Source organism: Pleuronectes platessa, chromosome 4 (genome assembly GCF_947347685.1).
Source record: "Pleuronectes platessa chromosome 4, fPlePla1.1, whole genome shotgun sequence".
NCBI lineage: Eukaryota > Metazoa > Chordata > Actinopteri > Pleuronectiformes > Pleuronectidae > Pleuronectes > Pleuronectes platessa.
Window position 1 is genome coordinate 17,918,049 of NC_070629.1, and position 141,908 is coordinate 18,059,956.

Here is a 141,908-nt window from a genome sequence, read left to right on the forward strand (position 1 = left end):
AAAACGCAAGCAAGGCAGAGACGTGCGCTTGGTCATCGATCGCTCTCTCTTCCCCGACCGCAACAGACTTGAAATTGCCTGTGCTCGGGCCCGTTAGTGCTACAACGTAGCCCTAGTTATTATTATTATTTCCCTTTGGGGGGCTTTTTCAGGGTCTAGACATGCTCAAAAAGTTATGAAACTTTGCAGGAAATTCAAGGTCTGCGGATATTTTAGTATTCTGGAGTAATTGGAATTGGGCGTGGCAAAATGGCTCTACAGCGCCCCCTGGAACCAGCCCCTAGGTTTCCACATAACGGATTTTCATCAAAATCTGGATATAGGTGTATCGTGACCAGTCATGAAAAAAAGTCTCATGGAGCATTATGAAAAACGCAACAGGAAGTCCGCCATTTTGCTTTTAGTGGCCATTTTGGCAATATCCCACATTTTTACTTTTACGTACTTGTCCCAGGGCTTTCATCAGATCAACTTCAAATTCAGATGAGTGTCATCACAACAAGATGGAGATAAAAAGTGATTGAGGGATTTTTTTTTTATCACACCGTGTGACCGTGGCATGGCGTTAAAAATTGGTTACACGCCATCAAAACACGGGCATCTGTATCTCGGACATACATGTTCCAATCAAGTCCAAACTAGACATGTAAGACAATAGTCCCCGCCTGATGACATCTATGCATAAATGATGACTTAAAACCGCAGCGCCCCCTGGTGGCAACAGGAAATGTCTTGTTTTTTGCTTGTCTTACACTTGGATGAATTTCTCCTCATCCACTGACCTCAACCATGTCAAACTGTATCAAATGGGTCCCAAGACATTGACAATGAAGACATAAGATTACCGTGACTTTTCGTCAAACGCCATATGAATGGCGTGGCATTAAAGTTCATCAACTCGCCGTGAAACACGAAATTGCTGTAACTTCAGTGTTCATGATTCTATCTCTCTCAAACTACATGTGTGTAACAACAGCCCCCCCCTGAAGATATTCATACGGTTTTAAGAAATGGGCGTGGCAAAAAAACTGACCAGCGCCCCCTATAGGGCAACCCCGGCACTACGATGGCCGACATTTATACAAATCTATCGGGACATGTGTCGTTTCATAACAAACAAAAAAATATCTTGGATAGGTATGCTTGACCAAACAGGGAGGCCGCCATTTTGGATTAAGTGGCCATTTTTTTTCCATATTCCACATTTTTACTTGATGCACTTGTCCCAGGGCTTTCATCAGATTAACTTCAAATTAAGATCAGTGCCATCACAACAAGATGGAGATAAAAAGTGATTAAGAGATTGACCTTTCGTCACACCGTGTGACCGTGGCGTGGCGTCTTGAGTTTGATTAAACGCCATCAAAACACGAGGTTCTGTATCTCGGACATACATTGTCCAATCGAGTCCAAACTAGACATGTAAGACAAGGGTGCCATCCTGATGACATCTACACAGAAATTATGACTTGAAATTACAGCGCCCCCTGGTGGCTACAGGAAGTGACATGTTTTATACTTTGATGAACTGCTCCTGGCTGCTTTAAGATATACAGCTCAAATGAGCTCAGTCAAGTCATTGAATCAAGGTCAGAATTGTGACATTTCCTCAAACCATGTAAACATTGATGTTTGGCGAAGGATCATCCTTCGCCAAAGGACACGATGTTTTCATAAGTCCACTGTGCATTGTCCTATCACTACCAAACTTCTGTCACATGATAAGAGTACAAGCCTGAACAGCTCTATGTGTCAATATTTCCTCAGTGTCATAGCGCCACCTACTGATTCGCCAGGAAACAGGAAGTACTTTGTTAATCCACTCTGCATTATCCAACCGGCTCCAAACTACTGACCTATGATCACAATACTAATCTGAACAGCTCCACATATAAATATTAGTTCAGGGTCATAGCGCCACCTACTGATCAGTGTGAATATTAAGTTGTGTTAACATTGTCCGATTGACACAAAATTGCTCACGCTACATCAGAGCGCCTACATGAACAGATAAATAGATGTCTGTGCATAATAATAGTGATGGCGCCACCTACTGGCAATCCTACTGCCGCAGAGCGTAAAACGCATTTATTGTGGAGAAGTGCATGCTCGATCGATGATGTGCGCTTGGTCATCGATCACTCTCTCCACCGACCGCAACAGGCTTCAACGTGCGGGTGCTCGGGCCCGCAAGTGCTACAACGTAGCCCTAGTTTCCTCTATAATTCATCCTCTTAACTTTTCATTACTTCTCCTCATCCCTGAACATTTCCTAACTTATCCCATGTTTTCTGGTTGTCTGTAAATATCCCTGCTCCCTGCTTTCATTTTCATTTGAAAACACACCAAGTCGTTACTTTTCGTTTATGATCCCCTGCTTTATCTGGCTCCAAGTGCTTGGTGCTTTGGTCCAAACCCCTTTTTCCTTCCTGTTTCCCAGGCTTCCATGAGGCCTGATCTGTGCTGGTGGTGCTGGTGGTGCTGGTGGTCTGATGTGGGCTCTGCAGAGGCTGGTTAAGGTCAGCAGAGAGTTGACAGGGAGCTGTACCCTGAAAGCAGTGAGGCCCTGTGTCATTGTGGGCTGATGGGGAAAGAGGTCAGCCAACGTGTGACTCAGCCTGTTCACTCAGCCACTGTTTAAATAGATGCTCACACAGTTTTCAGGGAATTACCAGAGCAACCATGCAGCATCGGTCTGGTACTCTCCACCACACTCAGCTTATTCAGGGCTACAGGGGGCTGGAGCCTCTCCCAGCATGCACTGGCTGAAATCATAGGTCACTACACCATTAAAGGGTGAACACATTTGGGACAGAGCAAACCAATTACTGTGAGAACTCATTTCTAGAAAAACAAATGAAATAAGCAAAGATGGAAAAACATTCATTTAATTTATATGTGATTGTACAAAATGGCTTGGATTAAAATATTGTTCGTTTCTTGGCTCAAATAGCGTTCCATAACTACCGATTAGCTACTAGCTGATTTAATAGCACATGATTCAGGGAAGATGTCTCTCGTGCGACTCCATGAATCGAAACTTTGATAAACTTTTTTTCATGTATATACTATACTATTATATACGCAGCCAAACTCAGCGGAAGTTGAGTGAAGAAGCTGAAGAACAGAGTTGATCAGGTATAATTTAGCTCACAACATATGTGACATACCTGAAGACAATATCCACATTTTCACAAAAGTTAAATTCCTGTAAACTTATCTGGGAATTTCCAGCTCTGCAAAGGCTTTGAAAAATAAAACAACCTACAACAGCACTAATCAGCAGTTAATTATATTGTTAAACAAGTTTAAGTTTAACAAACACAATCCTTCTTTTAAAATTGATTGAATTCATCATGAAGTTTGATGTGATTCCATTTGTAGAATAAAAAAAATTTCAACCATGTTAGTTATGAAGAGTGTGAAACTACTCTTTTGTGCCCAACACGGTGCACGTCTGTATGAATGTGTGCACAAACACAATTGTGTGAAATTATTGTTTATGCTTCTTCACATTGTGCTCTCTAGAGACTTTGTTATTCTGAAAACGGTTAAACAGGTTTTCTTTATGCCGAAGTCTATGGAACCTTTCATGTCTCACCTGCAACACCCTCTGCCTCACCTCTTTCAAACTGGTCTCCTGCAAAAATTATTTGATTCAAGATTTGTCCCAAAATATTGATATATGTCACTTTCTTTGCTATACTTTTCAATATTGGACATGAACTTATATTAACATCTTCCTGTGTGTCATGTTCTTGACAGGCGCCACCTGTCGCTTCACCTGAGGCACATGTTCATCTCACAGAGCCCTGCACACCGGGTGTTCATTCTGCCGTGGGTTGGAGAGCGATAGACTGCAGCTTTATTTATGAATCATTTATTAAGCTTCATATCATAACTGTTGCATAACCTCGATGTTCATAAGCACAATGCTTCATGCATACACAGTGGAAACATTATCTGAAATAGATCCACCTTATGTTCACATTGAGGAATGTGAAACAGTAAAAATAGATACTGTTGGTTTACTGTTGTTTGGAAACAATTCTGAGGACTCATTATCTGATGAAACCATATAGTTACATTGTGAGGATACAATAATAAAAACGTCCATGTATGTTTAGTTAATTATCTAATATGATCAACCATAGCATGTATAGTCTCTGCCATGTTTGTTCAACACCTAGAGCCTCCCATGTCAAACACAGGCAGTGGGCTATCTGCTGATGTCAGACTGCTCTAGTGTGTGGTGTGTTGCGGAGCAATCGCCTGCTCTCTATCAGACCCAGTCAATCATCCTCAGCCCTCATGTGGCTGGAAAGTGGACACTTATCCAGGCAGAAGGCCTCTAATGGAGCATTAACATGTCCACTTTATTCCCCTGCTGGGCACCGAGCAGCCAATATCTCCAGATGCTGTTGCATTACATCACTGCGTCAGACTGAGCCTCGCTGCTTCTGCTGAGACATGGCAAACAACTCACAACAAGAGGACAGGAGCCCTGCTCTGGGAATAAGAATGAGCAGTGTGTGGGGTGATGGAGATCATAAAGACAGAGCCAGGCTGTAATTCTACATAAAAAGCTTTATTCTCAAAATGAATAAAGTTGCAAAAAATGAGTTTTTTGATGGAATTATGAGGTATAACTGTTTTACTTCACAGTCCTCGTTCACATGGCACATTACACCTATTGGTTCCCTTCATCTGTGTAGGTGATTTGATGATGGAAACAAGAACCTTCAGCCCCTGAGCTCCTGCATAACTCAGTTAGCCTCCCAAGTACCAGTGTACTGCAGCATCAGCAACTGCAGCACTCATTCAAGACTGCAGCTGCACATGTAGCTGTCATGAAGTACAGTAATTGTATCCAGGGCCACGCCGTCCAAAAGTCTTTGCTCATGGAGTGCACAAAAACAGCTCCTCCCCTCTATCACAGTGGCTGCTCTCCAGCCAGAGCAGCTGCTAGAGCAGAGGGAAAGTGGACACCGTTCTGACCAAGCCGACTCAAAACTTGCTGTAAACTTGTACGAAGGGACGAAGGATCACACAGGCATCGTGCACCATCACATGTTTCCAACAGTCGGAGGAGGAAGGCCGCCCGGGTGAACAGGCCACACAGGGTGCTGTGAAACCAGTGGTCCATGAGGAGAGAAAGCCAGGCCGGGGTCAATGTCTCCGCTGCAGAGAGAATAAACAATCACATTGTAACACAAGGAATATTCAACATTTACATAGTTCAACTTCATGTATATGTTATGAACCTCTGTCAGATCTGTCTTTCCTGCCCTTTGTGTGCGAGTGTGTCTGTGAACGGGTGTGTTAGTGCTTTAACAGGTGGGGCCCAGTGATTGGTTGGTTTGCAGAGATTGCTCTCTCTGGATTGGACCATTGCCCAAAAGAGAACTTTTAAACTGCAGTTGACATGAACCTCTCTGTCCTCCTTCCCACATCCCAGCAAAGGACCCAGCCTTCATTCAGGATTAAAAGTAAACTGTGAATAGAGATAAATGACCGTTGAAATGATTTACACTTATTAATGGTTTAAGAGCTTAGGTTAGAAAGATGAGGTTTGTTAATTAACTTTGATAGGAGAAGTTTGGAGAAAATTAATGGCTTTTTGATTTGACCATTGATCAACTCTGCAATAAATAAAAACTGCTGCTTTGCATTTTCAACTAACTTTGACCCTGCTGCCTTTCTTGGGATTTGGAGGACTAGGGAGCCTAATAAATGTTATGTCCAGGTTTCCCCTGGACCAGGAACATACAGTAACACGTGTTCCCACAGTCACACTGACATGCTGATGCAGTACCTGGCTGGAGCTCTTTGCACACTGCAAGGCTGTCAGACACCTGTTCAACACTCTGCTCTGCCCAGGCACGCAGGCTCTGTGCCAAAGCAGAGGATTCAGAGTGTTTAACAGCCATCTGCAGCAGGTGAGGCAGCACATGTGCTGCCATCACAGAGGGTTCAGCAAACACGTTGGCCTGATCCTGCTCATACAAACTGAAACACCTGAGTAAGAGAGGGTGAACAGTTAAAAAGCACCCAGTCAATATCGCTGTTTGTTATAGTGTATTGATGCAGCCAGGCGGCGACGTACCCCTTCTCTGAGGCCTCTGTCAGCACACGTCTGAGGTCAGACTGAGGCAGGTGACACAGCAGCACCTCCACTGTGCCAGGAGCATCGGAGCAATCCTCCAGCAGCAGCTCCAGCAGGAGCTGGATGGCCTGGTTCACCTGCATAACGTAGACGCTCCGCTGGCTCTCTCCTCTTCTCACATGGTGCAGCATGGAGGTAAAACAAGCTGCTTTTAATCTCACCTGCTGGTCTTGGTCCTGCAGCAAGTAAAGGCCTGTGTTGATCAACCTAAACCACAAAGAGACAACACTTTGAATTTCTGTTCTACCAGAGTGTAGCACTTGATTATAATAATACATTTTATTTATATAGCGGTTTAAACAATGCTCAGACACTTTACATTGATTTTTTTAAAAGACTTAAAATAGAAAATACACACTGTAATCACATATTAAACTAGAATGGCACCCGTTATGTTACTAAATTGTAATTCACTAGATCCACATTTTTATTTGGATATGCACCAAAAATTTTGAAAATCGCCCTATCTCACAATGTCAACCACCTCGGTGGAGGTAAATATAAAAAACAAATCATAATCAAACACCATTTGACCTTATTTATACCTAATCATGAGAGTACTGTGATTTTTTAGGCTTTGGCTCATCAGTGAAACTCCAGCCACACACAGGGCTTCAGCACACGCCATCCTGAGCACCTCAGGGGCGTCTGGGCACCGGTGGCATTCCAAGATGCCACACCATCGCTGGAGCATGGATATCTGAAGACTAAGGTGGACAAGAGAAGGGAAAAGAAAGTTAGAGCTGCAAGGACGAGCGTTCCAGTTGTGACAGTGCAATAAAGTAATAAAAGATGTGTGGTAACCTGGAGCCTGAGTGCTGGGGAAGCAGCAGACTAGCTGCACATAGAGCCTGGGACAGAAACTCTGGACCACCTCGCTGCTGCTCCAGGTCCCCGAGCAACAAATCCACACACTCGGAAAGAACTGGCTCCTGCAGAGAGGCCGACTGAGGAAGATGTTGAGGTAAAGAAGACTCTGCTCCAGCAGCCATCACTGCCACCAGGGCGGTGAGGTAGGTCCTGCGGTACTCCACGTTGGGACTCAACAACGCCTCCCTCAGGTTTGACTGGTGATACAGAGCACTGATAAAATGATCTGCGTGCTTTTACATACCAAAAGATACAATCTGACTGGTTATCAGCAACAACAAGGGTACCACAATGGACTATTTCATTTATCACTAAGATTTTGATGTTGATTATATATGTTCAAATATTTTATCTTTCTTTAATTGTTGTCTATTCTATTATTTATTACTTTGGTACGCATTAGTCTCTAAACCTGAATGTTTTTAATTCATATCGGTCAATCACCTGTTACGCACTTTGGATTACATTTTAAATGACTGAAAGGTGCTTTATAAATAAAGTTAATACCATGTTTGAAATGTATACCTGGCCAAGTATATTTGATATCATATGTTTGTATCAAAACAGTATAATCTCTCTTATCATGCAGTACTTAAGGATTACAGTGTACAATGTGGGTGTTTTATCTCCAAAAGTACTAACAACTAAAATAAATTGAACTAGATACGAAAAGACATGTGCTCTCGTCAGAGCTAAATTACATCATAAAGGTAAACAAGTCATTAGGGATGAGCGAGTACAGCATTATCTGTATCTGTATCTGTATCTGTTAACCATATCAATTATCTGTATCCGTATCCGTACTCGGGGTGGGCGGGGCCTAACCCGGAAGTGGGTGTGATTTAACCCGGAACCGGGTTGTCTTGAAATGGGCGGGGCTTTAACCAGTATGTTATTTTAAGCATGCAATTGATATGGGTTGATCAGAAATTGTTATATTTATTGCTGATTAGAAAACTATTACAGGACAGCATCAGCATTGAGCTTCAGATCAATGATTTTGATCACAATAGCAAACGAACAATTTACAGAACAAGTTTTGTAACAATGAATACAACACATGCTGTTGCAATTATGAAGTGAAATGTAATAACAAGTGTTTTCATACTCAACATAACTTTCTTTTTTAACTTTGAATTTTTTTTTATTTATTTCCACACCAGGTGTGTGTGTGTGTGTATGTGTGTGTGTGTGTGTGTGTGTGTGTGTGTGTGTGTGTGTGTGTGTGTAAGTGAGTAAGAGAGAGACAGAGAGAGAGAGGGGGAGTGTGTGTGTGTGTGTGTAGCTTAATTTGTAATATTTTTTATACCACTACTACCTAGAACTTGTCAGACACTCAGTGCGTGAAGTAAAATAAAACTGGTTAGAGCCAACTGACGGTTTAAAAAAAGTTTAAACCGTTAAAGTAAAAAAAAAAAAACTCCGACAGGCAGAGACGCAACGCGAGTCGCTTTCTACCAGCACCACGTCTGAACGAACCCACGTTTAACAGAACTCTACTGGTTAATAAGTAAGTACAAACTGAAATAAAAACAAACTTCAAGCTGAAGAAACCCTAAACGTTAACGGAAAAGACCCGCGAACCCGAGTGACTGAGAGACAGAGAGCTGTTCTTTGAGTGAGTGAGCAGAGCGGTGTGTGAAGGGGAGGAGCGCTGTGACGCTGTGTGAGGATTTTCATTCAGTCCGAGCACAGATATTGACTCGTATTACTCGTATAATACTCGTGCTCGGCAAAAGTGCTTTATCCGTACCGGATACTCGTTTCAGCCGAGTATCCGGCTCATCTCTACAAGTCATGTTAAATAAATAACCAGGCCACAAAATCAGCAGTCCCCATTTTATCAAAGTTTACACCCTTATTTATGTAAGAGGGACACAGATCTCCAGTCAGATTTTAGCCTTCCATCAGATTTGAGTCTTTCTCTGCTTCTTCACATTGTGCTCTCTAGGGACTTTGTTGTTCTGAAACCAGTTTAAACAGGTTTTCTTTACACTGAAGTCTCTGGAACCTTTCATGTCTCACCTGCAACACCCTCTGCATCACCTCTTTCAAACTGGTCTGCTGCGAACCCTGCCCATCTGCCACCCACGTAACCAGAGAGAGCTTCAGATCAGGGCTCGCTGCAAGGAAGCTGTCCCAGATTTGGCACGCCCACTTCAGATCCGCACATAGAAAGTGGATGGCTCGCTGATGGAAGGACGACAGACCAACCTGTGGAGATGATGGAGATAAAGCATTATCTTAACTGTTGAGAAAGACTGTATTCCCGAGCTCCTGTGGTGTATCAGTTACATATTTGATAGAAGCACCGTGGGTTCAAATCCCTTTGCTGACAGTATGGGGAGCATTACAGATGATTCACAACAGCTACAGCAACCACATCCACAGGTGCAGTCACGTCCACAGCCACAGCTTTAACCACCACAGCTGTAGCTATGCCAACAAACAGTGGGTTTAGACAGTCAGTGCTCAGCCTTCAAAAAGAACAATGGGCGGTAGATACATTATGTAAAGCATCACATCATCTCTCCTTTCTCTAGCATCAGCAGACTGATATTCTGTCCGACTATGTTTAGACTGCAGCTGCAAATGTTCCTATAGATTAGGACAAGAACATAATATTGTGATGGAATTCAAAGTTGATTGCAAAGCCCAATCAGTGGTTAGAGCAGATCAGAACTATTTAAAGGGACACCTGTTTAAAATTTGAAGAAAAAGGCAGAGATATCATGTTCTAGAGGCCAAAAACATGTTTTCTGAGTCCACCGTGACCGTAGACCACCCAAATCTAATCTTATGTATATCTATACTATCAATAAAGGCTAAGCACGTCTGTGCTTAGTCTGTCCAAAAGTCTTTTATACATATTTTAATCACAGGTCTGTTATCATATGAGTCTGTAAACAAACCTGAAGGCCAGTTTGGGGTTTTTGGAGGTCGTGCATGAGAATGTCACTGATCTTTGACAGGAAGGTCTCACAGCAGAATCTCCTGAGCGAGTCTACCACTCCGAGGTAGACCGCTCTCACTAGGGGGCAGCGTTGAGCTTCGGTCACCAGCCACAGCGACTCATCCACTTTACTCAGCATATCGGACAGAGCGGGAGGAGGAGCACTGAGAACAGAAACACAGCAGGACATCAAAGCCTGAGCGTGGGTGACGGATGAATGAATGAATGGGATTTTAAAAGTCTCAGAGAGGGATGAGTGAATGAATGAGCAGTTCCTTTACGTCTCACCTGTCTGCAGGGATCAGAGCTCTCTCGAGAACGGCTTTGATCTGCAGCAGCTGTCCGTGGAGCCGGTTGTGACAGCAGCGCTCCTGAGGCCTGGGCAGTTGAGCCGCAAGTGTGACGAGGATGTGCATGTACTCCGAGGGGGGAGTCATGGCAACCAAAGCCTTAGAAGCCATGACTCTCACACTGTATATTGGGCTGGCAGCCAGCTGGAGCAGAGGAGGCAGGAAGTCTGACAAAGTTCTGAAAAGACAGAGGAGCAGAGATTTCTTCAACTAATCATCTTCAGTCACCACATGAAGACAAAACACATGTTAATGTTAATTCTAATGAACTGAAAGCTGGTTTCTTTGCTCAGTTCCTCCTACACTGGTAAAGTTATTGAAAACACTGGTCTCACATATAATGGGGGGGGGGGGGGGGGAAACCACACAGAAGGGAAACCTTGACTTTAATGTACAGTAGTTGACCTGATCACACTTTAGTGATAAGTAAACAGTAATCACCCTGTTGAATCTTGGACTCCAGGCTGGAGTTGAGCGAGCAGCGTGAGCACAGGGTAGAGCGAGGGTTGGAGGTGTAGCTTGGCTTCATTGGGCTGAGTCTGCAGGTGTTGTGCTGCCCCCCTCAGCTCGTCGAGGAGGAAGGGCTGGAGAGCGGGGTAGTGGAGGAAGAAGGAGGCGGGGGACATGCAGTGTTGGGTAGGGCCGCTTTCTTCACTGCTTGGCCTCTGGCCGAGCATTCGCGAGCACAGAGAACCTGGAAACAGGATTTAAATTACTTAAATGTTAGGAGTGTTAATTGGCACCGAACAATACAGATCAATAGATTTAAAAAAAGACAGAAACTATTTCAAAAATCAGTAAATTGTTTAAAGCAAAACGATGTAAATGTTACTGAGCAACAGCGCCCTCTGCAGCCACACATGGCTATTTTGAGGTTAAAAAGTTGCAGTGTTTTTAAAAAATGAGTAAAAATAAACTGATTTCGTGAATAAATTATAATTCATTATCTGGTTTTATATCAGTCAGATAAAATATGGAATTATAATCAGTTAATTAAGATTTGTAAATAGATGCCATTTGAGCGAATTTAACAACTAAACAGATCATCCCGAATATACTAGACAGATTGATCAATGAGCCCTAATCCTACTGCAATCCTTCAAATTGCAAATGCAAACTCAAAGTTAAGCTCTTTAATATTTGTCCCTTACTGTAAAGTTGCAGCGCAGCATTCCTCATGGCCCAGCACGCAGAGCTGAGCAGCGTGAGTGACACGATGGCTACAGGTGGAGCAAACTGAAGCACAGCTACTCCCAGACCTGAGCCACGCACCAGTGCCTGCAGCGTGTGAACCGCACACACCTGTAAGAGAAAGAGGAAGATAATGTGACCGTGTCTGGTTATGAAGACCAATTCCCTCAATCTTACTATTCACTGTCTCCAAACCTGTGGCAGGTCCAGAGTTTGGTCCCAGTTTTGCGGCAGAGGCGTCTTGGCCGTCTCCAGTAAGGTCTGCATGCTGTGGGCTAACAGTGGCCTTGCTTTACTGGCCTCCTCTGCAGATACAACACACAGGATGAGCATAGGCAACCCTGCAGCCCGCCGAGTCACCGACGTAGAGCGAGGACACTGCACGACCTGCAATCCCTGTCAAGAGAGAATCCAGAAAAAATCCAGCATCTCCATTTATCAATGAAACGAGTCATACGAGTGTGAATCTGAACTCACTTGTCTCAACATGTGAGCTGGAATATCTCTGAGCTCTGGGTCACTGCTGCTCAACAGAGAAGCACAGAACTTAGTGAAGCCAACACAGCATCCCTCTACTGCCCCCTGGTGACAAGAAATGTGTGTTTAAAACAACAAAGAAGGAACATAACAATTGAGGATATTGAAACTCAACACCTATAAGTAAGTAGATTCATAAAACTTACCCAGTGACGGCATTTGAGAAGAATATTCTTGAAAACTTTCGATGCTCTGATTAGATCTTCTTTCTCTAGAAGATGTTTGCTGGGTTTGAACTCGGTGAGAAGTTTCTCCACCAGAAAACCTAAAAAGATTCCTATTTCCTGATGATAAAAAAAATGTCATTAAATTATATTTAGACAAAAAGTCAAACACCATTTGACTTTATTTATGCCTAATCATGAGAGTACTGAGGAACGCATATTATGAGATCTGTTAATTTGACTAGTCTTAAACTTGACATTTGTATTGTTAAGGGTCCATGGAAGTGCACTGTAAAATGTGGTGCAACAATTTGGACACACAGTACGTTCAATATTGATAAAAGTTGAATACACAGGCGACCAGTGCTCTGTAACAGTGGTGCTGGGACTCATCAACTAAAGTGATGTTGTCATTCATATCGACAATGCTTTTACAACAGGTGAGAGCTCTTTGTGCAGCAGCGGTGACAGTAGAGGTGGCAGCAGCAGTTTCAGGGTTCTGTGGACTGAATCCTCCACTTTGTCTTTACTTTCTGTGGCTCAATCACTGCAGGTAACCTTTACAGTTTCAGGAAGAAACCAGGCAGGTTTAGCTCGGGCACTGCACTAGTCTTCCAAAATGGTAAGATATCAAATGATGCATCTGGTTCTGTTTTACCTTGAGTGAGACCCAGCAGCAGGTGAGAACGAGGCTGTGCTCTACAGACAGCAGGACACACTCCTCTTCATCCACTTGGCCTCCTTCAGATGTTTGGGCTATTAGCGAGCTGATGGCGTTTCCCATTTCACATAAGGAAGGTGGGGCATCTGAGACAAAAGGGATTGACGTTAGCGTAAAATATGATGCACTTCATCCAGAAATGACTGTTGTTTGTCCAGGTTGCTCCATTACCGTTTTCAGTGGTACAAGCCTCCTGGTCTCCGTACAGAACGCCCAGCAGCAGCAGGGTGATGTTCTCAAGCAGAACCAGCAGCTCAGCATACAGACTGCGGTCGAGTGTGTCATGGACGCTGCTGCCTGCCTCAACCAAACACCTCTGTAGGGCACTAACAACACCTGTGGAAAGTAATCCAGGAGAAATTGACATCAAGTTACATCCCATGTATGAACGTCAGTGTTGTATATCTTTTGTCTCACCATGTATGGGCTTGGTTCTGGCAGCAAGAATCATATCAGCCTTAGCTGTCAGATAATGCTCCTCCAGCTCCTTCACCAGGAACCTCATCATGCAGGAGGAGTCACTTCCACTGCTGACATATACGTCGCCGTTCAGTCGGCCATCTTCAGGCTGGTGCTGTGATCTACAGGCAGAACAACTCATCACTGCTGATCCTCTGCAGTGAAAGCAGACATCATTACGCAAGTGAGGGGGGGAAGCAGGGCTTACTTCAGAAGAAGGAGCTTCATCGTCAGCGCTCCCATCTGAGCCTCATGCACCCGAGGACTGCGCAGGAGCTGTTTGGTTCGAATGAGCAGCACTGTGGTGATATCGTCTGGAAAACGGGGCGGGAAAAATCTCAACAATAACCCAGCTGAGAGCTCCCGGATCTGGAAGAGACCACAAACCAATCATCTGTGTTCCTTGATTTTTGATTTTAGCAATCTAAACGAAATATGAGGTGTGTTAAAGGTGCTCTACCTCATTGGTAGAATCTTCTAAACAGCTGATAAGCACCAGCTGCTTGGTCCTGCTGAAGAAATCCCACTGTCCTCTTTGTCTGGCATTTTCAATAAGAGACCCAATGTTTGCTGTAATGAGTTCGTGAAGTAGTAAAATTAGATATATGACAGAAGGTTGGCATGGAAACCACATGTTAGTGTTTAATATTTCCTCCAGTGACTGGTTTGCTAAACCGACCTGGAGGTTGTCCCTTCTTTTTGTCTGGGCTCCAGGTGTCGGTGCAGGTTTCCAGCACCACGGACAGCAACAGCAGCACAGTCTTCTTCCTCTGATAACTGTGTCCTGGGGCCAGATAACTGTACGGAAGGTGACCCAGCCATTCCACAAACCCTGCATGATGCACAAAAAAGATTTTGATGAACAGAAATTAGACAAAAGAATGAACAGGAAAACTTGAACATCACAAAAAAAGCAACAAAGGCAAATCATCTAAGCATAGATGCCAAGCGGCCTAATCCGATATTAAAGTCCTGTTCCCATTGACATATTGAATTAATCATCATAATTAAGTATTATCCCACAAAATGGTGGGTAGTCTCTGTGGGTATTTTGATTAAATTATTCATCTTTAATTCAGCATTCAACAGTTTGAGGGAACAACTAAGGAATCAGAAAATACAAACTTGAAACACTCAAGTTTTCAAGAGTTTACAGTAAATCAGTATTTCATTAAGGATGAAAAACATCAGCTATCAATGATCTCACCTATTCCCTGCTCCAGCATATCCTCAGAGTGGTTGGCGTCCTCTTTTCTCTTGCTCTTTTGTCCTCTAATACGTGCTAGGCAGCTGTCTCTGATACGAACCACAAACCTCTTGACTCCAGCCTGAAAATGCTGTCGAAACGGCGAGGAATCCAAGTTCAGGTTCTGAGGAATGAACATCCTCATAAGCGACATCTCCTCTGTGGTTGGAGTCTCTTTGGTCTTTGGGCTGCAGCACAGGAGGTTCAGAGCAGCGAGACGGACTTTGTCTTCTGTAGATCCTAGAGCCAGCCGGAGGGTTTCCAGGGTTGAGCCTCCCTGCAGAGACCAGGGAGAACCTCCAGTCGAGGCTCGGTAGGAGCTCATGACGCAGGCCCAGGCGTGGAGGTGGCCGGGGGCATACGGGTCCAGATCAGCCAGCAGATGATCCACAGCAGAGGGGAAGACTTGAAAGGTGCAGGGGAGTAAGTGCGTCGAGCTGTGGTTCTGTAGAAGCGGCACATCAGAAGTCAGCGCCTCGTGAAGGATGGGCCGCCAACGCCTCGCCCACCGATCTGCCAGATAAAGCTCGGAGGGTGATTCAGAGCCGGCACATAGCTCCCGTCTCTGCTGCTGGATCAGACACTTGTAAAGCTCCGATGCACATGGTGAGAGGTGATTGGCTGACAGGCACTTCAGGAGATGATTGGGTATTGCAGCATATTGATCCAGCACCTGATTAATTAAAGAAACAGGCAAAGTCATGATGATCCTCTCACGACATTATAACATCATCAACGCTGGAATACCACTCGACCCTCACCGTGTCAGTACCCAGATGTGGCAGCAGGGCACAGAGGCGATGATATTTGGCTTTTGTTTCCCAAGGCAGTTCAATTATTCGCTGAAGTAAAGTAGAATAAAGAATCTTCTTTGTGTCACAGAAGTGTTGACAGTCCTCATTGTAGACGTCCAGCAGCAGACAGAAGGCCTCGCGGACAAATTCAGACACGCCTTCCACCTGCCGACGAAAAGTAACATATCTTATACGTCTTCGAATTAATTAAGCAGCTATTATGAAGTCAACTATGCGACATTACCAATATCTGGATCTTTGGATGATCCTTTCAGATTATGGCTGTTAATGTGGGTGGTACTGAATATGTCTTAATGATAGAAAAGAGCAAAACTACACACAAGGAATGCATATTATACTTCTTTTGAGAGTAAAATTTGAACTATTTCATCTAACATTGCATTATAATTATTTAGTCATGGTATGTGTTCAGCGCCTAGACTCTATAGAAAGATGGAGGACACTTCTCCACTTCCTCCTACTATCCGACGGAGCCACGTTAACAAAGTCTCGTGGGATAAAAACGTTCCACCAATCGTGAGTTGTCAACCATGATGTTTCACTCGGTCTTTTAGCGACTGGTCATGTCGTCCATCTTTATATACAGTCTATGGTTCCGATTAGAACGATGTCAAGCAACAATTTTCAACACACTGTATAGAATACCCTGCAGCATTCGGTCGTCCACTGAGTTTAAAAAGTCAAATAATGTCCTTGTACATACCTATACTCTATACTACTACTATTTTTTTGAATTGCAATAATATAATGCTGTTAACTTGACTCACTGGGCTTTCTGCATTGGTCCAGAGGGTGTGAACGAGCTGTTGCTGCAGGCTGCTGTTGTCCGATAGAAGGGAGACACCCGTCATCCTCCAGATCTCAGCCAGACATTCTTTAACCCTCTTCAGCCACAGTGCCAACACTGCAACAACATGTCAGATATTCAGGATGACCTCAGCAGTTATGCACGTGAATATGAGACCTTTACATTACATACCTTCGAAGGCCAACTGGTGACAATCCAGCTTCTCCTCACACAAAGTGTAGACCAGAGGAAACAAACCATTCAGCAGTAAACACATCTGGGGAAAAAAGGAAGTGATGGGCTTAAAGGAAGAAGAACTAAAGTGAAACGTGTTATTGATGTGAGCTTCAGGTAGATTTACTTCTGTGGCATCTACGCGTGAACTGAGCAAGATGTGAGGTCGACAGCAGGTCAGGAGGCCCCTGCTCACAGCCAGCCTCGCCACTGCCTCATTTCCTGTCAGGGTGCACTGTATCTGGAGAGCGCCAACAGTCAGCAGCCAGGGCTCTGAGAGGCAACAGGAATAACAGCTGTCAGGAAACTATTCACACTCTTGAGTTTGTCGCTCATAGCTTTTTGGAGTATTTGATACAACAGAGAAAGAAATGGGATGAAAAAGACTAAATCTATTTACGTTTTGCCATATGGAGATTTGACGAGCTCAAAGTATAAGTCCTGCAGTGTTGGTGGTCACCTACCTGAGGCAGAGACCTGCAGCAGACTCCAGGCAGCAGCTCCTCCAGCTCTGCTCTCTGGTGCTGTGTTGATCAGCATGGCCACAGCAGTGCCGGCCAAAAGACAAATGTCCCTGTTGCAGCACTGCAAGACATCACACTGGCTGATGAGATGAAAACAAAGGCAAGAACTCAACTGATACGTGTCCTTTGAGCTTGTCAGTTAATAAGAAACCTGTCCGAGTATAATGTCCACGAGCGCCTGCAGGATCGTCTGCACTGCTGAGCTGCTGTGCGTCTTCTCCCAAACTAGAGGAGCCAGCTCACTGGACAGCAGCTGGAATGTCTGCAGGCACAACTGCAGAGATCACAGGTCTCAGGTCAGCAACAGAGATCACACCGAAATTCTTTAATGAACTTGAGGGAGGAAGGACACTGCTCTGCATGTACCTTCACAGCAGTGTAACACAGCGGCCCATCTCTCAGGGACTCTTGTTGCAATACAACAGGAAATAACTCGGACACTTTGTTCAGCATGGACTGATACGACTCTCGCCAAACCTCACGACCAACACTGCTGTCCTCCAGGAACATGCAGGCTGAAAAACAGATTGATAAAAAAACATATACATGAATTGAGTCCTGTACTGTAATAATGCATCATGTTTTACCAGCACTTACCTCTCTGTAAATCCTCAATGGACAATATCTGAAACAAAGACAAGTTCAAAGTTATCTACAGTGTCTTTTTGCAAATATGATATCATAAAATGATACTATATGATTATGATTAAAGTGATCTACACAGATGTTTGATGAAAGATGGACGAACTTCTAACTGGTGTTATTATACAATTATTTACTCGATAAGCCTCACTTGTGCATTAATATTTATGTTTCCGTCTGTTTGTTTTTAGCAAGATAACGCAGAACATACTCAACCGTCTCCACAACTTTTGTGAAGGAGTAGGGTGTGACCCAAGGAAGAACCCATTCAATTTCTCTGTGGATTTTTCAATTTCTTTAATATTGTGACATATTTACGAGAGTGTCCAATTTGGTGCAGATAAAATCCAAATAAAAATCCAAATGATTTTATAAGGGACTGCTGGGCCTTGGTCGAGGTATTTGCTACACTTCAAATAGTCAAACTAAAAAACTTGAAGTACAATCAAGTACAAATATGCTGAATACCCCTCACCTCACCCACCCCTTCTAAACATGAAAGTTTAGTTTGTCCAGTCTGGGCTACTGTGCAAAACATGGCAGACTCCGTAGAAAGGACCCTCTCCCGATGTATAATATAAAGTATTTCAATATAAAGAGCTCATTCTAGGTTAAAGAAAACGACAATTCGTACAATTTTGATGAAACACACAGTAGTGAAAACATCACAATGATCATTCTATATTACATTTCTGCAAATAAATCCCTTTCACCTAAATCTTACACACTTAATTTTTAAGGTTTATTTTATACACAATTAAAAGGTATCAAAATATATACATCACTGTACCTGGTCAGTGTGAACGATGGAGAGCAAACAGTGGCGTGTTTCTCTGAACACCAGTTGGTGGTCCACATTGGCCAGATGTTGCAGCATCTGCAAAGCAGACGTGCGGGTTTAGTGACCTCCCCACCTCATAATGACACTTGCACAGTGAAGAAGCCCAGAGTGGGACTGACCTGGTCCACTTTGCGACAGGCTGAGGAGATGTTGGCCGTCTGCAGCTGCATGGAGAGGAGCAGTTTGACCAGGAGCAGGAGGTGCCGCTCCTCCAAACCCCCGAGCTGAACCTCCGGGGCTCTGAGCAGCTGAGCAGCCTCCTCCAAACAGCGCTCCTTGCATCTCTTCACATCGCTCCTGTTCATGAAGGCACCGTTATCCATCACCACACACACTGAGCAGAGAGAGAGTCACTGTAAGTTGTCACACACCCTGATGTCTATTCACCAACCTGGAGGATTGAGACAGTTTGTCCGTGAAGAGCCTGAGTGTGTGACGGACATGTTCGGGAGTTCGATCCCCGCTGATCACACACTCCTGCAGACTTTGCATCAGATCTTCACACGACAACATTGTTGAATAAAACTTCAGATGCTGTCAGACACGTTCATACTGCTGCTGGTGGTCACGTGACCACATTACTCTTACTCGGTGTTCACTGCGGAATCATTGCGACACGCTGACACCTAGAGGCCGGAGTGCGCAGGTTTAACATGGATCAGCGAAATAGATCATATATAATAGACCAGATGAGGTCGCTGTTGTCTATTTGAGAGGCCTTGTGTCTCCCACCCTTCACCAGAAGAAGACTGAGGTGCGTTGCCAGGACACGGTTTACAAACATGGCGACTCTCTGAAGGGAAGCAAATGGCTAACGTGCTGCGTGTGTCCACCTCCCATCAGCTCTTCTGTGTTTTCATGCTCTTAACCTTGGCTCACACTCAAAATGTCGTCGGTAAGTCACTGGTACATGTCCGCACAGTCTTCCGGTTGTATTTTAAAGCCGCTTCCTTAGCTAGAGCAGCATCTTGCTAACCTTTTCAAGTTGGGGCAGTAATGGTCATTTTGAATCAACTGTACAGCTTCGGCTAACAAACGATGTTCAACAGTTTTCCAGCCTTCACTTCTCACCGCTTCGGGCCCAGTGGTGTCTGCTCTTCTGCTCGGGAACTCGTCGGACATGTCCCTGAGTGTGAGGACAGTGTCTCCGTCCAACACCACAGGTACCCGCCAGAGGAGACTCCGCCACTCTGGCAGCTTATTTGAACAGAATATGATCACATATAATATAACACAGTATTTGAAATTACTCAAATTCACAGTAACTCCACATTTGACTTTGACTGATAACTAGCAGCCTTTCTTTAGTCTTAGCTTTCTGGACAGATGGATTTAACTTTTTTGAACATAAGGACTTTCCATCCTTTAAAAGTAGATAGGGATATTTATGGTCCTTAAAATAGAACTTACATACCCTAGTTTTTTTTATTCTCTTCTCTTCTCTCGTGTTAATCCTCGCCCAACCCTCAGATTGACCTGAAGACCACTTGTTTATTTATTTTTGATAGATGTGCAAACTTTTATTAGGAGGAAAATGGGAATTACTGATCAGACTGATGTATCTAGTTATTACTAATTGAAATGAGTGGTGTTTGGTTACTCAGATAAACCCTCGGGTCACTAACAGAGAGAGAGAGAAGGCAGCCATGTGTCTCCCTTGTGATCATGCAGTCTGTGGTCATGTTGGACAGATTTGGTTTGTTTTCTTTCATAGGAAGCATCGGCCCTCCATCATGTGCGCCTGAGGTAACGCAGTGGGTGCTCACCAGAGAGCAGGTGGGAAAGGTGAGATTCAAACCTTACACCACACACTAATTTAATCAGCTTTACCAATGATGTTTAAAAACGGATAAAGTTAGAGGCACTTAAAGAGGTTTTACACCGCATTCATTTACCAGAGCTGATATTATGGTGTGACTCCATCCATCCATTTTCATTACCACATATCCTTTGAGGGCAGCAAAGGGAGCTGGAGCCAATCTCAGATGGCATTTGGCAAGAAGCGGGATAACACCATTCACTCTTAAATTCACACATTTCATTTCGAGCTTCCAATTAATCTTACCCCAATCTTCACATCTCTGGACTGTGGGAGGAAATTGAAGTACCCAGATACAGGGGAAGAATATGCAAACTCAACAAAGGATCCAAACTACAAAGCAGAAGTGTTAACCACTGCACTGCCCACCCTTTTCTTAACGTCTCTTTATTTCTTGCCCCAGACTGCGGTACGAGTTCAGCTGAGGTTGGAAAGAAGTCTGTATTTGTGTGGTGAGAATGAGACGGAACCAGACTGCTGCTCTAATCCACTGTGTGTGCTGGAGACGCTTCAGGTTTCTGCTTGTGTGGGCGACACACCTCAGGCATCACTGCTGATCCAGGCCAAGATACATGCACTGCTGGTTCCTGCTAATACTGGACCAGGTAATTTAAATGAAAGAGTGTGTATTCATTATGGGATGTAAGCACTAAGAGAGGGTTGCATTTCTAATAACTATCAATCTCCTGTCCACAGCAGATAACAAAACAAGCATTCCAAACCAGGTGTACCAACCACTGGGCCCTTGTCCCTGCGATCTCACATTCAGAGCGTGTGATGTACGCTGCTGCTGTGACAAGGTATCTGTTGCTGTAGTCTTTCAACAACACTTCACTTTGGCAGATGTAATTCTTTCTCCATTGATTACCAATGATTGACATCTTTTTCATTCTTTCAGGACTGCTCCAATGAAGATTTGACACTGTTTGCATCCCACTGTCTCCCTGGTCCCTTTGGTGGACAAGTCTCTCCTCCTCCAGATTACCAGTGCTCTGAGCAGTCCGCTGAAAACTCCCCAGATTGGTTTCCATTTTTGTGTGTCCATTCACCACCTAAAAACAACCCTTTCCTTGGGCTCTTTTACAGAGGAAACGTAGTGTGAGTCATTAATGTGAATCAGAATATATGTTTTTTTGTGTCCTTTATTAATGTTTGTTTCACTTTATTATTTATCTTTTGCTGTTTTTCTTGTTTAGTAAATCCAAACCTGGTCCAACCTTCCAAAGGCCCGTATTGTCAGCCCCAGTCCCAGTTAATGTTTATGTTGAAGGAAGTCCCATTTTAACATTAAATGATCAATATTTAACTATTCCCCAGGTTAGTTGTGTGTAAGTTGTTTACACCACAATACAGTACAGTGTTTATAGATTATATATATTTTTTCTATGTAGCATCTAACATCTTGACTATTTGTCTTTCACAGAAGTTGTTCGGCCAGTGTGTAAATAATGCACCTGTGGCATTTTTGAAGAATTTCAAAGTCGAGTGTGTAACTCGGCTATGGACCTGTCCAACAGAACCTCCTTTACAGACACTACCAGGGGATTTCAGGATTCAAGTGAAGAATGGCGAAGGGGGTATATGTTTTATCTGCTAAACATGTTTTGGTATATCCTGGTATGTCTTTGAATCTGTGTGTTTTTATAATGTTGTTTATGTTGTCCTTCAAGGTGACGTTATAGTGGAGGTAACTGATGAAGTGGCCACCGACCCGAGTCAGAGTATTTCAAGCACAAATGGTGCAGCGACCTCGGGTATGTGAATAACAACATATCATTACTAGAATCAACAACTTTAATTTTCTATTAATTTAAATGTTAATGTGTTAACATTTCTCTCAAGCAGAAAGCCTGTTGTGTGAGAATGTGACCTTTGCACTGGATTATCAATTCTACTGGAAAGAAAATCGCATCACAAATATCACACTCACACGTACTGTTGGGAACTTCCCTTTGAATGGTAGTGGTAAGTGTTCACAAACTGTATCTCGTCCATGATTTGACTTATCACCAGATGCAAGTTCAGAAATATGCTTAATGGACTTTGGACTAACATCTGCATTTGTCCTCTAAACAGTGGGGTTAACTACAAGGTACTCTGCTGTGTTTCTCAATGGGGACTTCATGAGTGAGCCCAATTCAGGGAACCCAGGTGAGAGCGACAAAAAAAAAAGAAATTTAAACAAAAAAAATTTGTAGCACTTAAATGGCACTTACTGATAGCATTTTGTTGTTTGGCTTTGTTGAAGAAAATTGTACTTCTTTGATTCTTGTTGTTCTCGGTTTGTACCCTCATGGTTGAATGCACTTGTTTTAAGTCGCTCTGGATAAAAGCGTCAGCTAATGTAATGTAAATTAAATCGGAAAGAGGTGGTGATACTGAACTGTTTAGTTAAAAAAAAGTGCACACTGTGACAACTGTAGTAAGTTACGCTGACATTTCATTGACAGGTTACCAGGTGGGAAGGCCTGTTATTGGTGGAATCATGGACATTTTCGACAACAATACAGGGTCAATACAGAGGACATCAATCAACCTTTGGAAATCAGGTAAAAAGTGATGTTGATTACTGGCTCACTGCAAGCGCATAACAGTTAATTATCCATTTTTCAATAAAAGCAACTAGATTTAAAGACACTGCCATTTTCTGTTCCAACTGACAGTTGGTGATGGACTCTGTTTCAACAATGAGAAGAAACCAGTTCTATTTGGGGAGAATTCTACATCAGGATGTTTGCTGCCAGTCAACCGACAGAATCTGACTCAGTGTGATCTCTTGAGGTCAGTAGCTCATGTTTGATTGATGTTATCTCTTAAATTGCCCTGAGTTAAAATGTAAGGTTTTTTCCTTTAGAGAGACAGTTGCTTCTCTCCAAGCTGATCTGACTACAGCCACATATGTAGCAAGGACTGGAAACCCAGATCCACTAACTGGGACAGACTGGATCAACATAAGCTGTAAGTGAATGTTGTAAACAAACAATTAACTCAAATCAACCTTTGATACATTTTTATTTTAACTTGTAAAGCACATTCAGCACATTATATATTTTCGGTTTAGCTAAATTTGACATGTAACATCTAAATTCCAGTTGTGATGCTGAACTCAAGCACAACCATAGAAGACACCACAAGTTCCTGCTATGGGATTCAAATCCACCAGCATATCCATGTTTGGAGTCTTATCAATGGCACGATAGAGGGCAGACCTCAGAGGGAAATCCGCGCTTTGCAAGTCAGGTGTGTTAGGTTGCTCACCGCAATGAAAAATGAATTGTATTCACAGTCAGTATATAAGTTACCATATGTTCTGAGTCCAATTTCTAATGTCATTGCAAACCAACATGTGTATCTTATTTTGATCATTTGTAGCTACAGCATGACCAGCTGGTCTCTGGATTGTGGAGGCGGTGACATCTCTCCATGTGTGGACCCTCAGGAAACTTGGTTACTCCCCATCACCTCCTCAGTCACCTTTACAGACATCCCTGTCAACACAGAACCACCAAAAACCAGGTGCTTGTTGAAACACTGAGACTCCCCTTAAAAGGAGAGACGTTTAATAATAATTTTTTGTATCGGCTGCCTGACTGATCCTAACTGAGAGTATTTTGACTTTTCCCTCACCTAGGTTTCAGATTAATTTCACAGAGTATGATTGTAACAGGAATGATGTGTGTTGGCCTGAGCTTGCCTTTCCACTCACCAGGTATTACACAGGTAGGAATATGTCTAATTTTGTATTTTATTGTTTACTTTAGGAGATTATTTAGTAAATGATAAACTTCTAGAAAAATTGTAAAAAACAGTAAGAAAATGGATACTGATTGCACCACCTCTGATGTGTTATACCGTTCTCCTCCCCAGGTGAGCCATATTCTCAGTCACTGGCTAAGGGCCTTATCTTGGTTTTCTTCTTCATCGCCGCCTCAATTCTTGGGACTCCATGGAGACAAATCCGACAGGCATGGAACACTCTCTGAAAAAGAAAAATGTAGAGGAAGAAAAATATTTTTGGGAATAAGCAGCTAAGCTAGAGTATCTATTTTAAGGTCAATAAAATGTAATTTCATCTTTTTTCCCCATTTGATATTGTTAATTATAATCCAGGTTTTATATGTTTGTGGGACTGTAAATAGTTGTATTGCTCCACTATTTTGTAATAAAATATTTTTCTATTATTTATTTCAGGCTCAATCACAATTTTTGTTTTCATCATATTTTTGAGGACAACCTTGTTGTTTGAATGGTGGTTAGAACATTTAATCTTCAAAGTCTTTCAGTCCCACCCATCAGTTGGTTTCCTACCTCAGGGATTAACTGTGAGTTATTGTTTATTCAGGTTGTAGGCGCTCCGCAAGGGGTAATCATCCACAAGCACAATATTGATTCACTATTGTGCAGATGACAACAAACAAAACAAAGCTGTTGGTGCTCCTTAAGTGTCTGGACCCATGTACTACCTCAATAACAAGTTAAGACAACATAATCCTTTTAAAGTCCTTCTATGTCGAGATTGTAATTCTACATTTATTTATATAGAAATGTTTTCATTTATTTAATTTTATTTTGAAAGTTTCAGTCGTTGATAGCCTAAAGGTTAGAGTTAAGTAAAATAAATATAATTTGTCTTTTCGAGGAAACAGCAACTTTATATTTTCACTCCTTTGAACAACATTTGACGATTGTTTATTTTTAAGATCTTCTTGCTGCAGGACTTGTGTTTAGTACTCATTTAAAAAGCCAAATGTGCTGGTTGATTTCCTGTGGCGCTCTTACTTTAGCAATAAAGGGACAGTTCACTCACTATGCCGATGGAGGGGTCGGTGAAATGTTTGAAGTGTTTTGAGTTTCAGGGGTAAACCCAGCGTTGCAGCCAAATCCAAAACAGTTGAAGAAAATGGTGACCGATTCTTTAAATATAAAAAAAAACAACAGTAAAAAAACAAAGTGCTTCCATACTGCATCTGTGGTGTCATCCAAGTGTCTGTACGCCCCGACATTCATATTCGACTCGAAACGAGTATATTTACACCAAGTAACTGTGATCCACAGGTGGATGTGGCCCAGAGGAGGGTAACGGGATATTTAGGCTAAAAAAGTAAAGGACGCTTTTTCTAGTGGAATTTGAATGTCGGTTGACACGTCAGGGATTTTATGTAAATTGTTCTGTTGTTTTTATATGTTTGAAGAAGTGCTCACCATTTTTTCGACTGTATTTGATTTGGCTGCAACGCTGTTTACCCCTGAAGCTCCAAAAGTTTTTTGTTGACTTAAACAATTCACCCGCCCCTCCATAGGCACAGTGGTGTGTAGATGATGAGTGCATTTACATTTTTGGGTGAACGCTACAATTTACCAAGTCACTGGATGGATGGATTGGGGATGTGAAATATCTGCATTTCAAGATGGTATTTCTCTAAGCTAATGTTTGGTAAAAACAAGACTTTTCTCTGGGAGTTTGATTTCCCTGAAAGTCAGGCCTCTACCTGCAGCTAGTGATGGCGAGATGAAGCTTCATGCAGCAGTGACGCTTTCCATCCAATTGGTCATGGGCCGAATCTTCTTAGTGCTTCATTTGCTCTACTGCGCTGTCAAGTGGACGATACATGTAAAACATGCAGACTGATTATAATGATACCATGGCTTTGGTGTGTGAAGCTTTGAAATGAATAAATGAATGAATGAATGTTTGTGATGCCAATACATAAATTATGAAGTAATTAATATGGTGTCTGTCTTTATGATACAATGGCGGGATCAAAAGGGAAGGTGGAAACAAATTGGGCAGAGGGTTGTGATGTGAATGAGCTTGTGATACTAGGGACAACATGTAACACGTAAAATATGGACATTTTATTCATTTTTATTTAAAAATAACAACTGGGTTCCAGCATTTTTTTTTTTTTTTTTATGCAAACAAACGCGCAGTAAAGTCCCAAGTCCACAAAAGGTGAGGGGGGGGGGGGTCCATTGGGTTTCGCTGCCCCTTATATTTCGAATCTCACGCCAAACTCGCGAACCATTTCCTAACTCTGTCACGTGGTACGGCCGGCTCGCGAGGTTTTGAACGTCACCACAAACGTCATCAACACAAGCCTCCCTACGCACTTCAAAACTATCTTCGTGGACACACGCGCGGAAGGTTTGACCATACAGTCTATGGGTTTCACACGGGAAACATCACTACCTGCTGCCTTCAGACAGCGCTGAGGGCTGAGAGCCGGGCCGCAGTGCGCAGACTCCAGCGGGCTGCGCTCATTGGTGCAGAGCTCGGTCTGTGCTGGGGAAGTTGATCGTATGCAACAGTGTGAGGTGAAGTGACGTGGAGGAGTCGGGCACACAACCGTAGGACGGTTTGTCAAAGTTCACAGACCCGGAGCAGAGCGCTGAGCACAGCTGTGGACATGCGACCCCGGCGGCTTTAGCGGCGGCGACCTCACGTTTCCACCTCCGGCCGTGACGAGCCGAGTTTTTCCTCCAGGTGACGGCGGCTCTTTTTGGCTGGTTAGCTTCCACATTAGCCTCCAGGAGCAGCCCGTGAACTCTGGCTGTGTGAAGTCAGACACCGTCACCGGACGCTAAACATGAAAAAGACCAAGAAAGACTCGACTGGCCGCCGCTGACGTTGCTCAAACCGCAGTAGTTCGCTTGTTAGCATTAGCCCGCCGGCTGAGCAGGGACACTCCACAGCCAAGTGTCACGATGAGCTCCCTGCTGCGAGGCGAGGAGATGTGTCTGGCCCAGCTCTTCCTGCAGTCCGGGTCCGCATACGACTGCATCAGTGAGCTGGGGGAGCTGGGACTGGCGGAGTTCAGAGACGTGAGTGCGGACACATCCACTCGTCTCTCTCTGTGAAAGTTACTGCCGAGTGGACAAAGTGCATGCATATATCTTCTTGGCCTCTGTTATCATTCATAACGCAGCAGATCTGGGGTTTAATCCTGCTGTAAAGTGGCCTTACAGGTGCTTACTGAGGGGTTAATGATATGTTTGTCCCCAGGATCTTTGCTGCTTCCAGGCTGATTGTTAATCATTAAATAGTTGACTTTGTCTTCTACCCTTTTCAGCTCAATCCCAGTGTTAACACGTTCCAGCGAAAACATGTCAACGAGATCAAAAAATGTGAAGAAATGGAGAGGATTCTTGGTAAGATCACATTGATTTTTAATATGCACTTTACCAATCAGGCCCCCTATCCAGTCACCGAGTGTTAAGTGTTGTCGAGCGTTAGACAGGATCAAAACAAAGATGTCATTGATAAGTGGAGAGGATTATTGGTGAGATCACATTTATAGCTAATTAACAAATTAATAATAGGGCCCTCTAAGAAGTTCCTACTCTGTCTAGTGAGTTGTAGTCGAGCATTGGACAGGATCAAAACAATGTGCTGTGGATCCATGAAGCCGCAGAGGGCCTTTCTCATTGAATTGATTTGACAGCCAGTGACCCTGCAGTCATGAGAATTGTCAGCTGGTTCTGTATTGACTTGAATGAAATGCCACCCTTAGCTAACTAAACTCTTTTCTTATTAGATTAAGAGAAGAGACAGCCACAGTGCTACACTCAAGTTGGAATCCAGTGCTGTTCAAAGGCTGGTTGTGGAATTTGGAAACGTTGTAAAGGTCTCAGAAACAACTGCTTTTTTTTTTCTTTTTTCTTAACAGGATACCTTCTGAGGGAAATTAAGAAAGCAGACATTTCACTGCCAGAACGAGATGTGAACCCAGTGGCTCCCTTACCGAAGCACATCATGGCTATAATGGTTAGTAACTTGTTCACATATCATTTTGAATTTATTGTGTTGAGTTACTGCCACTGAAACTAAATTAATTGATTGAATTATTTATATTCTCCTCCAGTCTGTATAAATTTGGAAGGTGACACCCAATCTATTTTTAAACAAATAAATAAAATAATTGTTGTAGTCATGCCGCTGATCACTTGTTGTCTGTGTGTGTCCACAGGAGCAGCTACAGAGACTAGAAGTGGAGCTGGGGGAAGTCACAAGGAATAAAGAGAAGCTGCAGAAGAATCTACTGGAGCTGATAGAGTACACACACATGCTGCACGTCACCCGCAGCTTTGTACAGAGAACGTGTGAGGTCAGTGGGTCGACTTGTGCCACACTGTTGCCAGGATTTTTACAGTCACACTGTTTCAAGTGGAATCTGTTGATATGATTTCCATTTTAACCCTCATGTGTCTTGTGTTTACTTTTTAGCGAGAGCCCCTGCAAGTGCAGTATGAGGAGTTCCCCTTCCTAGAAAAAGACACGGTGATGGATTACAATAGCATGCAGAGGCTCGGAGCCAAACTGGGGTGAGGAATGAAATCCTGTTGGCCATATCAGCGTTATGTTTATTTTGGTGTTTGGACTTGGAGTGTGGTTTATTTGAGAGTTGACAGTAAACCCTGGCTCTGTCACAATCATCATGTCTTTTTAAAGTGTGAATGCGTTATATCATGTGATGATGAGGAAAAAGTTAATGAGGTGAGAAGCCTCTGATATACATTTCAAGAGTTTCAAATGAGACCAGTTGCACTTTTAGTTTGTCTTAAATGGTTTTCTGTCTCCCATTACAATCTATATACTCTGCACCCACACCCAAACAGACGAGATATTCACAAGTTACAATAAGTCAAGAGCAGCTCTGGCTCTCTGCCAACAACATGTTGCTCACAGAACCAGTTTTGTGGGAATAGTCACTATAATTAGTGAAGGGTCAGATATTTAACTTAATGCAAGTTTTTGTTGATTGTGAATGAGCAGCAAGAGTGAGTGCTCAAAAGAAAGACAGCTGAGCTCCCAGCTGCATGTTTCTGCAGTCACAACTCCGAGAGTATCACATCTACAGCAGGCAGCTGGAGTTATGTTAAGTTGAGAAAACTGCAACATTAACGATTAAGATTGTTGAGATGAAAGCAAAGATGTTCATACCTGCTGTAAACATCTGTCTTGGGTGAACCGATCACAAGTGGACAGCTCGAAGTGCATCAGTTGTCAGCTGGCGTTAGAATTCATGTTTACAGACACATGTGCCTCGAGTGACCACTCACATGTGTGTATGTATGTTACAGAGTGTCACATCGAGGCGCTGTGCTGAGATCTGCTTTGAAATAAGATTTAATGCATTTGATAGATCGCAAAATTAATATGTGTCCTTCAGTGTTGATATTGGGGTGTTGGCTGTAGATGGATCAAAGAATGTGGAAAACCGAGACATGTTAAAATGATTCTGGTTAATTGTGAAACCCTAGCGTTGTGAGGATGTCAGCCAAGTAGGCGTGGTTTACATGTGACCCAGTACCACTTCCTAGTGTGGTAATGAGTGATCGTATCTCATTGCATCTTGGGTACAGTAACATCTGTACGTGTCGTGGAGCTGATCACTTGTGACCATATTGACTCTGAACAGCAACAGTACCATTGAGACATGAACCAGACACACACAAACTTCATTCTCATTTGCACCATATATTTTACATAGAAAATAATCATTGGTTGCTATATTAATCTTTAATATCTCATATACTGTTAATAAGCTTTAGGATATAAGTTTATCTTCCCTAATAGGCGCATGTGTATACCTTATGCTGATAGTAAATGTTTACATCATTCTCTTGCAGTTTCATCTCTGGGCTTATTCAGAGGGTAAAGATCGAAGCCTTTGAGCGGATGCTGTGGAGAGTCTGTAAAGGCTACACCATCCTCAGCTACTCTGAGGTCGAGGAATATCTGGAAGATCCTGAAACAGTAGGTTTCTCAAGAATAACTGTCCAACATTTATGTTGAGGTTGCATTTTATTATGTCTTTCCTGCATTACACCATGAGATTAAGATATCAGCACATATACTCACTCCCCTTTTTATTTTTGTTTTCATAAGCTGCTTTCAGGCAGGCACAGAACTTCAGAGATTTTCTTTCTGAGTCAGAGCCTCTGGATTTGTTTCTTTTGAGAACGCGTCTGAGCGGAGAACCTCCCCCTGTGTTGTGCAACAGGTCATCTCTGATAACAGTTATAGTGACGTAGCAGTACTGCAGAGGGCAGAGTAGTGTAGCACAGTGAAAATGACATAAAGCAAAAGACAGTCCTGAAACAGTGATAAATACAAAGTGACGACACTGAAAATGAAACTATTGAAGCTGCTGTGAAGTCTGCTCTCATCCCCCTTGCTGATCACATACACAATGAGTACTGTGATCGTGTTCTTTCATACTGAGTGATGGCACTAATCCAGTTATCCGTTTCCTCTGCTTGACCAGAAGGCAGGCATGCAGGGCTGAAACTGATCACTGGAAAATGTACAACCATGTTAACATGTGTCTCTGAATGGTTGGAAAAGCGGAGGCTTGACTTCAAGTTAGAAGCACCAGTCATGCTTTTCAAAAAACACATAGAGAGCAATGCTGCTATTTCCAAGGTCAATAATTAACTTTCAGTCACAAGTACTTTTTTGTTTTGTTGTTATTGTTTTTGTTTTGGCAACCAACAGGTTGGTGCATATAAGTCAATTTTTAATTAAATATAGATTTTGAACAGAAAATAAACTCTGGATTTTAAGTGGCACTTCTTTTTGTTGTTAATAGAGGAAACCGGTCTGATCTTTGATATACAACACATCACCCTTTGTCTTCTTCTTATTTGCAGGGAGAGCCAACCAAAAGGATGGTGTTTCTGATCTCTTACTGGGGAGACCAAATTGGCCAGAAAGTAAAAAAGATCTGTGACTGGTAACTATTCTGCAACACATGATTAAGTGGCTGCTCTACACGTATTTATGGCAGAAAATAATTTGTATTAGATTAGCTTTTTATTTGTAGTGTTGAATAATATTATCTTTTCCTCTCCATAGCTACCACTGTCACCTGTATCCCTATCCCACGAGCAATGATGAGAGGAATGATGTCGTAGAAGGACTTAAAACTCGCATTCAGGACCTGCACACAGTATGTGAAATATTTCTTTAAGTGTCTAAATATGCCGTTTTAATTAGTGACATAAAATGAAATTACTCTGTTTGTCATTCACTAAAAATTAACTTTGTCTCCTGTTAAAATGCAACCTGGGTGATTTAGAACACGAGCTGTCTGGGAGTTATTTTCCCTGGGGGATGAATTTTTAGGATAAAGGAAAACAAGACTTTTAACATTTTCTAAAACAAGTTGGCAGAAAATATTGTGTTCAGTGAGTCACATTACGTACAGCAAGGGTTTTTCTTTTAAGCCAGTCTTCTTGTGTTAAAAGAGCTAAATTAAATGGTTGATTTATTTTCTTAAAGATTAACCCAACTGTTGTTCTTGCGAGTCAGACCTCAGTCATGGGGTCAGGTGAGTTTCTGGTGTGGGGCAGTGCACCGTGAATCTTTTGGAAGCTCTAACCCACTGTAACTGAAAAGTGGGATTGCCCCCACTCACTCCCTGGAGCACATGATCCACACGAGGCCTCAGCAGGATGTTCTTTCTCTCTTTCATGCATTCTTGTTTTCATCCTCTCCATTAGAATTTTCAGGAAACCCTTTTCCTGAAAATTATTATGTCCTTCCTATGTCTTAGTATCTTATTCACACACAAACACTAAAATGCTTCTTGTTTAAAGTGGTAGATATCTGTCTTTGGTAATGTTCCACTGACAATCATAGAAATTCCAAAGTTTTTTTATTTTCTCTTGGAAGTCTTGAATATATTTTTAAAACACTGCGTTATCTCTTCCTGTGTGCAGGTACTTCATAGGACAGAGGACTACCTGAGACAGGTCTCGATCAAGGCTTCAGAATCTGTGTACACCTGGGTCATCCAGGTCAAGAAGATTAAAGCCATCTACTACATTCTGAACCTGTGTAGTTTTGATGTTACGAACAAGTGTCTGATTGCTGAGGTGTGGTGTCCGGTCAACGACATTCCCACCCTGCGGAGGGCCCTGGAAGATGGATCGGTGAGGAAATTCTATTTTTGTCTCACTGCAGGCTTTGCTTTTGTGTTTATTTAACTGGGGCAGTCGCTTCATGAAGTTACTGTTATCATAAAAGCAACTATTGTATTTAGGCAGTGCTTTTATTTCCCCCCGGTTAGGGTACTGAAAGACCACCCTGGGATTTGGGATAACAAAAAATACACAGACGCAATAATGGGTGCACTGAAGTGTCCCTACAGACTTTTTTTTTTAGGTAGCACTTAAAGGATTGCATTATGCCACATTTGCTGATGTAACAATCCACTGTCCCTTTCCCCTACTTTTTGTGGTGATTGTCAGATGTTAAAATGTGTTAATATACTGAGATTGTGATTTTCTTTTTTTTAACGTTGATATTTCAGAGAAAAAGTGGAGCGACAGTTCCTTCCTTTGTCAATCGCATCCCCACCAGCGACACTCCCCCCACCCTTTTTAGGACCAACAAATTTACCTCTGGCTTCCAGAACATTGTAGATGCCTACGGAGTGGGAACTTACCGGGAGGTTAACCCTGGTGAGTGTTTCCCTCTGTATGTTACATATCTATCATCAAATGAGATTAGAAAGTAAAAATGTGCAAGTGCACTTTATCAGTTTAAAAATTTGACCAGGTCTCTCTGCAGTGTATCAGAAGTCTGATATGCAACAGTAACATGCATATGTATTTGAAAAAGAAAGTCTCAAAAAGTGACATCGAATTATTGATATAACAAAAATCCAAATGAGTGCTAACTTGCAATAAAATATTTTTGTCATTGTTGTCTTTTGCTCTATTGCTTTATTTTAATATATAGTTTCTTTTATAGCTTTATTTTTTTTATCTTAGTAGTGCTGCAGTTTAGGTTTTTTTCTCTCTTGCTCATTTCTAGCTCCGTTCACAATCATCACGTTCCCATTCCTGTTTGCTGTGATGTTCGGGGATCTGGGTCACGGACTCATCATGGCTCTCTTTGCTTTCTGGATGGTGCTGTACGAGAACAACCGCAAACTTAAAAACACCAGGAATGAGGTGAGTGAGCTCTCCAAAGCTGAGAAAATGTTTAACCTAATACTCAGTTAACCAGGCTATAACCAGAGTGTGTTTTGAACAGCAGGTCTGATGTGTAAGTGAGTGATTGGATGTGTGTATGTGCAGATCTGGAACACATTCTTTGAGGGCCGTTATATCATCCTGATGATGGGCCTGTTCTCCATCTACACTGGTCTGATATACAATGACTGCTTCTCAAAGTCCCTGAACATCTTTGGTTCTGGATGGAGTGTGAAGGCCATGTTCACAGCGGAAGTGTGGAAGTAAGTAATTCATTACAAAAAGGACTTTATCATTATAGTAAACCCAACTCCAGCTTTCTTACAGCCATGACATGTAATGAACAACCTGTTATACATTTTTAAATATTTACAGATGAGATGTTTGTTTGATTTGACATCACATTCGTTGAACAAACTTGTGGCTTTATTTGTGTCAAACAGGCCCGAAGATCTCACTGGGAACAAGTTTCTTACTCTGGATCCAAATATTACAGGCGTTTTCAAAGGACCATATCCGCTGGGAATCGACCCGGTGAGTAGAGAGTATTGATGAGGAGTCATAATGCAGCACACTGATTCCCAAAGACAATTTATTGGTTAATCCCAATTAATGATAGGATACTCCGTGGAATTTTAGTGCTAGTAGGGACGGGAATCGGCAGGGACCTCCCGATACAATACAATCACGATACTTAGGTGGCTATACAATATGTATTGTGATTCTGAAATTACTGTGATTCGATATCGATAAATAAAAGGTAAATTAAATAGAATAAATAAAAGTTTACTTAAAATATTAACTTTGAAATAAACAAAAAGTAGGCTAAGCTTCACTTTTGTTTGCATGTAGGCTATGCAAAGCTAGTGCTTGGATATGGAGATTCTTGTGCAAAAACAAGAGCTGGTCAACATGCACTTGGGTGAGGTTGGTCCTCCCCCCCATATATCGCCCTCCCGTATAAAACCTTCAAACCATTTTTTTTTTTTTTTTTTAATAAAAAAAAATCGATTTGGGAGGCAGCGTGGCGATTTAAAATCGTCATTCACAAGAATCGTGATTCGTAACTGAATCGTTTTTTTTTCTTTCTTCCCGTCCCTAACTGCTAGTTGGCCCTTTATCTATAACCTGACCGTGGGTACTACTTGGAGAGAAGGGAGTGTGTGTGGAATTAGACAGGCACTATTCTCCTGTACAGATATAGTGTAATATACAGTGGCATTTACAGTAATGTGTGAGGATGCTAAAAAATTCCTCAACATGCGTGATATACGTATCACAAAAACTGCTTGAACTACGATAGATGATGTTACATGTGCTATGCATTCACGCTCTGTATTTAAACATATTTGGTCAAGATTAAGCCCTACTGCCCTAGATAATAAATGTTAAAATAAACATAGACTGCTTATGATCACGTTTGTCCTGAGCCAAATTGATGTCTATAAGCAGTTGATTACTAAAAAAGAATTGCGTTGCTTCTTTATTGTAGTTCCAAAACAGGACAAGGAAAGGTAACGGCTCTCTTTCTCTCTCTTTCTGTCTCTCTTTAACACTGTGTACTGGAGCATTTGTTTATTTATTGCAAGTCATATCGTCATCGCAACCCTCAACAACATTACCGCATGTTTTCCAAATATCGTGCAGACTTAATGTGGAGCAGTCATATTCTGTACCAAAAGAGTAAATCAGTTCATCAAACTCGTCGCTCATTATTTATTTGCTTGAATAGTCGTAATGTTCTAGGGACACACATTGGGTGACTAAAAATAAACTAGGTTGAGTTCCTGGAATTGAAATGATTTGATCCTCTTGGTAAAAATAACATTATTAGATTACTTCAGGAACAATAATACAACTGTTACATGGTTATTCTTTAGAAGATTAACTAAGTTTATTAGGTCAGTTTTCATTGATTTATTTATTTATACTCAAAGTTCGTTGTGGTTGCCCTCGCTTACAACAGTATTGACTGTGTTTTCTTATACCACTCAAAACTACTTATTGTATAATAGATTATGACATTTTTCTGTTGCAAAGATCTGGAACCTGGCCTCCAACCGTCTAACATTTCTGAACTCCTACAAGATGAAGATGTCAGTGATATTGGGCGTCATACACATGAGCTTTGGGGTCATTCTCAGCACTTACAATCACTTGTAAGTACCAGTTTTTTTTCTTATTTCTTTATCTTTTTCTTAGGATGTTACAGTTTTTAATAACCTGCCCTCTTTTTGTCAACAAAAACAGGCACTTTAGGAAAAAGTACAACCTCTACTTGGTATTTCTGCCTGAGCTGCTGTTCCTGCTGTGTCTGTTTGGCTACCTGGTGTTCATGATTTTCTACAAGTGGCTGGTATTCTCTGCAAAGGACTCCAGAAATGCCCCGAGCATCCTCATCCACTTTATTAATATGTTCCTCATGCAGGGTGACACAGTGTCGCCCCTCTACCCAGGACAGGTGAGAATCCAATGGAAAGCTCCACTCCTGCATCAGTGTAATATATGTCCCTGTACTTGATGAACAGATTTAATCAAATGTCTAGTGAAATACACTTATTCACACTAACTAATGCAGTTTTTTTTTGCTGCTTCTTCCTCAGGCTGGCCTGCAGGTATTTCTTGTTGTCATTGCTGTTCTCTCAGTGCCTGTTCTACTCCTGGGCAAACCCATCTACCTTTATTGGGTTCACAATGGAAGCCACCGACTAGGAATGTACAGGGTGAGGGTTTGAAATGCATGTCTATGAATGAGTGAACAAAAAACATCTCCAAATATTTGTTCTTTGACTGTAAATATATGCACATCTGAATAGTTTGTGCCTGTCCTCAGGGATACGAGCGTGTGCGGCGTAACAGTGAGGAGGAGCTATACCTGATGAGGGCTCATGACATGGAGGAGGGCAGCAGTCACAGTGATCTCTCCACAAGTACAGAGCACAAGAAAGAAGAGGTCAGCACAGCTAAAACCCATTATAACCATTCAATTAAAAGCGACCAATGTTCTTCTTTCACTGGTTTCTGTCAGTCATGCTGAGTTTTACTTTTGTTGTGCTAGTTTGACTTTGCAGATGAGTTCCTGCATCAGGCCATCCACACTATAGAGTATTGCCTGGGATGCGTCTCAAACACAGCCTCCTATCTAAGACTCTGGGCTCTGAGCCTGGCACATGCCCGTGAGTATTTGGGTTTGCATTACAACACACAGGTAGTTTGTCCCTCCTTCAAACCTGACCACCAGAGACTGAGCACAAAAGGAATTTAATAACATTAAGAGGAGTCCAATAGACAGCCAACACATGTAGATCATTGACAAGTCTTATATTATATATATATCATGAATGATAGTAGTTATCATACACCTGATGTCTCTTTTGCAATTCTCTAAATGGATGGTGCTTTCACAGAGCTGTCAGAGGTGCTGTGGGCCATGGTGATGCGAGTAGGACTTCGAACGGACACCCGTATTGGAGTTTTATTCCTGGTGCCTGTGTTCGGCCTGTTTGCCGTTCTCACTGTGTCCATCCTCCTGATAATGGAGAGTTTGTCTGCGTTCCTTCATGCACTCCGGCTGCACTGGTAAGAATAACCCTAACTCCTAAATTTGCCCACATGTGTCATTGACAGTGCCAATAGTTCTTTAAATTACCTCAGTGTTTTGTTTTATTTATTTGTTTTGACAGCATCTGTTATTCTTCCTCAGGGTGGAGTTTCAGAATAAGTTTTACGGTGGGACTGGAGTCAAGTTTTGCCCCTTCACTTTCTCTCTTCTGCCCTCCAGCTTTGAGCATGATGGCTTAATGTGAAAGGACTACCTGGTAATACTGTGGATTTGGTACCAGAACCAAAACGAGCAAACACGGTTCTGTGCTCATACAGACATGTTCCAATGATCTCATGAAGTGATTCAGACTTTTCTTTTCTTTTTTAATTAGTTAGTAAGGACATCTTGTGCTGAGCCTCACAAACTGTGGATTTCCTGGAAAACGGACAGCCTGGGCAGAATGTATTGTTGAGAAAATACAGATTTCCTATTACAAATTTATATAACAGGGGCACTTTGGTCCTGGATCAGTATGCGTCACTGTTGAAGTGTGAGTGTCAAATGTATAATGCAATTAGTATTTTGAAAACCATCAATTTTCTTTTGAGTTATTATTGGTTTTTCATCAACAGTTGTTCACATCAGTTGTATGGAGAAACACATCCCTCAAACTTAGAATGATCAACAACATGTGATTTTAGTATGAGATAACTTAGTTAAGATAACAGTAATAGGTAAATGGTTGGCCCCGAGGTTTGGCACACTTGTCCGGATACTCTTTTGGTCCTCTCATGGGATTTACTGATTAACCAAGATAAAAGAATATCTTCTCTTTATTTATTTCTGGGTTCTTCAGTTTCTTTTACAACCTGTTGTTTTTGATAATTAATTCAGCATAATTTTGTACCTTAATTCTAGTATTTTCAATCTAGTTTGGGCTGATCTGGTTTCGATACACTAGGCAGAGGGCCTCCTAACAGACACATAGTTCTTCAACTCTTAGGTGCACTGATTGCCTTATCTAAGTACAACCAAATGACTGTATCATTCTTCAGATTCCTCTCGTATTCCTACTTTGTGGTACCAAAACACTGCAAAGTATTTTTGACTTTTTAGTATTGAAAAGTGCTGAGGTGTATATACTTTTGCAGAATTTGTCTTTTTTAATTTATTTTAAAATGTTGCATCAGAATTAAAGATGATTATTAATGTCAAGAGATTTTTACTTTTATGCATTCACAGTGTTGCCTACGCATCCACCTGTATATTTTTAACATTCCATGCATGAAAAACTAAAATCATTGATTATTTGACCCAGCTCTGCTTGTTAGAGGTCACCTACTATGAAGGATCTTCTATACATAATCAACAAGCTGATTGGTTATTAGAAGATTGAATGGTAGACTGGTATTTTCTAATTTTGTGAATTTGTAAGTATTATATAGAAGTGGTATGGGGGTTTTTCCTAAGCGAGGGAGACTAAATGTTATTGTTTAATTGTTGACCGGCACTTTTGTAATGGCAATAAAATTTGCTTAAGTAAAGTGCTGCCATGTGTTTAAAGGTCATGACCTTTAGTAGCAAGTTCTAAAATGGATAAAATATGGTGTTGTCTCAATTATTGGGCCAAGAGATGTTTGCCTTAATTAACGTTGAGGTTTTTATGGGTGGGTTGAAGGCATTTTTTGATTATTTACTCTAATTCAGTCAACATTTTCAAGCACTCCATGATCCAGTTGTTTTTAAAGTCCTATTTTCATCATCTTGTCAATAATAAAATCTGTTTGTCTGAACTGTGTTGAGACCATAACTGCAGTTACTTGTTCACACAGAACATTTTAACCACTTCATGCTGCAGCATTCTACATCTTAAATATGACCAAATTAACTCACTTAAATCTTGTGTCTACAAACCCTTTAGAAAATTCCATTTCTGGGGCAATAATTCATAGTTATTAATATTGCTTAATTCTTATATAATTTGTTTTAAATTTAGCCTCATTTTGATCATATATGATAATCTGATTAAGTTTTTCCATTATTCCATTAATGGTGTGACTGTCCTCATGGTCAAAATACAGCTACAGAGACAAGCCAGTGAAAAAAGATTGAGATATTGACACAACTTGCACTTGATAATAATAATATATTTTATATATAGGCATCTTTCACAGCACTCAAGCTCACCTTACAAAGCATATAAATAAATAGACATTTGTAAATAAGATAAGATAATCCTTTATTTGTCCCGCAATTGGAAAATGTGCAATATTACAGCAGCAAGAGTCAGAAAAAGGAATCAGTGAGTAATAACAAGTAACATGCGAAACAAAAACGCAACTACAGCTGTGTTCAGTTAAAAAGCCAGGTCAGGCCCCTCAGGCAGGCTGATGCCTTCCAGTCTCCTCTCTGGGAACCAAACTCCAAGAGCAGGTTTGATGGTCACCAAGGCAACGTGAGACCGCTAAACTACAACAGCGTCGCAGTGATGGTTTGTAGTTTGTAGTTGACTTTAGTAAAGTGTGTGGACGACATGTGAGCCGGAGAGGTGTCAGGGGGGGTTTGAATCTCTTGGCTGTTGAGAGAGAGAAACATGGTCCACGACGACTTACGAGTGGAGTGGATCCGACAGCGAGTGTCCGCCGGCTTCAACTTGGACAAGTGTCCCGAGTGTTTCGACGAGCTGCTGAGCCGAGGGGACGGGGAGGAGGAGCAGAAAATCATCCGCTACTTGAACGTGCTGTCCGAGGAAGACTCGCCCTCGTGTCTCCTGTTTTTCAAAAGTATTCGAGAGGAGGAAGTGGAAGTTCAAATTCCAGCAGGTAAATTAGCTTCAGCGCTATTAGCCTTCAACTGTGCAGGGCCGTGCAGAGGCTGTTGGAGGGCCAGGTGCGCAAAGTTATCAAGGGGGCACACGGAACAAGATTTTCAAACACTGCCCCAGGATAATTCAATACAAATGATATCTTTGCACCCTAAAATATAAAGCAATTTATAAATAAAATAATAATAATAATACATTGCAGCTAATTAAATACATTTAGTTGTGCTGCCATAAAAGCCAGTAGCCAGTCAGATTTAACTTTAGCCTCAGTGTTCCCTAAAGTTCAGCCTTCATCGTTGACTTCAAGGCCAAATAACTTGATGATGCTTCGGTGCACAACTGCAGTTATGTCCCCAACATCTGCTGGTGGCCACTAACACCTGCTAACATCTGCTGGTGGCCACTAACACCTGCATCGACTGGTTGTTGGTAACTTAAATTGTGCAGAAGACCTTCAAACACATGCAAGATATTCACCATCTAGTCATATGTTGTAAAATATTGATTGCAGAAAGAAGGTTTTTGTACTGTATTTTAAATACTAAAAATAAGTGAAACATTTATTACCTCAGAGAGGAGGAAAGACACTGACCCTTCAGATGCGGGCAATAACACCAGGATTCAAAGAGGCACAGAGATAACCACAGGCACTGAGGAGAGAGATGAAGAGAGTCCCAGCCATGTGAGATTAACTTTAATACTCTTTTGTTAAACTTTCAATTAAATGTAAATGTATTTCATTTTAATTGTATTAAAACTAAGTTTGAACTTGTGTCTGTTTGTGAATTTTCAGAGGACTGAGGCTCAAGTGGTTTATCACATTGAGCTTCATGTGGCAGTCAACAATTACTTGGAGAGATTTTTGAAATCCAGTGTCTTCTACTTTATCAGGAACACAAAGGGTGAGAAGGAAATCCAACCAAGCATGTTGAATTCTATGCCATTTAAAAACAATCTGAAACAAGAGATTCTTATTTGTGTTTTAGAGACCATTGTTGAGCCACTGGACATGACTGAAGCCAATATCCTGATGCCCAGGCTGTTTGACATCGGCATGCACAGAGGACACCCCCTTCTTGTACTGCGGAACAAACTTGAAAATGTAAAATTCCTCAACAACCAAACACAACCACTACATTCTAAATCCAACAGATTATCCACATATTTCCCCAAAGTCTCACTGTTTTTTGAATAATTAGTACAGGGTGATAACTGTGTGTCTGTTTCCCATCAGATGTACATACCTTTGCTTTCTGTGAAGCGGATGGAGGTAACTGGTGCAGGTTATCACAGTGAGGATGTTTCTTCTCACAAGGAGGGCAGTGGAGAGGGAGAAGAGGATAATTTAGCGAAGTCAAGTCAGCAAGTCATGATTCGTGACGAGTTGCTCAACAGGACACACAAGTTTTTGGGACTAATCAACACAACCCTCCAACACCTTCAGATTCTAGGTTTGTTTTACTTAATTTATCAGAAAATCATCATCAAGAAAACCCAACAAAAGTTAAAAGGTTATTCACAGCTGCAGATTATAAGGAATCCTTATATATACTACACCTGCTCAGTTTTAAAACTCTTTTCATTCTATTTAATAATAATTACATCTAAAGATCACCATGTTTGTCACAGATGAGGTCACACTGGACATGCCGGAGCTTGACCTACGGCCAGAGGTGGATGTGCTTCTTTCTAATCCAGAGATGGTGGAGAAGTTGGAGCAGTGTGTAATGAACTGGCACACTCAGATTACCATTGTTATTGAGGAGCAGCAAGACAAAAAGCCACAGGTTTGAGACTCCTCTTGTATTCAGATTTTCAACTCAGGCGGGTTTGGTGGTATCGAAGTTAAGAAACCTGAGGTCAAGACCAGAATTTACATGTGTAGTTGCTGCTGAAATGTTTAATTTAATACCTACAGGATTAAACCTCTGTCAGCTCAAAATGAAATTATTAGGTCAAGGAAAACATACATGGGGTTGATATCCATATTTCAATGTGAAATCTGTTTTTTTATGCCTCTACGAATTTTATTCTGTGTATTTGTATTTATCTTTTATCTTGAACTTGAGCCTGAAAAATGAATGTCTGTCCTTTTTCCTCCAGGCACCGGGCCCTATGGCTGAGATAACTTTTTGGCAGGAGCGTGCCTCCATCCTGAGTGCTCTGTTCAAGCAGCTCAAACCGCCGATGGTAGGGAAAATCCTGGAGGTGATAACCAAAGCAGATGCAGCCATCGTTCAGACCCTGGAAGGAACAGTTGCTGAACTTAATAAATACCGTGTTGAGTCAGACGATAATTTACGTTTCCTCAGCACACTGGAAAGACACTTCATGGTGAGCTGCACAATTTAGAAATGTAGTATTTTTATCTTTTTTTTTTTTATTGACATTGTAAACAACAATTATTGGCAGTTACATGAAATACACTTTTTTGAAATGAAAATATTGATGACAGAATCATTCTTCTATCCTCACAGTTAACCTTTTATTTTATTTTACCATTGTCTTTCATAGAATCTGGCCTCTGGAGCAAATTTTGCTGTGATCCTAGAGACAATCCCTCATCTGATGGACAGCCTGCAAATTGTGTGGATAATCTCTTCTCACTATAACACAAATGAACGTATGGTTCCTCTGATGGAGCGTATTGCCTGGCAGCTGTGCGAGCGTGTGTCTCAAGTGATTGATGTCAACACATTGTTCAGGTATGTACATAATAGATACGACTGAATTTACATATAATCTTAGATAAATTTGACAAACTATATTTCCTAGGATTATAACTCAACATTGTGCTGTTCCCTGGACAGAGATAAGAGGGAAGTGGCAAAATCCAAGGTGCGTGATGCTAAACAGGTTCTGGACCGATGGAAGTCGACCTACTTTGAGGTTCGCGCTGAAATTGAAGAATCTGAAAGAGATCCGAGATGGGAGTTTGACCGCAAGAGATTGTTTGAGAGGACTGATTACATGGCTTCCATCTGCCAGGATCTGAACAATGTTTTGCAGGTGAGTGATCATAAACTTTTTAAATACTTATCCCTCACTCAGTAACTGAACAGCTGAATTTGTAAAAAGCGCCTCAGTTTTGATGGTTCTCCTGGATTTGTTTGGTGCAGGTTTTGGAGGAGTTCTATAACATCTTTGGTCCAGAGCTGAAAAGTGTGACTGGTGACTACAAACGCATCGATGAAGTGCTGTGCAGAGTGGATGGACTAGTTTTGCCCATTGAGGGGGTCAATTTTAATCCTTTCAACATGTGTAAGAAGAGCAGCTGGAAAACCATCATGAAAGACTTCGACACTACATCTCATGTGAGTTTAGCATCTACTATGCAGAAGCCATGAAAATGTTCTGATCAAAAGTGTAATTAAAAACAGAAGGGTCAATGCACAATGCGACATTTTCCCTTAGTTGTCAAGCTGATTTACTTTTTGCATATGTCTGCCAGGCTATCGAGGGAGAGGCCATCAACTTCATTGATCAGTCTTTTAAGACACTTCGCTCTTCAGCTGCCGGCTTTGACATGCTCCTGAAATTCAAGCACATCCGCTCCAGAGAGGTCATCAGTAAACATTTGATGAGCAAGTTCAGTGACATACTGGCTCAGTATTGCAAAGAGGTATTCTGCCATGAAGTTGCAATTGAATAACTTGCATGTGATAATATGTGATAATATCAGATCATTAGAAAGGAGGAACAGTTAGTCCATGCAGGTGTTGTGCAAAGTGACTAAATCCAAGGAAGGATTCAAACCTTAATTACTTGCAACGTTACACTGTATTGCAACAATCGAAATTTAGTTATTAACTATGACATGTATATCGTATATACCTGTAACAGATCCAGGTTCAGTTTATTAATGAAAATAAAACCTGGAAGTTACAGTGCAACTAAAAATATATTATTGGTGTAGTTTTGAAGAGATTAATCAATGTATTTTTGTCTTTGTTGTAGGTGGACAACATACATGAAATCTTTAAGGCAAACAAGGATAAACCACCGCTAAATATGGATGAGCCTCCTGTGGCAGGAGCCATCAGCTGGGTCCGATCTCTTTTGTACCGCATCAAACACACCATCCTTACCTTCCTGGAGCAGCCAGAGACGCTGGAGAGTACACAGAGCAAAGTGGTGAGTTACTTGACTGTTGCAAGGTGACAAACGCCAAAATATTATTGAAACCCTTTCTTTGACTTTTGCTGTATTCTGCTCAGGCCAAGGACAAGTATGTGCAAATGGCAATGCAGTTCAGGGACTATGAGCTGAAGAAGTATGAGCACTGGCTGGCAGAGACGGAAAACAGATTGCCATTGCTAATGAAAAAAGCCCTGTTGGTCATGATTACCTCTCCAAACCAAATCCCAGCAGAATTGGTATTTATCTCTCTCTTCACTTTTGACTCATGCTCTGTATTTTGAAAAATACATATACACTAATGTCTCACTCTCCTTGTTTCTAATTCTTACTGTTTGCTTTGATTTTTCTAATTCTCAGGCTGTTTCTAAGGAAGGACGATTACAGAGGGATGTGCAATACCATGTGAACTTTGCTCCAGAGATCAGGGAAATCATTTCTGAGACAAAACACATGGAGTTAATGGGCTTCTCTTTACCTAATCTAGCTCTAAATGTCACACTACAGTGGCACAAATTATTCAGGTAACTTGAATGGGACTCAATGTATTAAATACCTTACAGTCCCCTGAAATATACCAACACAATTGCTAGCACTCAAGGATAATAGTCCTTCTTTTTTTCATCAGGAGAAATTCACAAAAAGGTTGAAACAATGTCTCAAAAAGTGTGTGTGTGTCCTCCAGAAGTCAATGGGTTCTTCCTTTGCCCATACCCACCCTTCCACCAAACTTAAGAAATAAGCTCAGTACTTTTTTGTGTAATCCTGGTAAAATAAAAGACAAACTCTCTGTAGCTAAGAGCAGAGTTTATTTCCAAACAACAAAAACAATCAATTGCCTTTTCCATCCTTGTACCTAGGTATGTTGATGATCTGAAAAAAATTGTCAACTGCTACCACTCTGTGATGGACAGCCTGAGTGAGGCACAGTTCACCATGTTGGCTCAAGAGATCAGAGAGGTCAAACAAGTGATGGATTTTGGGTGCAAAAGACTCAAGTGGAGTTCCTTGGGTACGTTGCATACACACATAGAAATGTTTAATCCCTTTGAACGCTTATTTATGCACACTTGTGGTCAGATGAAATGAAAACTTCAGATAATAAGTGTTATTTGCTTTTAGGTGTTCCTGAATTCATCAAACAAGCTCTCCAGGCTGTCACTAAATTTGAGTCTGTTGTCAATCAGATTCAGAACAATGAGAGAGACATTGATTCCAAGCTGCAGTCTATGGCGATGACCAACCTGCTTAAATGTCCAGTCCCGGATAAATCTAACAATTTGCCAGGTAAAAGAACACAGAATATTCTCTTTTGATTAAAATCATTCAAACTTTTTTCCATTGACATAATGCATGTTGTTTTTTTCCAAGGCATCAAGGAGTTCTGTGAACATATTGAGCAAGAGCGGGCAAAAACTGTGCATTTGCTGAATAGGAAGTATGCTGACATTGGACCCCTCATCACTAAAACAGAACACTTGATCATGCAAAGCAGCAGTGGCAAAGCCAAAAGTATGGCAGATTATTACAAGCACTGGGAAGGCAAAGTGTTCGACTCCCTTGTAAAGATGGTGATGAGGTAAATACAAATAGTCAATGTTTTTGAAGTCATCTATTTAGTGAGCCGTTTTTATCAACGCTATTTTGAATTGCATACATTATTTCTCATCCTCTGTAACATCCCTCTTGATAACCTTCACATTCAGGAGCATTCAGGCCTTCAACATTGCACTGATGGGACGTACCACCCTGTTCCAAATTGATGCCATCCTGTCTGCCCCAAAGATTGTGTTGCAGCCCCAAAGCAATGAGATCTACAGGCTGATCATGCAAAGCATCAGAGACTGTGTAGAGAGCACCAAGGTTTGATCATCTTGATTCTTTAGTGTTTCACGTTTTGATACATTTTTTATTTGTGATGCTTTAATACTGACAGCTAAAGACTTAATTCTGGCCTAATTTTGTCTTTCAGCAATTTGTGCGTTGGATGCATGGGACCTGCATTGAGTGTCCTCCGCAACGTGTGGAAGGGGAAGAGGAACTCGTGACATTTAACTTCTACAGCGATGTGTGTCAGGATCCTCAGATAAATGAAAGTGCCATGAAAGTCTCCCAGAATGTCCAGCAGCTGCTCCTCTCTATGGATCAGTACCTGAGCCACTGGAAACGCTATCGGTCTCTTTGGGAAAAGAAGAAAATCATGGTCAATGAAACATTTGCAGCCAGAAAACCCTCCTTTGTCATGTATGATGACAAGCTGCAGTTCCTTTCTCATATCAGTCAGGAGGTTATGTTGGAACCCCTATTTAAGACTGACCACGTCATCCATCTCAACCTGGAGCCTCTGGTTCATACTGTGCAGAAGACTGTTGAGTCCAGGATCATTTCACTTGGGAGCCAGCTCAACATTACTGCCAAAGAGGATCTCTTCAACTTGAGGGATGAACTCATGGTACTGAATCGCCCTTCACAGTTTATGCATGTGTTTTTAATGTAAATAGTCTTTGATTTTGATGTCAGCAATCTTTATTGTTATTTTCTACAACAGCAACTCTCTGCGAAGCTGAAACAAAGTCCTGAAACCTTTGAAGACCTGAAGTCTGTCCTTGCTACAATCTCAGGCATCAGGGACATGTCTCTGGAGGTCGAGCTGAGATTCAGGGACATCAAGGAAAGATACAGAACACTGGCAATGTACAAAGTGGAGGTACTGTATGTTAAATTATTATCCCCTGAAAACACAAGTTGTTTCCCTTGCTGAACGTCTCATACGCTAAATTCTGTGCATAGGTTGAAGACGATGAACATGAGCTGGAGGTCGGAATTGACCAGATGTGGAGTGACCTTTTTAAAGAAGCCAGACAAGTGGATCGAAGTTTGACAGATGTCAAGAAATCATTTACTCAGGTAAGACACATTCTACTTGAACAGAACATTTAAATTAATAGATATTAATTAATAGATTTACATCTATGGTTTTCTTCCTTTTTTTGTCAACAGACTACAAAGGAGAAGATGGAAGAGTTTACACAGGACTTGTCGATCTTTGCTGAAAGCTTCAATATGCATGGTCCTCAAGCTGTCGGAGTTGACTTGGACAAAGGTACTTAAAGTGTTTATCTGTGTGATTCGCCAGATTTATCTGAAGTTCAGGGTATTAACCCCAACTCTCTCCTTTTGTCCTTGCAGGATTGAGCGTTATGGTAGTATATGAGGCAGAGCTTGCCAAGATATTGGGAGGACGCCAGGAGCTAACTAATGCTGAGAAGCTGTTGGACCTACCAATCACTGTATACCCAGAGGTTATTACCATGCAGAACGATATGAAAGGCTTGAGACAAATATATAATGTGTATAAAGCTCAGAAGGTGAGATGTGTTGGCTTTTAGAAATTCAATTTACATATTGGGTCACAATTCTGGTCAAATGTGTAAAATGTTTGTCCTGAAATCTTCCAGGATGCAAAGACACAGTGGTCTCAGACCTTGTGGGTGGATTTAAACATCCAGCTGCTCCAGGATGGCATTGAGGGTTTCATCAAAAACCTGATGCAGCTGCCCAAAGATGTGAGGGCGTTAGCTGTGGCCTCTTTCCTAGAAGGACACATGAAGGAGTTCAGAGAGTCTCTGCCTCTTCTGCTGGATTTGAAGAATGAGGCCATCAGAGACAGGTCGGTCTTCAGAAAACCAACTGCCATTAAAATATTGATGATATATTTTGAACAGGATATAAACAAATGTGTTTTAATGTTTTGGCCCTCAGACACTGGAAGGAACTGATGGAAAGGACCGGCACTAACTTTGAGATGAACCCTGGCACTTTCACTTTGGAGAACATGTTTGCTATGGAGTTGCATAAACATGTAAATGTTATAGGGGACATTGTCACCTCTGCTGTGAAAGAGCTCAGTATTGAGAAGGTAATCATTTGTCTTGGTGAATGACTTCTAACAGGAGTCAGGGATCAGTTGTTATCAGTTCATCAGTAAAATCATTAAGATGTATTTTCAATCTGTTGTGTGTGTGCTTCCAGGGAGTGAAGGAGGTGGTGGAGACCTGGGAAAGCATGAAGTTCAGTGTTCTGCCCTATTTCAAAGGGACTGAGGAACGTGGGTCTATTCTTGGTGCAGTGGACGAGATCCTGCTGAGCCTGGAAAACGATGCCATGAACTTACAGAGCATGGCAGGCAGCCGATTTGTTGGACACTTCCTTGGCACCATACAACAATGGGAAAAAGACCTGTCCCTCATTTGTGAGACCATAGAGGTCAGGGAGAGTGACCAAATCTCTCTTCACTTTTTAGCTAATACATAAAATCCTGACTCAAACAATATTTCTTGCACAGGTATTGTTGTTGGTACAACGAAAATGGATGTACCTGGAGAGCATATTCATTGGAGGAGATATCCGCTCGCAGTTACCAGAAGAAGCCAAGAAATTTGACATCATTGACAAAAAGTTTAAAGAAGTGAGTGTTGTCAGAATATTAGCCTGATGAAAGCACAGTAGTCCGTTACTAACCATCTCAAAATAATATAATATTCTTCATTTCTTGTCTAGATAATGAGTGACACAGTGAAGAACCCAAACATTAAACGGTGTTGCCTGGTTCCCAACCGGCTAACAGACCTGCAGGCCCTGAGTGAAGGTCTGGAGAGGTGCCAGAAGAGTCTCAGTGACTACCTGGACTCCAAGCGGAACGTGTTTCCTCGCTTCTTCTTCATCTCTGATGATGAACTGCTCAGCATTCTGGGGAGTAGTGACCATGCCTGTGTCCAGGAGCACATTATCAAGGTATTATCCTCAAGACACTTAACCTATTCCTTTTTTCAAAGTAGGAAGTAGAATAATGCTTTCCATGTGGGTAAAAGGCCTTCCTCAATTTGTTCTTTTCTTTGGTCCACAAGATGTATGACAACATTGCATCCCTGAGGTTTGACGTGGACAGCCACGGTGAGACAGTTGCTGGAGCCCTGGTGTCTGCTGAGGGGGAGGTGATGGAGCTGAGGAAACCTGTCCCAGTGGAGGGCAGAGTGGAGGAATGGATGACAGGCATACTACTGGAGATGAGGAGGACCAATAGACTGATTACAAAAGAAGCAATCTTCTACTACTGTGAAGACAAGAGCAGGTGTGTTTAAAGGGGATGGTGGCTCAGGAGGTAAAGTGGGTATTCTGCCCTCACTGCATCCAATTAAGAACACGTTGAAGTAGTTCTCCTTCTCTGAACTTTGTTCGCAGTTGCCACTCATGAGAGAGATTGAAAACGGCAAAATAAAAATACAAGCCATCACAAGGGTACAAATTATCCCATTCCCCATAAAGCAAATTAACTGTTCATTCCACATGTCACAAAATAAGCTAACACGCTAAGCTAGAGCACCAGGCTAACACACGATACACGCAAACGAGCATACATTCTAATGCTTACACTACCAAGCTAGCGCGCAAATGCTAGCGCCATTATGCTCACAACTGAGTATGCTCAAATGTAGGGTTTTTATGCCCCACATGATGTTCTGAAAGTCATATATTACTTCGACAACTTACAGGCCGTGCTCAGCATTGGCATATAGGGCTGGGGGATTCAGCATGGCTGGGATCCATGGCTCAACAAGTGAACTTCCTACTTCTTGCTTATTCTTCAACTTCCTGTGTAACCTTCAACTACCTGTCACATCACAGGTCAACATAGTAAAAACGATGATTTTCTTTAAATAAATGATAAGGCTCTGAAACTTGCAGGAGCCAGAACAGTGGGTTATCGCCTAATCGGAGGGTTGTCGGTTTGATCCCTGCCTCTTCAAGTCTGCACGTCCAGGTGTCATTGGCTAAAACTCTGAAATCCAAAATGTCCCCTGACAATGGCCTGCAGAGAAGAGTTTTTTACTTAGAGAGCATAGAAGTACTGTATTAATGTTTATTAATTAAAGTCCATGTACCATTTTATTTAAATTGTTGTGCTGTGATAAGTTCTTTGTGTGCGAATGAGCTTCAGTGTATCTGTCATTCCCGTGTTTCTCAGGTTGGATTGGATGCTGCTGTACCATGGCATGGTGGTGCTGGCTGCCAATCAAGTGTGGTGGACCTGGGAAGTAGAGGACGTCTTTAAAAATGTCAAGAAAGGAGAGAAAAATGCACTGAAGAACTATGCAAAGAAAATGCACCAGCAGATTGACGAGCTAGTAGCACGCATCACACAACCTATGAATAAAAATGACAGACGGAAGTTCAACTCTGTGCTCATCATCAACGTACATGCAAGAGACATTGTGGACAGCTTTGTTCTTAACAGGTAAACCTTTCCCACTTTCTACTTTATTTATTGTATATGACAATATAAAATAATGTACTAATAAAAAAAAATCTTTACAGTATAATGGATGCAAGAGAGTTTGAGTGGGAAAGCCAGCTAAGATTCTACTGGGTGCAGGAACAAGACGACCTGTTTGTGCGTCAGTGCAGCGCTTCTTTCTCCTACGGGTACGAATACATGGGACTGAATGGGCGATTGGTTATAACCCCGCTGACAGACAGGATCTACCTCACCCTCACCCAGGTCTGAGAACTTCTGCATGTTTGTACCAACAAAAAAAATGATGTGTAATGAATAAGCAGACATATGTAAATTGTTCTGTCAGCTGGTGTTTGACGCCAGGATGTCTTTGTCTGTTTGTGATGAAGGCTCTCTCCATGTACCTGGGTGGAGCTCCTGCTGGACCAGCTGGTACAGGGAAGACAGAGTCCACCAAAGATCTGGCCAAGGCTCTAGGTCTGCTCTGTGTGGTTACAAACTGTGGTGAGGGCATGGACTACATGGTAAGAAGCCACCACTTATCTAATGATATCTAATAAGTACAGTTAACCTGTTCTGTGACAAAGGGCAACAAATTGTTTACATTCTAAATTTCCTTTAAGACATAGCTTTATACCAAAAGATGAGCCAATATCTTAAATTATAAAAAAAAACTCTCCTATTTATGTCTCATGTAAAAATGCAACCATACTCCCTGATTAAGGGTGGGTATCTATAATGAGCAGACATGTGTTCTTATGCACTTCTCTGTGAGGTCTGGAAAAATACTGTCTAAATAAAAACATTACACAAAGAAAAACCCACACATACTGTATATTATAGTTTGTGAGTCTTTTATTTTTTCCCTTCATCTCTGTCTTTCCATTCAGGCAGTGGGTAAGATCTTGTCTGGCCTTGCCCAGTGTGGAGCCTGGGGCTGCTTCGATGAGTTCAATCGTATCGATGCCTCTGTGTTGTCAGTCATCTCCTCCCAAATCCAGACCATCCGCAATGCTCTCATTCTTCACCTTAAAAGATTTCAGGTAAGGCTGTTGTAGCTACAATGCATTATTCCATTTTTCCTATAAGTTTAATTGTATAAAAGATTAGAGGGCTTTATTTCACCACTTTCTTCTCACATTCTTCCTCTGCACATCAGTTTGAAGGGCAGGAGATCAGCCTGGATGGTCGCATGGGGATTTTCATCACCATGAACCCAGGTTATGCAGGACGCACAGAGCTGCCAGAATCAGTGAAAGCCCTCTTCAGGCCTGTGGTGGTCATTGTGCCTGACCTGCAGCTGATCTGTGAGATAATGCTCTTCTCTGAGGGCTTCCTAATGGCAAAGGTGATGGACACACAAAAATGTGATTTATGTGATGCTCTCATCCTGAGTAATTTACACAGTATTCCTCCATGTATAAGCGATGTCTATATAATGTACAAAATATTTCTGTAAATCTTTTTTCATTTACAGTAAACATAGATAAATCTGAAACTCTAAACTGTTTACCTACATTTGGACATTTCAATTCAGGTGCTGGCAAAGAAGATGACAGTTCTGTATAAGTTGGCACGTGAACAGCTTTCCAAGCAGTCTCATTATGATTTTGGTCTTCGAGCTCTGAAGTCTGTCCTAGTGATGGCAGGAGAGCTGAAGAGAGACTCGCCAGAGATCAATGAGGTAGAGACCAAAGTCAATTTTTTAATAAATTTTCACAGAGTAAAAAGAAAACTTCTGCTTTGGATTTAAATTCATTATGAAAACAGGGAATTATTTTAATTCTACAGGTATAGAATGATATTTGATTGATGTTGGGAAATGCTGGACATTTGTTTAGATTACCGACTGCAATATTTTTGATGATATTTTATGACGAAGATTCCATGTCCACTCTGCAGGATGTGGTGTTGATGCGTGCTCTCCGGGACATGAACCTTCCAAAGTTTGTGTTTGAGGACGTGCCTCTTTTTCTCGGGCTGATCTCAGACCTGTTCCCTCAGCTGGATTGCCCTCGTGTTTGCTATCCCAGCTTGAACGACGCTGTGGAACACATTCTGCATGAAAGCAAATATGTCATAATATCTAATCAGGTGTCTGATCTAAGTTTTATATTTAACTATTTCAGATACACAAGTTAGACTTCTACATAACAGTAACAAATATTTAGTTCTAGCCTATGAGTTATTAGTTGTCATTATGCCCTATTCTTTATGGTTTCAGGTGGATAAAGTGGTGCAGATCTATGAGACAATGATGACCAGACACACTACTATGATTGTGGGACCAACAGGTGGAGGGAAATCAGTTGTCATCAGCACATTATGTCAAGCTCAGACCAAGTCAGTGTCAATTAACATCACCTACATTTGTGCCACCTTCCTGATATTTCATGTGGACAATTTTAACCTTTATTGTATCTCATCGCTAGACTGGGATTACAAACAAAGATGTATCCACTGAACCCTAAAGCCATGAGTGTCATTGAACTTTACGGTATTCTGGATCCTGACACTCGAGACTGGACAGATGGGATCTTATCCAACATCTTTCGTGACATCAACAAACCCACTGACAAAGAAGAGCGAAGGTAAAAAAACAAATGATTAAGAACTGACTTATTCATGATCTGATATAGTTTTTTCATGCATAAATTGAGGGAAGAGATAATTCCTGCGACATAACAAACTGACATAACCTTTGACTCACAGGTACATCCTGTTTGACGGTGATGTGGATGCTCTGTGGGTCGAGAATATGAACTCAGTGATGGATGACAACAAGCTCCTCACGCTGGCCAATGGAGAGAGGATCCGTTTACAGAATCACTGCGCTCTGCTCTTCGAGGTTTGTCTGAAATTCAAGACTGCTGTCAGCACAGTACCTCTCCCAAATGTCAATGTTTAAATTATAAGAAAACTCTACCATTACAGGTGGGAGATTTGCAATTCGCTTCCCCTGCTACTGTTTCCCGCTGTGGAATGGTTTATGTTGACCCTAAAAACCTGCGATACACCCCTTACTGGCAGAGATGGCTGAACAACAGACCTGAAAAGGTTTGGAAACAAATTAGCACTACATCATAGTTTACTTGTTTGTAATTTGATCAAATCTCACATTGTCCTTTTTTCTTTTCTAGGAACAAGAAGTTCTAAACAAACTGTTTGAGAAATATGTGCACGGCTGCATTGAAATGATTGTGGATGGTATTGTTGATGGGAAACAAGGCGAGAAACTGAAGACTGTTGTCCCACAGACAGATCTAAACATGGTGGGTTAATCTCCTTCTATCTCACTCCATTATCTGTGTTGTAATTAAAGAATTGAATGAAGATCAGTATATTCACATCTTCAGACTACTTACATTGATTGTGCCTGTGTTGGTGGTATGTCCAGGTGACTCAGCTGTGCTTGACACTGGATGCACTGCTTGAGAGTGAAAGCAGCAGAGGTGAAGTCCTGGAGTGTTACTTCCTGGAAGCTCTGTACTGCTCACTCGGGGCCACATTGCTGGAGAGTGGCAGGATCAAGTTTGATGAGTTAATCAGGACAATTTCCTGCTTAACTGTCGTACACGACGAGAAAACCCTGGCAGGACCTGGTGAGATCCCAGGTAAGAAAAAATGATTTTTGTGTAGATGATTATGAAGTTAGCAGGCATCATCAAGATTATGAAATTAAATATACCCTTTTAGGAACCGTTTGATTGTGGGTTACATGTCTTATCTTATACGAGAGAACAGGGTTAAGAGTTGAGTAACTATAATATGAGATTATAAAATTATCCTTGCATGTCTTAAACGTCACTGTTGAAATTCAATTTACATGATTTATTTATGGTTTTAGTTTCAATCAATTAATATCACGGTGAAAGTTTAACTTTATGACAGATTTACTCTACGTGTGGGTTCTATTGTGTCCTATTATTAATGAGAAAATATCTCCATCCATACAGGATACCTGGAGACATTGTATGATTTTCATTTTGATGGCACAGAGGAGAAGTGGGTTCCCTGGAGTTCCCTGGTCACCAAATACATTCACAACCCTGAAAGGAAATTTTCTGATATACTAGGTAAAGATAAATTCTGAGGACAAATCAAGCTTCCAGCGCACATGAATAGTGATTTAAATTCCTCCACTTTGATTTCCTCCCTCTCCACCTTTGTTTTAGTGCCAACTGTCGACACCACAAAGGCCAGCTGGATCCTAGAGCAGATGGTGAAAATAAAAAGGCCGGTGCTTCTGGTTGGCGAGTCTGGCACTTCTAAGACTGCCACCATTCATAACTTCCTCAAGAATCTCAATTCAGAAAAAAAGGTACGTTTGCTGTCCAAACTTTTCATCCAATGTCATCATATTTGAGGTTAAACTGTTGTCTTCCTTTCTGTTTCTAGATTACTCTGATCATCAACTTCTCATCCAGAACGACTTCAATGGACGTGCAGAGGAACCTAGAGGCCAGTGTGGAGAAAAGGACCAAAGAGATCTACGGACCTCCTGTGGGAAAGAGACTGCTGATCTTTATGGATGACATGAATATGCCAAAGGTTCCTGCTTTAAGCATTCAACCAAGTGTTTTATCTCCTCTGTGTTGCAGAATGACAGCACTCATATGATCAACATTACTTTAATATTCTCTATGCTCATCCAGGTGGATAATTATAACACACAGCAGCCAATCGCACTTCTGAAGCTGTTATTGGATCGTGGAGGCATGTATGACCGAGGGAATCAGCTGAACTACAAACTCCTGAAAGACCTAGGCTTTGTTGCTTCCATGGGAAAAGCAGGGGGTGGGAGGAACGAGGTGGATCCTCGCTTCATCTCGCTCTTCAGTGTCTTCAGCATCCCCTTCCCTGCTGTGGAGTCACTCAACCTTATATATGCTTCTATTCTCAAAGGCCACACCAGAGTAAGTCTCTCTTTCCCACATGGATCAATACAAAATCTGAATCTCAGTCGTAAAAACATAATCACTCAAATTTAATAAACCTGATTTAATATTTTAGCTGTTTGAGGAGGCCATACAGAAGGTGTGTGATAAAGTCACGTTCTGCACACTGGAACTTTACAACAGCATCATCAAAGATTTGCCTCCCACTCCGTCCAAGTTCCACTACATCTTCAACCTGAGGGACCTGTCACGGGTCTACAATGGACTAACGCTCACCAAACCAGACAGGTCTGATCAAGAACATTCACTCACTTAACACTGAATAGATAAACACTTTTCAGTAAAAGGGCTGTGTTTCAAAATGTCTGTGCTTTACAGGTTTTTGACTGTCACTCAGTTTGTGCGAGTCTGGAGGAACGAGTGCCTGAGAATCTTTCATGACAGACTCATTGATGAGACTGACAAAGCCTTGGTAATAATTGATAATATATCATAATAACTTTGTATAACACGTGTAACTGTTCCTCCTGGTTTAAATTCTACTGTATAAAAATAGTTTGGTCTTTCATTTAATGTATCAAATGTGTGTTTTTGCTATCAGGTACAAGGCCACATAAAGAAGCTGGTTGAGGAGCATTTTAAGTCCGATTTTGAAGCCGTCATCAAGGACCCTATTCTTTTTGGAGACTACAAGACAGCCCTCAGTGAGACTGAACCAAGAGTCTATGAGGACATTCATGACTATGATGCTTCGAAAGCCCTGTTTCAGGTATTGCCAACTTGTAATAGCATACTACAAAAGTACATTTTTTCAGTTATTTGCCATTAACTCCCATATTTACCCTGAGAGCAGGCATATTCACACAAACAGGGTATTAGTTTCACTACTTTCTGTGAGTGTACAAAATAACTCAACATCACATGGCTGGAGCTGATCAGTTAAAGGTCAAGGACAAGGTCATCAAAAATATGGTTGCTAAAACATTTTTTCAAAGTTATCTCCACAAGTAATAGGGCAAGAAACCCAGGCATTGGGTCTCTGTAAGCGGAGATTGGCTCCAGCCCTTTGAGGGCTGACTATTATAATTGATAGATTGATTGATTTACTGAAAGACAACTCTGTTTTTTTCTGCAGGAAATTTTAGAGGAATACAATGAGAACAAGTCGAGAATGAATCTAGTTCTGTTTGATGACGCTCTGGAACATCTTACCCGGGTGCACCGCATTATCCGTGTCCCTAGAGGCCATGCACTGCTTGTTGGCGTTGGGGGCTCTGGCAAGCAGTCCCTGACCAAGCTTGCTGCTTTTACTGCTGGATGTGAGGTAGAAAAACTCTTTGATGGGTCTGGTAAAGGCCGAATGATTCCTAATGGTGGAGTAACAAAGTTATAGAAAAGCAAAAAATCATATTTATCAACACCTACCAATTAAATGTTTTACACCACGCCATAGGAGAAATGTACACAAGATATTCAAATTTCGTGTTTTCATTCACTGCCACAAGAATGTCACATATAAACAAATAAACAAAACATCATAGTTCAGAATATTTATCTTAGTACTGTGATAGCTTCAGTGAAGCTTGAGAAAGTGTGGAAACAACAGTCGTCTATTTAAAGCAGCTAAAAAGAGAAACTCAAGGGGAAGATTTGGGTCTGAAGGGTTCAGCAGCATTAAACTAGATCTGTAAAGTAATCTGAAGCAGTCCATCATAGAAATTTTCTTTCCCCAGGTATTTGAGATAATATTAAGCAGAGGATACAGTGAGTCAAACCTCCGTGAAGACCTGAAAACACTGTACTTGAAGCTCGGCATTGAGAATAAGAAGATAGTGTTCCTCTTTACTGATTCCCATGTTGCTGAGGAGGTCTTCTTGGAGCTCATCAACAACATGCTGACTTCAGGTTGGTTTCGCTTTTATTTTCTGGCTCACAGTACATTAGTCTTTCCTAAAAGCTTCAGCTGTAGTACATTCTCTGTCCTAACAGGCATCGTTCCTGCATTGTTCCCTGATGATGAGAAGGATTCAATTGTCAACCAGCTTCGAGACGAGGCTCTTAAGATGGGAGTAGGTCCTTCGAAAGAAAGTTTGTGGCAGTTCTTTGTCAACAAGAGTGCCAACAACCTGCACATTGTTTTAGGCATGTCCCCAGTGGGAGACACCTTGAGGACACGCTGCAGGAACTTCCCAGGTGAAATATGTTGTCAGTAATCTCTTAATTGTAATATAATTTCAGATTTTATTTCGCCAACTTTATTTACCTTTCTTTCTCAGGACTGATGAACAACACTGTGATAGACTGGTTTCTGCCATGGCCTCCACAGGCCTTACTTGCAGTTGCTCAGTCTTTCCTTGGTGTGTAATAATACTCACATCTTTTTAAAAATGCATTTGTCGTTGATATATTTATTTTCAGTCTTTTAAGACACTTTTTTTTTTCTTTCTACAGGTGAGAGTCCCATGATTCCTCAGGTGCACTCTGCAGACGTGATAGATCATGTATGCATGGTCCATTCTTCTGTTGGGGAATACAGCAAGCTCTTTCTGCAGAAACTCAGGCGGAGTAACTACGTTACTCCAAAGAACTACCTGGACTTCATTAACACCTATTCTAAACTCTTGGAGGAAAACGACCAGTATATCCTGGGTGAGAGGATGGAATACGTCAAACGATTTGTTCCTTATGTGCATGTTTGTGATCATTTGAGACCCTTTTATTTTGTTAACTTTTTCTCTCCATTTTTAGCACAGTGCAAGCACTTAGAGGGAGGTCTGGATAAACTAAAAGAGGCCAGTGAGCAGCTAGCTGAGCTGAATGTGAAGCTAGCAGTGCAGAAGGTGGTCCTTGCTGAGAAGTCAATAGCTTGTGAAACCCTGCTGAATGAGATTGTCACTAACACCACAGTAGGTCAGTGACTGACCACATCTCTTATCTCCTGGTTTGAACAGAACAACAGTGCATTGTAAAATAACAAAAGTAGAAACAGCTGGTACAAACCACTTATCATAACTTCTCCTTTTAGCTGAGGAGAAAAAGAAGTTGGCAGAAGACAAAGCCGAAGAGATTGAAGAGCAAAACAAAGTAATCGCTGTTGAGAAGAAAGAAGCTGAAAGTTCCCTTGCTGAAGCTCTGCCAGCGTTAGCGGCGGCCCGCAACGCTCTTCAGGACCTCGAAAAATCTGATGTCACAGAGATCAGGTAAACTCTCCTCCTTGGTTTCATTCTATAGAGGAAAAAGCTACCAATAATCATAAAAAAAATAGATAGTCAGTGGTCTCTGTAACTCATACTAAAACTATGTGAAGAAGATAGATGATAACCCAAAACATGCTGTAAAGGGAGTTGATTATTGTTCTAGGATCTTTAATTGCAGACAAAAAAAATTAGCTAAACATATCTGACATAAAATCGTCCACCATCTCTTTTTATCTGCCCTCTATCGTATATTCTATATTCTATTCTATTATTATTATTATATTATATTATATCGTATATTCGTATATTCTGAGCAGCTGAGATGTCGATGTTGGTGAAGTTTAAGGAAGTATTCCGTGGATCCAGAACTAGCTTGTATAGCAAAGTTTCACAGATCAGGACGGGCACCATGGTATACCCGGAAACATTCACACGCCAATATTGAAGCCTGAATTTGCAGGAGTCAAGCCCACATTATATAGAGAGGTTGCCTACGCCCATGACAACATCCCACATCCCATGGTTGAGAGGTGCATGACTGCATGTGTCTAAGCATATAAAGTAAATGAAATGGTGTATTCATAAAGACATGCCTCTTGCTTAAAGACGACAACCCATGTTCTATACTCATCCATTAAGAGGTCCGAGATCATTCCCTAGGGGAATGAACTAACGAGAAATACATGGAGGAATTTCTGAGAAACTAAAGACGAGGGCCGCATGCTTAAACATGTGATTCTTGTTTATACCCATGTTAAATGGATCTAATTAGCTTAATATACCACACCTTCTCACTGGTTCCTCTTGCAGATCTTTTGCCAAGCCTCCCAAACAGGTGCAGATGGTTTGTGAGTGCATCTTGGTGCTGCGTGGCCACAAGGAGATCAGTTGGCAGGCAGCTAAGGGGATGATGTCAGAGGCTAACTTCCTGCGTTCACTGATGGAGATGGACTGTGATTCCATAAGTAACGGTCAGCTTAGGACTGTCAAAGGTAAGTCAGTTTCACGATCAATGGAAAATTACCGTAAAAACTGCAAATAATAACAAATACTAGTGACTTTTTGGGCCATCTTTGCCAATTTGTTTAACAAGGCTTCCTGAAAAACCTCCATACAAGCTTTGAGGAGATGCAGGCTATCAGTAGAGCTGGCTCAGGAATGCTCAAGTTTGTTGAGGCCACCATGGGTTTCTGTGAGGTCGCCAAGGAGATAAAACCTAAGAGAGAGAAGGTATTGCACAGTTTGAAAGTGGTATTCCATCATGCTCCATAAGGATGAACTCCGTAATCTTTAAACAGTGGTTCTTCCATTACTTTTCTAGGTGGCACTTCTAGAGAAGAACTTCTTTCAGAGTAAGAAGGAGCTGGAAAGCATTCAGAGTGAGCTCAGCAATATCCAGAAAGAGTTGCAGGCTCTTGGAGATAAGTATCAAGCTGCTATTGAGGAGAAACAGCTGCTTCAAGAGGAGGCTGAAGTCATGGAGAGGAGGCTGATATCAGCTGACAAACTCATCACCGGCCTGAGCTCTGAGAATGAACGGTGAGACTGTAAAAAATGCAACAAAGGAAGTTACTTTAAACTTGCCTCTATGAGACTAACTTAGTCTGCTAAGAGTTGCTTCTTTCAAATGTCTCACTCACTATATATTTGTTTCTTTACCTATCTCTCTTTACAACCCACTCTTCTCTACTATCCCCACTCAGGTGGACGCAAGATTTAGAGGAGTTGAAGCAGAGGCGCGTGCGTCTCCTTGGTGACTGTCTGATCTCTGCTGCTTTCCTGAGCTATGAAGGCGCCTTCAGCTGGGACTTCAGGAATGAGATGGTTTACCAAGTATGGGTTAAGGATGTGGAAGAGAGAGGCATCCCCTTGAGCCAGCCTTTCAAAGTGGAAAGCCTTCTTACTGATGAAGTAGAAATCAGCAGGTGAGAATTAGATTGTTTGCTCATGGTTTTGCAACTTGAAACTTGAATTGTTTTGTTGTGTATTTGTCTTTATTTAACTATTCTTGACTCCAACTATGGGTTAAGTGTATATGTTTCATACAAACCCTGTATGATACTACAGATGGGGATCTGAGGGCTTGCCTCCAGATGAGCTGTCAGTGCAGAACGGGATCCTCACAACCAGAGGGAGCCGATTTCCCATGTGTATTGATCCTCAACAGCAAGCCCTCTCCTGGATCAAGAAGAAAGAAGAAAACAACCAACTCAAGGTACAAAAGATTTAATGCAAAAAACAAGTTTTGTCTTATTACTACTAGCAATTCCCAGAGTCACTTTAGACAAGTTTCCACAGCTGACAGCCCACGAGTCAGCAGTTTGGAAAGAATCCAAGCATGTGGTCCTGACACTTTGATCCTATTTTTCCCAGATCTCATCTTTCAATGATCCAGACTTCCTGAAGCAGCTAGAGATGGCCGTCAAATATGGTTTCCCATTCCTTTTCCAAGATGTGGACGAGTACATTGACCCTGTGATCGACAATGTCCTGGAGAAGAATGTCAAAGGAGCAGAGGGCAGACAGGTCATCATGCTTGGTGACAAGGAAGTGGACTATGATCCCAACTTTAAACTTTATCTCAACACCAAACTGGCAAACCCCAAATATAACCCATCAGTGTTTGGAAAAGCTATGGTCATTAACTATACTGGTAAGATTTTTTGGCATAGTAACCATAGTTTTTGTCTGCAAGATGTGCACAGCAGGTCTAAGAGTCCCTTGGTCTGTCTGTGTTTCATGTAGTGACCCTAAAGGGTCTGGAGGACCAGCTGCTGAGTGTAATCATGGGCTTTGAGAAGAAGGAGCTGGAGGAGCAGCGTGAGAGTTTGATCCAGGAAACAAGCAACAATAAGAAGCTGCTAAAGAACCTTGGGGACTCCTTGCTCAGAGAGCTGTCCTTGTGTACAGGCAACATACTGGATAACACTGAGCTGGTTTGCACACTGGAGAAAACAAAGTCAAAAGCCAGTGAGGTCAGTTTGGTCGAGCAAACAATGGAATGAACAACAGCAAATTCACTGAGTTCATTCATCTTATTTAATGTCTTTATCTGATGTTTTGATTTTCAGGTATTTGAGAAACTCCAGTTGGCTGTGAAGACATCTGTGGACGTTGATAAACTCAGAGACGGCTACCGACCAGCAGCCAAGCGTGGTGCTATCCTGTTCTTTGTGCTGACAGAAATGGCTCTGGTGAACAGCATGTACCAGTACTCTCTGGCCTCCTACCTGGAACTGTTTGACTTTTCACTGCGCAAAGCTCTGCCAGACTCTGTCCTGCCCCTGAGACTGAAGAACATCATAAACACTCTGACATACAGTGTTTATAACTATGGCTGCACAGGTAAAGTAATTGGAAATGATACAAAATTACAGAAACAATTGATAAAGCACACGGTTTCTCATTATTTTATAACCTGAACTGACCGCACATCCTTAGGTCTGTTTGAGAGACACAAGCTGCTATTTTCCTTCAACATGACCATCAAGATCGAGCAGGCAGAAGGGAGAGCTGTTCAGGAAGAGCTTGAGTTCTTCATCAAGGGTGAGATATCCAGAGAAGTTGAACTCAGAGACACAAACATGTGTATCCACCCAATGTTCAAAGACAATGTTTTAACATTTTTCCACCTCCTGTGTAAAGGTAATCTATCCCTGGAAAAGAGCAACTGCAAAAAGCCCTGTGACTGGCTCCAAGACCAGGGCTGGGAAGACATCGTGAAACTCGCAGAGCTCTTTCCTGAACAGTTTGGTTCTCTGCCTGATGACGTGGAGAAAAAATCTGCTGACTGGAAGTCTGTAAGTGAACATAGTGACACAGGTCTCACTGCGGGTGTTTTGATTGATTGGTTACTTGATTGGTTTAAAACTCATTCTTTTTTCCCCACCTCAGTGGTATGACTTGGATGGACCAGAACAGGCTCTGTTCCCCATGAAATATCAGGCAAGCCTGTCAGCCTTTCAGAAGCTGCTGTTGCTGCGCTGCTTCCGTGTTGACAGAGTCTACAGAGCTGTGACCGACTACGTCACTGTCACTATGGGCAAGAAGTGAGTCTGTTTCTCTCTGTCTCTGTATAAACGCACACATTGTACATATGTGTCTGTATACGTATATACATTGTATGTTCATACACCACAATTACATCACTGTGGTTGCGGCTGACCAGGCACAATTATTTTATGAAGTTAACAGAACATGTGATTATTTTAACAGAAAGACTCATCGAGAGTTTCCACATGTTATCTTGTGTTTCTGCTCAGGTATGTCCAGCCGCCTGTGATCAACTTTGATGCAATCTATGAACAGAGTACACCTTCCTCCCCCATTATCTTCACCCTGAGTCCTGGCTCTGACCCAGCCGGTGACCTGATGAAACTAGCTGACAGGTCAGGCTTTGGAGGCAGCAAGTTCAAGTTCCTTGCTATGGGCCAAGGCCAAGAGAAGGTACTGAATCACTCTTTTACATTTCACTGCTATGAAACTGTGGCCAAATTAAATATGTATATGGAGCAGTCGCAATAAGAAAGTGTAGAAAGCAAAGATGTTGAAGGTAATCATCTTCTGTTCCTCTAACAAAGGTTGCACTGCAGTTGCTGGAGAATGCAGCCTCCCGTGGTCAGTGGTTGATGCTACAGAATTGCCACCTGCTGGTGAAATGGCTGAAGGATCTAGAGAAGTCCCTAGAGAGGATCACCAAGCCCAATCCCAACTTCCGCTTGTGGATCACCACCAACCCCATTCAGGATTTCCCCATTGGCATACTGCAAAAGTCACTAAAGGTCAAACTAAAGTGTCCCTTTGCCTTCAGTACTGTTTTCTTCAGAGTGTTTGTAGAAGGTGGAGTTAACCTCTAGGGATTTAGTAGTTGGCCCCAGGATTTTCACATATAGGCGCTGAATTTAAATAGTTTTAATCTATGTAATGGGAAAGACACTGGTTTTCTATACAGCAAGATGATACTCTCCTTTAACCGATTTTTCATTTGAACAAAATGTAACATAAATAAGATTTAAAAAAAGGAAACGTCAGTAGGAACACATTAGTGTACAAGTTGTCAATATAAATATTTCTTGTGTAAAAAGTTTAAAGCTGTATATGAGATCACATCATTTGTTCAAATTTGTGTTTTCATGTTATACTATTCCAGAAAATAATATAACTATAGAGACAGATTTCAACGATGAATCACTGTGTTTAAATGTAATTTCATGATGCATGTAGGTGGTGACGGAGCCTCCCAATGGACTCAAGCTCAACTTGAGATCCACGTTCTCCAAAATCTCCAATGAGACCTTGACCCAATGCCCACACCCTGCCTTCCGTAGCTTGTTGTATGTGCTGGCCTTCTTCCATGCTGTGGTGCAGGAGAGACGCAAGTACGGCAAGATTGGCTGGAACGTCTCCTACGAATTCAACGATTCTGATTTCTTTGTAAGTGCCACAGATTAATTTACAGTGTGTTGGAAAGAATAGATTTGTTTGGATTCTTTTTTGTTTCTGCTTAATTGATATCATTCTAATAACATTGTAACTTCGCTCAACAGGTGTGTGTGGAGATCATGAATACCTACCTGACCAAGTCTCACAACCAGGGAGACAGCAACATTCCCTGGGGAAGTCTTAAATACCTCATTGGGGAGGTGAGTCTAAATTACTTTTGTTTTAATAGATTGTATCTGTAACATCCTGCTAGCTGATGCTGTAAATTCAATATGTGTGTGTAATCTTTTATAGGTCATGTATGGGGGACGAGCCATAGATAGCTTTGACCGCAGGATCCTGAGCGTGTACATGGATGAGTACCTCGGAGATTTCCTCTTCTACACCTTCCGCCGCTTCCACTTCTTTGAAAACAAGGATGTGGATTACAAGATCCCTCCAAACGGTCCCAAGACAATATATGTTGGTCAGTTGTTATTTTCACTTTATTTCATTCCCTTACTTTAAGGTGAAGTGAATATTGTGCCACCACTCACAGATTTACACTGTTGTGTTACAGATGAGATTGAGACGCTGCCATTGGCAAATACGCCAGAGGTGTTGGGCCTTCATTCTAATGCAGAGATAGGATACTACACACAAGCAGCTAAAGACATGTGGACCCACCTAATATACTTGCAGCCTCAGACAGGTATTGTATGATTCGGCATCTGTCATCTCTCTCGTCTTTTTCCCAACTCAACATCCAACTCTGAGTCCCCTTTTCATAACATCAATTATTTTCCAGAAGAAGTTGTTCCATACTGTTAAAGGCTGTTTGCTGTCTCTCTTACTGTCTTTACTCACTCTCGTATGCCTCAGGTGAGTCTGGTGGAGGCATCAGTCGGGATCAATACATCAGCCAGGTGGCCCAGGACATTCAGAGTAGGCTCCCACAGTTATACGACATGGACGTGATTCGTAAAAAGATTGGCCAGGATATTTCCCCGACGTCAGTGGTGCTGCTTCAGGAACTAGAACGCTTCAACAAACTGGTGGTCCGCATGCAGCGCTCCCTGGCTGAGCTGCAGAGGGTGAGACAAGATGTGTAGAACACAAACAGACAGGTGTTGAATCATTGTGCTTCACACAGGTTAGTATTTGCTCTAATTCGCTTGTCCCACAGGCTTTGGCTGGTGAGGTGGGTATGAGCAGTGAGTTGGATGAAGTCGCTCAGTCCCTTTTTAATGGACACATTCCTGCCATGTGGAAGAAGTTGGCACCTGATACACTCAAGTCACTTGGCAACTGGATGAGCCACTTCAGGAGGCGTTATGAACAGTACAGCCACTGGGTGAGGATCTGACACTTCCTATTACAGATTATCACTTATATGTAGCTTTCTTTTTTATTGTGGAACTCGAATGGCACTTAGTCGAGCACCTTACTCCAACATGGCCCAACAGTCCCCTTAAATTCAATCAAGCTGCATCAAATTGCACAGACTCATAAATATCGATAACCACACTTTTTTACATAAGATCTATGAATTATTTCTGGGGAAAACAGTACAACTGTCAAACAAGGTGAAAAAACTCGTCCTTGATCCGCACCAAATTGTGGTAAACCATCCAGTTGTCCTACTACCAAAAAAAACAACTAATGAAATCATAACCTCATTTGAAGTGCTTAGAACAGAATATTTAAGGAACAAGTTGAGAATAGTTATTTAAGTCAAATTTCGTCTGTGTTCTTTGTGTCCATCAGGTGGATGAGGGAGAGCCCAAGGTAATGTGGCTATCAGGACTTCATATCCCAGAGTCCTACCTGACTGCCATGGTCCAAGCTTCATGCAGGAAAAATGGTTGGCCTCTGGATCTTTCCACCCTGTACACACAAGTGACTCAGTACCGCAGCGAGGAAGAAGTCAGTGACAGACCTGGACAAGGTAATGAAATCACTTTTATCCTTTTGCAGCGTGATTAGAATTGAGGTTAAGGCTGATCCCCTTTTTCCCTGCAGGCTGTTTTTTGTCCGGCCTGTATCTGGAGGGAGCAGACTGGGACATGGAGAAGGGCTGCCTGGTGAGGAGTAAACCAAAGGTTCTGGTTACTGAACTGCCCATTCTCAAAGTCATACCCATAGAGGCACGCCAACTCAGGTTACAGGTGTGGACCACAGGAACTTCTTGCCTCCATTCTAAACTTAAGTATACTTTGATCTTTTCTCTCAAAGTTGTCATTATTTTTGTATGTTTCTTTACCACAGGATACGCTACGAACACCAGTGTACACCACGTCCTTGCGGAGGAATGCGATGGGCCTGGGGTTGGTGTTTGAGGCCGACCTGTTCACCACCATTGACACCTCCCACTGGGTTCTCCAGGGAGTCTGTTTATACCTCAATGCAGACTAAAGGCAGGACTCAGTCTCACTGAGCTTCAAACAATTGATGTGTTTTTTTTATTAATTAATTCGTTTTTTTTTAAACTAAATATTTCGAGTTAATGCCTTTTTCAAACCCTTCATTATCTCCTCACTAGATGGCAGCATACAACAGTACTGAGCTCTTCACTCTGGACAGTAGTTCTAGGGATTTCTCTTTGGCTTTAATGGGTTAAGTGCCAGTTTTCTACAGTGGGTCTGGGTTTTTCTGGTCTAAAAGTCTTCTACTGTTTTGTTAAGAATAAATGTTTTCAAATCTGTTCAATCACATTTGATTTTTCTCTTTCTTAAAGAAAATCTTTCATAATTCTGTTCATTGTTTGAAAGGACAGCTGAGGCTGAACATTTCAGCTGAGGTTGTACATAACATAAACTGCTGCTTACAGTGGAAATACAACCCGACCAAAGGTTGCTAATGTTTTCCACTTTGCCCAAGTAGCTTTTTCAAGTCTCCTCTGCAGAATAGGTAGCAGATCTAGTGCAGCACTGAGTAACTGAGGCTGCTGAGGTCAGCATGTTAAAGCAGGTGAAGTTTATTCAAAAAAACTATTCAGACAGCCCCTGGAGAACTGCTGTGGCGTAACGTTGACAACATACATCATGCAGCCTGAGTCCTGCAGCTGTAAACATGTGCAGGTTTGACTAATCTTGTGTAACAAAATATCATAAGGAAAACAACTCTCAATGTGAAAATATTTTCTCTGGTGTCCTTCTTAAAGGTCGCTGCCCTCATTTGAGATCATCATCATGCTTGTCATTACAGTATTGTGCCGGCCCAAAGAGCCCAGTGGTAAAGTACTAGTATGACAATCATAACGAGTGAGGATTGCAGCATGTTTGCAACCAAACACAGGAGGAGGTGACTTATGTTCCCCTGCTGAAAAGAGGGACAGAATGGTGTATTGCATAAGTCACTACCACTTTATATGAGTGAACAGATCACTAGACTACACAAGACAATGGGCACTGGTGCTCTTTTTGTTTGAACTATAAAAGGGAAGGGACTCATGGAAGTAGGAGACAAATGAGAGATATGAGGGGGGGGGGATCTTGATGGCAGCAAGCCCGTCCCCCTCCTCAGAGGTCAAATGATGAACATGTACCCTAGTCCTGTACATAAGCTGTCCATCAGCAGCGCACAACGAAGACGCACGCAGCGAATTGACGAGAGCGCGCGCTGCACACCTGCAGTGGGAACGCTGATTCGAGGGTGGAGCGCGAGCGCGAGCAGTGAGTGACGCAGGAGAAATATGGAGCGACGCTTGAGGGGGAGGCACGGACACGCAGAGAGGAGAGAGACTACTGTCGGTTGTGCGCGTGCGTCCCTGAGACCTGTAAGTTGTGCACTTTGTGTTATTAGTTATTTAAGTTGGTTAAAGTTCTTAATTAGTTAGCATGCGCTGCTAGGTGCTACACGGTCAGCTCGAGCGCACGTAATTGTCGGTGTCATGTATATCTGGGTGCCTTTTTTTGTTTTGTTTGACTGTTTTCTGTTTATATAACTAATTGCAGTGGGTTAAGTAGTTTCACTGGGCTGATATAAATCCTTATAAGACTGTTGGAAAACCATTCCAGGTGACTACCTCATGAAGCTCATTGAAAGAAGGCCAAGAGTGTGCAAAGCTGCCATCTGAGCAAAAGATGGCTACTTTGAAGAGTCTAAAATATAAAAAAATTTCTGGTTTTTTTAACACTCTTTGGTTTACCACATAACTCCATATGTGTTCCTTCATAGTTTTGATGTCTTCAATATTAATCTGCAATGTAGAAAGAAAGAAAAATAAAGAAAAAATATTGAACAATAGGTGTGTCCAAACTTTTCTATATGTGTATAATGTACGTGTGTGTATACGTATTTGTGTAGGTTTAGCCTACAGGTGTACAGTGAGCTCATTTGGCTATATAATGGCCCTGTTTAACCACTTAAATAACTCTTATCATTTCTTATTGTAGAACCACCCGCACACCACGCATATTCTGCCCATCCTTTCACAGTTATACATTTGTACTGTGCTGTTGCTCAGGAACATAATGAGAGAGCAGCGGGAAGCAGAATCGCTAAACAGTATACATTTCTAACATAAGTCCTTAGAAGTCCTCACCAATACCTACACTGCTTCAGTTCCCCACTCTGCACCAAACGGCCTCATAAAATACCAAGGCTGCCCTGAAATAAAAAACTCTGGCACATCTTTTTCCAAAGCGTTGTCCAGTGATGTGATAAAGGGCTGCACGATGTATCGTAAACTTACTGTCATCGCGTTATCGCAGCATTCAGTGTTTCAGTTTTCCTAATATCGTGCAGACTTAATGTGGAGCAGTCATCTTCTGTAGCAAAAGAGTACATTTGATCAGTTTGTCGAACTCGTCACTCATTATTTATTTGCTTGATTAGTCGTAATGTTCCAGGGACACACATTGTGTGATTAAAAATGAACTAGGGTGAGTTCCTGGAATTGAAATGATTGGATCATCTTGATAAAAATAACATTAGATTATAATAATACCACAGTTACATTGCTATTTATAGGATTAAATAAGACTATTGGTTTTCATTGATTGTTTTATTTATATTCAACGTTAGTTTTTTTACGTCTTTTACCACTCAAAACTACTTATTGTATAATAGATAATGTCATTTTTCTCTTGCAGAGATCTGGAACCTGGCCTCCAACCGTCTTAACATTTTATGAACTCCTACAAGATGAAGATGTCAGTGATATTGGGCCTCATAAACATGAGCTTTGGGGTCATTCTCAGCACTTACAATCATTTCTAAGTTACCAGTTTGTTTCTTATTTCTTTATCTTTTCCTTTAGATGTTACAGTTTTTAATAACCTGCCTTCCTTTTGTCATCAAAAACAGGCACTTGGTATTTCTGCCTGAGCTGCTGTTCCTGCTGTGTCTGTTTGGCTACCTGGTGTTCATGATTTTCTAGAAGTGGCTGGTATTCTCTGCAAAGAACTCCAGAGAGGCCCCGAGCATCCTCATCCACTTCATTAATATGTTCCTCATGCAGGGTGACACAGTGTCGCCCCTCTACCAAGGACAGGTGAGAATCCAATGGAAAGCTCCACTCCTGCATCAGGGTAATTTATGTCCTTGTTCTTGCTGAACAGATTTAATCAATTATCAAGTTAAATACACTTACTCACACTAACTAAAGCATTGTTTTTCGTTGCTTCTTCCTCAGTCTGGCCTGCAGGTATTTCTAGTGGTCATTTCTGTTCTCTCAATGCCTGTTCTACTCCTGGGCAAACCCATCTACCTTTATTGGCTTCACAAGAGGGCAGCATTCACCGTAATCTCTCCACAAGTTGAGAGCACAAGACAGAAGAGGTCAGCACGGCAAAAAACTGCATTATAACCATTTAATTAAAAGCAAACAATGTTCGTCTTTCACTGGCTTCTGTTAGTCATGCTGAGTTTGACTTTGTTGTGAAATTTGGCCTTAAAGATAAGTTCCTGCATCAGGCCAACCACACTACAGAGTATTGCCTGGGATGCATCTCAAACACAGCCTCCTATCTAAGACTATGGGGTCTGAGCCTGGCATATGCCTGTGAGTATTGTGGTTTGCAATACAACACACAGGTAGTTTGTCCCTCCTTCAAACCTGTCCCCCACAGACTGAGCACAAAGTGAATTTATTATCTTATACATTACACAGGTTTTGTTCCAAATCAATAAGCCACCTTCCCTTTCGCATAATGTGATTGTCTGACAGTTCATATCAAAGTATATTTTTTAAAGGTATTTCTCAAATTGGGATCTTGAAAAATATGTATTAATAAAAGCACATTTTGATGCAATGAGAGAAAATATTGAAATGTCCTTGTGCACAGTATATCACGTATTTAACTTAATGTAATTCATTTTGCATGAAAAATTTAAATTAAGTGGAAAATTGATTACATGGCAGTTTTAAGAAGGGAGTGTCAAACTGCCATTTCATATCTTATACGACGCTGCGTATGCGCTGTTGAACATCTGTTGATATGACTTACAGTTGTTGAGCCATAATAGAAGTGTTGCAGTATTCTCAAAAGGTTCTATCTTACAGGAAAATGTACCTGGCAAGCTTAACTCTGAAGTTTTAAATTGTCATATCATTTCAGTCTTTATAGTCTTTCATATTAAATGTATATAACTGGAGCACTTTGGTCCTGGATCAGTATCACTGTTGAAGTGTGAGTGTCAAATATATAATGCAACTGGTATTTTGAAAACAATCGGTTTTCTTTTGAGTTATTATTGGTTTTTCAACAACAGTTGTTCACATCTGTTGTATGGAAAAACACATCCCTCAAACATAGAATGATCAACAACATGTGATTTTAGTATGAGATAACAGTAATAGGTTAATGGTTGGCACCAAGGTTTGGTTACTCAGAAAACTCTTATCAAGATACCAACCAAAATGAAAAATCTGTCTTTAGCTACTCTTTATTTATATCTGGGTTCTTCAACTTCTTCTCTTTTGCAACTTGTTAGGTTTCATTATCAAGGTTATTCACATCTGCAGAATAGTAAGGAAGCCTTAGATATACTACACCTGCTCAGTTTAAAAAATATTTTCATTCCATTTAATAATAATTACATCTAAAGATATGGAGGTGGATCTGCTTCTTTCTAATCCAGAGATGATGGAGAAGTTGGAGCACGCTCAGATTACCAGTTCAATTGAGGAGCAGCAAGACCTAAAAAAGCCACAGGTTTGAGACTCCTCTTGTATTCAGATTTTCAACTCAGGCGGGTTTTGTGGTATCGAAGTTAAGAAACTTGAGCTCAAGACCGGAATTATACGTGTAGTTGCTGCTGAAATTTTAAATTTAATATCTTCAGGATTAAATCCCTGTCAGGTCGAAATGAAATTATTAGGTCCATATACCAACGTGAAATCTTTTTTTTTATGCCTCTATATGAATTTTATAGAAACAAAAAATAAAAAGGGTGAAAATTCTATCTGCTCCAAAATCTAATGGAGGATGTACCGTATTCATTTCCTTTGTTTATTTGCTAAATTTTTTAAGTAAATGTATTTTATCATTTAATATGAATTAAATATCTGGTTTTTGATCACACAATTCATTATTTTCCTTTTTCCTTTCTTACTTTATGAACCAACATAATTTTTTTTATTTCTACATCACTTTTACACACAGGGGTAAAACAGTGACCCATAAAGTATGCTTACACTACGGAACATCTACCATACATTTCACACAGGTGCTTTTGCAGAACTGATGCATGTAAGTCTTATTTTATAATCCATTACTAGTGAGAAAGAGAAATGTATAATACAAACTGTTAGCTAGCTATCTTCTTCTCTGGCTAGCTAACCATAGCTAAATTAACAAAATACAACTAGAAATATAACACTATATTTTAAATAGACTGATTGATGTGCATTTGAAAATATTCTTGTGCTTTTGATTTTCTTTATCTAGAGTTTAAGTATGACTGGTCACAGTCCTTTCAGACTTACGGCTGAAGGGTCATAGAGATGCTACATGAAGAACAGGATGAGGAAGATAAAGAGGAAATTGATTCCTAGTCTGAAATCTCAGATGCTGATGATCTTCACTATGTTCCGATCAAGCTGGAATAGTGGGTGTGTCTTGGAATCCAGCTCTACTAAATGAAGAAGGCTCTTTTGGATGACATAACATTTCAATGTATCAAAGGCTCCTTTGAGGACAGCATCTTCATGATCAAAGGATCCTTATCATTTAGGAGAGCTGGAGTCCAAGACACAACCACAACTCCAGCTTGATCCTGTGGAACAATGTCTAGGAAGCCTTTGATGAATTACAAACTAAGATATACGCAACCTGCTCAGTTTTTTTAAACTTTTTTCATACCATTGAATAATAATTACATCTAAAGATCACCATGTTTGTCACAGATGAGGTCACACTGGACATTCCGGATCTTGACCTACAGCCAGAGGCTGATGTGCTTCTTTCTAATCCAGAGATGGTGGAGAAATTGGAGCAGTGTGTAATGAACTGGCACACTCAGATTACCATTGTAATTGAGGAGCAGCAAGACAAAAAGCCACAGGTTTGAGACTCCTCTTGTATTCAGATTTTCAACTCAGGCGGGTTTGGTGGTATCAAAGTTAAGACACCTGAGGTCAAGACCAGAATTTACATGTGTAATTGCTGCTGAAATGTTTAATTTAATACCTACAGGATTAAATCCCTGTCAGCTGAAATTGAAATTATAAGGTCAAGGAAAACATACATGGGGTTGATATCCATATTTCAATGTGAAATCTGTTTTTTTTATGCCTCTACGAATTTTATTCTGTGTATTTGTATTTATCTTTTATCTTGAACTTGAGCCTGAAAAATGTATGTCTGTCCTTTTTTTCCTCCAGGCACCGGGCCCTATGGCTGAGATAACTTTTTGGCAGGAGCGTGCCTCCATCCTGAGTGCTCTGTTCAAGCAGCTCAAACAGCCGATGGTAGGGAAAATCCTGGAGGTGATAACCAAAGCAGATGCTGCCATCGTTCAGACCCTGGAAGGAACAGTTGCTGAACTTAATAAATACCGTGTTGAGTCAGATGATAATTTACGTTTCCTTAGCACGCTGGAAAGACACTTCATGGTGAGCTGCACATTTTAGAAATGTATCACATTTTTTTAAATTCTACTAACATTAATGGTAGTTACATTAAACACAATGTTTTGAAATAAAAAAATATTGATGACAAAAATCTTCCATCCTCACCTTAACTTTTTTATCTTATTTTACCATTGTCTTTTGTAGAATCTGGCCTTTGGAGCGAATTTTGCTTTGATCCTAGAGACAATCCCTCATCTGATGGACAGCCTGAAAATTGTGTGGATAATCTCTTCTCACTATAACACAAATGAACGTATGGTTCCTCTGATGGAGCGTATTGCCTGGCAGCTGTGTGAACTTGTGTCTCAAGTAATTGATGTCAACACATTGTTCAGGTATGTACGGATACAACTAAATTTACATGGAATCTTAGATACATTTTTCAATACAATATTTCCTAATTTCAATATTATTGAGGTTTCAGGGGGAAACTTTTACTAAAATAGTTTGTTTAGTGGTTGGAGTATAACTCAACATTGTGCTGTGCCCTGGACAGAGATAAGAGGGAAGTCGCCAAATCCAAGGTGTGTGATGCTAAACAGGTTCTGGACCGATGGAAGTCGACCTATTTTGAGGTGCGCGCTGAAATTGAAGAATCTGGAAGAGATCCGAGATGGGAGTTTGACCGCAAGAGACTGTTTGAGAGAACTGATTACATGGCTTCCATCTGCCAGGATCTGAACAATGTTTTGCAGGTGAGTGATCATAAACCTTTAAATACTTATCCCTCACTCAGTAACTGAACGGCTGAATGTGTATAAAGACCCTCAGTTTTAATGGTTCTCCTGGATTTGTTTGGTGCAGGTTTTGGAGGAGTTCTATAACATCTTTGGTCCAGAGCTGAAAAGTGTGACTGGTGACTACAAACGCATCGATGAAGTGCTGTGCACAGTGGAAGGTCTAGTTTTGCCCATTGAGGGGGTCAATTTTAATCCTTTCAACATGTGTAAGAAGAGCAGCTGGAAAACCATCATGAAAGACTTCGACACTACATCTCATGTGAGTTTAGCATCTACTATGCAGAAGCCATGAAAATGTTCTGTATCAAGAGTGTAATTAAATACAGCAGGATCAATGCGCTTGTCATTTTCCGTTAACTATCAAGCTGATTTACTTTTTGCATATGTCTGCCAGGCTATCGAGGGAGAGGCCATCAACTTCATTGATCAGTCTTTTAAGACACTTCGCTCTTCAGCTGCCGGCTTTGACATGCTCCTGAAATTCAAGCACATCCGCTCCAGAGAGGTCATCAGTAAACATTTGATGAGAAAGTTCAATGATATACTGGCTCAGTATTGCAAAGAGGTATTCTGCCGTGAAGTTGCGAACTTGAATAACTTGCATGTGATAATATGTGATAATATCAGATCATTAGAAAGGAGGAACAGTTAGTCCATGCAGGTGTTGTGCAAAGTGACTAAATCCAAGGAAAGATTCAAACCTTAATTACTTGCAACATTACACCTCATTGCTACAAACAAAATGTAGTTATTAACTATGACATGTATCTTATATACAGTGCCTTGCATAAGTATTCACCCCCCTTGGACTTTTTCCCATTATGTACTGTTACTAACTGGAATTAAAATACTTAAATAAACTTTTTCCCGTTTGATCAACAAAACATGCAAATACATTTTATTGTGACACAAACAATAATGAGAACAAAAAAGTTGACATCTGTTGGGTGCATAAGAATTCACCCCCCTGTGTCAATACTTGGTAGAACCCCCTTTCGCTGCAATTACAGCTGCAAGTCTTTTGGGGTATGTCTCTACCAGCTTTGCACATCTAGAGATGGAAAGGTTTGTCCATTCTGCTTGGCAAAAAACATGAAGCTCAGTCAGATTGGATGGAGACCGTCTGTGAACCGCAATCTTCAAGTCTTGCCATAGATTCTCTATTGGATTGAGGTTTGGGCTTTGACTGGGCCATTTTAAGACATTAACATTCTTTAATCCAAACCATTCCTTTGTAGCTCTGGCTGTATGTTTAGGGTCATGGTCCTGCTGGAAGATGAACCTCCGCCCCAGTCTCAAGTCTTTTGCAGACTGCATCAGATTTTCTTCAAGGATTTCCCTGTATTTGGCTCCATCCATCTTTCCCTCTATTCTGACCAGTTTCCCTGTACCTGCTGAAGAGAAGCATCCCCACAGCATGATGCTACCACCACCATGTTTCACTGTTGGGATGGTGTGCTCAGGGTGATGGGCAGTGTTGGGTTTTCGCCACACATAGCGTTTTGCATTGAGGCCAAAAAGTTCAATTTTGGTCTCATCTGACCAGAGCACCTTCTTCCACATGTTTGCTGTGTCTCCCACATGGCTTCTGGCAAACTCCAAACGGGATTTTTTTTGGATCCCTTTCAACAATGGCTTTCTTCTTGCCACTCTTCCATAAAGGCCAGATTTGTGGAGTAGACGACTAATAGTTGTCCTGTAGACAGATTCTCCCACCTCAGCTGTGGATCTCTGCAACTCCTCCAGAGTAACCATGGGCCTCCTGGTTGCTTCTCTGATTAATTTTCTCCTTGTCCGACTCTTCAGTTTGGGTGGATGGCCTCCTCTTGGTAGGTTTGCGGTTGTGCCATATTCTTTCCATTTTCTTATGATGGATTTTATGGTGCTCAGAGAGATGTTCAAAGCTCTGGATATTTTTTTATAACCTAACCCTGCTTCATATTTCTCCACAACTTTATCCCTGACCTGTTTGGTGAGCTCCTTGGTCTTCATGATGCTGTTTGTTCAGTAATGATCTCCAACAAACTCTGAGTCCGTCACAGAACAGGTGTATTTATACTGAGATTAAATTGCAGACAGGTGGACCCTATTTACTAATTATGTGACTTGCAAATGTGACTTGTGAATGCAATTGGTCGCACCAGATCTTTGTTAGGGGTTTCACAGTAAAGGGGGTGAATACATATGCACTCAACACTTTTCAGATTTTTATTTGTAAATAATTGTGAAATCCATGTAATATTTCCCCCCACTTCCAAATGATGCACTATTTTGTGTTGGTCCATTACATAAACTCACGATGAAATACATTTTAATCTGTGGTTATACCATGACAAAATGTAGAAAAGTCCAAAGGGGGTGAATACTTATGCAAGGCACAGTAAGTGTAACAGATCCAGGTTCAGTTTATTAATGAAAATATAACCTGGAAGTTACAGTGCAACTAAAAATAAACTATTGGTGTAGTTTTGAAGAGATTAATCAATGTCTTTCTGTCTTTGTTGTAGGTGGACAACATACATGAAATCTTTAAGGCAAACAAGGATAAACCACCGCTAAATATGGATGAGCCTCCTGTGGCAGGAGCCATCAGCTGGGTCCGATCTCTTTTGTACCGCATCAAACACACCATCCTTACCTTCCTTGAGCAGCCAGAGACGCTGGAGAGTACACAGAGCAAAGTGGTGAGTTACTTGACTGTTGCAAGGTGACAAACGCCAAAATATTATTGAAACCCTTTCATTGACTTTTGCTGCATTCTGCTCAGGCCAAGAAAAAGTATGTGCAAATGGCAATGAAGTTCAGGGACTATGAGCTGAAGAAGTATGAGCACTGGCTGGCAGAGACGGAACACAGATTGCCATTGCTAATGAAAAAAGCCCTGTTGGTCATGATTACCTCTCCAAACCAAATCCCAGCAGAATTGGTATTTATCTCTTGCTTTTTTATTAAGTTGTGACCCGTGCTGTGTATTGTGAAAAATATATAAACACTAATATCTCACACTCCTCATTTCTAATTCTAATTCTTAGGCTATCTCTAAGGATGTCCCCCCAAAGGAAGGAAGATTTCAGAGGGATGTGCAATACCGTGTGAACTTTTCTCTAGAGATCAGGGAAATCATTTCCGAAACCAAACACATGGAGTTAATGGGCTTCTCTTTACCTAATCTAGCTCAAAATGTCACTCTACAGTGGCACACATTCTTCAGGTAACTTGAGTGGCACTCAATGTAGTGCAAACCTTACAGTCTCCTTAAATACACCAACACAATAGCTAGCACTCACGGATAATAGTCCTCCTTTTTTTCATCAGGAGAAATTCAAAAAATCTCTCAAAAAGTGTGTGTGTGTCCTCCAGAAGTCAATGGGTTCTTCCTTTGCCCATACCCACCCTTCCAACAATCTTAAGAAATAAGCTCACTACTTTTTTGTGTAATCCTGGTAAAAAAAAGAGAAACTCTCTATAGCTGAGAGCAGAGTTTATTTCCAAACAACAAAAACAATCAATGGCCTTTTCCATACTTGTACTTAGGTATGTTGATGATCTGAAAAAAATTGTCAACTGCTACCACTCTGTGATGGACAGCCTGAGTGAGGCACAGTTCACCATGTTGGCTCAAGAGATCAGAGAGGTCAAACAAGTGATGGATTTTGGGTGCAAAAGACTCAAGTGGAGTTCCTTGGGTACGTTGCATACACACATGGAAATGTTTAATCCCTTTGAACGCTTATTTATGCACACTTGTGGTCAGATGAAATGAAAACTTCAGATAATGTGTTATTTGCTTTTAGGTGTTCCTGAATTCATCAAACAAGCTCTCCAGGCTGTCACTAAATTTGAGTCTGTTGTCAATCAGATTCAGAACAATGAGAGAGACATTGATTCCAAGCTGCAGTCTATGGCGATGACCAACCTGCTTAAATGTCCAGTCCCGGATAAATCTAACAATTTGCCAGGTAAAAGAACATGGAATATTATCTTTTGATTGAAATCATTCAAACTTATTTTGATTGACATAATGCATGTTGTTTTTTTCCAAGGCATCAAGGAGTTCTGTGAACATATTGAGCAAGAGCGGGCAAAAACTGTGCATTTGCTAAGTAGGAAGTATGCTGACATTGGACCCCTCATCACTAAAACAGAACACTTGATCATGCAAAGCAGCAGTGGCAAAGCCACAAGTATGGCAGATTATTACAAGCACTGGGAAAGCAAAGTGTTCGCCTCCCTTGTAAAGATGGTGATGAGGTAAATACAAATAGTCAATGTTTTTGAAGTCATCTATTTAGTGATCAGTTTTTATCAACGCTCTTTTGAATTGCATACATTATCTCTCATCCTCTGTAACATCCCTCTTGATAACCTTCACATTCAGGAGCATTCAGGCCTTCAACATTGTACTGATGGGACGTACCACCCTGTTCAAAATTGATGCCATCCTGTCTGCCCCAAAGATTGTGTTGCAGCCCCAAAGCAATGAGATCTACAGGCTGATCATGCAAAGCATCAGAGACTGTGTAGAGAGCACCAAGGTTTGATCATCATGATTCTTTAGTGTTTCACATTTTTGAAAAAATTTATTGTATTGCTTTAATACTGACTGCTAGACTTAATTCGGGCAAAATTTTGTGTTTCAGCAATTTATGAGTTGGATGCATGGGACCTGCATTGAGTGTCCTCCACAACGTGTGGAAGGTGAAGATGAACTGGTGACATTTAGCTTCTACAGCGATGTGTGTCAGGATCCTCAGATAAATGAAAGTGCCATCACAGTCTCCCAGAATGTCCAGCAGCTGCTCCTCTCTATGGATCAGTACCTGAGCCGCTGGAAACGCTATCTGCCTCTTTGGGAAAAGAAGAAATTTATGGTCAATGAGACATTTGCAGCAAGAAAACCCTCATTTGTCATGTATGATGACAAGCTGCAGTTCCTTTCTCATATCAGTCAGGAGGTTATGTTGGAACCACTTTTTAAGACTGACCACGTCATCCATCTCAACCTGGAGCCTCTGGTTCATACTGTGCAGAAGACTGTTGAGTCAAGGATCAGTTCACTTGGGAGCCAGCTCAACAATACTGCCAAAGAGGATCTCTTCAACTTGAGGGATGAACTCTTGGTACTGAATCACCCTTCACAGTTTATGCATGTGTTTTTAATGTAAACAGTCTTTGATTTTGATGTCACCAATCTTTATTGTTATTTTCTACAACAGCAACTCTCTGCGAAGCTGAAACAAAGTCCTGAAACCTTTGAAGACCTGAAGTCTGTCCTTGCTACAATCTCAGGCATCAGGGACATGTCTCTGGAGGTCGAGCTGAGATTCAGGGACATCAAGGAAAGATACAGAACACTGGCAATGTACAAAGTGGAGGTACTGTATGTTAAATTATTATCCCCTGAAAACACAAGTTGTTTCCCTTGCTGAACGTCTCATACGCTAAATTCTGTGCATAGGTTGAAGACGATGAACATGAGCTGGAGGTCGGTATTGACCAGATGTGGAGTGACCTTTTTAAAGAAGCCAGACAAGTGGATCGAAGTTTGACAGATGTCAAGAAATCATTTACTCAGGTAAGACACATTCTACTTGAACAGAAAATTTAAATTAATATATATTAATTAATAGATTTACATGTATGGTTATCTTCCTTTTTTTGTCCACAGACTACAAAGGAGAAGATGGAAGAGTTTACACAGGACTTGTCGATCTTTGCTGAAAGCTTCAATATGCATGGTCCTCAAGCTGTGGGAGTTGATTTGGACAAAGGTACTTAAAGTGTTTATTTGTGTGATTCCCCAGATTTAACTGAAGTTCAGGGTATTAACCCCAACTCTCTCCTTTTGTCCTTGCAGGATTGAGCATTATGGTAGTATATGAGGCAGAGCTTGACAAGGTATTGGGAGGACGCCAGGAGCTAACTAATGCTGAGAAGCTGTTGGACCTACCAATCACTGTATACCCAGAGGTTATCACCATGCAGAATGATATGAAAGGCTTGAGACAAATATATAATGTGTATAAAGCTCAGAAGGTGAGATGTGTTGGCTTTTAGAAATTCAATTTACATATTGGGTCACAATTCTGGTCAAATGTGTAAAATGTTTGTCCTGAAATCTTCCAGGATGCAAAGACACAGTGGTCTCAGACCTTGTGGGTGGATTTAAACATCCAGCTGCTCCAGGATGGCATTGAGGGTTTCATCAAAAACCTGATGCAGCTGCCCAAAGATGTGAGGGCGTTAGCTGTGGCCTCTTTCCTAGAAGGACACATGAAGGAGTTCAGAGAGTCTCTGCCTCTTCTGCTGGATTTGAAGAATGAGGCCATCAGAGACAGGTCGGTCTTCAGAAAACCAACTGCCATTAAAATATTGATGATATATTTTGAACAGGATATAAACAAATGTGTTTTAATGTTTTGGCCCTCAGACACTGGAAGGAACTGATGGAAAGGACCGGCACTAACTTTGAGATGAACCCTGGCACTTTCACTTTGGAGAACATGTTTGCTATGGAGTTGCATAAACATGTAAATGTAATAGGGGACATTGTCACCTCTGCTGTGAAAGAGCTCAGTATTGAGAAGGTAATCATTTGTCTTGGTGAATGACTTCTAACAGGAGTCAGTTCATCAGTTGTTATCAGTTCATCAGTAAAATCATTAAGATGTCTTCTCAATCTGTTGTGTGTGTGCTTCCAGGGAGTGAAGGAGGTGGTGGAGACCTGGGAAAGCATGAAGTTCAGTGTTCTGCCCTATTTCAAAGGGACTGAGGAACGTGGGTCTATTCTGGGTGCAGTGGACGAGATCCTGCTGAGCTTGGAAAACGATGCCATGAACTTACAGAGCATGGCAGGCAGCCGATTTGTTGGACACTTCCTTGGCACCATACAACAATGGGAACAAGATCTGTCCCTCATTTGTGAGACCATAGAGGTCAGGGAGAGTGACCAAATCTCTCTTCACTTTTTAGCTAATACATAAAATCCTGACTCAAACAATTTTTCTTGCACAGGTATTGTTGTTGGTACAACGAAAATGGATGTACCTGGAGAGCATATTTATTGGAGGAGATATATGCTCGCAGTTACCAGAAGAAGCCAAGAAATTTGACATCATTGACAAAAAGTTTAAAGAAGTGAGTGTTGCCAGAATATAAGCCTGCTGAAAGCACAGTAGTCCGTTACTAACCATCTCAAAATAACATAATTTTCTTCATTTCTTGTCTAGATAATGGGTGACACAGTGAAGAACCCAAACATTAAACGGTGTTGCCTGGTTCCCAACCGGCTAACAGACCTGCAGGCCCTGAGTGAAGGTCTGGAGAGGTGCCAGAAGAGTCTCAGTGACTACCTGGACTCCAAGCGGAACGTGTTTCCTCGCTTCTTCTTCATCTCTGATGATGAACTGCTCAGCATTCTGGGGAGTAGTGACCATGCCTGTGTCCAGGAGCACATTATCAAGGTATTATCTTCAAGACACTAAACCTATTCCTTTTTTCAAAGTAGGAAGTAGAATAATGCTTTCCATGTGGGTAAAAGGCCTTCCTCAATTTGTTCTTTTCTTTGGTCCACAAGATGTATGACAACATAGTATCCCTGCGGTTTGACGTGGACAGCCACGGTGAGACAGTGGCTGGAGCCCTGGTGTCTGCTGAGGGGGAGGTGATGGAGCTGAGGAAACCTGTCCCAGTGGAGGGCAGAGTGGAGGAATGGATGACAGGCGTACTACTGGAGATGAGGAGGACCAATAGACTGATTACAAAAGAAGCAATCTTCTACTACTGTATAGACACGAGCAGGTGTGTATAGGAGACTGTGGCTCAAGAGGGTGGGTGAGATTTGGTTATCTCCTAATCAGAGGGTTTCAGGTTTGATCCCTGGCTCCTTCAGTCTGCATGTCCAGGTGTTCTTTAAACTCTGAAATCCCAATTTTCCCTGACAATGGCCTGCACTGTGTGAATGGGATGTATGATTAATAGAGAAGAGCTGTATACTTAGAAAGCATAGAAGTATTGTATTAATGTGTATTAGTTAAAGTTCTATTTAAGTTGTTGTGCTGTGATCATTTCTGTGTGTGCGAATGAGCTTCAGTGTATCTGTCATTCCCGTGTTTCTCAGGGTGGATTGGATGCTGCTGTACCAGGGCATGGTGGTGCTGGCTGTCAATCAAGTGTGGTGGACCTGGGAGGTAGAGGACGTCTTTAAAAATGTCAAGAAAGGAGAGAAAAATGCACTGAAGAACTATGCAAAGAAAATGCACCAGCAGATTGACGAGCTAGTAGCACGCATCACACAACCTATGAATAAAAATGACAGACGGAAGTTCAACTCTGTGCTCATCATCAACGTACATGCAAGAGACATTGTCGACAGCTTTGTTCTTAACAGGTAAACTTTTCCCACTTTTTACTTTATTTATTGTATATGACAATATAAATAATGTATTAATAAAAAAAATGTCTTTACAGTATAATGGATGCAGGAGAGTTTGAGTGGGAAAGCCAGCTAAGATTCTACTGGGTGCAGGAACAAGACGACCTTTTTGTGCGTCAGTGCAGCGCTTCTTTCTCCTACGGGTACGAATACATGGGACTGAATGGGCGATTGGTTATAACCCCGCTGACAGACAGGATCTACCTCACCCTCACCCAGGTCTGAGAACTTCTGCATGTTTGTACCAGCAAAACAAATAATTTATAATGAACGAGCAGACATATGTAAATTGTTCTGTCAGCTGGTGTTTGACGCCAGGATGTGTGTGTTTGTGTGTTTGTGATGCAGGCTCTCTCCATGTACCTGGGTGGAGCTCCTGCTGGACCAGCTGGTACAGGGAAGACAGAGTCCACCAAAGATCTGGCCAAGGCTCTAGGTCTGCTCTGTGTGGTTACAAACTGTGGTGAGGGCATGGACTACATGGTAAGAAGCCACCACTTATCTAATGATATCTAATAAGTACAGTTAACCTGTTCTGTGACAAAGGGCAACAAATTGTTTACATTCTAAATTTCCTTTAAGACATAGCTTTATACCAAAAGATGAGCCAATATCTTAAATTATTAAAAAAACCTCTCCTATTTATGTCTCATGTAAAAATGCAACCACACTCCCTGATTAAGAGTGGGTATCTATAATGAGCAGACATGTGTTCTTATGCACTTCTCAGTGAGGTCTGGAAAAATACTGTCTTAATAAAAACAAATTACACAAAGAAAAACCCACACATACTGTATATTATAGTTTGTGACTCTTTTATTTTTTCCCTTCATCTCTGTCTGTCCATTCAGGCTGTGGGTAAGATCTTGTCTGGCCTTGCCCAGTGTGGAGCCTGGGGCTGCTTCGATGAGTTCAATCGTATCGATGCCTCTGTGTTGTCAGTCATCTCCTCCCAAATCCAGACCATCCGCAATGCTCTCATTCTTCACCTTAAAAGATTTCAGGTAAGGCTGTTGTAGCTACAATGCATTATTCCATTTTTCCTACAAGTTTAATCATATAAGAGATTAAAGGGATTTATTTCACCACCTTCTTCTCACATTCTTCCTCTGCACATCAGTTTGAAGGGCAGGAGATCAGCCTGGATGGTCGCATGGGGATTTTCATCACCATGAACCCAGGTTATGCAGGACGCACAGAGCTGCCAGAATCAGTGAAAGCCCTCTTCAGGCCTGTGGTGGTTATTGTGCCTGACCTGCAGCTGATCTGTGAGATAATGCTCTTCTCTGAGGGCTTCCTAATGGCCAAGGTGATGGACACACACAAAAATGTGATTTATGTGATGCTCTCATCCTGATAAATTTACAAAGTATTCCTCCATGTATAAGCAATGTCAATATAATGTACAAAATATTTCTGTAAATCTTTTTTCATTTACAGTAAACATGGATAAATCTGAAACTCTAAACTAAAATGGTTACCTCTTTACCTACACTTGTACATTTCAATTCAGGTGCTGGCAAAGAAGATGACAGTTCTGTATAAGTTGGCACGTGAACAGCTTTCCAAGCAGTCTCATTATGATTTTGGTCTTCGAGCTCTGAAGTCTGTCCTAGTGATGGCAGGAGAGCTGAAGAGAGACTCGCCAGAGATCAATGAGGTAGAGAACAAAGTCAATTTTTTATTAAATTTCCATAGACTGAAAATAAATTTTCTACTTTGGATTTAAATTCATTGTGAAAACAGGGAATTATTTGTAATCCTTCAGGTGTAGAATATTTGATTGATGTTGGGAGAATTCTGGACATTTGTTAAGATTTCCGACTGCAATATTTTCGATGATACTTTATGACGAAGATTCCATGTCCACTCTGCAGGATGTGGTGTTGATGCGTGCTCTCCGGGACATGAACCTTCCAAAGTTTGTGTTTGAGGACGTGCCTCTTTTTCTCGGACTGATCTCAGACCTGTTCCCTCAGCTGGATTGCCCTCGTGTTTGCTATCCCAGCTTGAACGACGCTGTGGAACACATTCTGCATGAAAGCAAATATGTCATAATATCTAATCAGGTGTCTGATCTACGTTTTATATTTAACTATTTCAGATACACAAGTTAGACTTCTACATAACATTAACAAATATTTAGTTCTAGCCTATGAGTTATTAGTTGTCATTATGCCCTATTCTTTATGGTTTCAGGTGGATAAAGTGGTGCAGATCTATGAGACAATGATGACCAGACACACTACTATGATTGTGGGACCAACAGGTGGAGGGAAATCAGTTGTCATCAGCACATTATGTCAAGCTCAGACCAAGTCAGTGTCAATTTGCATCACCTACATTTGTGCCACCTTCCTGATATTTCATGTGGAAAATATAATTTTTTAACCTTTATTATATCTCATCGCTAGACTGGGATTACAAACAAAGATGTATCCACTGAACCCTAAAGCCATGAGTGTCATTGAACTTTACGGTATTCTGGATCCTGAAACTCGAGACTGGACAGATGGGATCTTATCCAACATCTTTCGTGACATCAACAAACCCACTAACAAAGAAGAGCGAAGGTAAAAAAACAAATGATTAAGAACTGACTTATTCATGATCTGATATATTTTTTTCATATATAAATTGAGGGAAGAGATCATTCCTGCAACATAACAAACTGACATAACCTTTGACTCACAGGTACATCCTGTTTGACGGTGATGTGGATGCTCTGTGGGTCGAGAATATGAACTCAGTGATGGATGACAACAAGCTCCTCACGCTGGCCAATGGAGAACGGATCCGTTTACAGAATCACTGCGCTCTGCTCTTCGAGGTTTGTCTAAGATTCAAGACTGCTGTCAGCACAGTACCTCTCCCAAATGTCAATGTTTAAATTATAAGAAAACTCTACCATTACAGGTGGGAGATTTGCAATTCGCTTCCCCTGCTACTGTTTCCCGCTGTGGAATGGTTTATGTTGACCCTAAAAACCTGCGATACACCCCTTACTGGCAGAGATGGCTGAACAACAGACCTGAAAAGGTTTGGGAACAAATTAGCACTACATCATAGTTTACTTGTTTGTAATTTGATCAAATCTCACATTGTCCTTTTTTCTTTTCTAGGAACAAGAAGTTCTAAACAAACTGTTTGAGAAATATGTGCACGGCTGCATTGAAATGATTGTGGATGGTATTGTTGATGGGAAACAAGGCGAGAAACTGAAGACTGTTGTCCCACAGACAGATCTAAACATGGTGGGTTAATCTCCTTCTATCTCACTCCAGTACCCGTGTTGTAATTAAAGAATTGAATGAAGATCAGTATATTCACATCTTCAGACTACTTACATTGATTGTGCCTGTGTTGGTGGTATGTCCAGGTGACTCAGCTGTGCTTGACACTGGATGCACTGCTTGAGAGTGAAAGCAGCAGAGGTGAAGTCCTGGAGTGTTACTTCCTGGAAGCTCTGTACTGCTCACTCGGGGCCACATTGCTGGAGAGTGGCAGGATCAAGTTTGATGAGTTAATCAGGACAATTTCCTGCTTAACTGTCGTACACGACGAGAAAACCCTTGCAGGACCTGGTGAGATCCCAGGTAAGAAAAAAAGATTTTTGTGTAGATGATTATGAAGTTAGCAGGCATCATCAAGATTATGAATTTAAATATACCCTTTTAGGAACTGTTGATTGTTGGTTACGTGTCTTATCTTATTCAGAACAGGGTTAAGAGTTGAGTACCTATAATATGAGATTATACAAATATCCTGTCATAAACGTCACTGTTGAAAGTCAATGGACATGATTTATTTAGGTTCAATCAATTAATATCACGATGAATGTTTAACTTTTTGACAGATTTACTCTACGTGTGGGTTCTATTGTGTCCTATTATTAATGAGAAAATATCTCCATCCATACAGGATACCTGCAGACGTTGTATGATTTTCATTTTGATGGCACAGAGGAGAAGTGGGTTCCCTGGAGTTCCCTGGTCACCAAATACATTCACAACCCTGAAATGAAATTTGCTGATATACTAGGTAAAGATAAATTCTGAGGACAAATCAAGCTTCCAGCGCACATGAATAGTGATTTAAATTCCTCCACTTTGATTTCCTCCCTTTCCACCTTTGTTTTAGTGCCAACTGTCGACACCACAAGGGCCAGCTGGATCCTGGAACAGATGGTGAAAATAAAAAGGCCAGTGCTTCTGGTTGGCGAGTCTGGCACTTCTAAGACTGCCACCATTCATAACTTCCTCAAGAATCTCAATTCAGACAAAAAGGTACGTTTGCTGTCAAAACTTTTCATCCAATGTAATCATATTTGAGGTTAAACTGTTGTCTTCCTTTCTGTTTCTAGATTACTCTGATCATCAACTTCTCATCAAGAACGACTTCAATGGACGTGCAGAGGAACCTAGAGGCCAGTGTGGAGAAAAGGACCAAAGAGATCTACGGACCTCCTATGGGAAAGAGACTGCTGATCTTTATGGATGACATGAATATGCCAAAGGTTCCTGCTTTAAGCATTCAACCAAGTCTTTTATCTCCTCTGCGTTGCAGAATGACAGCACTCATATGATCAACATTACTTTAATATTCTCTATGCTCATCCAGGTGGATAATTATAACACACAGCAGCCAATCGCACTTCTGAAGCTGTTATTGGATCGTGGAGGCATGTATGACCGAGGGAATCAGCTGAACTACAAACTCCTGAAAGACCTAGGCTTTGTTGCTTCCATGGGAAAAGCAGGGGGTGGGAGGAACGAGGTGGATCCTCGCTTCATCTCGCTCTTCAGTGTCTTCAGCATCCCCTTCCCTGCTGTGGAGTCACTCAACCTTATATATGCTTCTATTCTCAAAGGCCACACCAGAGTAAGTGTCTCTTCCCCACATGGATCAATACAAAATCTGAATCTCAGTCGTAAAAACATAATCACTCAAATTTAATAAACCTGATTTAATATTTTAGCTGTTTGAGGAGGCCATACAGAAGGTGTGTGATAAAGTCACGTTCTGCACACTGGAACTTTACAACAGCATCATCAAAGATTTGCCTCCCACTCCGTCCAAGTTCCACTACATCTTCAACCTGAGGGACCTGTCAAGGGTCTACAATGGACTAACGCTCACCAAACCAGACAGGTCTGATCAAGAACATTCACTCACTTAACACTGAATAGATAAACACTTTTCAGTAAAAGGACTGTGTTTCAAAATGTCTGTGCTTTACAGGTTTTTGACTGTCACTCAGTTTGTGCGAGTCTGGAGGAACGAGTGCCTGAGAATCTTTCATGACAGACTCATTGATGAGACTGACAAAGCCTTGGTAATAATTGATAATATATCATAATAACTTAGTATAACACGTGTAACTGTTCCTCCTGGTTTAAATTCTACTGTATAAAAATAGTTAAGTGTTTTATTTAATGTATCAAATTTGTGTTTTTGCTATCAGGTACAAGGCCACATAAAGAAGCTGGTTGAGGAGCATTTTAAGTCCGATTTTGAAGCCGTCATCAAGGACCCAATTCTTTTTGGAGACTACAAGACAGCCCTCAGTGAGACTGAACCAAGAGTCTATGAGGACATTCATGACTATGATGCTTCGAAAGCCCTGTTTCAGGTATTGCCAACTTGTAATAGCATACTACAAAAGTACATTATGACAGTTATTTGTCATTAACTCCCATATTTACCCTGAGAGCAGGCATATTCACACAAAGAGGGTATTATTTTCACTCTTTTCTGTGTGTGTACAAAATAACTCAACAACACATGAATGGAGCTGATCGATCAAAGGTCAAGGACATAAGAAATATGGTTGCAAAAACATTTTCTCTAAGTTAACTCCACAAGTAATATTGGGTCTCTGTAAGCGGAGATTGGCTCGAGCCCATTGAGGGCTGACTATTATAATTGAAAGATGGATTGTTTGACTGAAAAAACACTGTTTTTTTTCTCTGTCTGCAGGAAATTTTAGAGGAATACAATGAGAACATGTCGAGCATGAATCTAGTTCTGTTTGATGATGCTCTGGAACATCTTACCCGGGTGCACCGCATTATCCGTGTCGATTTAGGCCATGCTCTTCTTGTCGGCGTAGGGGGCTCTGGCAAGCAGTCCCTGACCAAGCTTGCTGCTTTTACTGCTGGATGTGAGGTAGAAAAAAATCTATGATGGGTGTGGTAAAGGCTGAATGATTCCTAATGATGGAGAATTACACAGCAAAAAAACATATTTATCAACACCTACCCACTAAATGTTTGACACCGAGCAATAGGAGAAATGTACACTGCCATAAGAATGTCACATCATAGTTCAGAATATTTATCTTAGTACTGTGATGCTTCAGTGAAGCTTGACAAAGTGTGGAAACAACAGTCATCTATTTCATGCCGCTAAAAGAGAAACTCAAGGGGAAGATTTGGGTTTGAAGGCTTAAGCATCATTAAACTATATCTATAAAGTTATATGAAGCAGTCCATAATAGAAATTTTCTTTCCCCAGGTATTTGAGATAATATTAAGCAGAGGGTACAGTGAGTCAAACCTCCGTGAAGACCTGAAAACACTGTACTTGAAGCTCGGCATTGAGAATAAGAAGATAGTGTTCCTCTTTACTGATTCCCATGTTGCTGAGGAGGGCTTCTTGGAACTCATCAACAACATGCTGACTTCAGGTTGGTTTCGCTCTTATTTTCTGGCTCACAGTACATTAGTCTTTCCTAAAAGCTTCAGCTGTAGTACATTCTCTGTCCTAACAGGCATCGTTCCTGCATTGTTCCCTGATGATGAGAAGGATTCAATTGTCAACCAGCTTCGAGACGAGGCTCTTAAGATGGGAGTAGGTCCTTCGAAAGAAAGTTTGTGGCAGTTCTTTGTCAACAAGAGTGCCAACAACCTGCACATTGTTTTAGGCATGTCCCCAGTGGGAGACACCTTGAGGACACGCTGCAGGAACTTCCCAGGTGAAATATATTGTCAGTAATCTATTAATTGTAATATAATTTCTGATTTTATTTCACCAACTTTATTTACCTTTCTATCAGGACTGATGAACAACACTGTGATAGACTGGTTCCTGCCATGGCCTCCACAGGCCTTACTTGCAGTTGCTCAGTCTTTCCTTGGTGTGTAATAATACTCACATCTTTTTAAAAATGCAGTTGTTGCGGATATATTTATTTTCAGTCTTTTAAGACACTTTTTTCTACAGGTGAGAGTCCCATGATTCCTCAGGTGCACTCTGCAGACGTGATAGATCATGTATGCATGGTCCATTCTTCTGTAGGGGACTACAGCAAGCTGTTCCTGCAGAAACTCAGGCGGAGTAACTACGTTACTCCAAAGAACTACCTGGACTTCATTAACACCTACTCTAAACTCTTGGAGGAAAACGACCAGTATATCCTGGGTGAGAGGATGGAATACGTCAAACGATTTGTTCCTTATGTGCATGTTTGTGATCATTTGAGAAACTTATATCTTAACTTTTTCTCTCCATTTTTAGCTCAGTGCAAGCACTTAGAGGGAGGTCTGGATAAACTAAAAGAGGCCAGTGAGCAGCTAACTGAGCTGAATGTGAAGCTAGCAGTGCAGAAGGTGGTCCTTGCTGAGAAGTCAATAGCTTGTGAAGCCCTGCTGAATGAGATTGTCACTAACACCACTGTAGGTCAGTGACTGACCACATCTCTTATCTCGTGGTTTGAACAGAACAACAGTGCATTGTAAAATAACAAAAGTAGAAACAGCTGGTACAAACCACTTATCATAACTTCTCCTTTTAGCTGAGGAGAAAAAGAAGTTGGCAGAAGACAAAGCCGAAGAGATTGAAGAGCAAAACAAAGTAATCGCTGTTGAGAAGAAAGAAGCTGAAAGTTCCCTTGCTGAAGCTCTGCCAGCGTTAGCGGCGGCCCGCAACGCTCTTCAGGACCTCGAAAAATCTGATGTCACAGAGATCAGGTAAACTCTCCTCCTTGGTTTCATTCTATAGAGGAAAAAGCCACCAATAATCATAAATGAAAAGATGGACAGTGATCTCTGTAACTCATACTAAAACTTTGTAAAGAAGATATATGATAACCCAAAACATGGTGTAAAGGGAGTTGATTATTATTCTAGGATCTTTAATTGCAGACAGAAACAATTTGCTAAACATATCTGACATAAAATCGTCCACCATCTGTTTATATCTCTTTTTGTCTGCCCTTCTCACTGGTTCCTCTTGCAGATCTTTTGCCAAGCCTCCCAAACAGGTGCAGATGGTTTGTGAGTGCATCTTGGTGCTGCGTGGCCACAAGGAGATCAGTTGGCAGGCAGCTAAGGGGATGATGTCAGAGGCTAACTTCCTGCGTTCACTGATGGAGATGGACTGTGATTCCATAAGTAACGGTCAGCTTAGGACTGTCAAAGGTAAGTCAGTTTCACGATCAATGGAAGACTACCGTAAAAACTGCAAATAATAACAAATACTAGTGACTTTTGCGCCATCTTTGCCAATTTGTTTAATCAGGCTTCCTGAAGAACCTTCATACAAGCTTTGAGGAGATGCAGGCTATCAGTAGAGCTGGCTCAGGAATGCTCAAGTTTGTTGAGGCCACCATGGGTTTCTGTGAGGTCGCCAAGGAAATAAAACCTAAGAGAGAGAAGGTATTGCACAGTTTGAAAGAGGTATTCCATCATGCTCCATAAGGAGGAACTCCGTCATCTCTAAACAGTGGTTCTTCTATTACTTTTCTAGGTTGCACTTCTAGAGAAGAACTTCTTTCAGAGTAAGAAGGTGCTGGAAAGAATTCAGAGTGAGCTCAGCAATATCCAGAAAGAGTTGCAGGCTCTTGGAGATAAGTATCAAGCTGCTATTGAGGAGAAACAGCTGCTTCAGGAGGAGGCTGAAGTCATGGAGAGGAGGCTGATATCAGCTGACAAACTCATCACCGGCCTGAGCTCTGAGAATGAACGGTGAGACTGTAAAAGATGCAACAAAGGAAGTTACTTTAAACTTGCCTCTATGAGACTAACTTAGTCTGCTAAGAGTTGCTTCTTTCAAATGTCTCACTCACTATATATTTGTTTCTTTACCTATCTCTCTTTACAACCCACTCTTCTCTACTATCCCCACTCAGGTGGACGCAAGATTTAGAGGAGTTGAAGCAGAGGCGCGTGCGTCTCCTTGGTGACTGTCTGATCTCTGCTGCTTTCCTGAGCTATGAAGGCGCCTTCAGCTGGGACTTCAGGAATGAGATGGTTTACCAAGTATGGGTTAAGGATGTGGAAGAGAGAGGCATCCCCTTGAGCCAGCCTTTCAAAGTGGAAAGCCTTCTTACTGATGAAGTAGAAATCAGCAGGTGAGAATTAGATTGTTTGCTCATGGTTTTGCAACTTGAAACTTGAATTGTTTTGTTGTGTATTTGTCTTTATTTAACTATTCTTGACTCCAACTATGGGTTAAGTGTATATGTTTCATATAAACCCTGTATGATACTACAGATGGGGATCTGAGGGCTTGCCTCCAGATGAGCTATCAGTGCAGAACGGGATCCTCACAACCAGAGGGAGCCGATTTCCCATGTGTATTGATCCTCAACAGCAAGCCCTCTCCTGGATCAAGAAGAAAGAAGAAAAGAACAAACTCAAGGTACAAAAGATTTAATGCAAAAACAAGTTTTGTCTTATTACTACTAGCAAGTCCAAGAGTCACTTTAGACAAGTTTCCACAGCTGACAGCCCACGAGTCAGCAGTTTGGAAAGAATCCAAGCATGTGGTCCTGACACTTTGATCCTATTTTTCCCAGATCTCATCTTTCAATGATCCAGACTTCCTGAAGCAGCTAGAGATGGCCGTCAAATATGGTTTCCCATTCCTTTTCCAAGATGTGGACGAGTACATTGACCCTGTGATCGACAATGTCCTGGAGAAGAATGTCAAAGGAGCAGAGGGCAGACAGGTCATCATGCTTGGTGACAAGGAAGTGGACTATGATCCCAACTTTAAACTTTATCTCAACACCAAACTGGCAAACCCCAAATATAACCCATCAGTGTTTGGAAAAGCTATGGTCATTAACTATACTGGTAAGATCCTTTGGCATAGTAACCATAGTTTTTGTCTGTAAGATGAAAACAGCAGATCTAAGTGTCCCTTGATCTGTCTGTGTTTCATGTAGTGACCCTGAAGGGTCTGGAGGACCAGCTGCTGAGTGTAATCATGGGCTTTGAGAAGAAGGAGCTGGAGGAGCAGCGTGAGAGTTTGATCCAGGAAACGAGCAACAATAAGAAGCTGCTAAAGAACCTTGGGGACTCCCTGCTCAGAGAGCTGTCCTTGTGTACAGGCAACATACTAGATAACACTGAGCTGGTTTGCACACTGGAGAAAACAAAGTCAAAAGCCAGTGAGGTCAGTATGGCCAGTTATTTGTCGTTATTTGTCATTTACTTCAATATTTACCCTGAGAGCAGGCATATTCACACAACAGGGTATTATTTTCACTCCTTTCTGTGTGTGTACAAAATAACTCAACACATGGATGAAGCTGATCGATCAAAGGTCAAGGACATAAGAAATATGGTTGCATTGGGTCTCTGTAAGCTGAGATTGGCTCGGTCAGCAAACAATTGAATGAACAACAGCAAATTCACTGAGTTCATTCATCTTATTTAATTTCTTTATCTGATGTTGTGATTTTCAGGTATTTGAGAAACTCCAGTTGGCTGTGAAGACATCTGTGGACGTTGATAAACTCAGAGACGGCTACCGACCAGCAGCCAAACGTGGTGCTATCCTGTTCTTTGTGCTGACAGAAATGGCTCTGGTGAACAGCATGTACCAGTACTCTCTGGCCTCCTACCTGGAACTGTTTGACTTTTCACTGCGCAAATCTCTGCCAGACTCTGTTCTGCCCCGAAGACTGAAGAACATCATAAACACTCTGACATACAGTGTTTATAACTATGGCTGCACAGGTAAAGTAATTGGAAATGATACAAAATTACAGAAACAATTGATAAAGCACACGGTTTCTCATTATTTTATAACCTGAACTGACCGCACATCCTTAGGTCTGTTTGAGAGACACAAGCTGCTATTTTCCTTCAACATGACCATCAAGATCGAGCAGGCAGAAGGGAGAGCTGTTCAGGAAGAGCTTGACTTTTTCATCAAGGGTGAGATATCCAGAGAAGTTGAACTCAGAGACACAAACATGTGTATCCACCCAATGTTCAAAGACAATGTTTTAACGTTTTTCCACCTCCTGTGTAAAGGTAATCTATCCCTGGAAAAGAGCAACTGCAAAAAGCCCTGTGACTGGCTCCAAGACCAGGGCTGGGAAGACATCGTGAAACTCGCAGAGCTCTTTCCTGAACAGTTTGGTTCTCTGCCTGATGACGTGGAGAAAAAATCTGCTGACTGGAAGTCTGTAAGTGAACATAGTGACACAGGTCTCACTGCGGGTGTTTTGATTGATTGGTTACTTGTTTAAAACTCATTCTTTTTTCCCCACCTCAGTGGTATGACTTGGATGGACCAGAGCAGGCTCCGTTCCCCATGAAATACCAGGCGAGCCTGTCAGCCTTTCAGAAGCTGCTGTTGCTGCGCTGCTTCCGTGTTGACAGAGTCTACAGAGCTGTGACCGACTACGTCACTGTCACTATGGGCAAGAAGTGAGTCTGTTTCTCTCTGTTTCTGTATAAACGCACACACTGTAAATATGTGTCTGTATACGTATATACATTGTATGTTCATACACCACAATTACATCACTGTGGTTGCGGCTGACCAGGCACAATTATTTTATGAAGTTAACAGAACATGTGATTATTTTAACAGAAAGACTCATCGAGAGTTTCCACATGTTATCTTGTGTTTCTGCTCAGGTATGTCCAGCCGCCTGTGATCAACTTTGATGCAATCTATGAACAGAGTACACCTTCCTCCCCCATTATCTTCACCCTGAGTCCTGGCTCTGACCCAGCCGGTGACCTGATGAAACTAGCTGACAGGTCAGGCTTTGGAGGCAGCAAGTTCAAGTTCCTTGCTATGGGCCAAGGCCAAGAGAAGGTACTGAATCACTCTTTTACATTTCACTGCTATGAAACTGTGGCCAAATTAAATATGTATATGGAGCAGTCGCAATAAGAAAGTGTAGAAAGCAAAGATGTTGAGGGTAATCATCTTCTGTTCCTCTAACAAAGGTTGCACTGCAGTTGCTGGAGAATGCAGCCTCCCGTGGTCAGTGGTTGATGCTACAGAATTGCCACCTGCTGGTGAAATGGCTGAAGGATCTAGAGAAGTCCCTAGAGAGGATCACCAAGCCCAATCCCAACTTCCGCTTGTGGATCACCACCAACCCCATTCAGGATTTCCCCATTGGCATACTGCAAAAGTCACTAAAGGTCAAACTAAAGTGTCCCTTTGCCTTCAGTACTGTTTTCTTAAGAGTGTTTGTAGACGGTGGAGTTAACTTCTGAGGACCTAGTAGTTGGCCCCAGGATTTTCACATATAGGTGCTGAATTTAAATAGTTTTACTCTATGTAATGGGAAAGACACTGGTTTTCTATACAGCAAGGTGATTTCAAAGATGAATCACTATGTTTAAATGCAATTTCATGATGCATGTAGGTGGTGACGGAGCCTCCCAATGGACTCAAGCTCAACTTGAGATCAACATACTCCAAAATCTCCAATGAGACCTTGACCCAATGCCCACACCCTGCCTTCCGTAGCTTGTTGTATGTGCTGGCCTTCTTCCATGCTGTGGTGCAAGAGAGACGCAAGTACGGCAAGATTGGCTGGAACGTCTCCTACGAATTCAACGATTCAGATTTCTTTGTAAGTGCCACAGATTAATTTACAGTGTGTTGGAGAGAATAGATTTGTTTAGATTTTTTTTTTGTTTCTGCTTAATTGATATCATTCTATTAAATTGTAACTTTGCTCAACAGGTGTGTGTGGAGATCATGAATACCTACCTGACCAAGTCTCACAACCAGGGAGACAGCAACATTCCCTGGGGAAGTCTTAAATACCTCATTGGGGAGGTTAGTCTAAATTACTTTTGTTTTAATAGATTGTATCTGTAACATCCTGCTAGCTGATGCTGTAAATTCAATATGTGTGTGTAATCTTTTATAGGTCATGTATGGGGGACGAGCCATAGATAGCTTTGACCGCAGGATCCTGAGCGTGTACATGGATGAGTACCTCGGAGATTTCCTCTTCTACACCTTCCGCCGCTTCCACTTCTTTGAAAACAAGGATGTGGATTACAAGATCCCTCCAAACGGTCCCAAGACAATATATGTTGGTCAGTTGTTTTTTTCACTTTATTTCATTCCCTTACTTTAAGGTGAAGTGAATATTGTGCCACCACTCACAGATTTACACTGTTGTGTTACAGATGAGATTGAGACGCTGCCATTGGCAAATACGCCAGAGGTGTTGGGCCTTCATTCTAATGCAGAGATAGGATACTACACACAAGCAGCTAAAGACATGTGGACCCACCTAATATACTTGCAGCCTCAGACAGGTATTGTATGATTTGGCATCTGTCATCTCTCTCGTCTTTTTCCCAACTCAACATCCAACTCTGAGTCCCCTTTCCATAACATCAATTATTTTCCAGAAGAATTTGTTCCATACTGTTAAAGGCTGTTTGCTGTCTCTCTTACTGTCTTTACTCACTCTCGTATGCCTCAGGTGAGTCTGGTGGAGGCATCAGTCGGGATCAATACATTAGCCAGGTGGCCCAGGACATTCAGAGTAGGCTCCCACAGTTATACGACATGGACGTGATTCGTAAAAAGATTGGCCAGGATATTTCCCCGACGTCAGTGGTGCTGCTTCAGGAACTAGAACGCTTCAACAAACTGGTGGTCCGCATGCAGCGCTCCCTGGCTGAGCTGCAGAGGGTGAGACAAGATGTGTAGAGCACAAACAGACAGGTGTTGAATCATTGTGCTTCACACAGGTTAGTATTTGCTCTAATTCGCTTGTCCCACAGGCTTTGGCTGGTGAGGTGGGTATGAGCAGTGAGTTGGATGAAGTCGCTCAGTCCCTTTTTAATGGACACATTCCTGCCATGTGGAAGAAGTTGGCACCTGATACACTCAAGTCACTTGGCAACTGGATGAGCCACTTCAGGAGGCGTTATGAACAGTACAGCCACTGGGTGAGGATCTGACACTTCCTATTACAGATTATCACTTATATGTAGCTTTCTTTTTTATTGTGGAACTCGAATGGCACTTAGTCGAGCACCTTACTCCAACATGGCCCAACAGTCCCCTTAAGAGAATAATTATTTAAGTCAAATTGTTTCTGTGTTCTTTTTGTCCATCAGGTGGATGAGGGAGAGCCCAAGGTAATGTGGCTATCAGGACTTCATATCCCAGAGTCCTACCTGACTGCCATGGTCCAAGCTTCATGCAGGACAAATGGTTGGCCTCTGGATCTTTCCACCCTGTACACACAAGTGACTCAGTACCGCAGCGAGGAAGAAGTCAGTGACAGACCTGGACAAGGTAAGGAAATTACTTTTGTCCTTTTGCAGCGTTATTAGAATTGAGTTATGACTGATCCCCCTTTTTCCCTGCAGGCTGTTTTGTGTCCGGCCTGTATCTGGAGGGAGCAGACTGGGACATGGAGAAGGGCTGCCTGGTGAGGAGTAAACCAAAGGTTCTGGTTACTGAACTGCCCGTTCTCAAAGTCATACCCATAGAGGCACGCCAACTCAGGTTACAGGTGTGGACCACAGGAACTTCTTGCCTCCATTCTAAACTTAAGTTCACTATTTTTATCGTTTTTCTGAAAGTTGTGATTATTTTTTTTTAAATATTTTTTTACCACAGGATACGCTACGAACACCAGTGTACACCACGTCCTTGCGGAGAAATGCGATGGGTGTGGGGTTGGTGTTTGAGGCCGACCTGTTCACCACCATTGACATCTCCAGATGGGTGCTACAGGGAGTCTGTTTATATCTTAATGCAGACTAAAGGCAGGACTCAGCCTCACTGAGGTTCTAACAGTGGGTGTGTTGTTCAAACAATTACGTTACGATTTAATATTGTCCAAGTTTTTTTTTTATTAATTCATACGGTTATTTCAAAACTAAATATTTCAACTTATGGCTTTCTTCAAACCTTTCATTATCTCCTCACTAGATGGCAGCATGCAACAATACTGAGCTCTTCACTCTGGACAGTAGCTCTAAGGATTTCTGTTCGGTGTTAATGGGTTAAGTGCCAGTTTTTCTACAGTGGGTCGGGGTTTTTCAGGTCTAAACATCTTCTACACTTTTGTTAAGAATAAATGTTTTCAACTCTGTTCAATCACATTTGATTTTTTCTCTTTCTTAAAGAAAATCTTTCATAATTCTGTCCATTGTTTGAAAGGACAGCTGAGGCTGAACATTTCAGCTGAGGTTGTCGTAACATAAACTGCTGCTTACAGTGGAAATACAACCCGAACAAAGGTTGCTAAAGTTTTCCACTTTGCCCAAGTAGCTTTTTCAAGTCTCCTCTGCAGAATAGGTAGCAGATCTAGTGCAGCACTGAGTAACTGAGGCTGCTGAGGTCAGCATGTTAAAGCAGGTGATGTTTATTCAAACAAACTATTCAGACAGCCCCTGGAGAACTGGTGTGGCGTAACGTTGACAACATATATCATGCTTGTCATTACAGTATTGTGCCGGCCCAAAGAGCCCAGTGGTAGAGTACTAGTATGACAATCATAACGAGTGAGGATTGCAACATGTTTATAACCAAATACAGGAGGGGGTGACCTGTTCCCCTGCTGAAAAGAGGGACAGAATGGTGTATTGCTTAAGTCACGACCACTTTATATGAGCGAACAGATCACTAAACTACACAGACAATGGGCAATGGTGCTCTTTTTGTTTGAACTGTAACAGGGAAGGGACTCATGGAAGTAGGAGACAAATGAGAGATATGTGGGGGGGGGGGGGATCTTCTCAATGGGATCAAACCTGCCCCCCTCCTCAGAGGTCAAATTATTTTCAGCTGCCTGTGGGATTTACATGAACCCTACACTGCTCCAGCTCCTGCTCTGCACCAAACAGCCTCATAAAATGCCAAGGGTGCCCTGAAACAAAAAACGTTGGCACATCTGTCTCCCCCCCCCCCCCCCCATCCTAGTTTCCTTTTTATTGTGATTGAGAGCAGGTGGGGTCACTCAGTCACACATTTGCTTCCCCCTCTCTCACCAGCTGAGAGCCTCACCAGCCACCCAGTTCTCTCTGCAGTCCACAGCATCACAGCAGGTGAAACCTGCAGCTCAGCTCGTGGGCCCTGAGAGCTGTAGTCATCCCCAAGCCACAGATCAACATGGGCCTGAGTTCTCAGCTGCAGAGCCAGATATTTAGTTTGGAGCAGGAGCAGCTTCGTGGTTAATGAATGCAAACCTACATGTCCCCAATGTATAGGTAGAGAGAGGTCACAGTAACCTGACACATAGAGATGGATGATGGATGGATGAATGGATACATAGAATGATGTGTGGGTAGATAGATGGATAGATTCGGTGTATATCCCCTCCTGTTAAAAACAAGCAGCAGCTCCTCTGGGCTCAGCTCCAGTGATTTCATAAGAACCTCTGCGAAGCTGCAGCTCATAATTCGTTTAGAACAAATGCCGTGCGTAACGTGCCGTCGCCTTAAGCGCGCATTGTCCTCGGCGAGAGGTGGAAACTGGGGAGGTTGGAAAAAAGGAGAGAAGACCCAGCAGGCTGCGCTTTTCAAAGGACCCGAGGAGACTATAAAAGTGGTGTCATGCCCGCTGCTGCAGAGGCCCGGCTCGTTACGCGCTCACAGAGACGGAGGCAGGCAGAGCAGGGAGAGGAGGACGCACACTCACTCACTGTGCGCAAGCTTTACAAACTGCAGATCTGTGTTAGGCAAACGGGAGGCGGGGGTTTCAGTAGTGGCATTTTCCTCTGGCGCACTCAGAATTTAACAAAAGCAAATTTTTACGCACGAACTAGTGCCAGAATTCGTGTTTCAACTTAACTGCGCGTTTGCCTCCGTGGTGAATAGGATGCGTGTCTTCTCCTGCCGACCCAGTGCTGTTTGACACATTCCCCCGAGAGCTGGATCCGTTCACCGGTCTGTTTTCTCACCGGGGGAAGTTGGGCTCGTCATAGAAAAAACTTTTTTTCTTCTGGCCGTTTGGCCGTGGATGCCACGGGAATGGGACCGAGCCAACGGGAGAGCGTGTCTGCGCTTTGCAGGAAAAGTTTGCTGTGCACGTTGCTGCTGCTCTGGCTCAGCGCGGCCGTGGACGGGACCTGGAAGACGGGGCTTTACAAGACCTACTCTGCAGCCTCCCACACCTCCGTCTACCAGAAAAGGTAAAGAAAGCATCCAGTCATCGTCATATAAATAAAAATAAAATAAAATGATATGAATAAAATGAAATATAAGTTGATCAGGTTTGGCTCAGAGAGTATCCTGAAGTAAGTAGTAGGGCATCATGTTTAGCTGATATCTGTTCTAACAGTGTGTGTTTGAACCCAGCAGTCCTTTAATGCATGACTCTGCAGAGTTACTCCCATCTCCATCCATCTAGCAGCTCCTATTGTCTTCCTGACACTTGGTTTCCTTTTTCCTGTGCTGGCAGCACACATGGCGCTGCTGACTCCCATTGTCTGCCCAGCTCACCCACGTTTCTCTGTGAGGCTCCCGAGAGCACCTCTGCCATCTCTTAACCCAGCAGCATCAACATCTGCTGCTCCTCTGAGAACCTGTGTGGATCCCAGGGGGCATCCTGAATTTGTCAATGAGGTTTTCATGCACCTCTACTAAAGTGCACAGGAAAGGTCACTGAATGAAAGAGGGGTTCAGACAGACTCGTGAAAAAACGTATGTTGAAGGAGACAATCGTGAGACTAAACACAGACAAGAGCATCACCCAGCTCTGCTTCCCTCCTGCACAGGGCCAGTGTTTAGCTCGGAGACCAGCCAGTGCTTAGTGATGAGAGGAGGTTTACCTTTGTGCAAATATTTATGCTGTCAGGCCATGAGTGAGTGAGTGAGTGTGTGTGTGTGGGGGGGGGGGTAAGCCTGGTCCGGGAGCCTGCATGAGACCCCCTACCCCTCTAAGGAGGCCCCCCTCTCCTTGGTGTGTCCAGGTGGCTTTCAGCGCTCCCTGCAGCCTCGCTCCACCGGCTAACATCACCTCAACCACTCAGCTCCCCAGCTCCCCCTGTGACTCCCGGCCAGAGGTTTGTGGAACGTGTTTACTAAACACAGGCAGCTGGGACTCCGCTGCATCTGGGCTTGTTTTGGGAAGGGGAGGTGAGTTTACAGTCGGCTCGCCGCTGTTTGTGTGCGGCAGAGGAGGAATGGCATGGATGGGAAAGAGAAGAAGCTGCTGTTGGTTGTGAGTCAACCGCCGTGTCCAGAGGCGGAGAGGTCAGTGGGTTTGAGGTGACACCAGAGGAGCTGGAAGCCTCGACCCACCTGCTTTGTGGCCCGATCTGTGAGAGCAGCAGTTTATGGTGCGTCAACAAAGCCGGTGGCTGAGGGCCTTCAGACAACAGAAGGCTCTCATCGGCATTAACGACTTGACATTCAATGACAGAGACTTAACTTGTCATTGTGGCTCAGGCACTTGAAAGGAAATAAATATTCATTTTAGCAAACTGGGGGAAAGGATTCTGTCACACAAACCTTCAATGTGAACACCCTTCCATACCTGCGTGTCTTCACACAGTGATTACCCAAATCAAAGGGGATTAACAGCTCCTGAGTAATTTCTGGACTGTAGCGCTCGCTCTGTGGAGGAGCTGATAAAGTGTTCGTTCACCCTTGGCGTTCTTAACGACTATATGAGCTCAGTACGCTGAGGGGTTACTGAGGTAGCTGCTTCTTTACTTTTTGTCTCGGCCGCTTCTTTATCCTCCCTCAGAGGACTTGTCATGGTCTGACAGACAGTCTGAGCCCTGTGGCCGCCCTCATTCCTCACCCATCTTAACCATATCCACATTTTCTCTAAGCATGGGAATGAAGATGAACGATTCCACTCGGCTGGGTCCTGATTGGCTTAAAACTGGCTTTGGATTTGACTGCTTAGGCAACTTCACTTTATGTTTGCTCAGGTAACTTGTTCATGCAGGATTTGAGCAGCTCCCAGTTGTACAGATAAATGATTAGAGATGGGTGATTTCCAGCATTGGGGATTATTCGTACACAGCAAGACCATTCACCAGTGAGGAGCTGCAACGATTAATTGATTAGAAACCAAAAATAACCTGCAACTATTTCATTGATAGATTAATTGGAATCGCTGTTAAAGCAAAACAAATTTCCAATATGATTACATGATGGTTACATAGAGTGGCAGGACAAAACTAGAGTGGCACTCAGTAGAGCTCATATACCTTCTTTCTAAGTATCCTAAACATGCCTGAAACAAATGCCTACAATGCTCTCACAATGTTAAAGAAAGAGTTTAAAATTAAAGCAATATATATATATATATATATTAAAAGGGACTTCCACCAAGTTTCCTGCAAGTCTTAGTTTTTGAGTTATTATGCTGACAAACAAACAGACAAATGGACAGCGGTGGAAACATTGAATGAGGGAATAAGACCTTATAAGACAACACCTTGCACTCTTTTCTTTGTGTATTTTCTGATATTTTATACACCAAACTGTTCATTAAATTGATTTGTTTGTTTATCAGCAGGATTACACAAAAACAACTAATGAATTTCCACAAAACTTGGTAAAGGATGTGCTACGAATCAGGGAAGAACCTAATCAATTTTGGCTCAGATCTGGGTCAGGGGTCAGGGATCCAGGAATTATTTTATCACTTTTTTTAAAGTTTTAAGATTGGATGTTTTTCGACATCTTACAGGTTTCCCAGAGCACATTAAGGGAACTAATATCTGTAAGTGTGGGAAATTTGCTGCGGCTTTGAATTAGTTGGGCCTTGAAGGAGATACCCGCTCGACTGAGTGACGTTCTAATTGTAAAAGGTTTCTCTAAGGTTTAAGACTGTTGGCTGGATGAAACAAGACATTTAAAAACTTCATCTTTGGTTTCGGTAAATTGTGATGGATATTTTAGGATTTTCTTTTCTCAAATTTCATTAAATAAATGATGAATCGAGAATTGAATCGTCAGTTTCAGTCCTGCCCCAGTGTCTCACTCACACTCTGCATGTGACACGTTTTGCAGAATCTCATTCATGATGAGCAGAGCAGGTGTTTACTGCCTCATACACTTAAAGATGCACGTACCCGTTACTCACAGTGACGCACTTAAAGCTCACAGGTGTCCAGGCCTGAAAGCTCAAACAGACAAAGACAAATGAGAGTTTTTGTCCTGCTCCTGTGCGGCTGCTGTGAAGAGTCACTTAGCCCTGACCTTCAAGGCCTCACCGAGGTGCTTTCATGGTCTTCACTGCTCTCCGCTGAAGAAAAACACAACACAGCACAGCGTTGAACCCTAGCTCCATATCCCGACAGCACTAATCTTCTCTATTGTCTTACTTCATAATTCTTCAAATGCAAACCCATCATAGCTATTGTCCGATATATTTTTCATTTTCTGTCACACTTCATTCCACGCTGCTCTCTCATAGGCTCCTCTGGTTTATTCTGCTCTCCCTAAAAGCTGCAGATTAGGACTCCAGGAATGTCGTATCCCTCCCTCTTCATTAATTTCACACTCTCTTTCTTTTTTCCCGCTTTGTCTTTTGTTGTTGCAGCACATTTATCTTACGCCTCTTCTTTCCCCCGCGGGACCAACACTGCTTCATAATTGTCCTTCTTTTCACTTCCCTTTCCCATGGGAAGCTCCCTTATCTGACCTTTACGAAAAAATGACCTATCCTCTTCTCTCCTCCTCCTCTCCTCTCCTCCTCCTCTACTCTCCTCTCCTCCCCTCTCCTCTGGTCGTGTGCCACATCTCTTTTGTCCTTTGTTCCCCCCAAGTATTTTGCCAACAGACAGAGATCTACAGAAATTCCTCTTGATTCATATCCATCCTGCATTTCAAACATTTCTCTGACTGTCCGGCCCTCCTCCCACGGAACATGAATGGATGGGTGGAAGGAAAGGGAGTTACTGAGATTTTCATTTTTTTTTTTTTTGCCCTCGTCAGCCCTCTTGTGAGTTCACACGGCTCAACTCCCAGCTCCTTCCTCCCCACACAGTCTGCTGAAAGTGCACCAACCCAGTAGTTTGATCATGAATGACTGCACAGAAAGCAGGGCACGATGAGGGCATGCTCAGTAGCCTGAATACACCACATACGCCTTTTGACAAGTTCACAAGCTCTCTGTCAGCATTTGCAATCATTTACTCTTCAGCAACGTTTTTTTGTTGCTCTCCAGCGTTTTACTGTCTTGGCGTCCGAGGCGTCGAGGAACAGATGGGCCAAAGCTGTGATTTTTCCGTCCCTTTTAAAATCGTGGATTTCTGTCTTAACTGTTGGCTGTGGATATATGTGACTCTGAGAGATGGTTGAAGATTTATTTAGCTTGGGCCCGGCAATTCAGTGTGTGCCATGTGTGCTTAGAGACCTGATACTCCCAGAGGGCCCGCGTTGGTGCCTTTGCCAGTGAAACAGCACGGTGCCGCTGGGTTTCACACTTCATAACACAGGGGCGCCTGCAGTAAGAAGAAGGTGTTGACTAGGAAACATTTGACAGTTAAAGACTGGGCGCACCATGCACCTGCGTTGCTTTATTATCATTTCAATACTCAATAGTCCATTGTGAAGCAGTTCTCAGGAACAATATGAGTGGAAATGTTGCTTCAGGGCACTGTAATAAGACGGATATTTAATATTCAGCCTTTTACATCCCAGAGGTGATAATGGTGTGACTTGTGCCCGCAGGTTATACCAGGAATACATCGTCATCTCCGACCTCTTTGCAGTGAAAGAAAGTGTTGTTTTAGCTGCCTTGTAATTATCTTGACTCAGCTTTAGCAAGTCATGTAGGTAATGCAGGCATTGGTTGCAAAGCCATCTGGGAAACGGTGAAGTCTGTAATGCCAGCTGCTTTTGTTCTTTTATTCACTGCAGCAGTAGCGGCAGCGGCGGTGGTTGGCATTTCCTCTTTGGTAATTGCATAAGTAAAATGCAAAGAGAGAGGGGGAGACAATAAAACTCAACTCACTTCCCTCCTCGTGCCCCCTGGTGACTGTCTTAGCTGTTCTCAGGTGAAACGTCCTCTCAGCCTGGGAACCTCCGATGTTAGTCTACTGGGTGGTGGGGAAGAGTTGGTACCCAGTGTCCAGCTCCACCTGACCACAGCTCCTTCAGGGTTTGAATTTTACAAACCAATAACACCAATGATCAGAGCAGGTCTTTCTGGACAAGGGACAGAAACCAGATCTTTTAAATCTGTGTTTGTTGCCTTATGGCTGATGAATAAATATACATATATATATATTTAGATAGCATGTGTGGCAGATTAATTGGACGCTCACTTTTCTAGACAAATATTTGAGTAATTCAAACTGTGTCTGCAGATTTCCTTTGACTTGTTAGTGGGATATATTGTCTCAGGCTGTTTTCACACCTGAAAGGACCAATGACTGAACCAGGGTTCATGTTATTGTTACATCATGTTCACTCAGTTTTGGTTTCACATTGCAATTTCGTGAACTCTTAGCATGACACCCTTACGTCCTGTCATCATCATGTTCGTGTGCTGCCTCTCCCTTCACTTGACATCGATCCTCTCACTCTCTCAGTTTGGGCCTTTTTAAGCCTGTTTTTCTACTTAGCTCATTTAACCAAATACAAAGCAATAGTTCATATCCTCTGTAGATGTTCCTGTAGATGTTCTACAGGAACTAATTTTTACTTTTCTTGTCATTATTTTTCTCCTTTTATTCTTTAATGGCTAAACATATTTTGTCAACTTCAAGTGAAAGGTCTGAACCATCCTAAAAAGTGTTTTCACTGCAAACGAACTAGTAATGATTCAGTTTGATTCCGACCAAGACCAACTCTTTTTGTTGGTCCTTTTGTCCCGATCATGGTCTGAGACACATTTCATACATGCTGTGTATGCCAGCGTGATCAAATCACGTGATGGGTCCTGTGTTTTTTGTTGAATATGTTGATTTATTATGTTAAAGTGAAACATTGAAGCACTAATGTGCTGAAATAAATTGGCACGGTAAACATTTTACATTGTGAAATACAAAGCAAAATTAATAGATTTTAAAAAATGGCCCAAATAACCCAGGACTCAGGGCGAAGGTGCAGAACAAAGAAGGGAGTTCTGAAGCCACTGATAGAATCAGGTGGTCATTATTTATTTATCTGTATCTTATCTGGGACAGAGATAATCGTCAAAAAGTAACAGTAAGTGCAGTCATACACAGACATTTCTCAGAGCTTCAGGTTTGCGTGTGTGTGGCCAATGCAACATGTGCAGATTGTTAATGTGAGGTGGTTCTGGCCTGCTCGGCATCCTCCGCCTTTGGCACTTTCCTTTATTGTAAACTGCTCACACACACACTAACACACACACACACATGGTCTCACATATTGACAAACAGCCCTCCCTCTCTTGCACACACATTGGCAGTGGAACACACAAAGTGCAGTTGTGTGCTACAAGCCACAACAAGCACCCTTTGTACTTTTCGACATAGAGCCCCCTTTCCATACATCTTATTGATTGTGTAAACGCAGCCTATAGTAATGGTTCTCCTTGTTTCTCCTCCAACATACCCTGATTAATACTAATCAGGGTATATTTAGTTTTCCATGCATTAAAGCCATTCAGAGGGATGAGATGAAACCTGCCTCTCGTGCTAAACTTTGATCATCTCCTCCCTTACTCATTTGTGGTGCTTTTAGCCTCATGGTTTCCCAAATGTGGAGAAAGCACCCAAGACTCTGCCTGCTCTAAGTGTTCATATCCTCACTATCAGATCTCTGACCTTTCAATAAGCAGGTCAGGCTCTTAACAGCCTCAGTGAATCCTCATAATGTCTCGCAGGTCCTCTGTGGAAAGCGAGTGGACTCATGACCCAACATTAACCGGTGATAAAAAGCTTTAATCCCCCTACGAGACCTCGTCTTCCTCTGTGCTCCCTCCAGCGAGACTTTACCTCCCCTGTGAGCCAAGTGCAAACGGATGTCTATTGACAGAGGAGACGCTGCAATGTAAATACTGCCCACAATGCACTCCTGCAAATCTCGCGGCTGATAAAAAACTGTGTAAACACCATAAATAAGTTTCAAAACAAAAGGGTGGGGAAACGGGAGAGAAGAATCAGATCCCACAAGGATACAACAGAGCATTGACTGTGACTGCATGGATGATTTACTTTTATGAGAGTGCTGTAGTGTGAGTGCACTTCTCTGAAGGTGTTTATAAAATATACACGGCTCTTCCTTGAATTATTTACTTTGAAAATGGGCTTTTATTCCCTCTGTGTCTAAGAATAACAAATTGATGCTGCTGCTGTTGTTTTATTCTCAACTCCGGGTTTCTGACTTCCTCTCCCTTTATTTCTCCCGTCAGGAACTGGTGTCCTCATACGGTCACCAAGACAGTGACGTGCCAGGTGCAGAACGGGACAACTCTCCAGCGAGTCTACCAGACATGCCGCTGGCCACAGGGATGTACAGGAGGGAGGTGAGGAGGCCAACGGAATGTACCACTAATGCCTTGACATACCACCGAGATGTGAACAATCAAACGAGGGGGAAACAACTTTAAAACACCTAAAACATTATGTGCGATTACAACCTTTTGGGTTTTTATATTTTGCACCTGTAAAAAACTTTAACCAGAGAGGAGATTAAAAACCAAACCGATGTTCTAAAACAATTTTTCTTTCTTCTGTGACTTAAAATGTGTTCTCTTAGCTTCACTGTATCTGCGTTTTCAGACATGAACTCTGGAAATAATGAACGTGTTAACACTATCAGGAAATCTCCAGAGCGTTGAGGCAGAACATTCCCTTTTAATTCAGCCGTAGAAATCCTCAGCCTTTATTCCCCAAATCTTTGTTGTAATACACGAGATGTAATACAAGACGAATATGTCCACTTGTAAAAGTATTTAGTAGCTGATAGCAAATACCTTTTTTCTACCAAGCTATTTGTATTCTGCTACAGTCCCACTTGCTCACGTTGAATCCTCCGCTCTTTATGAATTCTCCCTATAATCTTCTGCTGCATTCTCACATGGACTGACTCAGACAATATCCAAATTTCACTTGGGGGCTGGCAGGAAAAAACTTAGGAGGATCCCTCGGCGTCGGGCAGTCACGTTCTCACATACAGCACCTTTGCGGATAATATCAGGAGGTTATCCGGAACTCAGTGCATGTCTGAAAGCAGCTGAAGTGACTCCAGTTCATGCCACAGTCGAGTCATATTGTTTAGACCAAATTTAAGGGCGAGTGAGTCAGAAAAACCACCCGCATCATCATCCGACAGCTAACCTGAGAGTTTGTGTCTCTTTTTGCAGCTACAGGACCGTTGTCAGACCTTCCTACAAAGTTGTGTACCGCACAGTGACGTCTCTGGAGTGGAAATGCTGTCTAGGATTCAGCGGCGCTGCCTGTGAAGAAGGTAAGTCCGGAGAGAAGCCGGGTTTTCATGGATTTACACACACGCTGGACTCTCACAGGGGGCTAACATTGTAATCTATGACCAAGAAATGGTTCCGAGGAAGAAGTTACCTCAAAATGGTTCAGTCTTCTGTCCTCCCTCCACTTCCTGTCTTTCCATTACCTCATTTGATCACTCTTTACATCTTTCAGTTTATTCATTTACCACCATCTGCATCGCTCTCTTTTGCGTTGCCGTCGTATAGCCTGCCGCTGGGCCTTCCAATGCACGTGTACAAGTAATACTTATAAACAGGAGTGATTCCCATTAGGTTTACATAAGGCTGCCTCTGTCTTTAAAATGAAGTTAAGAAACAAGATCCCTCAGCGTCTTCGGTTGAGTCAGTTTCCCTTCACTTTATTAATCAGTTTTAATGTGCTCCTTCTAAGAGTCAGTGCGAGGGTTGATTCTTTTGTGTGGTTGGTTTGGAGTTTTATGGTCCAGCTGCAACCCGGCTCTCATCCCCTGCTCGTACCGACTGTTGTTTTCATTTTTCAACTACAGTAGCTGCCCACCGCACACACGCACATACACGCACACACGCACAAAGTGTGTAATGACTTCCCCTGGCACTGGCCCCCGGGTCTCAGCAGTCTGGGGAGAAGGGTGGAGCGTCTGTTTATGCCGGGACCCAGGACGTGACTGGGTGTAACATAAATCACCGGGCTTTGCGACACAAAGGAAAATAAATGTTTACAGTAGTTACGAGTGGTCAACTTTCTGTGGTGCTGAAAGCAGAGGCCGTTTCTCTCTTTAATGCTCTCCCTCCTCGGTGAGCTGAGAACAACTCACACATCAGGACTGCGTGAATATGGTGGGTGTCTTAGACCTTCCTCTCGCTCAAAGTCAAGAAACTCATTCACAGTCGAGCACAAACCAGACTTTGCTTAACAAAGAAAGAGGAACACACAGTCAAACATGGGAGGGAATTATCCAATTAAGTTGTTGCTGGAGGAGATTCCCCTCCGGTTGTCATGGCATTGGGGGGCTGACGGGCAGGGATGCTGGATTAGCCACTTATCGGAGCGTCGTTACGGGTGGCTCAGATCACAGGCTGCGCTGAGTGGAAGTGACAGGTCCCATTCACGGGGGCCTTTACTCTCCGGCACCATGGATGCTATCCAGGGCCACCGGCGCTTTGTTCTGTGCCTGCCGCGTGAGGCGAACCTCTTGCCAGCGCAGAACCTGATATCCCGCTGCTGTCGGCCTCATTCAGCGCTCTAAGGAGAAATAAAATCTTGCCACACGGGCAAAGTTGGAAACAGGATTGTGCATAAATCTGTTGCTGTGGTGTTGCAAAGTGAAGTTAAAGCTGCGTTCACGGTTCAGTGGGTGCAAGTTTTAAATCCAGGGTCTTAATACCTGTGTGTGGCTCCATCTGTAAATCTCTACACATTTCTTTGCAGATTTTCAGACGGCTCTAAGCACTTGTTTGACCTTGAGTATGGCTTTATTACAAAGGCATGGAAAATGAAGCATCTCTGTTATATAAAAGCGTCTCTCATCCTCCTGCACCGTTTGAAATCTACTGTCTAGATCTGACATTAATAAAGTATTGCTTTTAATCTCATAAATCTCATAAAAGCCGGAGCCAGATACATACGTCCTTTAAGGCTTCCAGTGTTGGTCATATACCTTTGTTCTCCCCATTTCCTTTTTCCTCTGCTCAGACTGTGGAAAATGTGTATGATCCGTTCATTTACTTATGCTGCTCCACTTTAACTTCCACGGTTCTCTCACCAGGCCACCCCATAAGCCCCTGGCCATGTCTGAGTCCCAAGGCCGCTGTGCTTTACAGCAGATCTCAATAACATCCATTTCCAGTAGGACTCTGGGGCTGAGGCTGCGTTAAGGTGCAAGGGAGGGAAAGGAAGTGCGTAATAAACCCAGAGCATGTTTATTGGTGCGCTTACGTTTTAAATGGAGATGAGAGAGTTGTTTTCTCTTGTGTCCCTCTGTCCTCACCCCTCCGCCTGCCAGCCGACAGGTCAACATCTGTAAATCAACAGGCCCAGTCTAAACCTAAGATAACGTGTCTTTGTTTAAAAGTTGGAATCGTGCGTTTCCAGACACAAAGCAGCAGATATAAATGAGAGAACTTTATGGGAAGAGATCAGGCCGTTCTGTCATCCAGTCGCACTCCTGTGAGGATTTTTTTGGCCTCTCGTGTTCAAATTTAAGGCTTCAAAAGCAAAACATGACATCACACCCAGGCTGATAAACAAACGTTCTCCATTCGAGAAGCAGAGTAAGATAACACTGCATCAGACAGGCACCTTTCACATTCACTCTCATTTTTGGCAGGAATTCCAGGCCAATGGTGTAATTACTGAGTCCTAATTGTTTTCTATGAGGTATGGGAGATATTGTCCTTCTTCTGGACCTGGAACACAATGGGCTTTATCTCTGATTGAGCCTGAGAAGAAAAAAAGGACTAAGTATTTGCAGATGTAGGCACTTTCATTGGCTGCCAGAATAAGGGATTTAATGTATGCTTGGTTGGCTTTAGCATTTCCAAGTAAGTAAATGCTTGTTTTCAGATGGGATATCCCAACTTACGTTACATTAAACACAAATATCAAAATTACTTATCATTTGGAGGTAATTCTTCGACATGAGAATATCGAATGTAACATTTAAATATAGGATTATTACATTAGAGCTGTCCCATACAGGCTGCATTAGACTCCACATATAGTACCGCAGTGAAATGTGATTGCACACTCAGCAGTCTTGGAAATCTTTAACATTCATTTGCATTTTGGACCCTCGCCTTCTATCTTCTAATTTTGACGGCGTCTTAAACGTATGAAGATGACACTAGTTGACAGTTGACATCACAGCCCTGATTTTATTTACGGAGGAAGGCACTTAAAAGAAAATACGGCTGGGGCTTATCACAGGAGGGGGGCTGCCCTGCAGCAAAACATGTGGGGGGGGACGTGGACTTGAATTAGCACGGCTGTCAAAACTCTGCCGCGGGGGGTCCCCATCAAACCATATCTCGCAGCCAAGCGGAGGCTGCGGTTTTTTGGGCTGCAATTACGGTATGGCTGGGAGGCAGAGGAGCGCTGTCTGTAATAAGCCGCAGAAATGTAATCTGTGTTTTCACAGCTCAGCGCAGCTTATCACAGGCCTACACGCTAAACCCCACGCTTTAAACATCAGTCGGCTGCAGCTTGCTATTAGCGAAGGAAGAGTGGGAGTGCACGGACGTCGGTGCATGTGTCTGTCTGACTGCTAGAATGAACGTGTGGGTGGGAGAGAGAGGTGTTGAGGATTTGTACAGTGAAGGATGCAGCTGTTCACTGTGATTAGCTGCTTTAATGGCAGCACAGCTTCAGCTGTGAGTGGAGGGACCCCAGCCTGAGGTCAGAGAGGATGGGGCTGAACCAGAGCAGGTGACCTCCACTCCCACTCCTCTTAGACGGAGCCGCACACATCACAGTCACCTTTACATTCAACCCACCTCTTTTCTCTCAGCAGCTTTTCTGGTTTCCCCTGTGTTTGCTTGGCAGATGTTAAAAATGCGAGTCTCTCTTGCTCCAGCTCATTCACAAAAAAACTAATTTGATGAAGCGGCATTCACACACCCGCTGAATTTATGCATTCATGAGACGAGATTTGCAAAGACACAGAAAATGCATGCATACATGCAGGGAGGGAGGTGGGCTGCAGGGAGGCGTGCTTCAGCCAGCGTGCAGAAAAGGCTGCAGCAGCCGATATTCATGCACAAATGCTGAGCTCAAATTGGAAGCAGATGAAGTTAAGGCGAACTGGGCAGAGGGCCCCAGATGAGATTAGACATGGGAGCGTCCAGGCCTTTTGAGCCCACGCTGCTCCTCTCAGGGGAACTGTCATAATAGTCATTAATTAACAACCAACACCACTGAAAATCCCGACATAACCTAAAATTAACTAAACCAAACAATGGAGGAAAGTTTTCTTCTTCTTCTTCTCCTTCTTCTCCTCCTCCTGTCTGCCTCTCCTTTGTACTGCCTTGCTCTTATATAAGCATGTGCTGGTATGTGCAACAGGATTATGAAAAATCCCCAAATTATACATCGTAGAAGGGCTCAGGTTTTTAAATTGGAATATATACTAATAGTTATGATAATATTATTATGACATTATTTTGAAATGTTCCATGCAAACCACATATAGGGCACACACAGAGCTGCAGAAGCATTTCAGACTGCGGAATAAAAATGATTGGGTCACAAGGATTATAATTATAACTCCCTGCGTCTCTAAGGTTCATGTTTTTCCAGCAAAGCCACGTTCAGTCAGACGTACGTATTTATAAGATTGTAAATTGTATCTATCATAAGTTGCGTTTTATTTCTGTGCTATTGAGCCTATACATAAGGAGCCACATTTGGTTTAATGCTTTACGCTCCATTTCCTGACCTGTACCTTCTGGTGTTTAGTCTGTTAAATCTGAAATAAATGGACCTGAACGACAAGAAACACAGATGCATATTCTTTCGCTGAACCTTTTTCTTTCTCTTTTTTTCTAGTTTCATACATGCTTAACCTTGAATCTGAGTTAAGCTTTATGTTTCTGGCTCCTGGACTGGAAATGCCTCTTCTGCTTACTGATTTATTTATCATTTCCCCAAACTTCCCCCGGGGAGAGCATCGAAAACAATTTTTCTTGCAGTCTGAGAGAAATGAGGTGTGCCAGTTGTAGCTTTAAAGCAACAACTTTAAAGCCTGAAATAGACACACACACACACACACCCAGGCCCTGGCAGCTGAAGTGTTCTTCTGTCCCCAATAAAGATGAGGCCTTTTCCCTTCACCCAGTGCCGGACTAAGTGGACTGCTGCGCTGAACGCGTGACCCACAAACAGACAGGCTCTTCACAGCCCGACAGGTCATGCAATCATGAGCAGAGGGAAGAAAGACAAGGCCAAGTGAACTGGTAACAGCGCTTTTATCATGTAGAGAGATAAAGAGGAGCCGTTAAAATCCTGACCTTTTTTAAATCCTCCTCACGAGCAGAGGTGTGGGCGCTATCTCCTCTCGCTCATCTCTGATCCACTCAGCGACTGAAGCTGCTTTAACCGGTCTGCTCCCTGCCCTTCAGCATTTCACCACCTCTCAGCTCACAGGTATAGAGTGGCAGGAGGGAGGCACTGTGCTTAGCAACACAGCGCCACTGTCTCAAGATATAGAAGGTAATGAAGCATATTTGGTGTTGTGACGTCAGTGCAGAGACAATGGCAGCATTGACGGAGCTGGTGCGCTCTGGATCCTGTAGGTTCCGTACAGCTGTGATGAGTTCAATGGTCCCAGTTGCTGCCAGCTGGCCTCATCTAATGCAAGTCTCCATCTCAATAATCTATCAGAAACCCAGTCCCCTGTACACTTTTATTCTTATTCTTACTTGATCTTTATTTAGCTTAATACAACTGTACAGTGTAGCAATTTATTATTTTACTGTCTCATCCTAATATATAGAGATGCAACTAAAGATTATTTGCATTAGTTTTAACTTGAAAACTATTGTATTTATGAACTGATTGATTTTTTTATTTTATTGATGGTTTAAAAGACAATTTACGCAAGCAACTCTTTATGGCACATTTCATTCCAGACGGACGCGCAATGTGCTGCACAGATTTTGAGGTACCACAGAGATTGCAGCCACAAAACCATGTGAAAAAAATAGTAAGACATAAAATAATAGGAGGATTGTGTTAAAACTAAAAAGAAAAACTATTAAAATAAGTTGTAATAAAACATCAAATGTAATAAGAACTTTGATAGGAAATTAATAATAATATAGATTATAATAATAAAATAAAACATTTTAATAAAATTAATTTACGATAAATAATTAAAAAGTGTCAACCAAACAAGCACAGCTAAAAAAATATGTTTTTAGTTTAGTTTCAAAGAAAGTAGTGTTGAAGCACATGTAACATAATCATGGACTTTAAAACACGTTAAACCATAAAGGTATGTCTCCATTTTCAGCCTCTAATCTACAACAAGCAACACAACAAAGAATACTGTAACACCAGCTGAGAAACAACATCTTACAATGGCAGTGGGACACAGTATACATTGTCCAAGTTGTCTTCATAAAACAGGCCACAAGTGAAAAATGTGTTCCGAAGACTATGTGATGAATCGATTTGTCAATCCAATGGTGATGGATTAACGTGTCTTGTTTACTGCCTCCCAAACATCCAAAACCCAAAGATGTTGGATTTAGTTTCATTTGAAACAGAGAGAAACGGCAAATTATCAAACTTGAGAAGTTGCTGCTGACTGTTTTCCCCTCATTTGGTTAAGATGAAGTTAAACTCTCCAGAAATCCATCCATCCATTATCTCCATCGCTTATCCTGCGGGGGGGCTGGCGCCTTCTTCTCCAAAGAATAACCCCAGTCATGAGAGTCCCCTGTAAAACCCCTCATGTCTCCTTCTTGACGCCAACTCATTCCCAGTTCTATCCACATTTAGAACAACAAACGCATGGACACACAATGAAAAGTGTTGCTTTTAGGCCAGAAGTTCTTCTCTCCCAGTGTACCAGTCTGTGGTTTCTGTACCCTCCCAGTAGTACTGATGATCGAGCTGCTCATTTGTCTCTGTTATGAGTTCATAAACATATACAACACCACATAAAAGGCGCTCCAGTGTTGTGGCTCCGTGGGTGGGGATTTCATGAAGCTTTGAGCATCCTTCACTCCCATATACACCAAACCACAAACAGGCCGCCACATCACAGAGATCTTACTGTGGTGTGTTGTGGTGTCATCATTTACGGCCCTCACATATCACAGACCTCCCAAACATCCTCCAGTCTCAGTTTCCCCGCCATTAAAGGCTGCACTTTTGGATAAGGTGCAGGATTCAAAAGTAGTTGCCCCTGTCTGACTCTTGAGCTCAACTTTGAGCTGGTCTTTGCATACATTTCCATTTGCTCATGTAGTTGATACCGTGCTCGGCGGGCATGAGGGGAGTGGTGCTGATGGTTGTGATTAGTTCTGGACTGAAGACGAGAGTGGAGAGGAGGTTTGGAGGAACGGGACCGGCACTCGGTCTAATTAGAGACATGCCTGGTCGGCTTTAAGAGCTCAAACCTGACAGGGGAGCAGGCATTTCCCTCAAGGAGCTGATCACCTTGACCAAAGAGGAATGACCTCACCTGACTGGCTGGAAGAGGAAAACAGAGGAGGATAATGGAACTGGCCACTGGAGATGAAATGATATGTAAAGCCGAAGCCATACACCAAACACAACATACCAAACACAAAGTCGCACATTCAAATCCAAACGGCCGGTAACCAGCATTGAGTTTGAGTGGTTCATACTTCGTCCTTCAGTTAGGCCCAGGACCTAGAGCCTAGACTGCATTGAGCCCCAGCTACAGTCCAAACCAAAGACACACTGATCTCTGTTCAAGTGTTTACGATTAGATATTTGATGTAAGGAAAATGGAGTGAAAACCTCATGATTGACGCTGATTGAGCGTCATTAGTGGGAGGAAGTGGAGATGCACCGTCCATTTTTATATATAGTCTGTGGTCCAAAAATGGATTCCTGAATGGCATGTAAGCTAATGATGAAGCATATGAATCAAAAGTTGTAAAATAAGTCACACAAGAGTTTAGAGAAGGCTTTGAGTGGAACATCGGCTTTCGGTAATTACTTTTTGACCTAGTCATGGAAATTCAGTCATCCCGTTATTATTCACCTGATCTGGTAGAAAGCTTGATTAAATTTAAAAAAAATATGTTTCTTGAACTTTTTATATATTGACATAACAACAATAAAACAACACTCAGTACAACATTGGTCTAGAGAGTCTATACATACTTACGACTCACATTCACCCAATCAGTGTAATGACAACAAGATAAAGATAAAGAGCCTAAGGCTAGCCAAGGACAACATTCGAGAGCACTGAAGCCACTGTACAGCCGGAACAGTGAAGATATGGAGTCCAAATGTTCATAAACTGTCCCTCTGAAGAGTGAAGCAGACAGGTCAGGTGCTCAAGGGGAAAACATTCCATAATTATCTTGTGCCAGTTCGATTTAGTGTTTTTTTTTTCGCTTATTAGGATTAAGGAAAGATGTGCAAAACCACAACAAATATTTTTTCCAAATCTTGCAAAACATCCATCCAATATGCTTGTATTTTAGGACATGACCAGATACAATGAGTATAGGTGCCCACTGAGATTTTACATTTTAAACATGCAGGTGAGAGTTGAGAGTTCATTTTATGTCTTTTGTTAGGAGAGATTTTGTAAACGGTGCACAATCTTAAATTGCAGCAATCTGGCACGGTTACACACAGATATTTTCTTTGTTTGAGTCCACTTATCCCTATCAATATCTATACCAAGTTCACCTTGCCACTTCTGCATAACATCCTGTACATTTATCACATCAGTCTGGCTTAAGACATTGTAAAAATGAGTAATGGATTTCTTAGTTGGGCCAAAGGAGGAGTAATTGTTCAACAGCAGATGTAGTGGCACCAATATTAAGAGTAGTTTCCCTGTTTATGAAGTACCGGATCTGCAGGTATTTGTAAAAGTCATGCCTGGGAAGATTATACTTTTCCTTGAAGTTTTGCAAATGACAACATGGATGCACCCTGAAATAAATCACGCATCCTTTTTATCCCTCGAGATGTCCAAGTGCTATACCCACCATCCACCATGCCTGGTAAGAAGTTAAGATTGCCCTGAATTGGAACCAACAAAGATGTTAGACCAGACCTCCCTTCAAGCTTTTGTGTAATAAACCATGCTTTTAAAGTATTGCAGATTATAGGGTTATTTTTACAATGGCTCCTGGCTGACTTTAAGTCCTTGAAGGCCAAAAGGCCTAACAGGGAGCCTGAGGTCTGTGACTTTTCTAAACTCAGCAGATCAGAGGTAGGTTCCTCCTTGACCCATTCTGCTATAAATCTCAAATGGGATGCCAGCTGATACCATCTGATGTTGGGAAGATCTAGACCACCCTTCGAACTGGGAAGTTGTAGTTTCGCTACTTTTAGCCTGGGCTTTCTCTTGTTCCAAATGAAGTCACTCAGCTAGCCATTAAGCAGCCTCAGTACTTTGCCTGACAAGAGTAATGGGATCATCTGTAGGGGGTATAACAATCTTGGCAAAATATTCATTTCAATAATAGAAACTCTACCAAGCAATGACAAGGGGAGTGGAGCCCTTCTGTCCAGGTCCCTCCTTATGGAGTCTAGGAGGGGGTTAAAATTGCCCTTATACATTCCATGAAATAAAGGTGTGATATGAATACCCAGGTAAACAAAACCTGTTATGGACCATTTAAATGGGAATGAGGGTAGTGTGTCAGTTCTATCTCTAAGACTTCCCATTGGCATAGCTAAAGATTTTGAGAAATTGATTTTGTAACCCGAAAAACATCCAAACAAAGTAATTACATCAACTAGACGTGAAACAGAAGTTTGCGTAAAGAGAAATTTTATGTTGGATCCCACCCACATTTATGCCAATTATGTCAGAATCTTGCCTTATAGCCTCAGCGAGAGGTTCTATTGCAAGGGCAAAAAGAGCGGGACTAAGAGGGCAGCCCTGACGTGTTGAGCGATGAAGTGGGAAGTTGTCAGACCTATAGCCATTGGTGATGACTGCGGCCATGGGATTTTTATATAATAATTTAACCCATCTAATAAAATTGTCTCCCAAATTAAATTTATGCAAGATATTAGATTACATTTTTTAATGGATTGAAAAGAATAACAAAATGAAGTAACCAGGAAGTCGGCAAAACAAAGCAGGAAACAAGGGCATGGAGACCAGAGCTGTGTTTCACAGAAAGACTGTATGAGTGCAGATGTTTACTTTGCGCTAGTTGAGCGTGTAAGAGGAGCATCAGTTAGAAAACACCTTTATCCCTGCATCGTCTGGGGTGACGTCTCATCCACTCACCTGCAGCGCTCTACAGACCCTCTCAGCGTGGCGGGGAACTTTTTGTCACAGTCTTCTTGTTTGCAGGAGACGCACAGCTCATCTGAGGGGCACAGAGTCGGAGTGGGAGCAGGAAGTGTAGCATGCATCAGCGGCCCAGGTCCAGTGTGGTTGTGGCAGTGCTGGTGTGGTTGGTGAGGCATTGTCGGGGGCTCAGAGCCAGAGAGGCCCAGCGAGGCGGGCTCATTAACAACAGGACGTACCCCTGAACCTCTAAACCCAGGCCTGCATTCCGTCCGCTCCAGTGCCCCCTGGGACTTGTCCGGGGGGGGGGGGGCTTTAACAGCCCCGGTGTTGTGGTTGGAGCCTCGCCACAACCAGACCTGAGCTGTGCATGACGACTCCCCCCCCCCCCCCCCCCCCCCCCCCTGTTTCAATCAGTCCAGAGAGAGTGTCTGTGTGTTCCTGTTTCCTCAGGTGTTTATGGCTCTCTCACTCATTCATGCCGAGCTCACAGCCGGGGCCTGGCAGCAAACAAACACGCACGCTCGCACACCAAAAACACCTGCCGCCACAAAGCACAGACACATATATCAAGTTTGTACAGACCGACAATAAAGTTTTTACATTTCTGCACCAGACATGATTCGACAGAACCAGTGAGCTGAATTTGCTGAGTTAGTAGTAGACTTGATGAAGGACGAAGACGCCTGCTCACTGTCTCTCTGTTCTCATTCATGCCGTATATCAGTTACATGTGTGCCTTTATGACAGACAGACTGACAGGGCAGTAACTCACTACTGTGCCAGAGTCAGAGCTCTTTCTGCTGCCGTCATTGACTGCAGGTCGAAGGACAGAGGATGATGTCATGGAGCGTTTATTTCTGTTGGCTGCCCTCCACGTTGTCTTCCTAAAGCTCTGTCTCACCTTATGGGGCCGGCATGTGGCCCCATGAGGCCATGTCTGCTCAGCTCTGTGGAGACACTGGGGCTATAAGCCATGATTCCACAATCCTGTACTTCAATGGCACCTGTTTTAGTGTGGATTTATATTATTGGGTTATATTTTTGCTCTATTTTCCCATTCCATTCCTTTGTCTATGCTGATTGTTTTTTTGAGGGTCACAAGGGGCTGCAGTCGTAGACTATTTATAAAGATGGACGACTTGACAGTTTAAGTGAAGCCAAGCTTCTCAATTGCTTTCAGTCTGTTGATGGATGAAAGAACAGTACTTAAGTCTGTGTGATATTAGGTAAATACTGATACTGATATGTCAGAAACCACAGTCGTAGTACTCAGGGTATCCAAACCAAGGCCTGCACGCAAATTGGCCTCTCTGAGCCTCTTTCAGAATGGTTACCCTCTCTGGACACCCCCCCATCATTACATCCTATTTACAAAAGACCAAAAGGATTATTCTCAGTTAATGCGTTTTATATGAACTCTTCACTTTGCCTGTGTAAACCTAGCTACTCGAGTAAACAGAGACCCATTGAAGCAGAGATACTAAATCTGCGAGCAGATGGATTCTCGTCCCCGAGACAAAGTGGAGAATTACAGTTTGTCCGAGCTCGGCTCTCGCCCCCTTTCATCCCTCTGGCCTGGCTCGCAGGCAGGGGTAATCTCTGTGGCTCGCTCATAGATGGAGGGAGGGATGAGCGTGCAAAACGAGAACGGCTGCACTAGTGAAACTGTGGCACGGCTCCAGTGGGACACGTTTCCCCCCAAGTGCTGCCAGTAGGAAAGACAACAAGAGCGAGAATGAGAAGAGGAGTAGTTTCTCTTCCTCTCCTGTTGTCATAAGCTGACAGTTGCAAAGAAATGAGATGGTACTGTTGTTTTAAGCCAGAGCGAGGAAATATATTACAAGGGAAATAGAGAGCGGGAGAAATGGAGGGGTTTTCTTAACTGGAAAGGTCTGTTCATGTTACTGTGAAAAGGACAAAGAACAGATTGAAGCAATAATCATGATGAGCATCGTTCATACTTTCACTGTGAGCCATAACCACAATGTTCTTTTTGAAGTAATTTATCTTTTCACAATGTAACTGAATTTTAGAAATAAAATTAGATTTGAGGCTGCTAAGGTTTTGTATGTTCTGCCTGGGGCGCTCACGGCCGCGCACGGCTACCCCCTGGGTGTGGGTGGGTAGCCATAGGGACGCCAAAGGGGTGAAAGGGCAGACGGTTGAGGGGCGCAGGGTTTCTGCTTTGCTGCAGAAGAATGGCAAGTATTGTTCCTTAAGTGGCAGCACTGTATCAAGACTATCATTGGAAATTTCTTGACACACTTGTTTGGCGTCGGTCTTAAATTTCAGGGACACTTCAGAGCTGCATGTTGCGAGCTGGTCATGCTAAGGAAGCACAATGTGTTCCTTTCAGCGCCCGAGTATCAGTAAATCAAAGAGGAGAATTGAGAGCAATTTGTGTATTTTTTCTGTAGTTTTGTGGTGTAACTGTCCTCTGTCACCCTGGTGTCTCTTCATCTACACGTTTGGACTGAAAACTGACCTGCCAGAGACACACTGGCCTGTGTCTCTGGCAGGTCAGAGACACACTGACCTGCCAGGTCCACTCAGGATGACCTTTGGAGTCTCAGCCTCCCACCAAGACTTTCACTGTAGATGTGTGATTGTGATGTGTCAGGCCTCACACACTCCCTGAGCCTCATCGGGACAGGAGAGGGCACGCTGGGAGATGAATTACAAACACTGCTCAGGATCATTCATCCATCAGAGCAGCTCCTCTGGCCAAGCTGGAATTCCTTCCCCCTGGCTGCACCTGACAGTGCAGAAACCTTAGCCCGAGCCGCCGCCAGCTCACTTTTTGTTCCAGAAGTGCAGCTGAGTTTGCTGGAACTTTTCAGGAGGTTTTCAGTCAAGTAGGAGGCAGTCTTCTGTCAGCAGCCGTCAGCCGGGGCCTCCTCTCTGGAAGAGCCTGAAGGATCCATCTTAGAGCCCGAGCACGGCCGGAGCATTGATCAACAGCAATTTTACTCTACTCACTGAATAGAGATGGTTTTTCATTCAGTTTTATGGATTTTTTTTAGACAAATTGCAGTCTACAAGAGAAAAGACATGGATCAAAAATGTATGCACCAGAAAACAAACATTTAGTGAAGCTAACACACAAATTACACACATTAGTCCACACCAAAGACTGTATACAAAGATGGACGTTGCATCTCCACTTCCTCCCACTATCTAGAAGCTTAAAACCAAACTGCTTAAAACAGTTAACACAAAAGACCTACCTAAATGAAGGGAACAATCTTTCAGAATTTTGTATTTTACCTGAACTTTGACTTTTTAGATTGTCTATGCTCCATCCACTTACATGGATAAGGCAGTGTTAATAACCTATACTGCAGACAGCCACTAGAGGGTGATTGAAACACTATACTTTTACATTAGGGGAAGTCTTCCATCTTTGTATCCAGTCAATGGGACATACAAAGTTAACTACACATTAGAGAAATGCAAATATGCAAATGTCAAACTGTGACATATTGTACTCATTAAAATCATAAAATTTCTTTTGAATTGAACTGTGGATGTTGAAAGAGGTGTGATGTGTAATGTGGTAGAGTTCACTCTGCACAGGGCGTGGGAAGAGAGACGCACTGATAGGCCAAGGAATGCTCGGCTTGGAGGTCCAGGTTCAGGCCATAGAGTGAATACCTTATCTTCCATATTCACAGATGACGAACTTCCCGGAGTTGTTGCTTGGTTTTTTTCTGGCTGTGCAGTGTGAGTGAGTGAGTGATGATTGGTTTACGATAGCTAGTACCTCTCTCCGGGTTTTCACCCTCGTCACTTCACAGAAATAGCGACTTAAGTGCTAAAACAGCATCAAATAAACGTTCCGCTTGTCTTTACAGAGTCTTTACATCTCACTGGCGAATGACGACATGTGTAATTCTGAAGCTTTCGTCGAGCTTTAAATTTAAATGATTTTGTTTTTTATGGCGGTGTATAGTTTTATGTAGATGGGTGTATAATGAGTTTTAAAGGCTGAATCACTCTAAATTGTCACTTGTGATATTTACAGCTCTCATAAGTAGTTAAACATTCGGCAGATGAAACAGAAAACAGTCTCCTGAGTCAGCACAATTATCCTCCGTGTTTCATGTGTCGATGGTAAACCTCGATGTCTCAGTAGTGACTTTATGAATCAATTAAAACACAATGCAGAGAGGGTGGGTGAGAGGATTAGGGGCAATTCAGAGGTGCCGTTGATGGTTTTGGTCGACCGCTGCATCTTGAAGTCCTCAAGAAGCTGCTGCTCTGTACTTTTAACCTCTGTCTGTTTTCTGCTACTATGAGAGGAGGAGATAAATAGGGTGCACACTCCTTCTCTCTCTCTCTCTCTCTCTCTCTCTCTCTCTCTCTCTCTCTCTCTCTCTCTATACCAAGCATTTTGATATACTGTGCTTTAGATGTGTTTGGGCTGCGAGTCAGACAGTGGGACACATCCATCCAGTTTTTACTACAGCATTAAATGTCTGGAGAGATCAGGTCAATCTCAGCCAAGACCTCCACGTCTGCTCCGAAGCACAACTCACACAGCCAGACCTCAGCGATGACGAGGGGAGGACAGAGAAGATACACGCATCACATTTGGACTACACACACACACACACACACACACACACACACATGCATGTAAACTCTCGACAGATACAGACACTGCACACACACACACACACATGGGGGATGTGTTTAGTTGAGACAGGCCAGATGTTTTATCTGGGTGTGTATGTGTCAGAGCGCTGCACTCCCTCTGACGGAGGGGTGTTAATGTCCGTGGCTCGGCACGCTGCCACGACTGCTGTGACCGGGACCTCTCAGATAAAAGACACCACGCTGACCATGGGGGGGGGGGTCTCACCTGCACATGATTTAGAGCAGAAACAGAATACGAGACCCCGGACAGGATAAGTCTTTCTCTCTTCTCTCTTGTGAGAAACTTTCTGAAATGCGATAACAAAACGTTATCTTCAGCTTCTCTGCGGGTCAATACGTGATCACTCATCCCTAAATCCCTGTTATACTAGTGTAATGCTTATATAGTTACTGAAATGGAAGAAAAAAAAACATTGATATGATTATTACTGTGGTGCTACAGTAAGAAAATAGAAAGGCCAAAATAATGAAATCACACATAAATCATAAATCCGTATTACGTTTGAATCAGTCTAATTTAGAGGTGTTGTAGTGTCAACATCTAAACATAATTTTATTACTTCTTCAGACTTTTTAAATGGGTCACATATGAACGATACTGTAAATATCTCGAAACAGCTACTTCCAGCTCTTAGATCTACACCTGATATTGATTGATCACTTTTAATACATAAATTAAAAAACATGTGGTTTTTCTTGGATGAAACATCCAGTTAAATCCGGTTGTTTTACCTCGCGAGTGTGAATATCTGTGTTATTTCTAAGACTTGTGCTCTGTAAACTTCAGATGGACATTTCTTTGCTCTTTTCATTTATTGACAAAACAATCCTTCGCTCAACCAAGCATGAAAAGTAATTATTTACAGCCTCAGTCTTTTAGAGGTTCGGCCTAAGAAAACATTGCTCTTACTGAAGTGTCTACTGTGGACTTCTTGACGTTTTCCCTTTGGTCGATCAGCACTTTCTTACACTGTGGGAGTGAGGGAGTGCAGGCAAGGCGGTTATTGAGAAACTTTCTGAATGCCGGCGGGGAGGAGTTTGAAGGCGAGCCTGTGTTCCTTTGTAATGCGGCGCTGAGATTAGGGCCACATCCACCACGTCAGCCCCTGCTGGAGCCCCGCAGGGTCGGCCGGCCCCTGTCGACCCCAAACTGGGATCACACGGCCTGTTTTATTGGCCGACAGGAGCGACATGATTGATGGCTCTGCATTGTTAGCTTCTCGTTCGGCCTGTTGTTTCTCCATGCTGTAAAGGCATTGACGGCTCTGCTACGTTTTGATGTGTTTTCCAACTCCTCTGAGCCTGTAATCTGCTTCCACTCCCCTGCATGTGTGTGCTTTCATCCTCGTGTGAGTGTTTTCACACAGTCAGCTCCATCTGCGGGCATGTTGTGTTCAAGCACCTTTCAGAGATAAGACCCTCATTTGTGACTTGCAGCAGGGGTAGAGGAGGAGGGAGTTCAAAAATGCTGTGAATAGAAGTGTTTGCTTCTATCTCCCTGTGTCTCCCCTTTTCATCTCCTGTTCTTATCTTTATTCCTTTTTCATGTGTGCCAGCAGTTTGCTCATCTTACTCTCTAAGTCCTCTGTAGCACAGGGCAGTAAATTGCACTGTGGGAGAGTTTTCTGGGTCCACATCACGACATTCAGCCAGAGAGCGATGGCGAATGGATGTCACATTAACACTGGAGCACTCCATCAGCATCTCAGCCTTGGCAGAGACACGAGCTGGACACAGAATAACAGAGAGCTTCCCTCAACTGAATCATCCAGTGTTGTGGCCAAAAAACAAGAGAAATCCCACATCTGCTCTTCAACACAGAGCATTCACTCTGCAGATGAAACTTACAGTAACTTCAGGAAAAACAACTTTTACATGAATCAGTCTGGCTGCAATTTTATTATATAGAATAAAAAATACTATTTTTGGGGTTATTCGCGGTAGGAAGTTATGTTGATGCTAAAAATTTTTTTAGAAACAATCAAGTCAGTGAATGATGCATCTTTTACAACAAATAAGATTAGAGACTTAATTTACAGCTTAGATAGATCAACCCATCAGTTTTAATCATATGTATGAATGACATCTAGATTACGTCATTATGAGTAGGGTATATACAGCCCACCAGCACCCCTCTTATGTGTTTCATTCATGTATTTTTGGGGAACGGCCTCTGTCATTCTTACACAACCATGTGTGAATGCCCTTTGCTTGGTATGTGCTTTTATATTTATTTAACTTTTTAAAATACTTTCTTTCATGGCACCGGATGTTAATGTTCTTTGTAGTGTGTATGATGTATGATGACCACAATGAACACAGCAAGCCATAATGTCTACTTTCGAAGTATCGGTAAAGTTGTGCCAGACATCTTTCTTCGCTTCTCTTTTCTTCTCATTTCTTCTCTTTTCTTTTCCTGTCTTGTCTTTTGCTCTTGTACCAAACTCTCCAGGACCCCGATTTGGAGACCGAGTTGTAGAAAAACACCCACTCTCCACACTGTCTGTGATTTTATCGTCTGCTCCTCTGCTCTGGATGCCCCTCTTTAGTTTATCATCCCTTTGTGGAGCACACAGAGCATGTTTGATTATCTCCAATGGTGCAAAACACAAACAAAGCCCCCATGTGTAGGGGGGCCCACTTTAGTTCTGTCTGTCAGAGGAAGTCGACGTGAGACAGAACCACATGTTGGAGTAACGCTGCCCAGACCCGAGGTGTCGTCACTGGGTTTGGGTGTGTAGGTGGGGGGGCTGCCTTCACTCCAGACAGGGCTGAGATAGAAAACGTAGATGCAAAAAAGACACCCATGACATGCACAAAGGTCCTTCATGGACAATAACCTTCCATCTGTACTGACAGAACAAAGAGCGGGACTATGACATCAAGATAACGCACTGCAGCTTAAGTGGCGTGCCCGCACAATCCATTATTTTTTCTAGACCATTCCTGTCATGATTATGTTTATCTGCCGGGTGCTCAAATCCTCTGAAGGTCATTTTGTTTATTTCCTAGGAAGTTAACAAAACATGGCGGACATCCATGTTTGTGATCAGGATTGAGATGCTGAAGATAGATTCCAAAGGCACACAGATTAGCCTTCGGAATTCCAACTAGCTATTTTTTGTGTCATTCAGCGCCTGATTTGTGTGTTGGTGTGAGTTTTCCCCCTGAATGTTGCACACGCACAGACACACACACATTTCTCATTAATTTCTGTGTATATTTGAGGATCTGCTCTGTTTACTCTTCTTGTGCCCAGAGGATCTCGCCGTGTTAATCCTGCCGCTGTATCTCTGGCAGAGGAGCAGAGCTCAGAGCTCTTTACAATCTCTGTGTATTTGTCTTGCTCTGAGCTATTTTGGTTTTTCAAATACTTAACACATTGTAGTGTCATGATTGAAGTCTCTCTGCACTTCCTCTGGATTATAGAAGACCTCCTGTTTCTCCTTCCAGGGTAAAGGTCAGACGCTGTGTGCGTCTGTGGAGGTCACCGCAGATCAGTCGTAATGTTTGTTTTGACTGTCCTCTGTTTAACTGGATGTAAGTTTAGCCGGTGTAAAGCCTGCAGTGCCGTGCAAGTGATGAGAGAAATGAACTCCAGATTGTTGCACATGCATGTTTCATTGATCTCTTCCTCATGAAAGGTTCCTTATACTGTGTAAACTGTATAGGCAAGACAGGGGAAACCCAAAGTTAATATGTGCTCCATTGTATGATTTACAATTTGTGTTTTTGTAACCTCAGTGAGCCGAGGGAGCGGCATATCTGCATTAATGCTGGGGTTAAAGCCTCACCTCCTGCAGGCCAGCCATCAATCAGCACAGTGCGGGTTAGCTCTGTGCTGGATTAGTACAGGTTTGACCCGACCAGGTGTGTGCGACCTGTGTCAGCGTCTCGCGTCTCACCCGAGGTGTTGTGTTCCCCGATACCTCCCTATGACTCCACCTGAGTCAAGGCTCTCTGTTCCACATGCTATCACCCACCAACCCAAAAAGCCCAATCAGCTTTGATCCTGCCCTGCGGCCCCTGGAAGTAAGTGGGGTCTAATCCCCAGAAAGCCTCAGCAAGACACAGAGGAATGCCTGGCACACAGCACACCATTCACCCAGGGATTAGACTGAAAGGAGCTCAGCTTCACACAGTCATTTACTCCACTCACTGTGTGGGAGTTTATATACATACGTGTGGGTTTGTGGTGTGTGCGTGCGTATGTGCATGAATGCAAATTCTGCGTGCGCGCATGCAAACAATGTGGACAAACGATCTTAAAACCTCTAGAGGACTGCCAGAAATTTAGGTCATATCAGGCTAAATGCTAATTAGAAGCTTTTGCAATCAGCTCTTTGATACTTTGCTCTAAAATACATATTAAAGTAAACCTGCCTTTAAACTGGGGTTTGGTGATAAAAGAACTATTTGTACACTCTTAACAAGATTTTTTTCGAAAAATACCATCGACTGCACATGAATAATAAAAGAGAAAGGTTTGTACCGTCATGAGCGTCCACTGAAAGCTGCTATAGTACAATGTTATTGAATTATAGAGCAGGTCTGTAACAGATGATGACAAAAGAGCCAAATATTTACAAGGAGCATGAGAGCATTACGGAATTTGTTTCAAGTTCATGTTCCCTATTCCTCCTGTAATCAAATAAGTGTCTCTTAATTTGTCATTCTGGAACTTGAAGCAGTTTTCTAAACATCTGTAGCCCAGAAATGAACAGCAGCAACTCACCATCTGGTTTGATCAAACCGACACTCCTCCGAACAGATTCTCTTAAAACTCTATTCGTCCTTGCGGGAGGAAGCTCAGAACAGAAAGCACCAGCATTCTGCCTTTTGTAAAAGTTTGATGGGATCGTGTGTGTCTGCAAATAGGCAGCGCGGAGGCCCCGTCTGTCAACGCTCAGAGAGGTGGGCTGCAGCCGTACCAGGTGGACGACAATGTTATTCATACTCGTGTCTCGGATGCACAGCACCGTGGTCAGTCCCTGTTCTGTACGTGTGTGTTTTAACAGGTGCACAGTTGCGCAGAAATGTGTAACGATGCTCGGAGTGATGCTCAGATTTGGCACTGCGCTGATGGTGGAGACTATGAGGCAGCATTGTGCACCAGACTCATCAATCTCACACTGGACCTGGAGTGTGGAGGGAGGGATGTTGATCCTGGCCCGCTGCCACTGCTGTGAGAGCTTACCCATATGTGACGGTGCTGTACGTGATAGAGCATCAGTGGGTCCATTCCATATGATCCGGGGGGGGGGGGGGTGCATGTGATATCTGTTACCTGGCCTATTCTTAGTAACTGCCCCATCCTGCAGTTTTTTGTGGTCTGCACTCAGAGCAAGGTTTTTAATTGGAGGAGAGAACATGAGACGTCTAATTCAGGGGCTTAGAAACCCTGCTGTCGAGTCACGTCCATGTCCACGCTCAGAGACTGTATGAGACAGCCAGGTCCACAACAAAGAACGTCTTCAAACAAGCAGCATGACGGACACACAGACACGGCCGGCTGCGCCTTTATCAGCCAGACTTCCATGTCTGCTTCTCTTTCATGCATGAACATATCTGCTGTCAGGGAACCTATCATGGGGACTGAGTGTAAGTAAGATGTGTCTGCAGGGATATACTGCAAGAACTTATGAACTCTGAAGGCCTCCATATGTTTAAAACAAGCCAGTTTGTACAATATGTCATCTGAGCGCTGTTCAAGGCTGTTCAGGATGGTGGGGGGGAAATCTGAGAGTCGGTGAGTGTGTAAAGACTTTTTGTAAAGTGGAAGACATGACAGCTCCCCAAAGTGAAACCTAAGTTTCTCTATCGGCTGCTGGTGTTCACCTCCTCCATGTTAGTGGAAGGGACATGGACCAAACTAAATATAAAATAAAGGTATTTTTCGCATCATACTGGACCGATAGCTAATTTTTTCAGCAAGTTTGATGTTTTGATGTTTTTTGGGGTCAGCTAAGACTGACTCGCGATTGGAACAGTGTTTTTATATCGGCAGGGCCTCGTTACCATGGATCAATTCCACAGTTTTGCTTCAAATGGTTATTACATTGCAAATTTTGGGACAATCTGTACTTGAGGGCATACATTTTTTGTCAATTTTATGAACAAGAAACATAAGCAGACTGAGGACTTAAAATTCCGTTTCCATAATTTCCCTCATCTGGGAAGGATGGGACTTATAGAATAAGAAAAAATTATGTTTCGGCTTGTATTAGGACAAAGGGCCTGATTGTAACATGTCAAGATGGGGCATTTGTTTGACATTTTCACACATGTCACAGACATATTTAGGGGACTGATATGTACTTGTGTCAATTCAGGGGACTGTTGAGCCTTAGCGGAGATGTACTCACCTATAAACCGGCAATCTTATTCATTCACCTTCAGGTTTCTATAATTTCAGATCAACACAATTCCCTCTACATCAACACTTTAAAAAGACAATAAATGGCTCATGAAAATAATTTTTTTCTCATTCTTCCACAGACCGTTTATATTGGCAGTCGAGCATATTTACAACGACAAGGGGAATATGTGATGAGGAGAGGTTAAGGATAAAATGGCTCCTCACAGAATTCTCTGACCTGGTCCCATTTAACAGTGTGTGCTGAAACACTTGGTTTCCGCTGCTTCACTATCCAGCGTTTCTCTCCCTGACAACCCTCTGAGCAGGAACAAATACTCTGAGGTAAAATGATCCAGGCTTATAAAGGCGAAATGGAGATTAGGGTGTTACATGAGAGGTCCCGGAGGATAGTGACAAATCAAATGATTTGTTATGGTGGGGGAAATGGACAACACTCTGCGAGAGAAACTGAATCATGAGGAAAATTGAAACAATGGTGAAGAAAGATTTGGCCTCCTTATTACCACACATGTCTACTGTTCTCAGTTCATTTATAGCCGGGGAGAGTGAGGCAGGTTTATGGTTGTGATATTGGAGCAAAATCTTGTCCTAGGGGGAGCTGGAATGGCTGCAGTCTGGCAATCAAGTCTTGGCTCTGGGCGAACGTGTGCAGTCACTATCCCGCAGTCATTGTGTTGGACTGGAGCTTTTTTTGTTTGGTTGTTATGGATCCTGCTGCACGGTTGTTAGAGGGGACTCGGTTGTTTTTATTGTTTACATGGGTGGTTATGGAAAAACACATGTGATTATGGAAAAACATATGTGATTTAAACCCTTTCAAGTGTCACGTGTGCTCACACAGGAGGGAAATGACATTAGGCTGGTGTGTCAACGGGCCTCTCAGACGTCATTAGCGAGCGGGGTTTGAAGGACATAACCTTGTCCTTCAAACACTGAGGGCAAAGGATTTACTCGCCAAGCACTGAGTGTGTGTAGTGAGAACATGGGGCAGGATGTTTCGCTGAAGATTTGTGGATTGGCCTGCAGCTCTGCTTGGCTGCAGCTTTGGGCAAAGCCGGAGCGCTCGACAGCCTCTGTATGGTTGGAACGGGGTCAGAGTCCAAGGTCCGCTGACCAGGAATTCGGCTGCATGTTTTCGCACAGATCAGCAGTGTGTTAACTCTACCTCTCCACTGCTGTTCCTATTCCAGTTGGCCGGTTCAACATCTTTTTTATTGTTTAGTCTCTGCAACCTATTGTTTGGATATGTCTGATCCTCCCAACAGCTTTCTTTTTGTAACATCTCATCTTCCACTTTAAAACTTAATAACCGTCGTCTTATTCATTCCTAAGCAGAACGTGGGAACTTTAAGTAAATTCCTTAATAAGTAAAGAATTGCAATTTGAAATCTAATAATCCCAGTAATACGCATGGGTTGGAGATATTAGAGGTCTGCTCGTCTGCAGTCTCATCAGGAGAAGGATGGAGTTAATGCATTAACTGGAGCCATCAGAGGTAATGTAAGGTTCAGTGTCTTGTCCAAAGTCACTTCAGCATGTGGACACGAGGGTTAGACCACCGACCTTCTGGTTTGTGAACGACCCACTCTACTTCCTGAGCCACAGCCTTGGGCAGTGGGGGAATGGAACTAACCTCCACAAAGGGATATGGCCATAGATAGTGGGGTTGATGAAGCTTCTAATGCTTGATCTCCGCAGCGTAATAAATACGTTACTTCCTGCCTCTGTCTGCTGCACCCAGCTGCTCCACCTCTCGCCTGAATAATGTGGCAGATTTGTTGCTGTTGTGAACACGTCTGTGCAAAGAAACCTCGTGCTGCGTTGTGCATGTGTGAAAGGCAAACTGCACGTAAAGTCCGGAGAATCTGCCAGTTGTAGTCCCAAACGCTTATAAAGTGCAAACTGTAAAACAGCTCAGCGTGCGATATTTAAAACTTGTGTAGTCAGCAGCAATAACTTTCAGTTAGTATGTTGTCGTATGTGTGCGCATGGAGATCTAATTCTGCCGCTGGTTGTTTTTAGAACTATTGTTTGTTAGCCACTTGTGGCAGCGTGTTGGCTGAGAGCGGTGGGGTTCAATTCCTGCGGTGTGTGGGGAGTGTTTTATATGCAGAGGTCAAAGACAAGACGGGACCCTCCCTGCCGCACTAAAGCAGGGACCGAGGAGAGTGTGGTTTCATCCAGTCGGTCCTGGACTGCTGCTCCACTCTCCTGTTTTTACTCGTGTCCTTGGCGACACTAGTCAAGACAGGGACTGGGAGACAGGGACGACGTTTGCACATCACAGGATCGGCTGCCAGCCGAGTGCATTGGAAGGGAGAGCGTCGCCAGGGAAAAGTTTAAAAAGCAGCTTTTATTCGGGTTGACCGGGGTCATCAGGGAGGAGCCGTGTCTCACCGGGCCTCTGTGTTATTGTTTCTCTCTTAATAAAAGTGAAGGGTGTGAGCAGGATCGTCAGCCTCTGCCGCTTTTTTAATAGACATCTGCTTCTTTCAAGTGGAGGAAATGTTTAAAGACTGCTGGCTGGATTTACAGTGCAGCCAGTACCGACCACATACTATCTCAAATCAGAGCGCTGCAATTCGACAGATGTGCCCGCTGCTAATTTTAGCCACTTTACGCAGACCGCAGCATTGTTTGCTTACATGGCAAAGAGACAATTATTTTCCAAGGGTTTCTTGGATGATCCTGGGACAATCACCATGTTGGAGTCATTACATTTGAACATTTACTTAAAATACTTGTTTTTCTTCTTCTCTCAAGGCTGAGTAAACACCACATTCTCTTTCTTTTTTGTGTCTCTCTCTCCCCTCACAAACTGCTTCCCTCGCTGTTGTGGACCGACAGCATAGATGTCCATCAGTCCCACTGGCTTCACTATGCTGCACGGATAACAAACAGTCGAAGCAGACCTGACCTGCTCAGTAATTAGCAGCGAAGGTGCTGAGTGATTGTGAACCAGAGGTCAATTTTCCTGTCATTATTATATACGAGTGCCTCGCAGGTATTCTCGTCAGTCTGGATCCGGCCTCTGTGGGGTTGATAGTTGTGGGTCTCTCATGATGAAACGTTCTGGAAGAGACAATAGGCAGGAAGCCTGACAGGAGGGAGGTTATGGAAGGTGAGTGCTGCATCCTGTGCACAGAGGTCTACCACACAGATATCTGTACCCAGTGAGGCCAGTCTCCCCTCCCAGAATGCCAATGGGAGAGCACATGGCTTTAGGCCAGACAGACACCTCTGTCAGCAGACCACAGTCACCTCAGAGGTCCGACCATTCAGCCCGGCGCTGCTCTGTAATTACACACCACCTCCTGCTTTGGGGGGGGGGGGGGCAGCCTGACTGAGGTGCAGACCCTGTCACTGCCCTCAGCATCACTACAGGCATGTGCTGGAAAAACAGAGAGTGAGAGATAGGAAGAGTGAGTGAGAGGGAGGGCGAGGTAAAGACAGCCCTGTCTGGGACTGAGAGGCGGGAGACCCTCCTCCTTCCTGTGGAAGATTAGAGGCTGTGTGCGTGAGCGCATCTGGACGGGCTGGAGGAGCTGAAAGGACTGTGTGAGAATCTGCAGAGCCAAACTGAAGAAGATTAGTGATGCAGCACTGCTCATGACACTGGACTGGCCTCTGAAGCGTTTATCTCTGTGTGTGTGTGAATAGTGTCTGTGCACCAAGATTATACCAAATTGCACACACCCAAAAATATCAGTTCCATTAATTCCTCTGTGAAAGCCCCCTGATCCAGATCCACAACAAAATGTAATGAATTCCACAAACCTGAAATCCATTGAGCAGGTTCTGTGTAATCCTGGTATGTATCAAAGAAATAAATATAAATTAAAACAAAATCTCCCCTGCAGAGGTTATAATTTTTTCAATAAAAGTTTATTCAACAGCAATATAAGACAATTTCCAAATTTCAACCTCACATCGACAAAATTACCGTTTCTCATGATAACGTTTTCTGCCCTAACTTCACGTAAGCTTACTAGAAGTCAAATCACTGACTTAAAAACTATTCCAGAAAGAAAAATAATATATAAATCATTTCCTCCGGTGCAGAAACAAGACTAAATGTGATTCATTACTGTCACCTTGGTCATCACTGATGGAGGTCTCGCTCTGTGGAGAGTGTGGTCAGGGTGTTGTTGTAGCGAGTGTGCGCTTTGCCCTACGCTGCCTTGGCTCAAGTGTCTGCTCTGATTGATGAGGTGAGATGTGTGTGCATTAAGCGAGGACCTCTCTGACCCTTCATGCTCTCACCTCAGGGTCCCAGAGGCTGCAGCGTGGTTTCATTTGAAGCAGGTCTTTCGGACACCTCAGCGAGACTTATAAACCAGAGCAGATGTAGACCGGCTGCCTCAGTGCACTTGTTTTCAACCAAAACACAGTATGAAGGTGAGGATTCGGTATCGCTTTTCCTCTGGGATCAATTATCTGACCAATTGCTACAGCGACACCGCACTTCCCGCTCACCTGTAATTACAGTGGAACCTGTGCAGTGTGTGGGGGCTGCCCCGCTCTCCAGGCTAAGAGGCAGGGAGGCAGAGTGGAATTTCCAAAGGAAGGAAATGATGAAGTGTGTCCCACGCTTTAAGTCAGTCACCTAATAAAGGAAACCTGCAACCCTGGGAAAGCACAATAAACACTGGGGTTCAGATGCAGGTTTGAACTGGGCAGGGCACTGACCAGACTGAGACCCATCAGCTGCATGGGAAGTGGAAACTGCTAATGAACCTGCTTTGTTATGATTGGTTTTAGTAGAACACCAGGGGAAAGTTTTTCGTGTCAAAGGGAGGGATGCACAGTGTGTCCCCTTTCAGCCCTGATACCAATTGAAATACCTCAGCTCTTATACCAGCCCTTTATTTTTCCCAAATTGTAAATCTTCACACCTCACTGCACTTCACTGTCTTTCTTGACATCTGTACTTTTGCAGCTCTGCACAATAACTGGGTTCAATGCAGTTCCTCTCTGGAAACTAAGTGCAAGACGAGGAAAGAGAGAGAAAGAGAGCGTGAGAGGGAGAAGAGCAGAATGAAACAGACCCGGTTCACATCACCTTAATATGTCTCCCTCTGTATCAAAAGTAGACACAAGAAATGATTAGCTCAGCAAACACATGTTCCGAGTAGCCACCTTGTTCTGCTTGGCTTGGTTTATTTTGATGTGTGTGTGTGTGTGTGTGTGTGTGTGTGTGTGTGTGTGTGTGTGTGTGTGTGTGTGTGTGTGTGTGTGTGTGTGTGTGTGTGTGTGTGTGTGTGTGTGTGTGTGTGTGTGTGTGTGTGTGTGTGTGTGTGTGTGTTCATTCATCTCAAGGCAGCAGTCTTCAGTCTGTCCGAGGCAGCGCAGACGGAGACAAACACCTCCCCTGGTTGGCTGTCAGCACCTGGTCACTAATGATGCTGCAGTGCTGAGCTCAGCTCATTGACCAGACAGAGATGGATCAGGACCTCGCTGTGTGTTTGTGTGTGTGTGTATCTGTATGTCTTTTGCGTGCAGCTTATGCCAGACCTCGCACTGTACTTCAAACTTTGACATAACATAGTTGCCCTCTAGAAAACTGTCCGGCTGAGCTTTTAGAGGATGTGTAGCAAATGTCTGCCTCGGCCCTGTCTTCACATATCCATCCACTCTGCTGCAGACAAATATGACAGAACAACAAAACTCTCCATGGTACATTCACAAAGCTCTCTAAGTCCGGCCAGTCTGCACGCTGCTGGATCCTTCTGCAGAAGTAGAGAATGAATAAACAACAATAGGTGGTGAGCTTGGTGGATCAGGCCGCTGAGTGTGAGCTGTGTGTTTAGAGGCCTCTGGTTGGCAGGGCTAACTGGGCTTTTGGCATGAGGCTTTATTTTCACTGGGAGAGAATCACTGATGGAATGACATTGGCCCATTACAACCAGTGCGAGTGTGTATTTGTCACACATGCACAGGCAAAACCCTACTGGAGCACATGTACCTTATGTAGAGTGAGCGGTGCAACTGCAGTCCTGGTCGTTGTGCGCTTGGCTCTAACTCTGATGGTACCAGCACTGCTCTAAGTGGGGTTTAAGGCCAATAATAACAGCTTTGGAATAAAGCCGCTACTATAATAACATCATTTATCGATAGTAGCAGTTTCGTAATCTTTTGTGGATTCCAAAATGAAAATGCGGCGTTCCGTTGAGTGCAATCAGTTCAGTTTTTAGGGGTGTCCCACTTCTGCACAGTTCGCTCTTGTTAAAAAAAAGAACTCTGATGTTGGCTCACATTCAATCTGCTGTTGACTGAATTGTGGTGTCTCAGAAGTCTTTTTATTTATTTTATCTATTTTTGTTTTACAGGCTCGTGGTCAGAGAGAAAGTCCTGCCTGGGTTGGCAGACCTATTGCCCAGATTTCAGGAAACAGTTTCATTGGTGCTTAACCAAAGCCACCAGCTACATGCTTACAAAAATGTAGCTTCAGACCTCTGTAATAAACTTTAATATGATAAATTCAGTCTGAAATGGATTTTCATCACGTGCTCGAGCAGAAACAACCCTTCAATCCCCAGCCCCAAACACACAAAGATCAGAAAAAGATACTCTCGTGACCTTCAGCCATATCTTCCTCGTATTCCTGTGAGATTTTGGCACCAGCAGGGGCAAATATTGGTCAAAGAGTATTTATATACAGATAATTAAACTTTCTCTGTGTGTGAGAGAGACAGAGAAAAAATGGAATGAGAGACAGGGCTGATGTCAGGACGGCCTTTGGCTGGCTGAAGTCTCTTTGGGGAGATTTCTCTAATGAAGAGCTCTGACTCAGGCACTGATTAGGGCCCAGTGCAACACAGGGCCAACAGGTCAAACACATTCACACATTGCTTTGACACTCGCCCTCCTCACCCTCCTCACTCCCCCACTGAGGCAATTAGCCCACTGAGAACAAAGAGTTGGACACAGTGAACCGTGTCCATCAGGGGGGGTTCGTTAGCTATGATGATGTTGTTGTTGGCTGCGGGACCAATGCATCACACTTGAGGCATCAAAGTCATCCTCAGTCTTTACGTCAGCACGGCCTGGATCCACACCCACACATACACACTCACCCACAAACACAAACACTCACCATAGGCTTTGTAATTATCAGACACTGTCACTGGAGAAAGCAGAATATGATCGGGGCCCTGCAGGATTTGAAATTTGTTGTTGGAAGACAGACAGAGGGAGGGTGTATGAGGTGTGTGGGGGAGACAGTTGTCCCTGTGCCAGCGCTGGCTTTAAGCTTCGTACAATAGCTCATGTGTGGGTGAGGGGATCTTGGCACTTAGATGTTCTTTTCTCTTGAGGGAGAAGAGGTGCCGTCGGGCCGGGAGTGGCGAGAGCTAGATTTCCTATCCAGAGCCCCTTTTAGTAATTGAATGCAGCCATCGAACTCCAGCGTGTGCACATACTACATGCACACGCACACAAGCACGTCTCTCTCTTTGTCTCTGCCGTCCTCCCAGAGTGGACAGTGGAGCGGTACAGACGTGCAGGTTCAAAGTGTGTGTTCTCCTCGTCCTCGTGCCAGGTTTATGTTGTTATCAGAGTTTTCTACAACCTCCAGCTCATGCCATAACATTTCCCTGTCAGGTCTTACATGGTTTGATTCCATCTACACTTTTAATCCTCTGAGAAATGCCCTCAACCCAAAACAGTGAAATCATGAGCACAGAGGTTGAGGAGGAGGAATTATTGGAGCGGTCTCAATTTACCCGTAACCATGTGTTCTTTGCACTTTTCATTCTCCTCCTTTGCCCTCTCTCGCTCTCCCCGCTCTCTGGGTAATCACTTGACCCGCTATGCTATCCTGTCTTAAATTCCCAATCGTTTATTTTCGTTGGTGACAGTAAGCTCTCCGTTTTCCTCTCCAGTGAGTAGAGGCGGATCGGGACATGTGATGTTACAACAAATGAAGGCTGTTAAAGAAGAACACCTCTCTCTTGCTCCGGCCTCGGTGCAGGTGGTGTTTCACGGCTTCTTTTTAGTGCAGCACTTGGCTTTGGCCGTGGTTGCTGGCCACTGGTGGCTAATGAGGTGCTGAACCCGGCCCCTCGTTTGTACCAGGAGCACCTGGGCCGAGCAGAGCCAGACCGGGCCGGACAAAGGAGTCAGTCTCGCATTTCCACCAAAGTCTGCCCGTTCAAAACATCCACAGTCCAGAGACACAAACTCCCACACTTCATAAAGTGAAGGCAAGACAGAATGTGAGCCGAGGCTGCCCATTCTCTCCGCACAAGGAAACTATTGTTTTGTCTTTTACACGCCCTCTCTCGCAGGCCTTGCAATTTTATACTCCATAAAGAAACAAGGTGAAAGGAAGGCAACTTGGCAAAGATGCAGCATGCGCAGGGTTTTCTCTCTTGGACGTGTGCAATCTCCATTTCTGTCTTCGCCCTTCGCCGTTAACCTTTTATCAGCTCTTTCTGCCTGATAATAAGAAGCTGTCCTGGAGGACGACAGCCCACTGACAGACAAGATTTCTTGTGAAAATTCTTCATACAACCCACTGCCTCTGTAGTGATGACATTAACAGTAATAATACACCTGCAGCCTTTCAATGGACCGTGACTGTTAAGAAGTTTGATCAGAAGCATTCTTTTTCTTTCTTTCTGTCTGTCCATGTCACTTCAAACTAAGATCCACAGTCCTCCTGGGATATTTTAGATGATAGATTACTTTGCTTCACCTCAGTACTTCAATTTCTTATTTCTGTCTGTCTATAAAACATCATATGGAAACATTATCATTTTAAGAACCCAGGTTGATGTCTTCAAAGTTCCTGATTTGTCTGACAAACATCCCCAGCCCCTACAATGTTAAATTTAATTAATAATAACAGGAAAAAAAACAGCATCTCTTCACATTCAGAAAATGAAATCCAAGAATCTTTTCTAAATTAAATAAAAGTTCAAATTCTTAATTTTAAAATAAAAAATAAAATCACTTTATCTTCTGTTACAGATGCAGGGAACCAGCTTGTGGCTCAGGAGGCTGTGAGGAAACCATCGACGCTACGCCGGCCGCCTGCACGCACAGGAGAAACAACCTCTAGTAAGAACTGTGAACATGACATTAATGTAGTTTGATTCTATAAATAATTTTATACATGATCACGTTCATGTGTCTGAATCCTGAAAGTGAATCCTGAAACTTTTTGTTTTTCTTAGGCTGTCTGAACTGCAGCAGAATCACAGATCTGAGTGACAGGCTGAACTCAGTGGAGGCAAAGGTAACAGTTGATGTCTGACGTCAGCCACAGTTTCTTTACCACTGACAAACACCACAGTCCTGCATCTAACACGATTGTATTTTTCTGTGGCCACCCTTGTTTCTCGTTGTACCAGGTCCAATTACTCACTGCCCCCTCCTCCATATCGCATCGCCACCCTCAGGGTAAAGGAGAAACTGCACCAGAGGCCTCATCCCTAATTGGGGCTGCACCCGCTCAGGGGGCTCCTGGTGAGCAGGGACCTGCAGGTAGATACATTTTGCTGTCTTGTATGAATAGATACAAAATATACTGAATGCGTCCATTGAGGGAGTCCAGGGTTTTGATAATTGAGCAGCTTCCCTCTGCGAGCAGCAGCTCCGTTTCCCCTTCCACCTGCTCACTTCTGCTCTCCTGTCTTCCTCTGCACACACATTTCGTTTCTTTTAGCACTTTGCACTCCCTGAGTTCTCTTTCCTTCCCTGTTGTCAAGCTGAGCAGCAGAGAAGTTGATGAACTCTCTGCAGCTAAAAGGTTGATCAACGCAGCTGCAATGTCAGACGCAAAAAAAGTACCTGTCCCGCCAAAACGTAGCCACTATGAGAAGGATGCTTGTTTCTATTATTATCTTTGTACAATCTTTCACTCTGTGCAAAATTACTCCAAAGTTTATGGCTGAAGTTTTCAGATGTGGACAAATGAGACAATCCTGGTGAAAACATGTGTGATCAATTTGTATCTGTAAAATGTGATGTATTGGGTTGTAAGCAGACAGAAGTGTACATAACATGGAGGCTCCGCAGTGGAATTTATGTTGACACTCACATTCATAATTTGAACACATTAAACACAAAATGATGGAGGGAAAAAATTGTGCTACAAATAAAAAATTTCAGAATTACCCTATTCATAACAGAGATATGTGGCGCTCACGTCTCTGATAATATATGTATTTTAGTTCGACAGCTACAAGGAACCAAAACCTGTGCGATCTCACAAAGTGGCTTTAAGTTCTGTCTACCATTAATCATGACTGAACACAGCAAAAGAGTTAAGCCAAAAGTTACTCGTGTAAATAAGAACAAGACAATTTACTGATGCATTCACTCTCCCCAGAGGATAAACTTTTTTCCATTTTGGCCACTATATGATCATTTCACTAGTGCCACCCTCAGGCCAAAGTGCAGCTGTGCACACAAGAGTGGATTCATTGTCCCCAGGGAATCACACCCTTTGGATTTGAATCACTCTGTCAACTTACAATACAGTCAAGTTGCATTTTGGAATAATACCCAAAATGCATCTTGACTGTCGTCAGTTTAGTTGGAGAGTCGGCTATGCTATGCTTTAAGAGGCTTATGTAGCCTTGAGCCTCGGTAAGAAGCATGCAAAGATCATTTCTTTCAAACGCCACGTTCCTTCTTTTCAACAAAGTTGTGTAGTGGTATTTCCCAGGTCCTACAAAAAGAATTCGATGTGTACAACGGCTGGTGTTCCACTTTAACAAAGAGAGGCTTCCTCACATCACTGTGGCCGGAGCTCTTTGTTGAACTTTTTTATTAAAGGTCCAACAAAGGCCTGATACAACTGAAATCACTGAACAAACATTTTCATTTTCAGGAATTTATTGGCTGAGTCAAAGTTAATTTATCAATTTGGAACAGAGGTTTAAATTAGACTTAATGAAGTATAAACACAATCTGCTCTATTACTTGGATTCAGAGAGTTGCAGCTCATCCCTCAGTGGATTTTACTTTCCCTCTTCTCAAAGTGGTTTGAGCCAAGATGTTGTTCACGGAGCTTTATCTCTCAATTAAGTCATCTCTGCTTTCATTACAGGTCCTCAGGGTGAAAAGGGGAGAGATGGGCTTCCTGGCAGAGATGGTAGGTTGAAATCTTAGTTGCCTTTCAGTCGATGTAAAACCATTTAAGATGTAAACCAGTTAAGGCTCCGTGATTACTCATGACTGTTTCCTCCTCTTAGGGAAGTTAGGGTCTCGGGGGCTGCCAGGTCCCAGTGGGCCTCGGGGGGAGGCCGGGGCAAGGGGCCCATCTGGAACCCCCGGATCAAAGGGATCCCACGGACAAGCAGGTAAGAGTGGATGCTAAGTCAAATCCAGACAAACGATTTGTGGCTAACAGCTGAGTCTGGATGTTGGCATAGCTTGTCCATAAAGATGTGTGTGCGTCACTGCAGTACAGTTGTGTACCTGCCTATCCACTTAGATGATTGTCTGTAGAACAAAACATTTCAATGGGACAATATTGACCAAACACTTGTGGAAAAAATCTTAGAGATCTCTCACAAAACCCTGAGCCGTCCTTTTGCAGAGTGTTTGTCTTTCTCTGAAAAGCACAACCCACAGACCCTCCTGCGGCAAATGTCGGAGCTGGTAACTTACTGGAATGTGGCCATTGTACTGGTTGGCTTTTAAAATCATATGTTTCTAAAAGTACCATCTCGGTGGGCAGTAAAAACATTTGTTTTTAAACTCTACAACATGTGCTCACTGCTGCTCATGGCCACCAACCAGAACAGACACAGACGCATGTATATGTATTTCAAGCTCACCCCTCGACGTACTAATAATAAATGACCTGTTGGGTAATAAAGTAAATCCACACGCAGCTGTAACTTGAATGATAATAAAGTAAATGGCCGTATAAGTTTGTCACAACATCTGCTCTGGCTATCGGCTGTTATTCCTCCGCTCAGGATCATGAAGGGCGTGCCTCTCGTTTCAGGCCAACATATGACCCCTGCTCGGTGCCTGCTGCTGGGTAAAGACGAGATTTAGCCAAAGAGTTTAACTGCAAACCCACGCCATGTGACTTCAATCTGAAATGAACATGAGTTATATATACACAAATCCCAGGTCCTTATGATTTCCACATGCCTGTGGTGTTATTGTTTTTTCTATCTCCATTACTTCATAAGTACCCAAAGCCAGAGCTATGTCTCGGATCCAAAGCTGTGTTTTCCTTATTGTGCAGATTTTTTTTATTTAATTATAAAGACAAAGATAAACACACAATTGGAACGTGTCCAATGTCAGAGCAAAATGTAGACAAATGTGGTTTTAGCCTGGGGTCATGGGAAAGATTGAAGTGTGGGGGGGGGGGGGTAACTTGTGATGTTAGGAGATGTGACACTGTACATTATGATAGGTCCTGATAAGTTACAGCAGAGTTGAATAACAAACTGGGATTCATATATTGACGGGATATCCCCCCGGCTGCTCTAGGGAACCATTACACCAGCAGGAAAAAAACACAAAACGGTTTTCTCAAATATGTCACATATATTCTAAAAGGCCACTTTAACAGGCCATTTGAGCCGCTCTGCTGCAGATTGCCGCTCAGAATCTCTCCAACGCAGCCAAAACACAGCTGGTCACGCTGCAGTGTTTATCGAGGCTAAGTGAAAACGGCCCACGGAGGTGTCAAATCAGAGCTGTAACAACATTGCCTTGCTGAGTAATAATTAGCAGACCACCACTGTCAGATGCATCCGTGTATAAACGGAAAGTTGGTGAGTGTTGGTCTGTCGGAGGGTGGGGGGGGGGTCAGGGGCCAGCGCCCACACAATGAGGTCAGGTGCTGATGTGGTGGGGCTTTTTTTTTCCACCTCCAAAAAAACCTAGTCTGCTGGAGGAGGAGAGGCACGTTCAGTGATCGGCCCACTCAGACCAGCCGCAGACTGTTACTGGTTCACACACGTGCTAAAGCCAGCAGCATGTATGCAGGGAGTATTTAATTTACCATGAACCGGTGCCAGTAACACTTTGCAGAGCGTAGTGGTGTTTATTTGAGTTTTCCTGTGTCCCTGAGTAAGTTCCCAGCACCAGGCCATTAAAGACCCTCCTCCTGTTAATTACAGAGAGGAGTTGGCCAGTTCACTTCTCCTCCTCGGTCCAGCTGCTGATTTTACTCCACATGTGCACAGGCACATACAAAGACACTCACTCCTACCACAGACTATAATAATGTATCAATCAGCACTTTTTCTAATATGTTTCCTCTCTGCTCTTCGTCATAGTTTATCCTCCACATCCTCACATCTCTCAGGCTCATTTATTATTACTCTGACATTTAGCTTTTCCTCTCCAGAAGATGTAGTCACTGTGTGTCTGTCACTGCAGTGATGTGTCTGCCATCCCTTTCCTAAGGTTCACGTGGTCCATCAGGACTCCCAGGAGACAGGG

General features: G+C 42.6%; 6 protein-coding genes across 10 annotated transcripts in view; 5 read left to right on the top strand and 1 right to left on the bottom strand.

The window, feature by feature from the left end:
- Positions 1–3,512: 3,512 nt before the first annotated feature.
- On the bottom strand, positions 3,513–19,077 carry si:ch211-225b11.4 (thyroid adenoma-associated protein homolog). The gene is made up of 31 exons (XM_053421701.1): positions 18,892–19,077; positions 18,620–18,797; positions 18,450–18,536; positions 17,615–17,642; positions 17,384–17,532; positions 17,169–17,291; positions 16,958–17,078; positions 16,621–16,766; positions 16,452–16,536; positions 16,240–16,376; positions 15,419–15,616; positions 14,619–15,330; positions 14,091–14,243; positions 13,872–13,981; positions 13,620–13,780; positions 13,370–13,533; positions 13,124–13,288; positions 12,890–13,038; positions 12,214–12,351; positions 12,008–12,112; positions 11,726–11,926; positions 11,491–11,641; positions 10,781–11,033; positions 10,278–10,517; positions 9,949–10,153; positions 9,062–9,250; positions 6,971–7,233; positions 6,712–6,873; positions 6,107–6,373; positions 5,816–6,018; positions 3,513–5,181 (listed from the first exon to the last, which is right to left on the bottom strand). The coding sequence occupies exons 1-31, from the start codon at positions 19,011–19,013 to the stop codon at positions 4,934–4,936; spliced, it is 5,613 nt and encodes a 1,870-aa protein (XP_053277676.1). The 5' UTR covers positions 19,014–19,077; the 3' UTR covers positions 3,513–4,933.
- A 150-nt stretch (positions 19,078–19,227) lies between these two features.
- On the top strand, positions 19,228–24,504 carry tctn2 (tectonic family member 2). 3 transcript variants are annotated; one of them, XM_053420797.1, is made up of 18 exons: positions 19,228–19,395; positions 19,550–19,663; positions 20,215–20,285; positions 20,723–20,924; positions 21,016–21,119; positions 21,218–21,417; positions 21,516–21,636; positions 21,743–21,896; positions 21,990–22,073; positions 22,162–22,284; positions 22,396–22,470; positions 22,770–22,868; positions 22,983–23,100; positions 23,174–23,277; positions 23,412–23,559; positions 23,692–23,835; positions 23,951–24,039; positions 24,187–24,504. In XM_053420797.1, the coding sequence occupies exons 1-18, from the start codon at positions 19,308–19,310 to the stop codon at positions 24,300–24,302; spliced, it is 2,154 nt and encodes a 717-aa protein (XP_053276772.1). In that variant the 5' UTR covers positions 19,228–19,307; the 3' UTR covers positions 24,303–24,504. The 3 variants fall into 3 exon arrangements, with proteins under 3 accessions (XP_053276772.1, XP_053276774.1, XP_053276773.1); XM_053420799.1 differs by having other exon boundaries at positions 22,165–22,284; XM_053420798.1 differs by having other exon boundaries at positions 21,019–21,119.
- A 2,004-nt stretch (positions 24,505–26,508) lies between these two features.
- Positions 26,509–38,640, top strand: atp6v0a2b (ATPase H+ transporting V0 subunit a2b). Of its 3 annotated transcripts, XM_053420674.1 has the most exons (21): positions 26,509–27,141; positions 27,390–27,468; positions 27,987–28,084; positions 28,287–28,424; positions 28,544–28,641; positions 29,950–30,076; positions 30,973–31,055; positions 31,178–31,271; positions 32,044–32,256; positions 32,637–32,787; positions 33,143–33,282; positions 33,409–33,566; positions 33,747–33,837; positions 35,344–35,462; positions 35,554–35,764; positions 35,907–36,026; positions 36,137–36,256; positions 36,362–36,479; positions 36,711–36,882; positions 37,007–37,121; positions 37,239–38,640. In XM_053420674.1, exons 1-20 carry the CDS (start codon positions 27,025–27,027, stop codon positions 37,107–37,109), a joined length of 2,550 nt encoding a protein of 849 aa, XP_053276649.1. In that variant the 5' UTR covers positions 26,509–27,024; the 3' UTR covers positions 37,110–37,121; positions 37,239–38,640. The 3 variants fall into 3 exon arrangements, with proteins under 3 accessions (XP_053276649.1, XP_053276648.1, XP_053276650.1); XM_053420673.1 differs by having other exon boundaries at positions 26,510–27,141; positions 37,007–38,640; XM_053420675.1 differs by lacking the exon at positions 26,509–27,141 and adding an exon at positions 27,268–27,285 and having other exon boundaries at positions 37,007–38,640.
- Positions 38,641–39,440: 800 nt separating this feature from the next.
- On the top strand, positions 39,441–66,034 carry LOC128438390 (dynein axonemal heavy chain 10). The gene is made up of 79 exons (XM_053420955.1): positions 39,441–39,669; positions 40,244–40,353; positions 40,465–40,573; positions 40,658–40,773; positions 40,906–40,954; positions 41,000–41,122; positions 41,301–41,458; positions 41,775–42,005; positions 42,186–42,376; positions 42,482–42,680; positions 42,791–42,985; positions 43,123–43,293; positions 43,629–43,805; positions 43,889–44,047; positions 44,169–44,332; positions 44,669–44,820; positions 44,931–45,095; positions 45,180–45,387; positions 45,515–45,671; positions 45,781–46,260; positions 46,357–46,515; positions 46,599–46,715; positions 46,809–46,911; positions 46,998–47,176; positions 47,267–47,478; positions 47,571–47,727; positions 47,841–48,074; positions 48,154–48,276; positions 48,369–48,602; positions 48,716–48,939; positions 49,834–50,103; positions 50,184–50,367; positions 50,493–50,627; positions 50,994–51,146; positions 51,263–51,451; positions 51,641–51,787; positions 52,006–52,197; positions 52,328–52,446; positions 52,536–52,694; positions 52,816–52,951; positions 53,038–53,160; positions 53,244–53,375; positions 53,501–53,717; positions 54,060–54,179; positions 54,279–54,424; positions 54,502–54,654; positions 54,759–55,019; positions 55,117–55,289; positions 55,380–55,473; positions 55,603–55,770; positions 56,137–56,325; positions 56,735–56,906; positions 56,991–57,194; positions 57,278–57,358; positions 57,453–57,650; positions 57,750–57,911; positions 58,027–58,201; positions 59,009–59,190; positions 59,292–59,428; positions 59,520–59,737; positions 59,902–60,123; positions 60,266–60,413; positions 60,572–60,851; positions 60,944–61,173; positions 61,270–61,543; positions 61,640–61,744; positions 61,844–61,998; positions 62,093–62,247; positions 62,461–62,644; positions 62,779–62,979; positions 63,422–63,631; positions 63,745–63,840; positions 63,935–64,106; positions 64,200–64,331; positions 64,502–64,713; positions 64,806–64,973; positions 65,387–65,567; positions 65,642–65,787; positions 65,888–66,034. The coding sequence occupies exons 1-79, from the start codon at positions 39,441–39,443 to the stop codon at positions 66,032–66,034; spliced, it is 13,692 nt and encodes a 4,563-aa protein (XP_053276930.1).
- A 5,925-nt stretch (positions 66,035–71,959) lies between these two features.
- Positions 71,960–97,055, top strand: LOC128438469 (dynein axonemal heavy chain 10). The gene is made up of 73 exons (XM_053421052.1): positions 71,960–72,130; positions 72,450–72,680; positions 72,843–73,033; positions 73,195–73,393; positions 73,503–73,697; positions 73,833–74,003; positions 75,946–76,122; positions 76,206–76,364; positions 76,471–76,649; positions 76,973–77,124; positions 77,233–77,397; positions 77,482–77,689; positions 77,817–77,973; positions 78,079–78,558; positions 78,655–78,813; positions 78,897–79,013; positions 79,107–79,209; positions 79,296–79,474; positions 79,565–79,776; positions 79,869–80,025; positions 80,140–80,373; positions 80,453–80,575; positions 80,668–80,901; positions 81,015–81,238; positions 81,558–81,827; positions 81,908–82,091; positions 82,221–82,355; positions 82,724–82,876; positions 82,993–83,181; positions 83,386–83,532; positions 83,750–83,941; positions 84,072–84,190; positions 84,287–84,445; positions 84,567–84,702; positions 84,789–84,911; positions 84,995–85,126; positions 85,252–85,468; positions 85,794–85,913; positions 86,013–86,158; positions 86,236–86,388; positions 86,493–86,753; positions 86,851–87,023; positions 87,114–87,207; positions 87,337–87,504; positions 87,852–88,040; positions 88,389–88,560; positions 88,645–88,848; positions 88,930–89,010; positions 89,097–89,294; positions 89,391–89,552; positions 89,668–89,842; positions 90,111–90,292; positions 90,393–90,529; positions 90,621–90,838; positions 91,003–91,224; positions 91,367–91,514; positions 91,672–91,951; positions 92,044–92,273; positions 92,566–92,839; positions 92,936–93,040; positions 93,140–93,294; positions 93,384–93,538; positions 93,752–93,935; positions 94,070–94,270; positions 94,498–94,707; positions 94,821–94,916; positions 95,011–95,182; positions 95,276–95,407; positions 95,578–95,789; positions 95,882–96,049; positions 96,221–96,401; positions 96,476–96,621; positions 96,729–97,055. Exons 1-73 carry the CDS (start codon positions 71,960–71,962, stop codon positions 96,873–96,875), a joined length of 12,984 nt encoding a protein of 4,327 aa, XP_053277027.1. The 3' UTR covers positions 96,876–97,055.
- A 1,598-nt stretch (positions 97,056–98,653) lies between these two features.
- The window catches only part of emid1 (EMI domain containing 1), a 51,716-nt gene continuing 8,461 nt past the window's right edge, over positions 98,654–141,908 (top strand). The window contains exons 1-9 of the mRNA XM_053421724.1: positions 98,654–99,246; positions 106,404–106,517; positions 107,358–107,461; positions 137,457–137,546; positions 137,663–137,724; positions 137,840–137,972; positions 139,543–139,587; positions 139,688–139,795; positions 141,873–141,908. The exon at positions 141,873–141,908 is cut by the window's right edge and continues 72 nt beyond it. Coding sequence (XP_053277699.1) covers positions 99,086–99,246; positions 106,404–106,517; positions 107,358–107,461; positions 137,457–137,546; positions 137,663–137,724; positions 137,840–137,972; positions 139,543–139,587; positions 139,688–139,795; positions 141,873–141,908 — 853 coding nt within the window. The 5' untranslated portion in view covers positions 98,654–99,085. The remainder of the gene's footprint in view (positions 99,247–106,403; positions 106,518–107,357; positions 107,462–137,456; positions 137,547–137,662; positions 137,725–137,839; positions 137,973–139,542; positions 139,588–139,687; positions 139,796–141,872) is intronic.

Excerpts from the sequence above, each read along its gene's own strand:
- si:ch211-225b11.4 (XM_053421701.1), bottom strand. The coding sequence starts at position 19,013 with ATGTTGTCGTGTGAAGATCTGATGCAAAGTCTGCAGGAGTGTGTGATC. Across the intron at positions 16,537-16,620 it reads CACGCGTAGATGCCACAGAA|ATGTGTTTACTGCTGAATGG; the intron begins GTAAATCTACCT and ends TTTTTTCCCCAG. Across the intron at positions 6,874-6,970 it reads CCCCAGCACTCAGGCTCCAG|TCTTCAGATATCCATGCTCC; the intron begins GTTACCACACAT and ends TGTCCACCTTAG.
- atp6v0a2b (XM_053420674.1), top strand. The coding sequence starts at position 27,025 with ATGAGCTCCCTGCTGCGAGGCGAGGAGATGTGTCTGGCCCAGCTCTTC. Across the intron at positions 27,469-27,986 it reads AGAAATGGAGAGGATTCTTG|GATACCTTCTGAGGGAAATT; the intron begins GTAAGATCACAT and ends TTTTCTTAACAG. Across the intron at positions 28,425-28,543 it reads TTGTACAGAGAACGTGTGAG|CGAGAGCCCCTGCAAGTGCA; the intron begins GTCAGTGGGTCG and ends TTTACTTTTTAG.
- LOC128438390 (XM_053420955.1), top strand. The coding sequence starts at position 39,441 with ATGGTCCACGACGACTTACGAGTGGAGTGGATCCGACAGCGAGTGTCC. Across the intron at positions 40,354-40,464 it reads ATGAAGAGAGTCCCAGCCAT|AGGACTGAGGCTCAAGTGGT; the intron begins GTGAGATTAACT and ends GTGAATTTTCAG. Across the intron at positions 48,603-48,715 it reads TCCAGGAGCACATTATCAAG|ATGTATGACAACATTGCATC; the intron begins GTATTATCCTCA and ends TTGGTCCACAAG.
- LOC128438469 (XM_053421052.1), top strand. The coding sequence starts at position 71,960 with ATGTTTGTCACAGATGAGGTCACACTGGACATTCCGGATCTTGACCTA. Across the intron at positions 89,553-89,667 it reads TGTCACTAACACCACTGTAG|CTGAGGAGAAAAAGAAGTTG; the intron begins GTCAGTGACTGA and ends TTCTCCTTTTAG. Across the intron at positions 90,839-91,002 it reads CTGAGCTCTGAGAATGAACG|GTGGACGCAAGATTTAGAGG; the intron begins GTGAGACTGTAA and ends ATCCCCACTCAG.
- tctn2 (XM_053420797.1), top strand. The coding sequence starts at position 19,308 with ATGGCTAACGTGCTGCGTGTGTCCACCTCCCATCAGCTCTTCTGTGTT. Across the intron at positions 19,396-19,549 it reads TCACACTCAAAATGTCGTCG|TTTTCCAGCCTTCACTTCTC; the intron begins GTAAGTCACTGG and ends GATGTTCAACAG. Across the intron at positions 22,285-22,395 it reads CTTCCCTTTGAATGGTAGTG|TGGGGTTAACTACAAGGTAC; the intron begins GTAAGTGTTCAC and ends TCCTCTAAACAG.